The sequence below is a fragment of the Phyllobates terribilis genome, unplaced genomic scaffold (assembly GCF_046119375.1).
Source record: "Phyllobates terribilis strain yellow unplaced genomic scaffold, ASM4611937v1 Scaffold_2__4_contigs__length_985480577, whole genome shotgun sequence".
Classification (NCBI taxonomy): Eukaryota; Metazoa; Chordata; class Amphibia; order Anura; family Dendrobatidae; genus Phyllobates; species Phyllobates terribilis.
The window spans coordinates 518453881-518598059 of NW_027362762.1; the positions used below are offsets into that span (position 1 = coordinate 518453881).

The window sequence follows — 144179 nt, forward strand, 5'->3', positions numbered from 1 at the left end:
TCCTGTTAGCATTCCCTTCTAGGTGTTGTCTAGCACTACTGCAAAGGAAAGTGAGCAGTGTTGATGACGGCGTGTGTGCACATACCTGCTGTGAAGTGTGCAAAATCAGCTGGTATTGTGTGCTATTCTACTGAAAGTACAACTTCTTTAAAAAATCACTCCCAATCATTTTTTTATTAGCTAAACCTGTGTCTACTATTGTGTAAGTGTAGTAATATTCTCACCAATCGCCATCTTCCCCAGTTTCCTGCACCGCTCTGGTCCTCCTCTCACTCATGTGACTTCTATTCCAATTTGCCAGATCTCAATGGGGTCTATGTGTGAAGTGGAAGTCGCTTTTACATTGTAAGTCTATGGTGCGTCAGAACAAGGCTCCAGAGACTTACATTGTAAAAGCAACTTCCAGCTTCATGCATAAACCACAGTGTGATCCAGCAAGTGGGAATAGAAGTCACGTGAACCAGAAGAACGAAGAGACGCTGGAAAGTGGGGAAGATGGCGATCAGTGAGTATTTTACAGCACTTACCCTACACATCTATAAAAGGATTAGCCAATAAAATAAATGATTGTGCATGCTTTTTTAAGTACTAAGATGGCAGGCCTGCTTACTATTGACCATATGTAAGAGGTTAAACTGCTCTGATTTCATCCCTCGCTGCATAACATACATGCCCGCCTGTCGGAAAGGGGTGTAAAGGGACCTGTTGTTTATTTCCAGAGGAAGAATATCTGCCCTGGTCATGTGACTACTTCCAGTGCAGAGGGCTCACCTCCTTATAGGACTGCACAAGTCATATGACCAGGACAGATTCTTCTTCACCTCTGTAAGTAAACACTCAAGGTTTCTATTGGTTTGACGCCCGCAGATCCAGAAAACCGTAGGGAATTTCTATAGATAGTGTATAAGAATTGTACGACTTTCCATCAAACCAAGCATTCATTTTATTCGGGATTTTAAGTTTTTCCTCCATTGCAGGTTCTGTGAAATGTGCCAGGACAATGGCGGACTATTCCTACGTGACTGGGGTCCGCTGTGCGATGGCTGCTGACTGTAACACAATAACGCCTGCGTCCAAGTACTGACCAGCAGATATTTATACATTCCCTTAATAATAATTTTATTTATATAGTGCCAACATATTCCGCAGCACTTTACAATTAAGCGGGGACATGTATAGACAATAAATTCAATGCAAGGTTAGACAGTTTAAACAGTTACATTAGGAGTGAGGTCCCAAACGCAAGCTTACATTCTACAAGAAAATGGGTGGACACAATAGGTGAAAAGTGCTTGTTATTTCAGGTCTGGCAATTATAATAAATAGGGATTTTCATATAAAGCTGCATGATCCGGTCATCAGCCAGTATGCTTAAGTGCAATAATCAAGTATTGAGTGCAGTTATCGTGTGCATGGAGGATGTGGAGACAGATGAATAGTAGGGTGCAAATTCTGAATAATATTTAGAAGGAGGGAACAGGGGAAAGTTAGTTTACTGAGTAGTTGCAGTGGTAGGCTTGTTTAAAGAGATGGGTTTTTAAAGCGCGCTTGAAGATGTGGGGGCTAAGCATCAGTCGGATCGGCTGGGGTAGTGCATTCCAGAGAACTGGCGCAACACGAGGGAAGTCTTGGAGATGGAGGTGCGATGTTCGGATTGTGGGGGATGTTAGTCTTAGATCATTTGTAGAACGGAGGGCACGTGTAGGGCGATAGACAGAGATGAGAGAGGAGATAGAAGGTGGTGTAGAACTGTGGAGAGCTTTGTGGGTGAGAGAGATGAGTTTACATTGGACCCTGTAGTGAATGGGCAACCAGTGTAATGACTGGCACAAGATGGAGGCCATGGTGAAACGGCTGGACAGAAATACGACCCTGGCTGCCGCATTCAGGACGGATTGAAGAGGAGAAAGTTTGGTAAGAGGGAGACCGATCAGAAGAGAGTTGCAGTAGTCCAGACGAGAGTGAATAAGAGCAACAGTAAGAGTTTTAGCAGTTTCAAAGGTGAGAAAAGGTCGGATTCTGGAGATGTTTTTAAGATGCAGGTGACAAGAGTAAGTGAGTGATCGGATATAGGGGATAAAGGAAAGTTTAGTGTCCCCAAGGCATTTATATGACCCCAAGGCAGCGGGTGTGCTGCTTGGGGGTTATGGTTGAACCCTCCAAGGTAATTTCGATGTTAGGTAGAGTTAGGTTAGTAGAGGGGAGAAACACAAGAAGTTCAGTTTAAGATAGAGGGAGGACATGATGTTAGAGACAGCAGACAGACAATCCTTGGTGTTTTGTATTAGGGTAGGAATGATGTCAGGGGAAGAAGTGTATAATTGGGTGTCGTCAGCATGGAGATGATACTGGAACCCAAATCTGCTGATTTTTTTTGTCCAATAGGGGCAGTGTATAGAGAGAAGAGGAGGGGGCCTAGGACTGAGCCCTGCGGAACCCCGATAGTAAGGAGACGAGGAGGAAGAGGAGCCGGAGAAAGACACAGTGAAGGAGCGGTCAGAGAGGTAGGAGAACGGTTTCCTTGAGGCCTATGGAGCGGAGCATAGTGAGGAGGAGCTGGTGATCCACAGTGTCGAATGCTGCAGAGAGATCCAGGAGAATCAGCAGGGAGCAGTGACCAATAGATTTCGCTGTTAGTAGATCATTAGAGACTTTAGTGAGACAATTGACTTTTTACTCCTTTGCCTTCATGTGTCTGCAGTTTGCTTCCCTGTATCTAATTCTTCCCCCTTAGCCTTGTTATCTGCAGCATTTTGTGCCTGCAGCCATTCCTGAGCACAAGCTCATAGTTTCAGACTCTAAGCTTCTGAGTGTATCTACTTCTTCTGGACTGTTAGTATTGCTGGCCTGTGAAAGTAGTGAGGCCATGCACTTTAAAGAGCAAACAAAATGGAAGCAATGAGAATGTGCTGCTGTCTCTTTAAGAGTATGTTGCTGCGAAAACGATTGCATCTAGCGCGCATGTGCAGAACCCACCTCCCCACGCATGCTTATCGCCTTAGTGCCCGCCCTTCACGTGTGCGCCTGCGTCCTTTCCCGGGTCTACGGACTGAACCATCCCATCAATTGTATTGGGGAGATTCAGACCGAGCTTATAAATGCATTAGATGTCCGCTTACTTCCGTCTGGCATTTCCTGCATGATTTCTGGGCAGATAATGTCGTCCACGGACCCCGGTGATGACATGGTGTGGTCATCTTGTCAGAACCGACATGTGTGTGAGCGCAAGTAAGGAAATGTCCTATTCCCCTCTCACTGCCGTGGAACTGTCTTGACCCGCCCACCTCTCACCCCCCCTGCGGAGTGTTGCAGTTGGACGGGTCCGGGGCCGACATGGCGGAGCGGCGGGACACAGAACCCGGGTTGGCCGGGGGGTAAGGACCGGTTTATAGGGAGTGGCTTACCGGGAGGGAACTGGGGCTGTGAAAAGGCGGGGAAGGAAGCTGGGTTCACGTGTGGGACCCGCGCTGCACCGCCACCCTCGTGTATTCGGTGCAGTGCTGAGGGAGTCCGGTGCATGGTGGGCTGTGTGCACGCAGAGTGCCGTGTCCACCCTCACACATGGCAGTGCAGCACCTCAGCACTGTGTACAGCCAGGGCTATTGTGTGCTGCCTTATGTCTCAACAACTTTGTGTCCTGCTCACTTGGCTGCCATTGATGCTATTGTGGCCACTAATGGAAAGCCTCCATTAGTCTCTTCTCATTTCATCTGGGCAAACAAAAGGCAGACCTGAAGGTCCTGGAACCCAACTGCATCTCCATGTGGCAGATTGGCTGTGGCCTGGTGGTGTGGAGTCTGCGCCCCCAATCTGGAGCAAATGGGGTACCGCACATTTCACCCCTTTGGGGAATACTCCCTCCATTGTCCCAAATAAACCTGTATGGTCAGATTAGCATTAATGGTATGTGGTCAGCAATGTTACTAACCCGCTTCCAGTTGGCCTAGTTATAGCTGACCACTGTCTTCCACTCTCACTAGAGCAGGAGGTCCTGAGCGGTCGGGGATGGGGAGGCGTTTGTATGGACGCAGTTGAGCATGCACTCCACCATCAGAACGCAGTGCCCAGCTGCTTCTGTCTGCCCTATACACATTCAGTGGACTGGCACCACGTACGCTGACCCGCTCTCTGCACCTGTCTTACTGATCACTTGGTGTCAATGCAGTGGAGCGTCCAGTGATCAGACATTTACCGTGCATGCAATAGATAGGTAATATGTTTTCATTGTGGGACAACCCCTTCTTAATAGCTCAGCAGGTCAAAAACAAAATACTACCTCCTGGACCCAAGCTGTTCCTTCAATGTTAGCCCTGTGCTTCCCAGGTGTCACATGACCTTTGCAGTTGATCAGGAGCCGCAATGGTACTTGAATACTGGGAGACACAGCACCAACATTTGAGGAATGGCCCCAATCCAAAAGCTTAGTATTTGTTTGCGCTGCAGTGCAATTAAGAAGGGGTTACCCTGTAGTGGACAACTCCTTAATGTGCGTTGCTGATTTTTCATAACACAATTTTATATTAGACTGCTCTTTAGTACTACTTTTTGCATTAGGCCACGGCCCCACTATCAGTATTTGATCAGTATTCAGTCAGTATTTTTTCTCAGGAGTTGGAGCCAAAACCAGATGAGGAACATTCAGAGAAAAGGTATAATAATAATCTTTATATAGCGCTAACATATTCTGCAGCGCTTTACATACATAATCTACATTCCCTATCAGTATGTCTTCGGAGTGTAGGAGGAACCCGGAGGAAACCCACGCAAACATGAGGAGAACATACAAACTCCTTGCAGATGTTGTTCTTGGTGGGATTTGAACCCAGGACCCCAGTGTTGCAAGGCTGCAGTGTTAACCACTGAGCCACCGTGCTAGAAACAAGTCACCAATTCTGCATTTATCACCCACTCCTGGTTTTGGCTTCCACTCCTGAGGAAAAATACTGACTGAATACTGATCAAATACTGATAGTGGGGCCGTGGCCTGAAGCAGATCTGTAGATGGTATATTATGTGGATGTCAGAGCCATGTGCAAAGAGGCTGTAAATGCGGTGTGTATATGTGTGTATATATATATATATATATATATATATTATAATTTTTTTTTATTTTATTCTGCATGTCACAGTGTTAGGCAATGGGAGAATAGCCACATTTTAATTTTTCAAATGTATCCAAAAACACATATGAAATAAAATATAGAGTTATAGTAAGGTCCTCTTAAAAGGTTTTCCACTGCTTGGACAATCCCTTCTCAATTCCAGTATTCCCCCACATACAATATAAACACATTATAGTCACCTTCTGTTTTGACAATGGGGCTCACGTGGTGTTATGTCAGGTGAGCCCTGCAGCCAATCAATGGCCACTTCACTCCCACTGACATCCGGAGGAATAATAATTATTTTAATTTCTAGAGCACCAACATATTCCGCAGCACTTTACTTTAGACAGACAATAAAGACATTACAGAGTGACACACAACTCAGATACCAGGAGGAGTGAGGGTCCTGCTCGCATTCGCAAGCTACAATCTAGGGAAATAGGGGAGACACGAAAGGTGGATGATAAAAAGTGCTTGTATTGTACAGTCCAGCAATCAGTATAATAACTAGGGTATTCACATAACGCTGCATGAAGGCAGAGAACAGCAGTTTTCAATTCTTTTGATTGTCCGTTTTGGCCGCAGGAAGTAAGTGTAAATCAGCCCATTATCAGCCGCTGGTTGGCTGCAGGGCTCACGTGACATAACTTCACACGAGCGCCAGGAGACCTGTTGCTGGAACCGGAGATGAGTGTAAGGTGTTTTTTATTTCATGTGGGGGAATATTATAATTGAGAAGGGGTTGTCCGAATAGTGGACACTCCCTTTAAAACCCTTGAGGTGCCTTATTATGTTAGTTTTACAAATTAAAGGTGTTGCCTCAAGTTCTTAAATTGCAAAATGTGTTAAAAACAAAAAATTTATTTTTTATTAAAAATTCTTTCCATTCTCGAACGGAGGAATTTTTAACCTTATTGTATAGCTCATTGCCTAGGTTGCTGGCCACAGTGGCCATCTAGGTGAGGTGTGTACCACTTGCAGACTCTTAGCTTTAACCCCTTTCTGACGTATGACCTAATAGTACGTCTTGGTGACCTGGGCCGATTGGACCAATGACGTACTATTAGGTCATATGGCAATCACGCCTGCACACAAGCGGTTCGGGGCGATCGCCGCCGGGTGTCAGCTGATAATCACAGCTGACACCCAGTACTATGTGCAGGGAGCAGTCCCGCACCGCTCCCGGCACATTAACCCCCTCAATGCTGCGATCGAAGTCGATCGCAGCATTGCGGTGGCAAGGGGAGGTGATCGGGATACTCACCTACTCTTCCGGCCTCCAGCGCTGTCTGCCGCGGCTTTCCGAATGTTGCCATGACTACCCGATGTTGTCATGATAACATCCGGGTCACCAGACAGCAGGAAGATTCTTTGGTCATGCGCAGTGCATGGCCAAACCATCTTCTCCCTGTGCAGCACTGACAGCCTGCATAGCACAGGGATGGTGCTGCATTCCTGTGCTATACAGGCGATCAGAATAAAAAAGTGAAAGTCTCAGAGTGGGACACAGAATAAAAGTCCAGAAAGTGTTAAAAAAATGAAAAAAAAAAAAAATCCACCAAAAATGTAATGTACCCATCAATAAATATTATTATGAAAAAAAACCCAAAAAACAATAAAAGTACACATATTTGGTATCGCCGCGTCCGGAACGACCTGACCTATAAAACTGTCCCACTAGTTAACCCCTTTAGTGAACACGGTAAAAAAAAAAACGAAGCAAAAAACAATGCTTTATCATACCGCCAAACAATAAATGAAATAACACGCGATCAAAAAGACGAATATAAATAAAAATGGTACCGCTGAAAATGTCATCTTGTCCTGCAAAAAACAATCCGCTATACAGCTCCATCAGCCGAAAATAAAAAAAAGTTATAGCTCACAGAATAAAGCGATGCAAAAAATTTTTTTTTTCTATAAAATAGTTTTTATTGTGTAAAAGCACCAAAACATAGAAAAACTATATAAATGTGGTACCGCTGTAAACATACTGACCTGAAGAATAACGCTGCCTTAGGTTGGGTGCCCACGTAGCGTTTTTCAAGCGTTTATGCTGCGGAATTTCCGCAGCGGAAACGCTTGTGAAACGCTAGGTAATCCTCACCCCATGGTCCCCAAGGGGATTCCGCATGTTCTATGCACATGCTGCGGATTTTTCCACAGCGTTTATGCTGCGTACAAAAATCCGCAGCATGTCATTTAATTTTGCGGAAGCGCAGCGGAACTCCCGCCATTGACTTGCATTGAAACGCATAGAAACCGTGACTGTACATTTATACAAGCGGCTTCTATGCGTCTCTATGTGCGGATGGTACCCAGTTCTGGAGGAGAGAAGACTCTCATCCAGACCTGGGTACCATTCTACCTGTGAAAAAAGAATAAAATAACAAAGTTTATACTCACCTTTCCGAAGGCTTCTCTCTGAATGCCGGCATCGCTTGAGGACCTGCGGTGACGTCACAGTCATGTGACCGCAGGCCCTTCACTGCTCTGTCTCGCGATATGCCGGCAGCCGGGAACCAGACAGGAACGAGCGCTGCTGCACACACCGGGGCCTCGGGGGTGAGTATAGCTTTATTTGTTTTAATTTTTACGGTTCAAACTGTATAAATCCATGCCGTTTGCATGTATTTATATAGTGTGACCTAGTTGTCAAGCACTTTCCAAGTGATGCTATCGCCTGGAAAGCGCTTGTCAATCTGCATGCGGAAACGCATGTGAATCTGCATGTATTCTGCCAGGGAGATGCAGAAATGCTGCAGAAATTTTCTGCTTCATTTCTGCATTGTGGGCACATAGCCTTATCAATTTTACCACACGCAAAACAGCATTAAAAAAAAACATAAAAAAAATTCTGGAATTGCTGGTTTTTGTTTATTCTGCCTCCCAAAAATTGGAATAGAAAGCGATCAAAAAATGTCAAGTGCCTGAAAATGGCACCAATAAAAACGTCAACTCAACCCGCAAAAAACAAGCCATCATATGACTGTCGGCCAAAATATGGAAAAAATAGAGCTCTCTAAATGTGGTGATGCAAAAACTAGATTTTGCAAAAAAAGGCGTCTTTTAGTGTGTGACAGCTGTCAAACATAAAAACCCGATATGATTCTGGTATCGCAGTAATCGCACCGACCCGAAGAATAAAGTCGTCTAATCACTTAGGGGCTAGGGTTGTGATGGGGTTGGGATTTTTTTCAAAAGTAAAAAAAAAAAGATGACGATATGGCGACTAGTGTTGAGCGCAAGTGCTCGCTACTTGAGTTTGCATCGGGTGTTCGTGTATGCACTGAGTATCGTGGGTGCAAAAGTGACATACTCGAGTCTCTGCCCCATATGCTTCGTGGCCAAAAAAACCTCGCGGGGATTGCCTGCCATGCACGAACGATCCCCGCATGTTTTTTTTGGGTGTTTAATAACCATGAAACATGCGAGCGGGACTCGAGCATGTCACTCGAGCACCCGTGAAACATGGTGCATACCCGTGAAACATGGTGCATACCCGTGAAACATGGTGCATACCCGTGTACCTGATGCAAACTCAAGTAGCTAGCACTTGCGCTCAAGACTAATGACAACTTATTCAATATGATGACCCAATGTTATCAAATTCTGTGTCGTACCTCTGGATTCAAAATGTTCACTATACCCCTTGATAAAATCCTTGAGGGGTGTAATTTCCGAAATGGGATCACTTGTGTGTGTGTGTGTGGGGGGGGGGGTTCCACTGTTTAGGAACATCAGGGGCTCTCCAAACGCGACATGATGTCTGTTCTCAATTCCGGCCAATTTTGCGTTCAAAAAGTCACACAATGCTCCTTCCCTTCTGAACTCTGCAGTGCGCCCAAACACTGTATTTTACTCACATATGGGGTATTGGTTTACTCAGGAGAAATTGCACAACAGTTTTTGGGGTCCATTTTCTCCTCTTACCCTTGTGAAAATAAAAAAAATTGGGGCTAAAACATTATTTTTGTGGAAAAAGTTTGATTTTTTTATTTTCATGGCTCCATGTTATAAACTTCTGCAAAGCACTTGGGGGTTCAGGGTGCTCACCACACATCTAGATAAGTTCCCTGAGGGGTCTAGTTTCCAAAATGGTGTCATTTGTGGGGGGTTTCCACTGTTTAGGCAAATCAGGGGCTCTCCAAAAGCAACATGGCGTGCGCTAATTATTCAAGCAAATTTTACAATCAAAAAGTCAAATGGCGCTCCTTCCCTTCTGAACCCTGCCGTGTGCCCAAACAGTGGTTTTCCCCCACATATGGGGTATCGGCTTACTCAGGAGAAATTACACAACAAACTGCATGGTGCAATTTCTCCTGTTACCTTTATGAAAATGCAAAATTGGGGCCTGAAAAACATTTTTGTGGGAAAAATGTGACAATTTTATTTTTACCGCTCAATGTTCTAAACTTCTGTGAAGCACCTGAGGGTACAAGGTGCTCACCACACATCTAGATAAGTTCCCTGAGGGGTCTAATTTCCAAAATGGTGTCATTTGTGGGGGGTGTCCACTGTTTAGGCACATCAGGGGCTCTCCAAACACAACATGGCGTCCGCTAATTCAGGGGTCGACAAAGTTGTTCAGAATCTAGGAGCCAGCCAAAAAATTTAGGAGCCAGAATTTTTTTTGTTGACAAACTGTACATATAGACCCCCTCACACACGGCGTCTCCCCGGGGAGCACGGCCTTTGTATGTACTTACACAGGTAGCGGGAGATGAGAACGGGCCCCCGGCCACAGCGATCCTTCCCCCCAGGGCCGGCTCCAGGTTTTTCTGGGCCCCGGGCGAAAGAGTCTCAGTGGGCCCTTTTAACACATACACGATTCATGATGCACAGATACGGCGGAGAAATAAATATATATATATATATTTATTTATTTATTTATTTATTACACATGGCCCAGCCTGCCCCCTCATCCTTCACATACGCAGACATATGCGCGCGCACACACGGTACGCAGACATATGCGCGCGCACACACGGTACGCAGACATATGCGCGCGCACACACGGTACGCAGACATATGCGCGCGCACACACGGTACGCAGACATATGCGCGCGCACACACGGTACGCAGACATATGCGCGCGCACACACGGTACGCAGACATATGCGCGCGCACACACGGTACGCAGACATATGTACACATACAGACATACACATAGATAAAACAGACAAATATATATACAGAGTCATATACACTGACATTCACATACATGCACTCACACAGACCCATTACTAATATTTTTAATATGGGGATTGGGGAAGCCTCACTCACCTGTCCCCGGTCCAGTGTCCTGTCCAGCAGCTCCTCGGGTATGGGGCAGTGCAGGGCCCCCGGCGTGTCACAGACTTCATGGCCCTGGAACATCAGAGGGGCCCACTTGCGGTCGGGTCCGGGCCCCTCCCGCCCATCTGTGCAGGACCTCCGCTCCGACGGTGTTTGATTGCCGGCACTCCCCCAGACATGGCCGCGCGCTGTGCGGCTGTGTCTCCTAGTAATGACGCGGCAGGAGCAACACACAAGCACAATTAAAGGTGCAGTGCCGTCGACCCTGCCGTGTCATTACTAGCAGACACAGCCGGACAGCGCGCGGCCATGTCTGGGGGAAGTGCCGGCAATCAAGCAGCGCCTGCGTCCCTGAACAGGTGCCGAGGAAGCGGCCAGGGCCCCGACAGTGAGTGGGCGGGTGGGTGTGTGGGCCCGGCCCCGACAGTGAGTGGGCGGGTGGGTGTGTGGGCCCGGCCCCGACAGTGTGTGGGCCCGGCCCCAACAGTGAGTGGGCGGGTGGGTGTGTGGGCCCGGGCCCCGACAGTGAGTGGGCGGGTGGGTGTGTGGGCCCGGCCCCGACAGTGAGTGGGCGGGTGGGTGTGTGGGCCCGGCCCCGACAGTGAGTGGGCGGGTGGGTGTGTGGGCCCGGCCCCGACAGTGAGTGGGCGGGTGGGTGTGTGGGCCCGGCCCCGACAGTGAGTGGGTGGGTGTGTGGGCCCGGGCCCCGACAGTGAGTGGGCGGCTGGGCCCCTCTGATTTTCCAGGGCCCCGGCACTTGCCCGGGTACGCCGGGTGCTGACGCCGGCCCTGCTTCCCCGTAACCCAACTCTCCCTGTCCAGTCCCGGAGCATAAGGGGGGCGGAGCAAAGTGGAGAAGGCGGCCTGAGTGATACTGTCCCTGCTTCCTCCGATTGGATGACTACGTGCAGGAGGTGGGATTGGATTGAGAGTATTTTTTTTTCTTCTCAACTCCTCAAGCACCAGGCAACATTTTCTAGGCGCCAGACAACATTTTCTAGGCGCCACTGGCGACCAGGCGCCTGGGTTTGTCGAGCCCTGCGCTAATTATTCAAGCAAATTTTACATTCAAAAAGTCAAATGGCGCTCCTTCCCTTCTGAGCTCTGCCGTGCGCCCAAACAGTGGTTTTTCCCCACATATGGGTATCTGCGTGCTCAGAAGAAATTGCATAACAAATTTTGGGGTCCATTTTTTCCTGTTACCCCTGTGAAAATAAAAAAAATTGGTAATATTTTTGTGAAAAAAGTTAAATGTTAATTTTTTTTTTCCACATTCCAAAAATTGTATTGTAAATGTAAGATAGGCAACATTTATGGATACCTCAGATTTTTACATTTACAATAGTCTTTCTTGTGCATTAAAGGGGTTGTCTCATGTTCAGTCATAATAAAAATTGCAAAGTGCACGTAAAAATAGGTAATATTTCATTGAACTTGTTATTAAAAGTCCTCTCTGTTCTCTAGGACGAAGTAATATTTAATTTTACAGTGTACTGCTTTTTGTTTAGGTTACTGGCTCCCTCAGTGTGGCTGGCTTCCTAGGCAAGGAGCTTGCGCTTGCTGTTTGCTTCACGGGGTGAAAGTTCCGCTTTGAATATGACTGGATCCCGCCAGCTCTAGCCCCCCTGTGCTTCTTCCATGCTGTTCAGACAAAGTTGCCTCTGCTAACAGCCTGGGAGAGTGCGCAGTTCAGACCAGTAGTGTCACCATGCCGCTAGTCTGAATCCTCAGAAGTGCACCTCCCATACAGAAGCATGAGGCCAGGAGGCAGAAAAGCAGTGTACTCCGATAGACAGAAGATGAGCACACCCATTCAATGGGAGTTCTGTAGTCATCTCATTCTCGTTGCTGGCAAAATTACAATGACAGGTATCACCTATATATATTAAGAATGCAGGATCCACCATTCACAATAGGTGATGGAACCAGCTCACCCCCTCCCTTTAATATGATCTCCAACTATAATTGTTCAGAATATACAAACATTTCTAACAAGATAAAATTATACTTATTCATTTTTTTAAACACCCTACCAGTTCTAAGTTTGTTGCTTAATTTGGTTTCCCACTTTACAAGAACCATGACAATTCTATTTTTTCTACAACATAATTATTTTGTGCAATAAGTTCTATTGTTTAAGTACACCATTTAATGCACCAGATAATGCATTGTAAAATGCAAATAAATCCACCATTGTTTGTTTTTTTTGCCTTTTTAGTTTGATTTTTATGGCGTTCACTGTGCTGTAAAAATGACCTGGAGACTGTATTGCGCGGGTTAGGCCACGTTCACACGTTCAGTATTTGGTCAGTATTTTACCTCAGTATTTGTAAGCCAAAACCAGGAGAGGAACAATCCGAGGAAAAGTATAATAGAAACACATCACCACTTCTGTATTTATCACCCAGTCCTGGTTTTGGCTTATAAATACTGAAGTAAAAAACTGACCAAATATTGAATGTGACCTTAGATTATGGGGATGTCAAATTTTCCAAATTCAAAATTTTTGTTTTTAATAGAGAGAGGTATAGAACAGTAATATCAAGTATATTCGTGCCTCCAGAGTTGCATCAAGAATAAAAACATGAAATATAAGGGTTAATAAAACCTCTAATCGTAGAACATAAGGCAACTGTGGTCCTTTATGTGTATAGTAATCCTGACGTCTATGGTATAATGGACATCACATGCAACATATTTAAACCCTTCATGCTACAGCCTGTTTTAACCTTCATGACCAGGTCAAATTGTTAAAATCTGACCAATGTCACTTTGTTATAACTCTGGAACACCTCTATAAATCTCAGTGAGTCTGAGACGTTTTTTTCGTGACACATTGTACTTCATGATAGTAGTAAATTTAGGTCGATATGATTTGCATTTTTTTGAATGAAAATATCAAAAATTTGAAAAATTCGCAATTTTTGAACTTTGAATTTTTATGCCCTCAAAACATTCATATCGCACAAAATAGTGAAAAAATAACATTTATTGCATGTCAACTTTATTTAAGCATTATTAAAGGGGTTGTCCACTACTAGGACAACCCCTTCTTGATATAAATTTTTGGCCCTGATAAAATAAAGCTTATACTCACCTCCCGTGCTGGTGATGTTCCAGCATTGTCGGCACTTGAGAACATGGTTAACAATCAGTGCCGGCGTCACTGTCCACGCCTTCGTACTAATTTAACATGAACATGAAGAGGAAGTCAGGTCTGCTGCTGATCTGACTTCCTCTTGATGTTCAATTCGTACAAAGGCGTGGACAGTGACGCCAGTGCTGATTGGGCGCCAGGCTCACATGTCATAACAACCACACGAGAGCCTCGGAACCACGAGTGCCGACATCGCTGAAACGGCGCCGGCGTGAAAGGTGAGCATAAGCTTTTTTTATTTTATCGGCACCAAACATTTAGATCAAGAAGGGTTGCCCTAGTAGTGGACAACCCCTTTAAGCAATTTTTTTTGTTAGGAATTTAGAAGGGTTAAAAAATTAGCAGTTATTTTTCATTATTCCAACTAAATTTACAAATCCTATTTTTCTTTTTTTAGAGATCACTTCACTTTTGAAGACTTTGATGGTCCTATATGTCAGAAAACCACCAAAACGACCTCATTGTAAAAACTCAGGGTATTTAAAACCACATTTAGAAAGTTTGTTATTCCCGTGAAGCACCTAAAGGGTTAATAGCAAAGTGGAAGAAAATAATCAAAAATTACATGTTTTTCACTAAAATCTTGCTTTAGCTCCAAATTTTTCATTTTCATAAGGGTAACGAGAAAACGGACCACCCAATTTGTTGTGCAATTTCACCTGAATATGCCGATGTGGTGGAAAACTACAGTTTGGGCACATAGGAGGTCTGGGAGGGGAAGGACCATTATTTGATTTTTCGAGCACAGATTTGGCAGGAATAGATTGCAGGCGCCATGTTGCATTTGAAGTCCCGCTATGGTGCTAAAACAGCAGAAACCCCTAACATGAGACCCTTTTTTTGGAAGCTACACCTTTTGAGGAATACTGTTTTAGTTCCAGATTTATCATTTTCACAAGGGGAAATGGGTAAAATAGACCCCATCATTTGTTACATAATTTCTCCTGAATGAGGCAATACCCCATATGTGTCTGTACAGTACTGTTTGGCCACACAGCAGGGCTCGGGAAGGAAGCAGCGTTATATGGCCACGTGCACACGATGAGTATATGAGTTTTTTTTTGCCCCAGTATTTGTAAGCCAAAAGCAGGAGTGTAACAGTTAGAGGAAATTATTAATAAATAGTTTTCCCACTTTCCAAGAACCATGACCATTTTATTTTTCCTACAACATAACTATTTTGTGTAATTCATTGTATTGTTTAAGTCTACTATTTAATGTACCAAATAATGCACTGAAAAAGGCAAATAATAATTTGTAGATACGAGCAAGAAATTCCACCATTGTTTTGTTTTAGTTTGATTTTATGGTGTTCACTGTGCTGTATAATGACCTGGAGACTGTATTCATTGGGTTAGGCCACTTTCACACGGTCAGTATTTTACAAACCAAAACCAGGAGTGGAACAGTGAGAGGAAAAGTATAATAGAAACACGTCACCACTTCTGGATTTATCACCCACTCCTGGTGCAGATTTTTCTAGAATAGTTTGTGGACTCCATTTGCAGAGCATCTAAGGGCCAGAACAGCTGAACCCCCCCCCCCACCCACCCCCCGCCCGCCTCAAGTGACCCCTTATTGGAATTTACACCTCTCTGGGAATTCATCTATGGGTGCAGTAATGATTTTGACTCTTTATGGATGTTTTCCAGAAACAAAGCACGAAGTGAAAGTTGCAGAGTGAAAATCACAGACATGACATTTTAGTGCTCAGTGAATTGTAATGCCCAATACCTTGTGCCCAGCTTGTGCTTCTGGAGCCACGTACCGGTAAACTAAGTTGGTTCTTCTCACAAAATTAATGGCAAACGTGGATGCTGCGGTTTAGGCACACTGTGGAGCTCGGAAGGGATGGGGGCATTTGTATTTGGGAGCACAGATTTTGATAGTGGGAGCCCTGTCGCTTTTTCAGAGTTTTTGTGCTACTAGTAGTGTGGAAGCCCCCTATATTTTTGCTAATAGGTGACGGACCCGAGTGGGGACTTGTTTTTTGTGGGTTGAGTTGAAGCTTTTATTGGTGGCATTTTGGGGTGCAGAACATTTTGTATCACATTTATCCTGCAGTCTATGCTGAGCACTTATATCGAGGTTTCCATCTAAATCTTGAATGACTTGATTCAGATGAAATCCATTAACTAATGAGGCAGCTGAGTTAGGGTATGTGCACACGATGCAGAAATGAAGCAGAAAATTTCTGCATCATTTCTGCATCTCCCTGGCAGAAAAAACGCATGCAGATTGTGCATGCGTTTTTCCTGCAGAATACATGCGGATCCACATGCAGATTCACATGCGTTTCCGCATGCAGATTGACAAGCGCTTTCCAGGCGATGTTAGCATCACCTGGAAAGTGCTTGATAACTAGGTCACACTATATAAATCCATGCAAACAGCATGGATTTATACAGTGTGAACCGAGAGAGTGTATATACTTACCTCCGATGGCCCGCGCTGTCCTGCTCACTCCGTTCTCCCGGCTGCCGGCAACTTTGAATTGAAAGACCTGCCGACGTCAGCGTCACGTGACCCGTCACATGACTCTGACGTCACCGCAGGTCCTACAACTCACTGCAAGTGCCGGGAACCAAGCGGGAGCGCTGCGCGGGCCGACAGAAGGTAAGAATACATTTATTTTTTATTTTATTCTTCTTTTTACAGCTTTTTTAATGGTACCTGGGTGTGGATGAGACTCTCCTCTCCTCCACACCCGGGTACCATCCGCACATTAGAACGCACCAATTACGCAAGTACAAATGCTGTCTTGCGGAATTGGCGCGTTCTAATGCAAGTCAATGGCGGCGAAATCGCCGCGTTTCCGCAAAATTAATTGACATGCTGCGGATTTTTGACCGCAGCGTTAGCGCTGCGGAAAAATCCGCATCATGGGCATAGCACATGCGGATTTCCATTGGGGAACATTGCTGCCCTTCTACCATGCGTTTTTCATGCGTTTCCGCGGCGTTTACGCAACTGCAAAAACGCCGCGGAAACGCATGAAATACGCATCGTGTGAACACAGCCTTACTCTGGACTCTGTCTGGCCTCTGTTCAGCGGTGCACAAAACTGTGTTTGATCGCACTTTTGTGCTCTCCTAAAACGACGGACACCACCAGATCATATGCCAAATGGAGTAAAAAATGACTCCCATCTGCTTCATTATAGGGAATGTTCCGTTGGGGATTTTGTCTGAATCACGTATGTCAGAGATTTACAAGGGAACCCCGATGTAAGTGCTGAGCGTAGAGCGCAGGATAAATGTAAACGGAGCCTTACTGCAAGATCTTTGGGAAACAGAATGAACAAATCAACAGCAGTTCAAGAAATGGTTTCATTTTTTTTTATGTCGTTCACCTTGCGGTATAAATGATAAGACACCTTTATTCTTTGGGTCAGTACGATTACAGCAATACCAGATTTGTACTGTTTTTTTGAGGTTTTGCTACTATCATACACTAAAATGCTTTTTTTGTGGAAGAAAAGGGTTTTTTTTGCATGTTCGTATTTTGAGAGCTATAGTTTTTCCATTTTTTGGACGGAAGTCGGCATAAAAAAAGCTGTTGTTTTTTTATGTCGATCACCGTGTGGTAAAATTGAAAAGGCAATTTTATTCTTCAGGTCAGTTTGATTACAGCGATACCACATTTATATCATTTTTTTGATGTTTTGCTGCTTTTACACAAAAACTATGTTATAGAAAAAAAATTTAAATGGTCTCTTCAGAGAGGAAGAGGACCAGAACTCTAGTGCCACCTACAGGAAGTAGAAATCCTAAAAGTCAATAGTGACCCTTTAACGAGCCTTATCACATGACTTAGGATTAAAGACAATACCAGAAACTCAATTTGCAGACACTGTGTTGCGGGGTACTGCCCCTCGTCAGTGCAAAGTGCGAGTTCTGGTTTGGAAGGATGACGCCTCTCAGCCTGCCAAACCAGAACTCACACTTTGCACTGACGAGTGCATTGCGGTTTTAAAAGTCTCCTCACTGTGACATGCTTAACATGTCGCTCTCCGCAAGGAGAAATGTTAACCCTTCGAAAAAAAAAATTGTTTTAGTATGGCCTTATTCTGACAGCTGTAGCTTTTTTATTTTTCCGCTGATGGAGTTGAATGAGGGCTTGTTTTTTGCAGGACAAGTTGTTTTCAGCGTTACCATTCCCATTTACAGAATTTTTGATCATGTTTTATTCTCTGTTTTCCTGCATGATCAAAAAAAACAATTTTCGCTTTTTTTTTTTTGTGGTGTTCATTGAAGGGGTTAAATAATGTGACAGTTTTATAGATAAGGTCGTTCCTGACAGGGCGATACCATATAAATGTACTTTTTTCATTTAATTTTGTTTTTACATAAGTATGCATATTTATTCGTGTAATTTTTTTGGGATGATTCTTTTTGTTTATTTTGTGAGTTTTTTTTAAATATTTTTATTAAAAAAAATTATCTTTTTTACTTAGTCACTCTATGGGGCTTCAACTTTTACTGTTGTAATGCATTGCAGTACACATTTACAGCAATGCATTAGAGCTGTTAGAATTCACACTGACAATACACCTTTTACACACGTGGTCAAAATTGTTGGTACCCCTCATTTAATGAAAGAAAAACCCACAATGGTCAATGAAATAATTTGAATCTGACAAAAGTAATAATAAATTAAAAATCTATGAAAATGAACAAATGAAAGTCAGTCATTGCTTTTCAACCCTGCTTCCACAGAAATTTAAAAAAATTAAACTCATGAAATAGGCCTTAAGTGGAGCTCCCGGCAGTGATCGTGCGGGCACAAAAGCTGTGCCCACACGATCCCCATAGAATCATAGAATGTTAGCGTTGGATGGGACCTCCAGGGTCATCGTGTCCAACCCCCTGCTCAATGCAGGATTCACTAAACCATCTCTGATAGATGTCTATCCAGCCTCTGTTTTAAGACTTCCATTGAGGAAGAACTCACCACCTCTCGTGGCAGCCTGTTCCACTCATTGATCACCCTCACTGTCAATTTTTTCTTCTAATATCTAATCTGTATCTTCTCCCTTTTCAGTTTCATTCCATTTCTTCTCGTGTTTCCATGTGCAAATTAGAATAAGAATGATTCCTCTGCACTGTGACATCCCTTCAGATATTTGTAGACAGCTAGTAAGTCTCCTCTTAGCCTTCTTTTTTGCAAGCTACACATTTCCAGATCCTTTAACCGTTCCTCGTAGGACATAGTTTGAAGTCCACTCACCAACCTGGTAGCTCTTCTCTGAACTTGCTCCAGTTTTTTTATGTCTTTTTTTAAAATGTGGTGCCCAGAACTGAACACAGTATGCCAGATGAGGTCTGACCAAGAGTAGAGGGGGACTTCACGTGATCTAGACTCTAAGCCTCTTTTAATGCCATGACGTAACTGAAAGTCACATTGTGGGAATCCTTTCCCAATCGTGACGTACAGTTACGTTATATGTCGGGAAGGATTAAAGAGAATTTGTCTGCACATAATGACTGTTCAAAGTACCGACGCTCAGTGCAGTCTGATAGTTTAATAGTTTTTAAGGTTGGAGGTAGACATAAGTCCATCAGGTTGAGCCTTAGCATACCATGTTGATCCAGAACAAGGCAAAAACCCCACTAGGCAGACGCTAATTGCCCCATATTAGGGGATAAATTAGTTCCCAACTCCACATATCAGACTAGTTCCCTGAATCAAAGTCCCATTACAGAATCTCATGCCCATAACCTGTTATATTATATTTTTCAAGAAAGGCATCCAATCATCCCTGTACTTTTGTAGTGAATCAACCATTACAACATGCTGTGGAAGAAAGGCATGGCCAAAGATTTAGAAGGAACACAGCACAGAATAACTGTTCAAACCAAGTATAGACGCTCGGTGCAAGCTTGGCATGGAAAACTTTTTTAAGGGGTTGTCCACTACTAGGACAACCCTTTCTCAATCTGAATGTTTGCCCCGTTAAAATAATCAAAAGGAAGTGAGCAGCCTGCTGCAGCTCTCATTACCTCTTGATTACTTATACGTCCAAAGATGGCGACAGTGACGCCAGTGCTGATTGGGCGCAGGGCTCACGTGGCATAACCTCACGTGAGCCCCAGGTATGTAAGTGCCTGCACCGCTGTAATGGTGCTGCCACGGGAGGCGAGTATAGGTGTTTTATTTTAACAGGGCAAAACAGGAGGAATGAGAAGGTGTTTTCTTAGTAGTGGACAAACACTTTAAGTGCACTTTCCAACTTGTTTTCCCTTTGTCTCCCCCCTTCCATTTGATTCACAGCTGTGGCATTATAGAGACCGAGAAGGGTGGCATTAAATGAAAAATAAGTAGGTGGGAAGGTGCACTTAAGGGAGCACTGAGTTCCTGTACTTGGTTTGACAAGTTATTCTGTGCTGACATGCATTGCACTTCCGGGTATGCTTCGGTGCACAAGTATGACCCCGATCCGTTAAACAGTGTAAGAAAGACTTGGCACTCGCTTCTTCAAACAGACTGATTTTATTGTTCATAGAAAGTCCAGATTTAATAAAGACGTTTCGGTCAGTAAGACCTTCATTAGTCTATCCAGCAAAAAAAGATTATCTAGAAAAATTGAATACAAAATCTACATATATGTAAAAACAAAATTTCACAGACAAGTATAAAAATTGGAAGTCGTCACATGGAACCATTGTAAGAGGAGGAATCTTGCGTTACCAAGGTCTGACCAAAAGGAGCTCATCCTCATAATAGCCCATCCAAATAGAAAATCTGAGGAAGGAGGAAGAAAAAAAAAAAAGCAAAGGGCACAAATAAAGGGGGTAAGAGAATGAGGGTAATCAGGAAGGGAAAAAGAAAGTAGAGAGGAAAATGGAAAGAAAAGGAGGGAGAGGAAGGGAAAGCAACTGAGAAAAAGGGGAGAAACAGAGGGAGGAAGGCAGAGTCACTGTGACTGGAATCAGCTCCTGCCCTATTACCTGCTTAATTGATGTACGTAGGAAAAGCTCATGCATCCCATTAAAGAGTTTTGAGATAATTGTTCAATTACATTTTGGTCCCTTTAAAAAGAGACAGCTACATATTAAAGAGCTGTAATTCCTAAACCCTTACTCCAATTAGGATGTAATACCCTCAAATTACAGGTGATTGTCTGCACTTTAAGCCAATATTGATTATGTAACTGTATCTTGAATGTTTTGGTAAACGGCTAAAATGCCAAAACTTGTATCATTGTCCAAATATTTCTGGACCTAACTATATCGGTAATTTTTCTATTGTGTTTGGATGATCACATTGCTTCAAATGCTGGGGTTGAACAATCTCTTGGGATCATTCTTTCAGGGTCTTCCGATGTACTAGAATCATCATATTAGTGGCATGAAGGGGATGGCGTAATAGAGATTTGTGTTATATACAGATCTGGCAGTACGGAACTTATTGTGGAAGACAGCAAAAAGGTCCTTTAGGGATTAAGACATCTGTCACTCTACATAACCTGGAGAACTGGCTTCAAGAAATTTAGCAAAGATGGATGTTCCATGAAATATATGGCATTGTATCTACTGCTCTCCTACCACTCCAACATAAATCTGGATCCGAGGGATACCACTTATGCAAAAGAGCGGAACTTGGTATAACCTTGTTGAAATTTTGTAACTTCTCTTGAGTAGGGATGAGCGGACCCTTGGAAGTTCGGGTTCTGGTACCCAACAGAACTTTAGTCCAAAGTTCGTTTCGGGTACCTGAACTTGAACCTGAACCTCATTGAAATCAATGGAGACCCGAACTTTGGAGCTGGATAATCTCTCGACTCCCGAACTGTAAAACAGACTTCCAAGAGAAGTCCGTGTTCGGAGTGAGTTCAGCATCAGACACTAAGTGATACGATACCAACCCTGAACTTTACAGTTCAGGTTCACTCATCTTTACTCTTGAGCCTTGCTGTTGATTTCTTTTACCACTTAGTCAATTGATTTGATGGGAGCTGCCTTTTTACTTCAGTTTCCCACAGGACTGTAAAGTCAGTAAGCCAAACCTCCGACTCCTCAATTTTCCTGACTCCCAACTCCACAACCCTGCCTCACTACTGCGCATGTACATAAAGTGCAGCACAGATTCATCTCAACTAAAAGCCGAGATACTTAGATCAGGAAGAGAACAGACATTTATAGGACATTTCATAACTTTCCCAAATTCTTATGAAAAAATTTACAGCACATCCTGAATTGAACTACTGAACCCAATTTATTATATATTTTAAGAGTCAGTCTATTTTATATTGAATCCACCAAAAGGTACACCAACTCTGATGCCGACTCCACAGCCCTGGTTTCCCATGCAGATAGAAATTAAATTTAAGTAGTTATGTTATTATTATTATTATTGTTGTGTTTTAGTGTTACAAAATTAAAAATCTGTGGTTTATGTTGCTGTATTTTAAGGCCTATAATTTTTTTTATTTTTCCGTTGAGTGAACAGTGTAAGAGCGCACTTAATACTTTTCAATCACCTTTTATTCCAATTTTTGAGAGGCGATGTTACCAATACGAGATATTTTATTCGAATTGTTACTTATTTATTTGTATTATATATTTTTTAATACATTTAAAAATGGAAATGTTTAAACTTTTAACCCCTTCACACCTAAGCCTGTTTTTACCTTCCTGTTTTTCAAATCTGGCTTGTGTCGCTTAGTGGTGGTAACTCTGGAATGCCTCCACATAACTCAGTGATTCTAAGATTTTTTTTTTTTTTAGTGACACATTCTATTTTATGAAAAATATAGGAAAAATTACACTCACCATCCTTTAACCCCTTCAGGACCCAGCCTATTTTAACCCTAAAGACCTTGGCATTTTTGTAAATTCTGACCAGTGTCCCTTTACGAAGTAAAAACTCTGGAACACTTCAACGGATCCTAGCGATTCTGAGATTGTTTTTTCGTGACATATTGGGCTTCATGTTAGTATTAAATTTAGGTCGATAATATTTGCGTTTATTTGTGAAAAAATCAAAAATATGGGAAAAAATTTGAAAATTTTGCAATTTTCAAATTTTGAATTTTTTTTCTACTAAACCAGAGAGTGATGTGACATAAAATAGTTAATAAATAACATTTCCCACATGTCTACTTTACATCAGCACAATTTTGGAAAAAAAAAAAATGTTGGTAGGAAGTTTGAAGGGTTCAAAGTTCATCAGCAATTTATCTTTTTTCCAGCAAAATTTACAAAACCATTTTTTTAGTGACCACATCACATTTGAAGTCCCTTTGAGGGGTCTTTATGACAGAAAACACCCAAAAGTGACACCATTCCAAAAACTGCACCCCTCAAGCTACTCAAAACTACATTCAAGAAGATTATTAACCCTTCAGGTGCATCACAGGAACTAAAGCCACATGGAAGAAAAAAATGAACATTTTTATTTTTCTAACAAAAATTTTCTTTTAGCCTAAATTTTTTAATTTTCACATGGGTAACAGGATAAAATGCATCCTAAAATTTGTTGGTCAATTTCTCCTTAGTACACTGATACCTCATATGTGGTCATAAACCACTGTTTGGGCACACGGCAGGGCTCAGAAGGGAAGGAGCGCCATTTTACTTTTTGAATGGAAAATTAGCTCCAAAAGTCAAATTGCGCTCCTTCTCTTCTGAGCCCTGCCATGAGCCCAAACAGTGGTTTATGACCACATATGAGGTATCAGTGTACTCAGGAGAAATTGACCAATACATTTTAGGATGCATTTTATCCTGTTACCCATGTGAAAATTAAAAAATTTAGGCTAAAAGAAAATTTTTGTGAAAAAAAAAGTACTTTTTTGTTTTCACAGATCATTTTGTGAAGCACCTGGGGGTTCCAAGTGCTCACTATGCATCTAGATAGGTGCCTTGGGGGGTCTAGTTTCCAAAATGGGGTCACTTGTGGGGGAGCTCCACTGTTTAGGCACATTAGGGGCTCTCCAAACGCAACATGGTGTCCGCTAACAATTTGAGCCGATTTTCCATTCAATTTGTTAGCGGACACCATGTCGCGTTTGGAGAGCCGCTGTGTGGCCAAACATTGGAGCTCCCCCACAAGTGACCCCATTTTGGAAACTAGACCCCCCAAGGCACCTATCTAGATGCATAGTGAGCACTTGGAACCCCCAGGTCCTTCACAAATTAATCCGTAAAAATAAAAAAGTGTTTTTTTTTCCACTTTTTCATTTTTATGAATCAATTTGTGAAGCACCTGGGGGTTCCAAGTGCTCACTATGCATCTAGATAGGTGCCTTGGGGGGTCTAGTTTCCAAAATGGGGTCACTTGTGGGGGAGCTCCAATGTTTGGGCACACAGCGGCTCTCCAAAAGCAACATGGTGTCCGCTAACAAATTGTCGGCTCAAATTGTTAGAAGAGACCATGTTGCGTTTGGAGAGCCGCTGTGTGGCCAAACATTGGAGCTCCCCCACAAGTGACCCCATTTTGGAAACTAGACCCCCCAAGGCACCTATCTAGATGCATAGTGAGCACTTGGAACCCCCAGGTCCTTCACAAATTAATCCGTAAAAATAAAAGTGTTTTTTTTCCCACTTTTTCATTTTTATGAATCAATTTGTGAAGCACCTGGGGGTTTCAAGTGCTCACTATGCATCTAGATAGGTGCCTTGGGGGGGTCTAGTTTCCAAAATGGGGTCACTTGTTGGGGAGCTCCAATGTTTGGGCACACAGGGACTCTCCAAACGCAACATGGTTCCAATTTGTTAGTGGACACCATTGTGTAGTGTATGTCAGGTTGGTGTGCGCTGTGGTATATTGTAGTGTATACACCACACACACACACACACACACACTACAACACACACACCAACCTGACATAGCCTCCTAAGCTGAGTACGCCCAAGACTGGGATGAGTGGGACGGGCGGGACATTTTGTGTGCTGTGTGCGTGTGTAAAAAAAAAAAAAAAATCGAAACTTTATTATAGTGTGAGTGTGTGTGTGTGCTTGGTGTAACCTTCTGCAGTCACGTGTGGGGGCTGTCAGGCGTAGGGGGGGGGCTGAAGAGATGGAGGAGCCAGCAGCTGCAGCAAGGGGGGTGATCACTGGGGCAGGAGCCGGCAGCAGCAAGGGGGGTGATCACTGGGGCAGGAGCCGGCAGCAGCAAGGGGGGTGATCACTGGGGCAGGAGCCGGCAGCAGCAAAGGGGGTGATCACTGGGGCAGGAGCCGGCAGCAGCAAGGGGGGTAGGAGGCCGGCAGCATCAGAGGGGTGATTACTGGGGCAGAAAGGGGAGCAGGAGCCAGCAGCAGGGGGGTGATCACTGGGTTTGCGGGGGGGGGGGATGATCACTGGGATGGGGAGTGAACACTGGAGACAGGTGGGGGTGAACATTGGGGACAGGGGGGGTGAACACTGGGGGGAGGGGTGATTATTGGGAGGTGGGGGGTGATATCACTGGGACTGTGATCACAGTCCACCGGCTGTCAGAAGGAGAGCAGCAGCCGGTGGATGAAGACGTGGGAGAGGGAGCGGAGGTCCGGGTGCAGGTATGAAAGTGGAGGGGGGGTCGGGAGTGGAGGGGGGGTCGGGGGGGAGCGGGGGCAATACTACCTGATGCAGATCAGCGGCGGCAGAAGCGATCCACGGGGGGGCAGCTGCAGAGGGTCCACGGTGGGGGCAGCAGCAGAGGGTCCACAGGGGGCAGCAGCAGAGGGTCCACAACGGCCGGCACCCGATCCATGGACGGGCAGTTGCGGCCATCATTAAAAACTCCCACCACATCTGATTGGGGCTAGTATCCATGTGACGCTAGCCCCCCAATCAGATCTGGGGGGAGGGGGGGGACAGAGGTGACACTCCCTCCAGCCAATGGCTGATGCTGTAAGCATCAGGCCATGCCCAGATTTAAATATTACACCAATTTTCATTGGTGAAATATTTAATTCATACCGATTGGCAGTTTCATTAAAAGTGAAAATGAAACAGCCAATCGGAGGGGTCCCAGGCACGGGGGGTTAATCCACCCCCCGGGGGGTCGACTTCAGGATGTCCAGTTGCAGTAGCAACTGTGACACCTGAGCGACCCCGCTCGCAGGCGCTGCAGGGGCTCTTTCCCTCCATGTCACAGACGCTGTGACATGGGTCGGGAACGAACTGTTTTCCATGTCACAAACGGTGTGACACGGGTCGGGAAGGGGTTAAGGGTATGTGCACACGATCCGGACAGGCAGCCCTTTGGACTTAGCATACTTTATGCTGCGTCCAAAGCTCTGCGTCAAATGAACGCACGTAGATTCACCACATTCGGTACATTGTAGTGATCTAATTTCTCTTGCGAAGACTAGCGACTCCACAAGAGAAATTGACATGATGCTTTCTGGAAAGACGCGCTATATGTCCGTGTCTGTGGGTGATCCATAGGTGCACGGAGATGCCTAGTGGACATGAGTTTTCTACAAATCCCGTCCACTATTCTGTAACAGCTGGCCGATGCGGGTCTGACGCTGCATAAGCACGCCTCGTCAAACTCGCAGCTTCTCCTGATCGTGTGTACATACCCTTAAACGTTTCTTCTTTATTGGTTTATTGTAAAATTAAAACATACGGTTTGCAGGGATGAAAGGAATGCTTACAGATCGATGGCCGTTTCTCACCAACATATACACAAGGACCCGTTGGAGCACCAGTTGGTGAGAAACGGCAGTCATCCTGTAAGCATTCCATTCACCCCTGCTAAACCTATGTTTTAATTTTCCAATTAAGAAGAGATGTTTTAAAGGACAGTGAGTGGGATTTTTCCTGTAATTTTCAAATGATGCTGTCTATGCTATTTTTACACACACCCGTGTTCCTGCAAGGTTTGGTTTCCTGCTTAACCTCTGCATTAAAGGGAGAATCTGTGGATGGTGCCAGCACTCTCCTTTGCTGCACATTCTATTTTATGTTACTGGTAAATTTAGGCTGATATGGTTTGCGTTTATGAAAATATCAAAAATGTAACAAATTTTTAGCAATTTTAGAACTTTCATATGGCCATTTGTTTGAAGGGAATAAAAATTCACACAATAATGAATACATAACATTTACCACATGTCTATTTTACATTAGCATATTTTTTTTATTAAAGACTTTTTTGTTGTTGTTGGGATGTTAAACGTTTAGCAGCAATTTCAAATTTTTTCAATAAATTTACAAAATTTTTATTTTTAGGGACAACTTCACTTTTAAAGTGATTTTGAGGGGCTTAAAAAAAACCCCGCAAAACACATTTTAAAAGCTGCATGCCTCAAAGTATTGATAACCGCTTTCAAAAAGTTGGTGAACCCTTCAAGTCCTTCGCAAGATTTAATGCAAACTGGAAGAAAAAAAAAAGAAAAATTTTATTTTTTTAATAAAATGTTGCTTTAGTTTAAAATTTTTAATTTTCGCAAGATTTAAAAGGAGACAATGAGTGGCCCAAATTGTTGTGCAATTTCTACTGAGTACAGGAATACCCAATATGTTGTTGGAAACTCTTGTTTGGGCACATGACATGGATTGGAAGTAAAGGAGCTCTATTTGACTATTGCTGCGCAATTTTGGCTGGAATGGATTGCGGACACCATGTCGCATTTACAACAATGCAACAAAACAGCAGAAACCCACCCAAAGTGATCCCATTTTGGAAACTTGAGCAATTTTTCTAGGAGTAGGATGAGCATCTTGAACACACTAGTATTTCACAGAGTTTTATAATACTGGGCCTTCAAAATGAAATATTACATTTTCCATGAAAATGTTGATTTATCCCCATATTTCTCATTTTCACAAGGATAAAAGAAGAAAATGAATCCCAAAATTTGTTGTGCAATTTCTCCTGTGTACACCAATACTACTGTTTGGGCACACAGCAGGGCTCAAAAGGGAAGGAGCAGCATTTGACGTTTGGAGCACAATTTTTACTTGAACAGATTGTGGATACCTTGTCAGGAGTGTCCTTGAGATGCCAAAACAGCAGAAACCCCTCACAAGTGACCCCATTTTGGAGACTACACTTCTTGAGGAATTCATCTAGGGTTGTAGTGATTATTTTCAACCCGTAGTTGAGTCTCCGAATTGTGTAACATTGGGTTGTGAAGATGAAAAATTTTATTTTTTCCACTAAAATGCTTTTAACCACGTTTGGCATAAAATGGATGCTGGCACGTTTAGGCGGGCTGCGCTGCGGGAATGAAGAGGCTTGGGATTCCAAGACGGTTTTTATTAATACCAACTCATTTCTGCGCTGGACCGGCAACTTTCTCGAGGTATAAAAAAACAAATGATAAAAAAAATACATAAAAAAAATCCCGCAGCGCAGCCCGCCTAAACGTGCCAGCTTCCATTTTTTGCCATTACCTCTGGAAGAACCATTTCCTCCAGCCACGGGGCAGCAGCAGCGGCTTTTGTGATGTATTTATAGGTGTTGTGCCTGCACACAACACCTTTAGGTGAGTGCTACCATTGATTATACCTACCCCTTGCCAGACGGTATTGCCCTATTTCATGTGCGCTTTTGTCCCTCTCCAGAGCTTCTCAATTTAACCCCAAGTTTGTAATATTCAAAAAAGGGATAATGATAGATGATGGACCACATAATTTGTTGCACAATTTCTCCTGAGTGGTCAAATACTGTATATGTGGTCACTGGTCACAAACTACTTTTCAGGCCCAGTACAAAGCTCAGAAGGGAAGGAGTGCCATATTATAGTACAGATTTTACTGTTATGGTTTGCCGATGCCATGTCACATTGGCAGAGCCCCTGAGGTGCCAGAACAGCAGAATCCCCCCATAAGTGACCCCATTTTACAAATTACACTCCTCAATTAATTGATCTAGGTGTTAAGTGAACATAGGATTTAATACCATTGAACTGTGAACAAGAAATAATATTTTTACCACTAAAATATTATTTTAGCCCCAGATTTTACATTTTAACAAAGGGAAATGTTTAAAACTAGCCTCATAGTTTGTTACACAATTTCTCCTGACCATGGCTATACCCAGTATGTGACTGTACAGTACTGTTTGGCCACACGGCAGGGTTCAGGAGTGAAGAAGCGCTATTTGACTTTTGGGTCTTAGATTTTCCTAGAATAGTTTGCAGACTCTACTTGCAGAGCCCCTAAAGCCCCCGTCTCACATAGCGAGATCGCTGCTGTGTCACGGTTTTGGTGACGCAATAGCGACCTCACCAGCGATGTCACTATGTGTGACACTTTGCAGCGATCAGGCCCCTGCTGTGAGGTCGCTGATCGCTGCAAAGTGTCCTGGACCATTTTTTGGTCGTTGCCCTCCCGCTGGTCAACATACATCGCTGTGTGTGACCAGCGGGAGCCGCGATCAGGCTGGTAACCATGGTAAACATCGGGTTACTAGGGGCACACGCGCACCTAGTAACCCGTTGTTTTTCATGGTTACGAGCCTGCTAAAGTGAGCGGTAACCTCCCGCTCACTGTAGCAGAGTGGTAACCATGGTAAACATCGGGTTACTAGGTGCGCGTGTGCCCCTAGTAACCCGATGTTTACCATGGTTACCAGCCTGCTCCTGCTTCAGCAGGCTGGTAACCAGGAGCAGGACATCGTGGAAAGATTCTTTCCACGATGTCGCTGCTCCCCTGATCGTTGGTGAGCCTGCCTGTTTGACAGCTCACCAGCGACCACATAGCGACGCAGCAATGATCCCTGACAGGTCATATCGTTGTCGGGATCGTTGCAGCGTCGCTAAGTGTGACGGGGCCTTAAGTGTCAGAACAGTAGAATACCCCCTCAAATGACCACAATTTGGTAATTACACTCCTCTGGGAATTCATCTATGAGTGTAGTGACGATTTTGTCTCCAATGGTGTTTTCCAGAAATAAACATGCAGTGGATGTTGCTGAGCTAAAATTGCAGATCTGCCTTTGTAGTGCCCAGCTTGTGCTCCTAGAGTCACACACCCTTAAACTAATTGAGTCTCCTTGCTGCAGAAATGTCCAATGTGAATGCTAGCTGTGGTGCAGGCACATTTTGGGGCTCAGAAGGGAGGGGGGCATTCGGATTTGGAAGCGCAGATTTTTCTGGGTGAGTGGGAGTGGGGAAACATGTTGCTTTACACATTTTTTTTTGTTACCAGTAATGTTGAAACACCCTGTATTTCTGTTAGATGATGGACCTGAGCAGGGACTTGTTTTTGTGGATTGAGTTGAAGCTTTTCTTGGTGTCATTTTGTGGTACTTAACATTTTGGATCACTTTTAAGGCTCTGTCCACATTTATCCTGTGCCAGCACTTACGTTGGGGTTTGCATCTAAATCTCAAATGATTCAGATGGAACCCCAGAACATGATTGAGGCAGAACCCCCACAAATCCATTCACTAAAAAGAGGCTGGCACAGTTACTCTGGACTTTGTCTGGCCTCTGTTTAACAATGTTTGTCTTCTCAGAGGTGCATAAAACTGTGGTTGACTGCGCTTTTATGCACGCTTAAAAAGACGGACACTGCCGGATCATAGGCTAAAGTGACTCCCTCTGCCTCATTATAGGGAATCTTCTGTCTGGGATTTTGTCAGAATTATGTTTTTTTTTACATTCAGACAGAAACCTCCAATGCAAGTGTTCAGCATAGAGCGCAAGATATATGTGAGCCGAGCCTTACTATGACCGTTGGGAGGCAGAATGAACAATTCAACAGCATTTCATAAATTTTATTTATGTATTTATTTTATTTTTTTATGTCTGTCATCATGCAGTATTAAAATAAGACTGCTTTATTCTTCAGGTCAGTATGATTACCGAAATACCAGATTTATACAGTTTTTTTCTTAAGGCTTTGCTACTGTCTCGAGCTAAAAAACACATTAAAAAGATATATATATATATATATATATATATATATATATATATATATATATTTTTTACCATATTTTGAGAGCTATAATTCTTCTATTTTTCATCCGACAGTCATGTAGGGACTTGTTTTTGCAGAATTAGTTGGCATTTTTATTGGTACCATTTTGGGGTGCATAACCTATTTTGATCGCTTTCTTTTCTGATTTTTGGGAGGCAGAATGATCAAAAAACAGCAATTCGGAATTGTATATATATATATATATATATATTTTTTTTTTTATTTTTTGCGTCATTTGTCGTGTGGAATAACTGATAAGACGGCTTTATTCTTCGGGTCAGAACGATTAATGATATCGCATTTATATGGTTTTATGTGTTGCTGCTTTTACACACTAAAAACAATTTTATAGAAAAAAATAATTTGTTTTTACAGCTCCGTAGTCTGAGAGCTGTAGCTTTTTTTTATTTTTCCTGTGATGGAGTTGAGTGAAGGCTTGTTTTTTGCGGGACAAGATGACAATTTCAGGGATACCATTTCTATTCATATGCAACTTTTTGATCATGTTTTATTCCACTTTTTTTGTGGTGGTCTGATGACAAAGCATCATTTTTGCCACCTTTTATTATTTTTTTGTATGGTGTTTACTCTAGGGATTAAAAGTGTGGCAGTTTTATAGATCAGATTTTTCCCAACATGGCAATACCAAATATGTGTACTTTGTTTATTTTTGTTTTCACATAAAAATGCATATTTACTGTAATTTCTTTTCTTTCCATTTTTTTTTGTGTTTATTTTAATATTTACATTTTTTTTACTTCGTCCCTATATGGAGCTTCAACCCTAATTTCTTTGATCACTGCATGAGACCTGTCAGCTTGAGGTCCCCTTCACTCATCAGTATCTCTGGTATGAGTGGTGACAGTTTTCACATGCACTGGAGACACTGACACAGACACATGTAGACCTATTCAAATGTATGTGTCTGTGCACATCTCAGTGTGTTCACAGGGACTGTGTATCCCTGTGCAAAACACGTAGACATATTACTGTAGTTTTTTTCCAGCAGCATGATCCGCAATACATCCCTCACACGTGCACAATGATGATACGTACCGGCGGCTGGGAAAAAGCCGTACAGTTAGCGCTGTTCCCAGGCGCCGGGTGCTGACTACAAATCTCATCATCATCGCTTGGTCTCCCTGCCATCAGCGCGACCAGGCGACGCTGATCAGTTTTTCAAAATTTTCGCCAAATTTCTGATATTTTCACAAATAATTGCAAAAAATATTGACCTAAATTTACCAATACCATAACGTGCAATATGTCTCGAAAAAGCAGTCTCAGAATCACTGGGTTATGTTGAAGCGTTTCTAAGTTATTACCACATATACTGACACTGGTCAGAATTGGAAAATTTGGCCTGGTCAGGAAGCTGAAAACGGGCTTTGGCATGAAGGGGTTAAATTAAAGAGTTTCTCCAGGATTCTGATATTAATGACCTATCCCTTGCTTAGAGAATTCCTAGGACCCACTCAGTTATAATTTTACATTTAAATAATTTTACCTTTTCACCTGGCTTGGCTTCCTATTCTTATCTTCTCAATCCTGAGCAAGGCTGATGATTATTTCAGTGAAGGACCTTGCCTATTACACTGTTTGGATTATGACAATCATAGTTAGATAGGAAGTGATTCATCCATATGATGTTTTTTTTTAGGCTGGTTTTTGCCTTGCCTCCAAACAGCTTTTGACTGCCATGTATTTCTGTACCACATGTGCTACTATATGTACCTTTGGGGGCAACAGCAGGTGTCAAGGGTTGATCATTATGCCCCCATCCTTTCCAAGTCGATGGAGATTTTCACTGTCATTTGAACAAGCTTTAATCAATAATAGGAGAGCTGTGCAGTCTGTGAGAGAGGCTGTACTATCTAATAAATGCAAGAGGACGTGAAGTAGTTCTATATTAGTAAGTGGCATGAATCCATGTCCCCAGCACATGAAGATAAAGTGGCCAATCCATTTAACCTCTCCCTGCTCCATGACATACGATTACACCATGGAACGAGCAGGCTCAGGAGCTGAGCCCACTTCACGTAGGTCAGGTGCCAGCTTTGTTATATAGCCAGAAACTGCCTCTAACTACAGCAATTGTAGTAAACACTGAGTTCTGCTGTTTATCCATTTAAATGTCAATGGCATTTAAGTCAAACGATCCTAGTAGGCATTCATTTGCATTGCGATTGTGGGGTGTTAATGAGTTGTCATGGCAGCCTAGGATTTACTGAAAGCCCCTCATCGCTGACCTCTGACCTCTTAGTGTCTACAGACTGTGCTTCATAAGAGACTGTGATTTTCATTATATACTGCAATGCTCTAAATGATTGTAGGTTCAAGTCCCATGGTGGGACAGCAAAATAAAGTGAAAAGGAAAAAAAAAGGTTTTATACATAAAAATTAGCATTACCCCATCTGAAAAAGAAAGTTTGATCTATCAAAAATTTTAATTATTTAACCCATGAGATAAATGCAGTCAAAAAGACATCATAACTTTCTACCATACGTAGCTCATAATTGCACCCGCAAAAACTGCTGCATTGCATGCAAAAATGTACCGTATATCCTCTTACCGCTCTATTAATGGAAAAATAAAATAGTTAGGGGTCTGGAAAATGGAGACATTTTTTACACAGTTCAGATTTTTTTTTTTTAAGCCATAAAGCTTTAAAAACAAAAAAAAAAAGGATAGAACATAAGATTGCTATAGTATTGCCTTAGTCGTACTAACTGGGAGAATTCCAGGATGTTTTTATAGTATTATAAATGCTGTAAAATTAATAATGGTGAGGTTGCTGGGGGTAGAGGGCTGATTTTTGCCTTTTTACCTCACTAGCAATTTTTTTTCCTGGTTCTCTGTAAATTATTTGGTAAAGTGAATGTTGCTATGTGGACGAAGGAAGTAAAAAAAAAAAAAAGTAATGACTCTTGGAACAAGGGGAGGGAAAAAAACAAAAGAAATTAAAATTCACATGAAACCTGTATGGTGGGCATAAAAGATCTAATGGCACAGGGTAAATTAAAGAGATATTCCCTCCGTGACATTCTATGCCATCTGATGCCATGGTGCTATATTATTAAGGACCCATCCCCACTTGTTTCTAGAACAAAGAAGGGTAAATTGGGAAGCATGTTTCAAATCCCACCAAGGACACCATCTGCAAGGAGTTTGTATGTTCTCCACGTGTTTGCGTGGGTTTCCTCCGGGTTCTCCGGTTTCCTCCCACACTCCAAAGACATGCTGATAGGGAATGTAAATTGTGAACCCCAATGGGGACAGTGATGATAATGTCTGTAAAGCGCTGCGGAATATGATAGTGCTATCCCAGTAATGCATAATAAATAACCAAACTTGAACTTATTTATTATCTGAATAGTTATAATGTGGTGGCCACAGTTGTCTGGGTAAGTAAAACCAGTATAAAAGAAAATTTGCGCTGGCCGTCTGGGGCAGGTAAAGATATTAAACAATGATAGAACTATAAATAAAATAGGTACTTTATTAAAATAATATTAAAACAGTTAATAATACGATGACGAATGGTAAAAAGCTCATAAAGAACAGTGGTTAAAGATTAGTCTCAGAGGGTATCGTAGAACATCTAGGAGCAGTGGAGTTGGTGATGGTGGTCCAGGGTAACAAATAGGAAGTAATCCTTTGATCGATGTTTGTTGGTGAATCAACGTATGGGAGGGGAGGGGGATTCCCCTAGGGAAAAAAAGATTTTTTGTTAGAATCTGGATAAAAAATAGTCTGGGCATGCACAGTTAGAATACGATTACCTGGTAGATTAGTAATGTAAAAGTCAGAGGATATATCCGGCCTCGTGAGTAGGGTTCAGGACGAGATCTGTGGTTGGAGTGGAAAGGGTTAAGACCTAAAATTTAGCTATAAAAGGTATCTTTAGAGGATACTGATATACCTGTGGTTGGGGTGATGAGTACTTGTTGGAGTAGAAATTGTGGAATTTATAAAGATGTTTGTAGAATGATAAATTCCTGTAAGTAAATATATATGGGGGAGGGTTAAAGAAAAGATGGTTAAATAACTATGGGGGTAGGTTGGTTGGGTCTGTGGACACAACCGATTACCAGGAAGGATGGATAACAGTTGTCAAGTGACTGGGGAATTCATGTTATAGATGTGTCAGCTGGGGTCAGGGTTGCCTTAAAAGGTGTGAGGTCGTGGGTTTAGTCAAAATGCAGGTATAGAGGATACCAGCATGTGACCATGCCCGTCTGGCTCACAGGAAAGAGTCTTCAAGCTATAGTGTTATTAATGGCATACTTGAGCTGTGGACAGTGGGAGCTACCATATTCCCTAAGTTGCATGCTTTTTTATATATAAAATGTGGATTCTTAGGGAGTTTTTCACTAATAAGTTTGTCTTCTTTTAAGATATCCCAATGTTTTCTACTGATTTTTTTCAGCAGATGAGTGTTAGAATTATAGGGTGTAATAATAGGATTATTAATTTCATTTTGGGCTGCTTGGATGTCTTTATTAGGGCTTTCTAAAATGTTTTCACGTGGTATTCGTTTTACTAGATTTATAGTTTTGTGAGGAATTGGGGATCATACCCTTTTTTCTGGAATTTGGTAGTTAATTCATTAGCCTCCTCATCAAAATAGTTGCTAATAGAGCAGTTTCTGTGTAGATGCAGAAACTGGCTTTTAGGAATGTTAACCCCTTCGCAACCCTGGGATTTTCCATTTTTGCATTTTCGTTTTTTGCTCCCCTTGTTCCCAGAGCCATAGCGTTTTTATTTTTTGGTCAATATGGCCGTGTGAGGGCTTATTTTTTGCGGAATGAGTTGTACTTTTGAACGACAATACTGGTTTTACCATATTGTGTCCGGGAAAACAGGAAAAAATTTCAAGTGCTGTGAAATTGCAAAAAAAGTGCAATACCACAGATGTTTTTATTTTTTTTTACCACATTCTCTGAATGCTAAAACTGCCCCGTCTCATGCTGCACATAACACATCTGCATCTCTGACTGCTATGGGCATAAAAGGGGACAAACTTATGGTGTGGGACCCATGCTCCCCTGACCTCAACCCCATTGAGAACCTCTGGAGCATCATCAAAAGGAGTGTCTATGATGGCGGGAGGCAGTTCACATCTAAGCAACAGCTCTGGGAGGGTATTCTGTCCTCATGCAAAACAATTGAAGCAGAAACCATCCAAAACCTGACAAATTCAATGGACGAGAGAGTTCAGAAGCTCCTTTCGAACAAGCGGTCCTATGTGCGAATGTAACATCACCTAGAATAAAGTTTTGAGTTGAAAACTGTTTGATTTCAGTTTGTAATAACCTGCTAATGCTTAGAATTTCAAAAATGACCATTTTTTTGTTCTTTATTAAAATGAAAAGGTTGAAAACTCTGCTGTGCATAATAATTTGGAACATGCAGTTTGAGTGCAGTTTGAGTTTTTTATTTTTTAAAAAATATACTGTTATCATAGGCAGTTTGTACAAAAACCTTTCAATTGTACTCTAATAGTTATTTGACTGGAAAATTACAATGACTACAATTCATATAGGTAATTTGGGAAAATCTGAGAAAATATTATTTGCATAATAATTTGGAACACAGTGTATATTGCATTCTTTTGTAATACAACAGTGTGCAAACATTAGATTATAGTAAATACTGAATTGACATTAAAACGCAATGCTCCACAAATCTAAACTCTTCAATCCAGTAGGATTCGTGTATGAACTCAATGAATATTTAGATGTGCTAAAAGTCTCCTTTTTTTCTCCTCATACAGGTTAAAATATGGATGCCGACATTAATAAAGGAGTGAAGCCTGTGGTTTTAGGAAACTTTTACAAGAAGCAGACAGCAAAGGTACCAGAAGAATCTCTGTTGGATGAAAATTATTTTATGAACTCCGAAGTGCTGACGGGAATTCCAGGCATTGCTAGTGAGGATGGGCAGGATTATTTGCTGACGGGCAGCACTTCCTCCTCACTCCAATCCCTACAGAGTATGGAAAAAGAGAGGACTACTGCTACCGAACTCAAAACAGAAGGTGAAGGGGAAATTCATATCAGTAACTTGAGGCTAACAGATTTCCTCCCTCAACTAAACAACGAGTCTATGCTACAGACAGTCCGAAAAGACTTAAGTTTATCCAGAGAAAGAGCGGTCCAGGAGCCATACGCATCTAAGGAATCAGACCGGGCAGGGATATTCCAAGGCACGTTTTCTAGAGATTCAGACTTCGGATTAAAAGGATATTTTGACACCAGCAGAGGTAAATGGCTATAAGTTCCTAAAGATACAACATTTCTCACATATATACAGTTATATGAAAAAGTTTGGGCACCCCTATTAATCTTAAGCTTAATGTTTTATAAAAATTGGTGTTTTTGCAACAGCTATTTCAGTTTGATATATGTAATAACTGTTGGACACAGTAATGTTTTTGCCTTGAAATGAGGTTTATTGTACTAACAGAAAATGTGCAATCTGCATTCAAACAAAATTTGACAGGTGCATAAGTATGGACACCCTTATCATTTTCTTGTTTTAAATACTCCTACCTACTTTTTACTGACTTACTAAAGCACTTTTTTTGGTTTTGTAACCTCATTGAGCTTTGAACTTCATAGCCAGGTGTATGCAATCATGAGAAAAGCTACTTAAAGTGGCCACTTGCAAGTTGTTCTCCTGTTTGAATCTCCTCTGAAGAGTGGCATCATGGGCTCCTCAAAACAACTGTCAAATGATCTGAAAACAAAGATTATTCAACATAGTTGTTCAGGGGAAGGATACAAAAAGCTGTCTCAGAGATTTAACCTGTCAGTTTCCACTGTGAGGAACAGGAAATGGAAGAACACAGGGACAGTTCTTGTTAAGGCCAGAAGTGGCAGGCCAAGAAAAACATCAGAAAGGCAGAGAAGAAGAATGGTGAGATCAGTCAAGGACAATCCTCAGACCACCTCCAGAGAGCTGCAGCATCAACTTGCTGCAGATGGTGTCACTGTGCATCGGTCAACTATACAACGCACTTTGCACAAGGAGAAGCTGTATGGGAGAGTGATGCGAAAAAAGCCTTTTCTGCAAGCACGCCACAAACAGAGTCGGCTGAGGTATGCAAAAGCACATTTGGAGAAGCCAATTTCTTTTTGGAAGAAGGTCCTGTGGACTGATGAAACCAAGATTGAGTTGTTTGGTTATACAAAAAGGCATTATGCATAGCGGCAAAAAAAACACAGCATTCCAAGAAAAACACTTGCTACTCACAGTAAAATTTGGTGGAGGTTCCATCATGCTTTGGGGCTGTGAGGCCAATGCCGGCATCGGGAATCTTGTTAAAGTTGAGGGACGCATGGATTCCACTCAGTATCAGCAGATTCTTGACAATAATGTTCAAGAATCAGTGATAAAGTTGAAGTTACGCAGGGGATGGATCTTTCAGCAAGACAATGATCCAAAACACCGCTCCAAATCTACTCAGGCATTCGTGCAGAGGAACAATTACAATGTTCTGGAATGGCCATCCCAGTCCCCAGACCTGAATATCATTGAACATCTGTGGGATCATTTGAAGAGGGCTGTCCATGCTCGGCGACCAAACTTAACTGAACTGGAATTGTTCTGTAAAGAGGAATGGTCAAAAATACCTTCATCCAGGATCCAGGAACTCATTAAAAGCTACAGGAAGCGACTAGAGGCTGTTATTTTTGCAAAAGGAGGATCTACTAAATATTAATGTCACTTTTCTGGTGAGGTGCCCATACTTATGCACCTGTCAAATTTTGTTTGAATGCAGATTGCACATTTTCTGTTAGTACAATAAACCTCATTTCAAGGCAGAAACATTACTGTGTCCAACAGTTATTACATATATCAAACTGAAATAGCTGTTGCAAAAACACAAATTTTTATAAAACATTAAGCTTAAGATTAATAGGGGTGCCCAAACTTTTTCATATAACTGTAAATGGCGTAGGATTATTTAAAAAGTTTTTACAATATACACAATGTTTTTGTTTTTTTTCATTAATTAGTTGTGACCCTCAACCCCATTGTCGTAGACATCAGTGGGAGGCCCAATTTACGGACCCTCTCAATCGCCCACTGATTAATGTTCATCAAGGAAAACCCATTTAACCTCAGTTAGTTCATGCACAACTTTTCTTTCCCAAAAAACCTGTACAAACCTTTTCCTCCTGCTTTATCAGCTCTTAAATGGAATCTGTCACCACATTTTTGCCACCTAATCTGAGAGCAGCATAATGTAGAGACAGACAATGATTCTAGCAGTGTCACTTACTGGGCTGCTTGCTGTAGTTTTGATAAAATTACTGTTTCATCAGCTGGAGATTATCTTTAGAGTACTAGTAAACCTTCTGCCAGGTAGTCAAGCATATTCATGAGCTCTGCATAGCCCTGCCCCTATCACTGATTGCCCACTCTCTGCCTATGCACAGAAAGCTGCCAATCAGTGGTGGGGCAAGGTTATACAGAGCTCCGCATTCAGAGAACTGCTAGATCTGAAGCAGATAAAACACTTATTTTTATCAAAATGACTGCAAGCAGATCATCAAGTGACACCTCAGGAATCCGGGTCTCTGCCCCTACATTATGCTGCTCTCAGATGGAGTAGCAATAACTCGGTGACAGATTCCCTTTAAGATTTACCCATAGGTGAACTTACACTTTGGATATGTATTTTTTATTTAATACTTCCATTATATGATTGAAGAACATCTTTTCTGGTTGTTCCTTTCTTGCACTGGCCTTCCTCTGTTATCCTCTGTAGATAGATATGTATGGATAAATTGACATCTGAGTGTTTCCATTCCTTTTTTAAATGGGTATATAACTATACTCTCAACACAGGTTGGGCAGTAGCTATGTGGAGAGACACATCTGGTACCGCCCGGCTACTAACTTGTTTGCAACGTTTTAGGCATAATAACTGGAACGGTACAAGGTGGAGTTGTAATAAATGTTGCTCCTGAATTGATAAAAGCAATACAATTATTCAGTGAAACAAAATGACAGGAGAGCTGCTAGGTCCACACGGGATGGAAAAGCAGTAGATATTACCTATGGATATGTATAAGTAAAATCTGCAGCAGAATACAGTAGCAGATGTGTGGATGAGACATTATCAAATCTCATCCTACTGTAAAGATGAGACCAACTGCTCTGAATTTAAAAAAAAAAAAAAAAAAAAAAAAAAAAAAAAGGTGCTCATCCTGAGGCTACGTTCACATGAAAAAAGCTGACAGGACTCAGACTAATGGTATTCAATAGACTGTACAGATGACTTAATATATATATATATATTTTTTTCGTGGACCTAATTTCCACGAGAAAAAAAATCGCAACATGCAGTAGTTTTCTTTGTATTATGGATGAGATTCAAGTGTTTGGGTGCGCAAAAAAATCGAATCCCATATGACTCAACTGTATAGCATAAGTCGCTAAGGAAAGTATGCAGCCAGCTTAGGAGCTGAGCCTGCTTCATACGTGGAAAATATAGGCTGTAATATGCAATCGGTGGGTTACTACAACCCCTGGCAAAAAATTATGGAATCACCGGGCTCGGAGAATGTTCATTCAGTTGTTTAATGTTGTTGAAAAAAAGCAGATCACGGACATGGCACAAAACTAAAGTCATTTCAAATGGCAACTTTATGGCTTTAAGAAACACTAAAAGAAATCAAGATAAAAAATGTGGTACTCAGTAAGGGTAATTTTTTTCAGATCAAGCAGAGGGAAAAATTATGGAATCACTCAATTCTGAGGAAAAAATTATGGAATCATGAAAAAAAAAAACACACAAAAAAACACTCCAATACATCACTAGTATTTGGTTGCACCACCTCTGGCTTTAATAACAGCTTGCAGTCTCTGAGGCATGAACTTAATGAGTGACAAACAATACTCTTCATCTATCTGGCTCCAACTTTCTCTGATTGCTGTTGCCAGATCAGCTTTGCAGGTTGGAGCCTTGTCATGGACCATTTTCTTCAACTTCCACCAAAGATTTTCAATTGGCTTGAGATCCGTAGTATTTGCAGGCCATGACATTGACCTTATGTGTCTTCTTTCAAGGAATGTTTTCACAGTTTTTGCTCTATGGCAGGATGCATTATCATCTTGAAAAATGATGTCATCATCCCCAAACATCCTTTCAATTGATGGGATAACAAAACTGTCCAAAATATCAATGTAAACTTGGGCATTTATTGAAGATGTAATGACAGCCATCTCCCCAGTGCCTTTACCTGACATGCAGCCCCATATCATCCATGACTGTGGAAATTTGCATGTTCTCTTCATGCAGTCATCTTTATAAATCTCATTGGAACGGCACCAAGCAAAAGTTCCAGCATCATCACCTTGCCCAATGCAGATTTGCGATTCATCACGGAGTATGACTTTCATCCAGTCATCCACAGTCCACGATTACTTTTCCTTAGCCCATTGTAACCTTGTTTTTTTCTGTTTAGGTGTTAATGATGGCTTATGTTTAGCTTTTCTGTATGTAAATCCCATTTCCTTTAGGCGGTTTCTTACAGTTTGGTCACAGACATTGACTCCAGTTTCCTCCCATTCGTTCCTCATTTGTTTTGTTGTGCATTTCCTGTTTTGGAAACATGTTGCTTTAAGTTTCCGGTCTTGACGCTTTGATGTCTTCCTTGGTCTACCAGTATGTTTGCCTTTAACAACCTTCCCATGTTGTTTGTATTTGGTCCAGATTTTAGACACAGCTGACTGTGAACAACCAACATCTTTTGCAACATTGCGTGATGATTTACCTTCTTTTAAGAGTTTGATAATCCTCTCCTTTGTTTCAATTGACATCTCTCCTGTTGGAGCCATGTCAGTCCACTTTTTGCAACAGCACTCCAAGGTGTGATCACTCCTTTTTAGATACAGACTAGCGAGCAGATCTAATTTGATGCTGGTGTTAGTTTTGGAAATGAAAATTTACAGGGTGATTCCATAATTTTTTCCTCAGAATTGAGTGATTCCATAATATTTTCCCCTCTGCTTGGTCAGAAAAAAATTACCCTTACTGAGTACCACATTTTTTATCTTGATTTCTTTTAGTGTTTCTTAAGGCCCTAAAGTTGCCATTTGAAATTACTTTAGTTTTGTGCCATGTCTGTGATCTGCTTTTTTTCAACAACATTAAACAACTGAATGAGCATCCTCCGAGCCTGGTGATTCCATAATTTTTGCCAGTGGTTGTACAACTGCCAGGGGTCTGCTGAATGCTGCCATAACTGCCATGTTATCTACCTATGAAGCTTAAAGTGCACCTGTCAACAGGATTGTGCTCAGTAAACCACATACACTGTCAGGTGGGTGACATTACACTGAGTAAAATGATGTCTTTGTTGATTAAATCTGTCCTGTGGTTCTTTTACAATGTTTATTTTCAGTTCTGCCATAATAAGATGCTCGTGCTTCGGGGCAGCCTTTGAGGAGGGGCTGTAACTGGTGCTCTGATTATGTATGCCTATCTCTGGCCTCTGACAGGTCACTGTGCTTTCAGTGACCTGTCTACTATTTTAAATACTGCCTTTGTAATTTCTGTGCCAAAGTGAAATTTACATGCCCCAATGGCCCGCGCTTGCGCAGTAGCATTTCTCGGTTGCCCACGCAAAATTGCGCCCACGCATGTGCAGTAGCATCGGCAACCGAGAAATGCTACTTCGCATGCACGGGCGCAGGGGGCCATTTTGTTGTATGTAAATTTTATGTTTGCCACAGAAATTACAAAGGCAGTATTTGTCCCCCGTAGAAAAAGAAGGAGAAAGAAACAGCGCACAGATCTAAATGTAGCTGCTGCGCTAAGATGGGTGCATACAAATCAATATTGTACTCACCTATTTATGGATCTTGCAGTCTTACATATGGATCCTTAACTGCTTCCTGACCGCCCACTGTACATAAACGTCGGCGCTGCCTGGGCTCTGTGCTGCGCCGACGTTTATGAACGGTCGGTGGTCCCGCAAGTGCTGCGGTTGCGGTTCAGAGCGACAGCTGTGACAGGGGACATCATCGGGACCTGATTGGATCAGGTCCCAATGATGATGTTAACCCTTTGCTATCTTCTGTATGCCGCGATCTATAGTGATCGCGGCATATAGAAGATAGTGAGAGGAGAGGGGGTCGTCCACTTACCTCTCCGAAGGCCGCCTGATGTCTTCCAGGACCTGTCATTGTTATGGCAGCTGAAGGTCACTTGACCGCCTCCAGATTTGCCATATATGGTGTCCTGCTGAGCTCAGCCTGCAGCTGAGTCCAGCAGGAGACAGTGTGAAACTGTCAGCAAACCTCTCATGCAATGCAATACATGTCTATTGCATTGCATGAGAACAGTGATTAGAAAAATAAAAATTAATATCCCATACAGGGACTAAGTAAAAATGTAAAAAAAAAAGTCTAAAAAATGTTTTCAAACTGTTAAAAAAAAAAATCACAAAATAAAAAAAAAAAAAAAAAAAAAAAAATATTAAACCAATAAATCCGTATATTTATACAAAAACAAAAAGAGTACACATATTTGGTATCGCCGCGTCCGAAACAACCCGATCTATAAAACTGTCACACTAACTCCTGTGCACACCGTAATAAAAATAAATAAAAAACGGAACAAAAAACTATGCTTTTTCATCATATCGCCAAACAAAAAGTGGAAAAAAATGCGATCAAAAAGCAAAATGGAAATAAAAATGGTACCGCTGAAAACGTCATCTTGTTCCGCAAAAAAAAGCCGCCATACAGCTCCAACAGCCAAAAAATAAAAAGTTATAGCTCTCAGAATAAAGCGATGCAAAAAAAATATTTTTTCTATAAAATTGTTTTATCGTGTAAAAGCACCAAAACATAAAAAAATATACAGTAAGTGTAGTATCGCTGTAAACGTAATGGCCCAAAGAATAATGCTGCCTTATCACTTTTACCACACGCAGAACGGCATGAAAAAACCTCTCAAAAAACAATTCCTGAATTGTTGTTTTTTGTTAATTTTGCCTACCAGAAAACGGAATAGAAAGTGATCAAAAAATGTCACTTACCCAAAAATGTCAACTCGTCCCGCAAAAAACAAGCCGTCACATGACTCTGTCGGCCGAAATATGGAAAAATTATAGCTCTCAAAATATGACGATGCAAAAACTAGATTTTGCAAAAAAAGTGTCTCTTAGTGTGTGACAGCTGTCAGTCATAAAAAGCCGATATCAATCTGCTATCTCTGTAATCGGACCGACTCGAAGAATAAAGTAATGTCATCACTTATACCGCACGATGAATGGCGTTAAAAATAAATACAACCAATTCTTCACCTGCTACTGATTTGTTTATTATGTCTCCCAAAGATCGCAGTAAGGCTCTGCTCACATTTATCCTGCACTCTGCGCTGAGCACTTACACCAGAGTTTACATGTAAATCTCTGAAATATGTGATTCAGACGGAACCCATGACAGAAGATTCCCTGTAATGAGGCCGATATAGGCCACTGTGGATGCCATCTGGCCTGTGATCCCACGGTGTCATTTGTTTTAGGCGTGCATAAAAGTGCGGTTGGCCACAGTTTTGTGCACTTCTGAAAAAAAGGACACCGCTAAACAGAGGCCAGACGGAGTCCAGAGTAACTCTGCTGCCTCATTATAGTGAATGGATCCCGCAGGGGTTTCATCTGAATTACATCACTTGGAAATTTAGATGGAAACCCCGATGTAAGTGCTCAGCCTAGAGCGCCGGATAAATGTTACGTAAAATGTTCCCAATAAAAGCTTCAACTCGGTCCTCAAAAAAAGCTAGTCCCCACTCTGGTCCGTCATCTGTTAAAAATATAAGGGACTTCCAAGTTACTGGTAGCAGAAAGGCTCTGGAAAAGCGAAATGGCCCTTGCCCCCTAAAAGAAATTCAGAAAATTTTGCGCTCCCAAATTCAAATGCCTATTCTACAATAATTTGTTCTCCAATTGTCAAATAGCGCTCCGTCCCTCGCAGATCTCGCCATATGGCTGAGCGGTACGATACAGCCACATATGGGGTATTGCCACTTTTAGAAGAAATTGTGTGACACATTTCAGCACCATTTTTACCCATTGCCCTGTGTGAAAATGTAAAATCTGAGGGTAAATCATTTTTTTGTGGTAAAAATACAATTATGTTTTCTTCACTGCCCAATGGTATAAATGTAAAAAAAAAAAAATACTCACTACTTCCCTAGATAAATTCCTTGAGAGGTGTAATTTACAAAATGGGGTCACTTGTGGGGGTTTCTGCTGTTTCGGCATGTCAGCGACTCTTCAAATGTGACATGGTGTCTGCAACCTATCCCAGCCAACATAGCGCTCCTTTCCCTTCCGAACCCTGCCGTACACCAAAGCAGTGGTTTTCCCCCACATATGGGGTATCGGCGTACTCAGGAGAAATTGTACAACAAATTTCATGGTGCAATTTATCCTATTACCCTTATGATAATGCAAAATTAGGGAATGAAAACATTTTTTGTGGGAAAAATGTGAAAATTTTATTTTTACGGCTCAATATTATAAACTTCTGTGAAGCACCTGGGGGTGCAAGGTGCTCACCACACATCTAGATAAGTTCCCTAAGGGGTCTAGTTTCCAAAATGGTGTCACTTGTGGGAGGTTTCCACTGTTTAGGCACATCAGGAGCTCTCCAAACGCAACATGGCGTCTGCTAATTATTCAGACATATTTTACTTTCAAAAAGTCTAATGTCGCTCCTTCTCTTCCGAACCCTGCAGTGAGCCCAAACAGTGGTTTTCCCTCACATATGGGGTATCAGCACGCTCAAGAGAAATTGCACAAAAAAATTTGGGGTCCATTTTTTCCTGTTACCCCTGTGAAAATAAAAAAAAATGGGTCTAAAGTAACATTTTTGTGAAAAAAGTTAAATGTTAATTTTTTTTCTTCCACATTCTAAAAATTCCTGTGAAGCACCTGAAGTGTTAATAAAGTTCTTGAATGTGGTTTTGAGCACCTTGAGGGGTGCCGTTTAGAATGGTGTCATTTTTGGGTATTTTCTGTCATAAAGGCCCCTCAAAGTGACTTCAAATATGATGTGGTCCCTAAAAAAATGTTTTTGTAAAATTTGTTAGAAAAATGAGAAATCGCTGGTCAACTTTTAACCCTTATAGCTCCCTAACAAAAAAAAATTTTGGTTCCAAAATTGTGCTGATGTAAAGTAGACATGTGGGAAATGTTATTCATTAACTATTTTGTGTGACATATCTCTCTGATTTAAGGGCATGAAAATTCAAAGTTTGAAAATTGCTAAATTTTCTAAATTTTCGCCAAATTTCCGATTTTTTCACAAATAAACGCAAGTGATATCGAAGAAATTTTACCACTTTCATGAAGTACAATATGTCACGAAAAAACATTCTCAGAATCAGGGGGATCCGATGAAGCGTTCCAGAGTAATTACTTCATAAAGTGACAGTGGTCAGAATTGAAAAAATTGGCCTGGTCACGAAGGCAAAAACAGGCTCTGGCGCGAAGTGGTTAAAGATCACAATAGTGAGTTTTCCTTCACTGCTGGTCTGCTGCACGTTCCTGGTAGCTATTGAGAACCCCTTCAGAGTTGTCATAGGAATGTAGTGGACATCGATTTCTCTCCAGGCTAAATGCGCTCACAATAATCGATAGTAGGCAGTATTTAAAATAGTAGGCAGGTCACTGAAAGCACAAGTGACCTGTCAGAGGCCAGAGATAGGAATACATAATGAGAGCACCAGTTACAGCCCCTCCCTAAAGTCCCGCCCCGAAGCACGAGCATAACATTATGGCAGTGTAATACAGGTGTCAGAATGCAACGCGCAGAGTCACAAAATGACCTGACAGGGATTGCAACAGGGGTTAGTAATGAGAACACTATCACAATAGCAATAAGAATAGCAATAACACACAATACATCACAATAGCATTAACAATAGCAATAAAATCCTTCTCTAAAATACTGTATCTAGCCCAAATATGGGATTAGCACTGAAGTCCATTGGTTCTGCAAATGGCCCTAGCGGGGGTCTCCGGTAATTCCCGCTAGGCCTTTAAGTCTTTTCCTGACAAACGCAATTAGATGCCGTTTGGCTTGTTCCACCTCACCCGTCCCCCTCCCAACCTGATACCCTAAACCCGATTGTTCCTGGTACCATGAGGGAGCGGTTGAAGTGACAGCCCTGTTCAGTGATGACACTCGTCGGCTTCTGCTGACGAGATCTCTCCGGCACGACTCCTTTCTATCCTCTCTTTGTCCTGTCAATCGGGGCTGTTTACCACGTCATGGGTAGGAGGGTCTTGTACATTTCCTTAATGTCGTATCCAAGACCCGGTCCTCTTCCGTAGCCGTGACACCCAAGGGACCGCTGCGCTGAATCCCGCTCTCGTTCACCGGCAGCCACCTGTCTTGCCTTACGGGTCTCTCACCCCGGTCTCTCGCTGGTTCCTTCAGCGCATCTGGCCTGCGTCACGCCTCTCTCTCTGTCTGGCGCCGAAATCACCTCAGGCACTGCGCGCTCGACCGTTAAATTTTGAAATCCTCTGCTGGAGGTCATCTGACCAGGTCCAGCGTGCAAACTTAAAATGCTCACCAGATGGCGCTCTTTCTCCTTATTACATACATCTCGCAATGATTCTCTGAATGACTTTTCACCTTCTATTACATTAGAACTGAAAATAAAGATTATGAAAGAACCATTGGACGGATTTCATCAACATAGGTATCATTTTACTCAGTGTAATGGCGCCCACCTGACAGTGTATGTAGTTTACTAAGCACCATCCTGCTGACAGGTGCACTCTAAAGGGATATTCCCATCTCCAAGATTCTATCCCAATATGTAGTAGGTGTAATAATGATGATAATAATAATATAATATTAGCAAAACCCTCCAATTAGAAATGTAGTATAATTCTTCTGATTTGCTATGTCGCTTACCTCATGTGCAGGTCATTGCAGTAGCTTAGGTATCCATGGTTACGGTCACAAACAACTAACTGTCACTATATGAGTGGTCGTAATCATGGATACCTAAGCTACTGCAATACCGTGAACTTGGGGTAAGCAACATAGCTATCAGAAGAACTATTCTACATTGCTAATTGGAGACATTTGCTAATATTATTACACCTACTACATATTTTTGACAGACCGGGAGATAGTTTCAAGGAGCTGCCAGTGTGTAGGTAGTAAAGGAGCTAGAGAGTAAAAAGTGCAAATAGGGTCTTGTCCAACACACCTAATTGATATTGAAACCGGATATGCTAACCTGATGCAGTACAAGTTTGCGCACTTAAATGTGTGATCAGGTGCTTCAGATCCAAGGGTCACCAGACCCGTTTGCAGATTTAGGAGGAAAACATTTTTTGTGGAGTTTTCCCGTTCTGCTGAAGATTGAATAAAAATCCCGTGTCTGGAGATATTTATCAATGCTGTTTTTGTTTGACGCGTTTCGAAGTATATCACACTTCTTTTTCAGGAAGTAACCACATATACACAAATTGACATAGAGGACAGTTTATAAATGGATGAGTTTCAAATAAAGGCGCCAAAGAGACAGATGACGGTACCGGATATGTACTGTCACTGTGTAGCTATTCACCAAAGCTCCCAGTGGCTCAGTAAATAGTACTTCACATCAACACTGGTGTCCACACAGAATTATCAGTTCGAATCCATTTTTTTTTTCAAGTTTTTTCCACATAACACATCAGATTTAGGCTATGTGCCCACGTTGCAGAAATTAAGCAGAAAATTTCTGCTTCATTTCTGCAAGTCCTCTCCCGGAAAAACGCATGCGGAATTCCGCACGCGTTTATCGCGCGTTTTCCACATGCGGAATTGCCTTGCGTTTTTTATGCATTGGACAAAGGCAATTCCGCTTGCGGAAACGCAAAATTAATTGACATGCTGCGGATTTTTGAGCGCAGCATAAACGCTGCGGAAAAATCCGCAGCATGTGCATAGAACTTGCGGAATCCCATTGGGGACCATGGGGTGCGGATTACCAAGCGTTTTACAAGCGTTTCCGCTGCGGAAATTCCGCATCAAAAACGCTTGTAATCCGCAACGTGGGCACGCAGCCTTAAACAGAAATATTTTTTGAGTAATTTTTCACTCAATACGTTCCATATATACAGTGGGGAAATAAATATTTCATACACTGCCGAGTTTGCAAGTTTTCTCACTTACAGAGAATGGAGAGGTCTGTAATTTTTATTGCAGGTACACTTCACCTGTGAGAGACAGAATCTTAAAAAAAACAAACAGATAATCACATTGAATAATTTTTAAATAATTAAATTGCATTTTATTGCATGAAATAAGTATTTGATCACCTACCAACCAGTAAGAATTCTGGCTCACACACCTGTTTTTTTTCTTTAACCACTTCGCACCAGAGCCTGTTTTTACCCTTCGTGACCGGGCCAATTCTTTCAATTCTGACCACTGTCACTTTATGAAGTAATTACTCTGGAACGCTTCATCGGATCCCCCTGATTCTGAGATTGTTTTTTTGTGACATATTGTACTTCATGATAGTGGTAAAATTTCTTCGATATAACTTGCGTTTATTTGTGAAAAAATTGGAAATTTGGCGAAAATTTAGAAAATTTTGCAATTTTCAAACTTTGAATTTTCATGCCCTTAAATCAGAGAGATATGTCACACAAAATAGTTAATAAATAACATTTCCCACATGTCTACTTTACATCAGCACAATTTTGGAACCAAAATTTTTTTTTGTTAGGGAGCTATAAGGGTTAAAAGTTGACCAGCGATTTCTCATTTTTCCAACAAAATTTACAAAAACATTTTTTTAGGGACCACATCATATTTGAAGTCACTTTGAGGGGTCTTTATGACAGAAAATACCCAAAAGTGACACCATTCTAAAAACTGCACCCCTCAAGGTGCTCAAAACCACATTCAAGAACTTTATTAACCCTTCAGGTGCTTCACAGGAATTTTTGGAATGTGGAAGAAAAAAATTAACATTTAACTTTTTTCACAAAAATGTTACTTTAGACCCAATTTTTTTTATTTTCACAGGGGTAACAGGAAAAAATGGACCCCAAATTTTTTTGTGCAATTTCTCTTGAGCGTGCTGATACCCCATATGTGAGGGAAAACCACTGTTTGGGCGCACGGCAGCGTTTGAAAGGGAAAGAGCGCCATTAGACTTTTTGAATGTAAAATTTGTCTGAATAATTAGCAGACGCCATGTTGCGTTTGGAGAACTCCTGATGTGCCTAAACAGTGGAAACCTCCCACAAGTGACACCATTTTGGAAACTAGACCCCTCAGGGAACTTATCTAGATGTGTGGCGAGCACCTTGAACCCCAAGGTGCTTCATAGAAGTTTATAATATTGAGCTGTAAAAATAAAATTTTCACATTTTTCCCACAAAAACGTTTTTCATCCCTTAATTTTGCATAAGGGTAATAGGATAAATTTCACCATGAAATTTGTTGTACAATTTCTCCTGAGTACGCCGATACCCCATATGTGGGGGAAAACCACTGCTTTGGTGTACGACAGGGTTCGGAAGAGAAAGGAGCGCTATGTTGGCTGGGATAGGCAGCAGACACCATGTCACATTTGAAGAGTCGCTGACATGCCGAAACAGCAGAAACCCCCACAAGTGACCCCACTTTGTAAACTACACCTCTCAAGGAATTCATCTAGGGAAGTAGTGAGTATTTTTTAATTTTTAAATTTATACCATTGGGCAGTGAAAAAAGCATAATTATATTTTTACCACAAAAAAATGTTTTACCCTCAGATTTTACATTTTCACACAGGGCAATGGGTAAAAATGGTGCCAAAATGTGTCACACAATTTCTTCTAAAAGTGGCAATACCCCATATGTGGCTGTATCGTACCGCTCAGCCATACGGCGAGATCTGGGGGGGACGGAGTGCTATTTGACAATTGGAGAACAAATTATTGTAGAATAGGCATTTGGATTTGGGAGCACAAAATTTTCTGAATTTCTTTTGGGGGGCAAGGGCCATTTTGCTTTTCCAGAGCCTTTCTGCTACCAGTAACTTGGAAGTCCCTTATATTTTTAACAGATGACGGACCTGAGTGGGGACTAGCTTTTTTTGAGGACTGAGTTGAAGCTTTTATTGGGAACATTTTACGTAACATTTATCCGGCGCTCTAGGCTGAGCACTTACATCGGGGTTTCCATCTAAATTTCCAAGTGATGTAATTCAGATGAAACCCCTGCTGGATCCATTTACTGTAATGAGGCAGCAGAGTTACTCTGGACTCCGTCTGGCCTCTGTTTAGCGGTGTCCTTTTTTTCAGAAGTGCACAAAACTGTGGCCAACCGCACTTTTATGCACGCCTAAAACAAATGACACCGTGGGATCACAGGCCAGACGGCATCCACAGTGCCTATATCTGCCTCATTACAGGTAATCTTCCGTCATGGGTTCCGTGATTCAGACAGAACCCCCAGCAGAAGATTCCCTTTAATGAGGCAGATGGAGGCACCGTGGACGCCGTCTGGCCTGTGATCTCACTGTGTCCGTCTTTTTATTAGGCGTGCAGAAAAGTTTTGTGGACCTATGAAAAAAAGGACACTGCTAAACAGAGGCCAGAATGAGTCCAGAGTATCTCTGCCGCCTCATTATAGTGAATGGATCCCTCGGGATAGGGTCGTGGCTAGGGTTAGGATCATGGTTAGGGTCATGGGTAGGGTTAGGGTCATGGCTAGGGTTGTGATTAGGGTTGGAGTTGGGATTTTTTCAAAAGTAAAGAAAAAAAATAAGATGAAAATGATGACTATATAGCGACTAGTGTTGAGCGCAAGTGCTCGTTACTTGAGTTTGCATCAGTGTTTGTTGTGCAATTTTTCTTGAGCACGCCGATGCCCCATATGTGTGGAAAAACCTCTGTTTGGGCGCACGACAGGGCTCGGAAGGGAAGGAGCGCCATTTGACTTTTTGAATGTAAAATTAGCTTTAATAATTAGATGTGTGGTGAGCACCTTGAACCCCCAGGTGCTTAACAGAAGAGCCATAAAAATAAAATTTTCACATTTTTCCCACAAAAATGTTTTTCAGTCTCCAATTTTGCTTTTTCATAGGGGTAACAGGAGAAATTGCACCATACCATTTGTTGTGCAATTTCCCCTGAGTACGCAGATACCCCATATGTGGGGAAAATACACTGGGCGCACGGCAGGGTTCAGAAGGGGAGGAGCACTGTGTGACTTGAACGCAAAATTGTCTGGAATAGAGAGTGAACACCCTGTCGTGTTTGGAGCGCCCCTGATGTGCCTAAACAGTGGAACCCCCCCCCTCCCGCAAGTGACCCCATTTTGGACGCGACACCCCTCAAGGATTTTATTAAGGGGTATAGCAAACACTTTGAACCCAGAGGTACGACACAGAATTTGATAACATTAGGTCATCATTGAATATGTTGTCATTAGTCTTGAGCGCAAGTGCTCGCTACTTGAGTTTGCATCGGGTACTCGGGTATGCACCATGTATAGCGGGGATTGCTTGTATATGGCAGGCAATTCCAGCGTGTATTTTTTGGCCGTTTAACATCCATAAAACATGCGGGGTGGGGACTAGAGTATGTCACTCAAGCACCCGCGATACTCAGTGGAAACTGAAAACGCAAAATTGGGGGCTGAAAAACTTTTGTGGGAAAAATAACATTTTATTTTTACGGCTCTTCTGTGAAGCACCTGGGGGTTCAAGGTGCTCACCACACATCTAGATAAGTTCCCTGAGGAGTCTAGTTTCCAAAATGGTGTCACTTGTGGGCGGTTTCTACTGTTTAGGTACATCATGGGCTCCCCAAATGCGACATGGCGTCCACTAATTATTCAAGCAAATTTTACATTCAAAAAGTCAAATGGCGCTCCTTCCCTTCCGATCCCTGCCGTGCGCCCAAACAGAGGTTTTCCCACACATATGGGGTATTTGCGTGCTCAGGAGAAACAACAAATTTTGGGCTCTTAAGTAAAATTTTTGTGAAAAAATGTTAAATGTTCATTGTTTTCTTCCACATTCCAAAAATTCCTGTGAAGCACCTGAAGGGTTAATAAACTTCTTGAATGTGATTTTGAGCACCTTGAGTGGTGCAGTTTTTAGAATGGTGTCACTTTTGGGTCATATAGACCCTCTCAAAGTCACTTCAACTGTGATGTGGTCCCTAAAAAAAAAAAAAAAAAAAAGAAAAAAGGTTTTGTAAATTTTGTTGGAAAAAATGAGAAATCGCTGGTCAACTTTTAACCCTTATAACTTCCTAACTAAAAAAAAGTTTGGTTCCAAAATTGTGCTGATGTAAAGTAGACATGTGGGAAATGTTATTTAATAACTATTTTGTGTGACATATCTCTCTGATTTAAGGGCATGAAAATTCATCAAAGTTTGAAAATTGCGAAATTTCCGATTTTTTTCACTTATAAACGCAAGTCGTATCAAATCAATTTTACCACTGTACAATATGTCACGATAAAAACAATCTCAGAATCATCGGGAATCCGTTGAAGCGTTCCAGAGTTATTACCTCCTAAAGTGACAGTGGTCAGAATTGTAAAACGTGCAAACCACCTTCGGGGGTAAAGAGGTTAACCACCGGCTGGGCTTCATAAGAAAACTGGGATTTCAATGCATACTGCCATACTGACTCAGGTTGAAGTCCCCTAGGAGGATTAAAAATTTAGGTCAAAATTATTTAAAAAAAATAACGTTTTTAGAATATAAAAAAAAAAATAAATATACAAAGAACAGTAAATATAAATATGTATAAAGTTTAAATCTCCCCCAAGTTCCCCTTAAAAAATAAAGAATTTTTTCTTTTTTAATTTATGTAGTACTGTTGTGACTGAAACAGTCCGGTCTGTCAAAATATATAAAATGAATTAAACCGTACATTAATCGTTTCAGGATCAAGAAACATTTCATTATTGCGCTTTTGTTTTTTTTCCCTTACAGTATGAGGGGCTTGTCTTTTGCAAGAGAAGCAGTAGTGTTGATGTGTTTTGTTATACTGTATACTGAAAAATGGGGAAATAATTCCTATTAGGATGAAATTTTGAAAAACAATTCAATTCCTCCATTGTTTTCTTTAGGCTTTGTTTTTACTGTGTTTGTGCTGTAACTATAATAAAGCTAATAGATCTTAGAATTATAATAAGTTCCACAATTGGATGTATTTAAATAAAATGTCCCTTTGCTGAGATAATCTTATAAATGTGCCCCTGCTGTGTACTGTGTAATGGCGGTGTCTGACCGTGCAGGAACACGGTCTGATCATACCACATCTCCTGGGCAGGGGAAGAAGCAAAAGAGTACTCAGACATTACAGCAGAGGATCGCAGATGATTTCTTTCTTTGAGGTAAAACATTGTTTTAAAACAGGCAGTGACATGTTTCTCACAAAAGAATCTGCTGTGATCCCATGATCCCTATGTTCTTTACATGGTCAGACACCACCATTACACAGTACACAGCAGGGGCACGTTTATAAGATTATCTCAGCACAGGAACATTTTATTTAAACACATTGAATTGTGGAACTTCTTATTATTTCAAGATGTATTGATTTAAAATCAGCATTTGTTCGTGGGAAAACCCATTTAAGGGGAGCAGCTGCTCACATTTATAGAGGTTGGAACCTCCGCACCACAAACGAGAATGAAATGAGATTGTGGGTCTTGCTGCAGTGTAAATTTATTTTGATCCGGCAAGGAGTCAAAAACAGATTTTGTTCAACGTTTCAACCGGGAACTGTCCTTGTCAAGGACATCTGTTACGGGTGCAGGTAAACAGAATTCTAGTAGAGCCATAACGTAAAATGTAAGATCTTTTTTTATTCCTTTTTTTTAGGCTGGTGAGGAAACGAAAAGACTATAATTCTGGCATTTTGTTTATTTTTCTGCTTATGTTTTTTTTTTCAAGTGATGACCAGGACTACCAGTATACAAACTGCATTCCACCACTCCCCAAATTGCATCCCTCTAACGCCTCTTTCTATGTTTTTAGTTTCTTGTAATTTGCACTCCACCAACCTCAAAGTTCGTCCTGGTCACACTCACTGCTAATTATGGTAATCAGCATGTTATCCTATTAGGCTCTTCAGCTGCTGTTAGTTGTATCTGTTCGTGGCATTGCAGGACCTTAGGTATCTATGGTTACGACCACTAGCAACTAGCTAACTAACTTTCACTGTATAAGGTGGTCGTAACCATAGATACCTAAGGTCCTGCAATGCCTGCACATTGGGAATGAGGCATAGCGATTCAGAAAAACTATACTACATTCCTAATTGGAGGTATTTGCTAATATTATTATTACTACACCTACTACATATTAGGATAGGATCTTGGAGATGGGGATACCCCTTTAACCAGAGCGAAGTTAGGAATTGTGTGACCGTATGATTGGCAGGAGACGGCAGAGCTGAGCTATGCCACATAACCGAAGCGACCATAGCTGTTTACTTAAAGGGGTATTCCCATCTTCAAGATCCTGTCCCAATATGTGGTAGGTGTAATAATAATATTATTATTAACAAATACAGTTAGGTCCATATATATTTGGACAGAGACAACATTTTTCTAATTTTGGTTCTAGACATTATCACAATGAATTTTAAACAAAACAATTTGGATGCAGTTGAAGTTCAGACTTTCAGCTTTCATTTGAGGGTACCCACATTAAAATTGGATGAAGGGTTTTGGAGTTTCAGCTCCTTAACATGTGCCACCCTGTTTTTAAAGGCACCAAAAGTAATTGGACAGATTAAATAATTGTAAATAAAATGTTCATTTCTAGTACTTGGTTGAAAACCCTTTGTTGGCAATGACGGCCTGAAGTCTTGAACTCATGTACATCACAAGACGCTGTGTTTCCTCCTTTTTGATGCTCTGCCAGGCCTTCACTGCGGTGGTTTTCAGTTGCTTTTTGTTTGTGGGCCTTTCTGTCTGAAGTTTAGTCTTTAACAAGTGAAATGCATGCTCAATTGGGTTGAGATCAAGTGACTGACTTGGCCATTCAAGAATATTCCACTTCTTTGCTTTAATAAACTCCTGGGTTGCTTTGGCTTTATGTTTTGGGTCATTGTCCATCTGTAGTATGAAACGACGACCAATCAGTTTGGCTGCATTTGGCTGGATCTGAGCACACAGTATGGCTCTGAATACATCAGAATTAATTCGGCTGCTTCTGTCCTGTGTCACATCATCAATAAACACTAGTGACCCAGTGCCACTGGCAGCCATGCATGCCCAAGCCATCACACTGCCTCCGCCATGTTTTACAGATGATGCGGTATGCTTTGGATCATGAGCTGTACCACGCCTTCGCCATACTTTTCTCTTTCCATCATTCTGGTAGAAGTTGATCTTGGTTTCATCTGTCCAAAGAATGTTCTTCCAGAACTGTGCTGGCTTTTTTAGATGTTTTTTTTTTTTTTAGCAAAGTCCAGTCTAGGCTTTTTATTCTTGATGCTTATGAGTGGCTTGCACCGTGCAGTGAACCCTCTGTATTTACTTTCATGCAGTCTTCTCTTTATGGTAGATTTGGATATTGATACGCCTACCTCCTGGAGAGTGTTGTTCACTTGGTTGGCTGTTGTGAAGGGGTTTCTCTTCACCATGGAGATTATTCTGCGATCATCCACCACTGTTGTCTTCCGTGGGCGCCTGTTATGCACACGCCCGGGCTAAGCGGCGTGTGCGTGTGATTGGTAGTGATTCCACTGGACCGTGCCGGAGAGTGAATGCCTGGAGGGGCGTGACTAAGTATTCACCCGATCCGACCAGGGTCGCACGACGGCATACGACGCCAGTGCACCAAGGAGGAACCGAGCAGAGGGACCAGGTGCTACTCCAGGACAGACCCCGGACACGGCTGTTGACCCACACAGGGAAATACAGGAACAGGCTGGTAGGCTGGCACACAGACTGGAGGGTATAGGCAGGCACGACTGGTATGCAGGCAGGCGGGTATGCAGGCAGGGGGGTAAAGGCAAGCACAGCTAGAGTGCAGACAGGGAGGCACTAGCAGGTAGGAACACAGGCGGGATAGGACCCAGTAAACACCGGGACACAGGAACAATACAGGCAGAGGGTTACAGGCAAGCACAGCTAGAGTGCAGACAAGGCTGAGCAGGGAGGACAGGGCTCTGTTCACACGGAACAGACAGGAAGGGAAAGACAGAGCCAGATACTCACACAGTACTTGCAGAGACAACAAGCAGGAGTTAGGTACGAGTTCAGACTCTGCAGAAAAAGGAAGGGAACGGACATAGAGGCAAAACAGGTAAAGGACAGGAGAGAGTTCAGACTGGAACTGAGTGTACGGAGGAGACCGACACTGCAGAGGGATACAGGAGCGGGTCTGGGAATACGGCCCCCAGAGAGGCGGAACGAACAGGCAAGGAGCGTGTTCAGACAGGACAGACCAGACACAGGAGCGGGTCTAGGAAATCGGCCACTAGAAGGCGAGAGGAACAGGCTAGGAGCGTGTTCAGAGAGGACAGACAAGAGAACACAGAAAGGAGTCAGTTCAGACACGGGAGCTGATACCGCAAAGCAGGAGACATACAGGACTCAGTTCAGACACGGGAGCTGATACCGCAAAGCAGGAGACATACAGGACTCAGTTCAGACACGGGAACTGATACAAAAAGGAGACAAGAGATGGGACCTGGCACCTTCAGAGTGCAAGCACACACTGAAGGAAACACTATGCTCAGGCAGGGATAGAAGGGAGCTGCTGAGCTATATACCAAGTGACAGACAGCAATAGGCTGAGGACGCACAAGGGGTGTGACCCACAGCAGGTACAAAAGGCAGGAAGTGATCGGGCGCCGCCCTTAAGCAGCAGAAACAGACACAAACAGACAGCATGGAGGGAAGCCAGAGAGACATTCTGGACAGGAGATCAAGTGCGCCCTCTTGCACAGTGGGAGATGGACCACCATGCAAGGACGCCGCCAGGTATGTTACAGCGCCCAGGTCTTTTTGCATTGATGAGTTCACCAGTGCTTTCTTTCTTTCTCAGGATGTACCAAACTGTAGATTTTGCCACTCCTAATATTGTAGCAATTTCTCGGATGGGTTTTTTCTGTTTTTGCAGCTTAAGGATGGCTTGTTTCACCTGCATGGAGAGCTCCTTTTACCGCATGTTTACTTCACAGCAAAACCTTCCAAATGCAAGCACCACACCTCAAATCAACTCCAGGCATTTTATCTGCTTAATTGAGAATGACATAACGAAGGGATTGCCCACACCTGTCCATGAAATAGCCTTGGAGTCAATTGTCCAATTCCTTTTGGTCCACGATCCTATACCAATATGTACTAGGTGTATTAATAATATTAGCAAATACCTCAAATTAGAAATGTAGTATAGTTCTTCTGATTCGCTTTGTCTCTTTCCTAATGTGCAGGCATTGCAGGACCTTTTGCCTTCACTCTGCGGTCCAGCTCACCCCAAACCATCTCGATTGGGTTCAGGTCTGGTGACTGTGGAGGCCAGGTCATCTGGTGTAGCACCCCATCACTCTCCTTCTTGATCAAATAGCCCTTACACAGCCTGGAGGTGTGTTTGGGGTCATTGTCCTGTTGAAAAATAAATAATGGTCCAACTAAACGCAAACCGGATTAAATAGCATGCCGCTGCAAGATGCTGTGGTAGCCATGCTAGTTCAGTATGCCTTCAATTTTGAATAAATCCCCAACAGTGTCACCAGCAAAGCACCCCCACACCATCACACCTCCTCCTCCATGCTTCACGGTGGGAACCAGGCATGTAGAGTCCATCCGTTCACCTTTTCTGCTTCGCACAAAGACACGGTGGTTGGAACCAAAGATCTCAAATTTGGACTCATCAGACCAAAGCACAGATTTCCATTGGTCTAATGTCCATTCCTTGTGTTCTTTAGCCCAAACAAGTCTCTTCTGCTTGTTGCCTGTCCTTAGCAGTGATTTCCTAGCAGCTATTTTACCATGAAGGCCTGCTGCACAAAGTCTCCTCTTAACAGTTGTTGAATAGATGTGTCTGCTGCTAGAACTCTGTGTGGCATTGACCTGGTCTCTAATCTGAGCTGCTGTTAACCTGCGATTTCTGAGGCTGGTGACTCGGATAAACTTATCCTCAGAAGCAGAGGTGACTCTTGGTCTTCCTTTCCTGGGGCGGTCCTCATGTGGGCCAGTTTCTTTGTAGCGCTTGATGGTTTTTGCAACTGCACTTGGGGACACTTTCAAAGTTTGCCCAATTTTTCAGACTGACTGACCTTCATTTCTTAAAGTAATGATGACCACTCGTTTTTCTTTACTTAGCTGCTTTTTTCTTGCCATAATACAAATTCTAACAGTCTATTCAGTAGGACTATCAGCTGTGTATCCACCAAACTTCTGCATAACACAACTGATGGTCCCAACCCCATTTATAAGGCAAGAAATCCCACTTATTAAACCTGACAGGGCACACCTGTGAAATGAAAACCATTTCCGGTGACTACCTCTTGAAGCTCATCAAGAGAATGCCAAGAGTGTGCAAAGCAGTCATCAAAGCAAAAGGTGGCTACTTTGAAGAACCTAGAATATAAGACATATTTTCAGTTGTTTCACACTTTTTTGTTAAGTATATAATTCCACATGTGTTAATTCATAGTTTTGATGCCTTCAGTGTGAATGTACAAATTTCAAAGTCATGAAAATACAGAAAAATCTTTAAATGAGAAGGTGTGTCCAAACATTTGGTCTGTACTGTATGTGTGTGTATAAAAAAGTTATGAGTCTTGGTAAATAGTGAAACAAGCCAGTTTTGTGTTTGTTTTTTTTCTATTGTATGCGATCTTTAAAAACTACAACTCACCAAAAAACAAGCACTTATTTGGGTATGCTGATACATAATGAACTGGGGTGTATACATCTCAGCCTCACCAAGCTCACTGCACATGACTGAGGCGCTCTGACCCTATATCATGCAAGTGTATACACTGGATTTCAAAGAAGTCGATGCGGACGTCAACTGGCTGGAGCGATCAGTCAAAGGGAAAGGACGTTTTTTCTAAGTGTGACTCGACCAATATACCATACTATCCTGATGACTTGAGACTTTATAACTATAGCAAAACCACTGCACATATAGTTTGACTACAAACATCATTGTAATTATCACCTAATTGCCTGCAGGAGCCTAAGATTAGCAGGTAATTTTCTGATGACCTTAACAGATTGAGTTGTTATTTAGAATTGCAATATTAGGTGTTATTACCAGAGCAAAATATCGGTGTTGGCATTCTCAGAAGATCGTTTTAACATGGTAGATGCTTAAATATCTAGATGTGTTCATTTCATGACCTCAGCTAGGATATTGACCATGATCCATAACAATTTTACTAATTCTCTTTCAGGTCAAATGGAGGATTCCTCGCGAGGACAGTTGGCGGCACAAGCCCCAGATAGCAATTTTAGGGTAAGGTACAGCAGTGTATGTGTGCCTAATGTATACTACAATCAATAGGAGATAATCATTATAAGAGTCTCAAGGAAGACATTGAGCATGCCTCTTTCCCAGAAATTGACTGGCAAGATTAATATGATCTTATCTGTGTGTTTGGTGTTGGAATGAGATGACTCTCCTGAACCTGCTGCAGTCTACAAAAGAAAGCTGTGAGGCTAAGTGCCTACGATGCAGAAATGCTGCATATTTTTTCCGCATCTCCCTGGGAGGAAAAATGTATGCGGATTTTACATGCGGTTTTCCTGCCAGGTAGAAGCGTTTGTGAAGCGTTTTTGCATGCATTTCTGCTTTTTAGCATCACTTGGAAAAGTGCTTGACAACTTGGTCACACTATAAATCCATGCAACCGGTATGGATTTATATAGTGTGACCAAGTAATAGTTAAAAAAGAAAGAATAAAAATGGTAAAAAATAAAGATTATACTTACCTTCCGATGGCCCCCGGTATTTTCTCCGCTTCGTCTGGTATGTTGTATGGGTCGCAGTGGTGTGAAAGGTCATGCCACAGCGGATGTCAGCGGTCGCGTGACCTGTCACATGACTAAATGACGTCATGGCAGGTCCTCACACCCCCGCAACTCATACAACAGACCGAACGCATCGCTGAGGAGGCCGGGGGCCATCGGAAGGTAAGTATAATCTTTATTTTTTATTTTAAATTCTTTTTTTAACAGGTTCTGTGGTACCTGGGTCTGGAGGGGAGTCTCCTCTTCTCCAAACCCGGGTACCATCCCACATAGAATCGCTTAATATCCATGTGTGCAAATGTGCTGACACGGATATTAAGCGTTTCAATGCAAATCAATGGCGGCAATTACGCTTCGTGTCCGCAAAATTATTGGACATGCTGCGTATTTTTTTCCGCAATGATAATCCGCAGCCGAAATTTCCGCAGCATGTGCATAGCACATGCGGATTATAATTGGGGACCATGGGGCACGTATTACCAAGCGTTTTTTAAGCGTTTTCGTTACGGAAATTCCGCAGCAAAAACGCTTGAAAAGCGCATAATGGGCACGCGGCCTTAAGTGAATGACAAAACAAAAAATAGCCAATTGTGTTGCCTCCAATGGCTTATGTTTAAACTAAAATGCAAAAGTTGCCTTTTTAATGAAGATATATAGGTGCTACACATGGAGGATTCCTTTTCCCGATGGAGAGGATGGTCTTTAAAGGGGTTGTCCACTACTAGGACAACCCCTTCTCGATCTGAATGTTTGGCACTGATAAAATAAAAGCACTTATATTCACCTCCCGTGCCGGAGCCTAACCAGCGGTACCGGTACTTGAGCCCTGGGCCCAATCATCGCTGACGTTACTGTACCCAGCATCGGACAAATCAAACATCAAGAGGAAGTTAGAAAGCAGCCGCAGCCCTGGATCCCTGTTGATCTTCAATATGTCCGAAAGATCCAAGTGCCACACTGTGCAAGCGCGGCCGGCTATACACTGCAAGCGCTGGATTCTAGTGACGGCGGCGCAATCAATCAAATTGAGTGGGCGGCAACGCCCGTGACTGAAGAGCAAATTAAGCACACCCCTATGATTAGACAAGCAGGTACTATATAAAATACTTTTTGCACATGATTAGACTGCTGTTTTTATTGAAAATAACTTGTTAGTGATTCATATTGCATCACTAGCATCGCACTGGGGACAGTTTAGATGCTTGAAATTACATGACAGGTTACCTTTAAGCAAGAGGCAACACTAACAAAACACCATGAAGACCAAGGAGATCTCCAAACAAGTCAGGCACAAAGTTGTTGAGAAGTACAAGTCTGGGTTGGGTTATTAAAAAAAAAAATATCCCAATCTCTGATGATCACCCCGGAGCACTATCAAATCCATTATCATCAAATGGAAAGAACATGGTACCAAAACAAACCTGCCAAGAGAGGGCCGCTTAGCCCGGGCAAGGAGGGCAATAATCAGAGAGGCAGCACAGAGACCAAAAGATAACCCTGAAGGAGCTTCAGAGTTCCTAAGCAGAGACTGTGCAGCCTTTATGAAAGAGTGGGCAGAAAAACGCTTTTACTTACACACAAAAATTGTAAGGCTCGTCTTGAGTTTGCTAAAAGACATATGGGAGACTCCTCAAATGTATGGAGGAAGGTGCTGTGGTCAGATGAGACCAAAATTGAACTTTTTAGTCAACACTGTAAACGCTATGTCTGGTGCCAAACCAACACTGCTAATCACCCCAAGAACATCCGCATAGTGAAACATGGTGGTGGCAGCCGCATACTGTGGGGATGTTTTTTGGCAGCATAGACAGTGAAAATGGTCCGAGTTGAGGGGAAGATAGATGGTGCGAAATACCGGGATATTCTTCAGCAAAATCTCTTTCAATCTATTGGTGATTTGAGACTGGGACGGAGGTTCATCTTTCAACAAGACAATGATCCATAGCATACTGCTAAAGCAACACTCGAGTGGTTTAAGGGGAAACGTGTAAATGTTTTGGAGGGGCCTAGTCAAAGCCCAGACCTTTATCTAATTAAGAATCCGTGGTCAGACTTGAAGATTGCTGTTCACCAGAGGAAACCATCTAACTTGGAGGTTTGGAGCAGTTTTGCCTTGAGCAATGGTCAAAAATCCCAGTAGGAAGAAGTGGAAAGCTTATAGAGACTTATCCAAAGTAACTTGCAGCTGTAATTGCCACAAAAGGAGGCTCTACAAAGTACTGACTTTAGTGGGGTGAATAGTTATGCACACTGAAGTTTTCAGTTATTTTGTCTTGTTGCTTCACAGTAAAAAGAAAAACAAATGTTCCCAGTTGTAGGCATTTTCTTTACATGAACTGATGCAAATGATTAGGTCAACCGGGATGGATGGATTACTTCTGTGGGGATCACGGTTGGTCGTTTCCCGGTTCCGTGCCCTGGACCGTCAGTAAAGGGATGGGGGTCAGGATGATGGGAGTATTGTGTCCTGACTCCTCCTGTGGTAGCTGGTAAAATCGGTTACCAGCGCTGTGTATGGTTGCTGAGGTGATCGGCATACGGCTTGTTTGAACGCTATAGGCAGTAATGTCAAAGTAGGCACACACACATTAAGTCTTTGTTTCAATACCTTACTTTTACTGATGTCCGGTAACAGGTACAGTTCAGGAGGGTAACCAGGTTTTCGGTGCAGGTAGAGATATTCACTCTGGAGATTTGTGAGGCCTCCTCTAACAATGTGTGCGTTGTTTGGGATCAGTCCTGCCTTAAGCTGAACCTGCCACCTTTTACTTTCTTTGGGGTCCTTCTCCACAACTGACAATGAGGACCTTTCCTTGGGGCTACCAATTCTCTTTCTGGGCCCCTGGTCCTATACTTGGTCAAGTTTGGCAACTCTTTCCCCTTCTTCAGGGGGAGTAGATCCTCCTGATCTGTCCAGGTTTTCTATGCTATTCCTGAATTAATAGCAATCTCGGACTCTGGTGTCCAGGTGAGCTAAAGGGATAATAGTTTTATCTCTTTCTTTCTCCTTCTAGCCTCCGTCCCTCTCTCTAGGGCGCTTCACAACACAGACCTGTTTCCTAGTTCAGGGCTTAACTGGTCCTCAGCCAACAGCTCTCTCTGTGTCTCCCTCCTCCTTCACCCCTCTCAAGACTAACTGCCGCTTTGCTGTCTCCCTGGAAACTGACTCCTCCCCTCAGAGCTGGGGTGGAAGGTGTTGTGTGTGCCCAAGTGTACATCTCTCCCTGCACCTATGGATCCTGTGGTAATCCCCCGCAGGGGTGCCACATTCCCCCCTAGTTAACTTCAGTCCTCCGCGACTGAAACATTTTTTTTTTTTAACAAAGATAACATAACCTTAACATTTACATTTGTAATTTGAATAGAGTCCCAAAAATAAAATTTACAATAACCAAGGAAAATGGGAAAAACCGATAACCAGTCCATACAACGCTAGTAGATCTGCTGCAGGCTGTTAAAGGGAAAGTGTTTTGTTTTTTTTTACCACCAATCTTGTGGCTTCAGTCCATTCTTAAAAATTTGCAAAAAGTTTCAGACGTCCAAACAGGTAAAGTCTCTTTAGGCTTAAAGATTCAAATAGACTTAATTCACAATACACAACAAAACATTTACTACGTGAGCCTTGACGCAAGGGTCCTAGGTACTGCAGGGGCCTCTACCGGTCATAAGCACTGCAGACCTTTTGTCACTGGGGTCACCTATTGGCCAAGATTTTGCTCTTCCTAGACAGCTTCTTACGCCAACTCTACTCACCCCTTTTTTTATGGTGTGTACCTGGTGTAACCTGTTTTGGTCTACTAGTCACCCTTCTATATACTGACTTTAACCACGTATTTACATTTTTTAACCTATTTACATTTCCCACTTGTTATGGTTTACTCCCTGTATCTGAGTGGTGGGTGTCCAAAATTAATACGTGATGACCTCCGTAAAACTGGTATCCCACTGGTGCGTAAGCCTGGTGTGAAGCGAACACTACTTACTGACTCATGTGTTGGTCTACGTAGCACAGGTATGCCTGATTGTCTTCCCACTCCCCTAGTGGGAATGTCAGGTACACCGAATGCAGGATTCCCTAGCTCGGCTGCAGCAGGTGGTTCTTCTGCTCTTGATCCTTCTACTGGTTGTGGGAATGTCAACATGGGAATTAAATATGCTCCTTCTATTTGGGGCCAATCTGCGGGTAACTCTCCTAAGATTGTCTTAATTGTCCTTGGTGTCTCTTCTTCTGGTATGGGACAAGGGATATATTCTTTTTGTTGTAAGGGTTAAGGACACTTCTTTAAGTGATCTCGGGACACTGTCGCTGTTGTTTTTCCGGTATCCTTGCTGATTAGACAGGTTTTCTGCTTGTCAAAATTGGATGGTAATACAGTGTATGGTTCTTCCCATTGATTATCTAACTTATGAAGTCTCTTTTTCCTTTTCAAAACCAATTCTCCGGGGGTTAACGGGATTCCTTGTGCGTTTTTATTGAAATTGTTTTCTTGTCTTTCTCTGGACTTTGCTAGACTTTTCTCAACACACTCCTGTATTTTCTTGTATTGTTCTGTTCTTCTAGTATCCCAATCTGCACTTGAGGGGTCTTCCTCAGGAACTACAATGCCCATTTCAAAGTCCACTGGCAATTTTCCTGGTCTCGCTCTCATCAAGTATGCCGGGGTACAATTAGTTGAGCTTACTGGGATGTTATAGATGTCAATAAGATCTGGTAATTTCTCTGCCCATCTGTTTCTGTCTTCCAAGGGTAGAGTCTTCAGCAGTTCTATTACCACGTGATTCATTTTTTCGCACATTCCGTTAGTTTGGGGATGGTAAGGCGTGGTACGAATTTTCTTGCATCCATACAAGCTACAGAACTCTTGAAATATTTCCGCTTCAAAGGCAGGACCCTGATCTGTCAATACCTGTTCTGGATATCCATGTGGCCTGCAGAAATAAGCTTGAAAGGTTCTTGCTGCTGTCTGAGCTGTCAAATCCTTCACAGGAGCTACCACTAGGAATCTGGAATAGTGGTCCACCATGGTAAGAGCATAAGTATAGCTTGATCTACTGTGTGTGAGTTTGACATGATCCAAGGCTACTAGTTCCAAGGGCTGTTTGGTTATGATAGACTGGAGTTGTGCTTTCTGGTTGTTACGATCTCCTCTTCTTAATGAGCATGGGCCACAATTTTTACACCATTTTTCTATGGAAGACCTCATGCCAATCCAATAAAACCTCTCACGTAACAGTATTTCCAGTTTTCTCCATCCAAAGTGTCCTTCTCCATTATGGTATGCTTCCAATACCATTTGGACGTCTCTCTTTGGAACCACAACTTGCCATACCATTTCATGTGTCCTTGAATTGATATACCGTCTGCACAATTTGTTTTTATAGATAAATAACCTGCTTCTTTCTTTCCACAGGTATTGGGCCTCTGGGGGAGCATTCTTCTCAATTTTGGAATCCGGTTGGGTTACCAGCCTCTTCACTAGGCTCACTGCCGGATCGCTGTCTTGGGTTTCTTTCCATCCATAATGAGGCAGCGGGTTTAGTGCAACATCCTGACGGTTCTGGTACATATGGGTTTCTGTCATTTTCCATTTTCTACTTTTATGGAAAGCTGGAAGTTCTGTTTCCTCCAAGTCATCTGTTTCTTCTTCAAGCCCATGCAAATGTACTTGAGGGTTTCTGGAGAGGGCATCAGCATTTGCATTTCAACGGCCCACGCCGTACTTGATGGTAAAGTCGTAATTCGATAGCCGGGCCATCCAGCGCTGCTCCAATGCACCAAGTTTTGCAGTATCGAAGTGTGTTAGCGGATTGTTGTCCGTAAAGATGGTAAATTTTGAAGCTGCTAAATAATGCTTGAACCTCTCTGTGACTGCCCAGACCCTAGGCCAGGAACTCCAACTTAAAGGAACTGTAATTTTCCGGGTTCCTCTCGGTAGGTCGAAGTCTTCTACTGGCATAGGCAATTACTCTTTCCTTGCCTTCTTGTATTTGGGACAGTACTGCTCCCAGGCCTACATTACTTGCATCCGTGTAGAGGACAAATGGTAGGTTATAATCTGGATACGCCAAGATTTCCTCACCGGTCAGGGCTTGTTTCATTTGTTGGAAGGAGTCTTCTTGTTTCTTTCCCCATTCCAACGGCGGCTCTGAAGACCCTCTCTTCTTAGCTTGGCCTACCAGAAGATCTTGTAGGGGCGCTGCCATCTTCTTGTAGCCCTTAATAAATCTTCTGTAATACCCAACCAAACCTAAGAACTGACGTACCTCTCTGACAGTGGTCGGCCTCTGCCAGTCCTAGATAGCTGTCACTTTTTCCGGATCTGTTGCTACGCCATCCACGCTGACCACATGCCCTAGGTATTGGACTTTTGGCTTCAGTAGGTACATTTAGATGGTTTGTTTCATTCCATACTTTGTTAGAGCTGCAAATACCTCTACCAGGTGTTCCAGATGTTCTTCATAGGTTTTGGAATACACTAATGATGTCATCCAGGTATAAAAGTACCGTCTCAAAATTCCGGTGTCCCAGGCAGCACTCCATGAGTCTCTGAAATGTCCCCGGTGCATTGCATAACCCAAATGGCATGCTATTGAATTCGCATAGGCCCATTGGTGTTGTGAATGCTGTTTTCTCCCGGTCTTCTTCTGCAACGGAGACCTGCCAATATCCACTAGTGAGATCTAATGTGGAGAAATACTTAGCCGTCTTTAATGCACCAAGAGACTCCTCTATCCGGGGTAACGGGTAAGCATCTTTGTGAGTGATCTTATTGACCTCCCTGTAATCCACACACCTCCTCATAGTGCCATCCTTCTTTCTGACTAAGACTAAGGGGGCCACCCAGGGACTACAGCTATCTCTTATAACCCCGGCCTCCTTCATGTCCTGCAGCATCTCTTTAGCACACTGGTAGTGGTTTGGTGGGATGGGTCTATGTCTCACTTTAATCGGGGGATGATCTCCTGTGGGTATGTGATGGTGTACCCCTTTTATCCTCCCAAAATCTAATGGATGCTTACTGAATACTTGGCTAAACTCTTGTACTACCCGGTAAACTCCTTGCTTCTGGTGGTCAGGAGTGGCATCAGTCCCTATGTGCGACTGCTGACACCACTCCTCCAGCTGTCCCTTGGGGTTGTTGTCCTCCGCCTGACTTGACGGGGGCAAGGGCTCTAATGTCTGTATGTTGTTATTACTGACAGTGTACAGCTTTGCTACAGTAGCATACCGGGGTAGTTTCACTTCTTCCTCACCACAATTCAAAACACTGATTGGTACTCTTCCCCTGCGTACATCCTCCACCCCTCTAGCTGTCAGCAGTGCTCTGAATATACCGGTTCTACAATTGCCTGGTATTCCTTTCTTCTGATACCCATAGCTGCTCGACACCATATCATCATTTCACTGTTTGGTGGTAATACAATGGGAAACGGGTCTGTTACCCCGCACTGCCAATCTTCCCCCTTAGACAGATTTACCTGTTGCTTGTGAATTAAGGCACAGATTTCTCTTAGAAGGACTGTCCTCCGCCCAATGCCAGCAGTCTCTGTAATCTGTTGGAGTAAAAACAGCACTTCTTCAAGGCAGTTTTCAATCACATTAGTACCAAGCACCATGTAAGGACATTTGTTATTGGGGTCATCTTCTACCACACATAACCCTTGGCCTCTCAACTCCACCCTCCCCAGCTTTATTGTCTCTTCTCTAAACCCCACCTGATTCAGTGGTTGACCATTAGCTGCTAAAATAACAAGACTAGAGTCTGGGGGGCTAAGATCAGCATCAGACCAAAATTACTTATAAAGGATATGTGGGATGGTGGTGACTTGTGACCCAGTGTCCAATAGGGCCGATGTGGGGATTCCTTCTAGCGTAATGTTGAGGTACGGGCGGCCTCCCACATACCGACTACGCCAGTCATATGGGCCCTGCCGTTTTATTCCTGGGAGTTGGCCCTGGGACCCAGGAATCTCGAGTTTAAACGACATCTTCTTGCAAAGTGGCCCGGTTTGTTGCAACGAAGGCAAACAGGTTGTCCTGAAGAATCCGTGTGGTCGGTGGCTCTGCGTCGGAATGATGCGTTGGTCCCCTGAATGGGCGACTTGTTGATCTCCTCCACGGGCGACATGGCTCTGTGTCGGAATGGTGCGTTGGTCCCCTGCACGGGCGACATGAGCTTTCTTCTCATCCACGGAACATCCTCAGGGGATTCAGCTAACTGGATTTTGCTTGGTGGTTATGCCTCCAGTCTGGCTTGCAAGAGTTTTAGCACGTAGTCCATGTTTTTGGTTAGTTGTAACACCTGATTACGTAGGTCATCAGCAGATTCGGGTACGACAGCTTGTTGTACCGCTTTTACAGAGTCTTTAGGGGTAGACTCTAAGTTCATGTGAGAGGTATTAACCTGCCAGGATGGGATTGCAGGTTTTGCAGGTAATGGGTCTCGTAGTACAGTTATAGCACGGTCCTTTAAGGTACTATAATCCACATCTGGATGATCTAGGACCCACATGTGCACCTGCTGACTGTGAAAGTCTGATCTCAACCCATTCATAAACTGTTCTGCAAGCAATTTATCTTCGTCTTGCACACTTGCTGGATCTACCTGTTTTATGGACCGGAGTGCCGCTTGTAAACGTAGGGCAAAGTCTCTGATGGTATCTTGCTTTCTCTGCTTGCATTGGTAGAATAGCATCCTTAGTTCAGACTGTGTGCGTTTTTCAAAAGCAGCTTTGAGCTTATCAAACACATTTTCTATAGAGTCTCCATCAGCATCGCTCCAAGTCTCAGCTTCTAGCTCCGCTGCACCTATTAATTGTCCCTGCACAACGGAGGCTCGCTGCTTTCCTGTCATTGCATACATGTCCAGCACCGCACACATTGTACGTTTGAAAGCTGTTAAGGTACCGGGTTTACCTTCATACGTCGGTAACCATTTGGCCCCCGGTACATACGGCAAGGCAATTGGCATTATCGGGGCCATCGCTCCAGATGCTGCGGCTCCTTCACCAGCTGAGGAACCGGCTGCTGCTGCGTCTTGGGCATCCCCTCCCTCAAGGTCTTGGATATGACGGTGCCCCCCTAGTTAACCGTTGCCAGCTGCTACGATTAACTCCTTCAGTAACCAGTGACTCTAAAAAAAAAAAAAAACGGCAGGGCTATCCTCGCGCTCCTTTAGCCGCGCCCCCGCGACTCTCTCCGCTCTGTGACGCAGTTTAATTTTTCTATGACGCAGTAATGACAGCCCGTTTTACAGTACACAAACTTCCAATAATATCCAATTTAAGCACACAGTACCCGGTTCTCCCGGGCCCGGTATCCTGTTCGTGACACCAAACTGATTCGGTCGACAGGGGTAGGGGTACTTGGATACCGGGATGGATGGATTACTTCTGTGGGGATCACGGTTGGTCGTTTCCCGGTTCCGTGGCCTGGACCGTCAGTAAAGGGTTGGGGGTGAGGATGATGGGAGTATTGTGTCCTGACTCCTCCTGTGGTAACTGGTAAAATCGGTTACCAGCGCTGTGTATGGTTGCTGAGGTGATCGGCATACGGCTTGTTTGAACGCTATAGGCAGTAATGTCAAAGTAGGCACAAACACACACACATTAAGTCTTTGTTTCAATACCTTACTTTTACTGATGTCCGGTAACAGGTACAGTTCAGGAGGGTAACCAGGTTTTCGGTGCAGGTAGAGATATTCACTCTGGAGATTTGTGAGGCCTCCTCTAACAATGTGTGCGTTGTTTGGGATCAGTCCTGCCTTAAGCTGAACCTGCCACCTTTTACTTTCTTTGGGGTCCTTCTCCACAACTGACAATGAGGACCTTTCCTTGGGGCTACCAATTCTCTTTCTGGGCCCCTGGTCCTATACTTGGTCAAGTTTGGCGACTCTTCCCCCTTCTTCTTCAGGGGGAGTAGATCCTCCTGATCTGTCCGGGTTTTCTATGCTATTCCTGAATTAATAGCAATCTCGGACTCTGGTGTCCTGGTGAGCTAAAGGGATAATAGTTTTATCTCTTTCTTTCTCCTTCTAGCCTCCGTCCCTCTCTCTAGGGCGCTTCACAACACAGACCTGTTTCCTAGTTCAGGGCTTAACTGGTCCTCAGCCAACAGCTCTCTGACCCTCCTCCTTCACCCGTCTCTAGATTAACTGCCGATTTGCTGTCTCCCTGGAAACTGACTCCTCCCCTCAGACCTGGGGTGGAAGGTGTTGTGTGTGCCCAAGTGTACATCTCTCCCTGCACCTATGGATCCTGTGGTAATCCCCTGCAGGGGTGCCACATTAACATAAAAAAAAAAGTGAAATTCCTGTTTGTGAGGTAGCAAAACCCGAAAAATGCCAAGAGACACATTATTGGTAATGTTCAGTGAGAACATCGCCAGTGAGAAAGTGGATGAGCAGACGGGCATGGCCGAAATATTCTAAGTAATATGTGGTGTAGACTTAGACTAGACAATCTAAAGATGCAGCAAATAAAAGATCAAAGGAAGTTAATCTGATAAATCCTGTGCATTTTAAAGGTGCTGTCCCCTTTCAGAAAATCCCAGACCTAGTTTGTTACAAAAACAAAAAAACTGCACTTTATTCACCATTCACTGGTCCGCTGTTGAGTCTCTGCAGATGCTCACTGTGTGTTATTGTCTGCAGTGCTGATGTCACGTCCACCATGCAGCAGCCAATCAGTAGCTCTGAGCAGGGTTTTCCGTCTACATTGGCAGAGTCGCTGCGCTCACCGATTGGCTGCAGCACTGTTGACGTGACGACAGGGATGCAGTTTCTAACTGACACCATGAGCAGTGGCAAAGACACAGTGCAGGACTTAAGGAGGATGAAATGGACATATGATTATTATAGATTCATGTTGACTTTGTTATATTGCTTTGTTTCAGGATCCTGGTTACAATTACAGTAGCAAGTCTCCAATGGGTGAAAATTTGGGAAACTCGTATGCTTCAAATGTGAGAATAAAGGAGGAGCCAATGGATGAAGATTATGATCGGGCACTGGCACCTGCCACCAGCTTTGTAGACAAAGTCAAAGACGAACCAGACAACTCTGAGGTACAGAAGTCCTTAAATGATCACCTTTTTCTTCTTAAATAACACAGTATATGTGGCTACCACTTTTTGGAATATTTTCACACTTATGTCAAGTAGGTCTTACAATATGCCAACACTACATGGTAGCATTATTCAACAACTGTACATTGCTTTTTACTGTTTTAGGAATATTCCCAGCAACCAAAAACATCTGAAGGGGAGCTTAAAATCAGTGCAGTGTTTTCAGTCAGTGGCAGTCCATTAGGTAAGCAGTATTTTTATTTTATTTTTTTCTATGTAATTCAAAGGGAGTCTGTCATTCCACACTGACAGGATAAGCTAAGCACGTAGCCTTGTAGGGGACATTTGCCCTATACAAATCGCACCATTAATGGGAGTTTGTCACTTCCGAAATGCAAACTAAACTAAAGAAAAAAAGTTATTATGGGGACTTAGTCCCTATAATAATCATATTAGCAGTATACATTTCATTTATGTAGCTGGCTTGAAAACGCTTTATATTCCATATGAAAATAAGAAGGCTTCGGTGCGCTTATGGCATGGCCAAACGCTTGATGCACCGTTACACCCCCTAAATGTGCATACTGAGCTGATCCCTGACTCTGATAGGCAGCGCACACACGGTACGGGGGCTGGCCCACCTTTCAGCATTGCCTCCTGTCAGTGGCCTCCAATTTCTACACCCAGAAGTGCAGCCAGCGGCCTCTGAGAAGAGCGGAGATCAGTTTCGTACTCCTCCTGTGCATGTACTGAATACGGGAGCAGCATGAAACTGATCTCTCCTCCCATGGCCACATGATTTTCCATGTCAGTATGTAACAAAAAGTTTGTTGTGATGCCCTATTCCGAGATCCAAACGTTTTCATTTTTCCACCACTGGAGCTGTGTGAGGGCTTGTCTTTTGGGTGGGGAGCTGAGGTTTGTATTAATACAACTTTGGGGTCGATACGAGGTTTAAATAGCTTCTTCTAGCATTTGTTTGATGTTGTGGCAACAAAAAAACTGAAATTCTAACATTTTTTTGTCTTTACAGTGTTTACCGATTTGGTTAGTTGATATTATATTTCAGCAGAGCTGACTTTTATGTACATAGCAATGTTATATCTGTTTATTTTTACTATTTCTTAATTTTTAAAGGGAATCTGTCACCAGGTTTTTGCTAACTATTGTGAGAGCTGCATGATGTAGGGGCAGAGACCCTGATTCCACCAGTCACATTACTGGACTTCTTGCTATAGTTTTGATAAAATTACTGTTTTATCTGCTGCAGATTTTCCAGTTCTCTGAATGTGGTGCTCTGTAAAATCACATCCACACCACTGATTGGCAGCTTTCTCTGTACACTGTGCATAGGCAGAAAGCTGCCATTCAGTGGTGGGACGGGTTTATGCAGAGCTCATGAATAAGGAGAACTAAATGGCAGCAGGTTTATTAGGCCTCTAGTGATCTCCTGTTGATTAAAATAGTGATTTTTATAAAAATTACAGTAGGCTGCACAGTAAGTGACACATCGTTGGAATCTGGTCTCTTGTCTCTACATTATACTGCTCTTAAATTATGTGGCAAAAACCTGGTGACAGATTCCCTTTAATTTGGAAAAATGGGAATAATTTTTATGTATTTTTTTTGTATGTTTTTAAAAACAATTTTTTTTTTAACTTTATTTTTTCAATCCCTTAGGGGATTTGATCCAGCGATCATCTGAAAATCAGTCTCCTATGAACAAAAGCCACAGGCTAGTCTTCATAGTGATACTGTAATGCAGGCACAGGGGTCTTTAGCAGACCCTCAGCTGCAATAGCAACCCAACAGCACAGTGCAATTGCTTCATGGGGAGACCATTGGGATTGTGAAAGGAGACGCCTCCCTGGTTCACATGCATTAAATGAATGCCAGTACCAGAGATTAGCAGCGGCATTTAAGAGGTTTATTTAAGCAGTTAGAAGCAGATGCTAGATGAATAACAACCAATGTTTGCCAGCAATAATGCAAGCACAGTTCCTTAGTTGCTTCAAAGAAGGGGAACTGAATATTTTAGATCTACCATCTTCTATATTAAAAAAATCCTCATCTTGAATTAGGTTTTTAAATATTGACCAAAATGCTAGCGAATAGACTAAAGTAATTCACAAAATTATTCACCCAGACCAGTGTAGATTTATTATGGGTTGGTCTACATCTGATAATATAAAGGAGAGCACAGTTAATTGCACAGTTGGGTTGGAAAGGACAGGAAGATTGGGCCTGGTCATCTCTGGATGCTGCTAAGGAATTTGTTTCGGTCATGTGGGCCTACCTTGAGAAGGCCCTTCGACAATTTGGCTTTGGACCAGGTTTCAGAAGATTGATTGCAGTCTTGTATTGATCTCCGAAAGCCAAAGTTCTGATTAATGGTTTTATATCCTTGTTGTTTCCCTTGGAGAGAGGGACAAGGCAGGGGTGCCCTCTTTCCCCCTTTGGTTTGCCATTGCCATGGAACCACTAGCTGTCAGACTGCTGGGTATTAAGGTATTAACCCCTTTCCGACGTGGTCAGTAATAGTGCGCACCACGTCGGAAAGGCCGGTTCAGCGGGGGCTCCGGCGCTGAGCCCTCACTGAACCAGGCACATGTCAGCTGATTTATACAGCTGACATGTGCCCACAACAGCCGCAGGTGGAATCGCGATCCACCCGTGGCTGTTAACCAGTTAAATGCCACTGTCAAACGTTGACAGCGGCATTTAACAGCGCCGCGCCGGAAGCGTGTCACTTACCCCGCCCATTGGTGACCCTGTCACGTGATCGCGGGTCACCGATGGGTGGGCATGGCAACCCAGGGTCTGCAGCAGACGCCTGTGGTTGTCATGTAAAGATTGCTATGACCGCCACCTAGTGGTCGGCGCTCATAGCACATGAGCATTTCTTCATACAGGCGATCTGCTCATCACCTGTATGCAGTAGAAGCAATCAGAAAACTCCTGCTTCTAGTCTTCTATGGAGACTATAGAAGCATGCAGAAAGTGTAAAAAAAAAATGTTTTTAAAAATATTAAAAAAATATAAAAGTTTCAATCACCCCCCTTTTGCACCATTCAAATAACAATAATAATAAAAAAACACATACACACATTTGGTACCGCAGCATTCAGAATCGCCTGATCTATCAATTTATAAAAAGAATTAATCCGATTGGTAAACGGCGTAGCGAGAGAAAAATTCCAAAGACCAGAATCATGTTTTTTGGTTGCAGCGAAATTGCAGTAAAATGCAATAACGGGCGATCAAAACATCAAATTTATCCCAAAATGGTATCAATAAAAACGTCAGCACGGCGTGCAAAAAATAAGCCCTCACCCGGCCCCAGATCCCGAAAAATGGAGACGCTACAGGTCTTGGAAAATGGTGCCTTTTTTTTTTTTTTTTTTTTTTTTTTTTGCAAACTTTGGATTTTTTTTTCACCACCTAAATTAAAAAGGACCTATATATGTTTGCTATCTACGAACTCGTAATTGCCTGGAGAATAATAATGGCAGGTCAGTTTTAGCATTCAGTGATTGTGGTAAAAAAACAAAACTATGGAATTGTATTCTTTTGCAGTTTCACCGCACTTGGATTTTTTTCCCCATTTTCCAGTACAAGATATGGTAAAATCAGTGATTGTGTTTAAAAGTACAACTCGTCCTGCAAAAATTAGCCCTCACATGGCCATATTGAATGAAAAATAAAAAAGTTCTGGCTCTGGGAAGAAGGGGAGCAAAAATGCAAAAACGGAAAATGCTCCGGTCATTAATGGGGTTAAAGTGGGTTCCCATGAGGACCGCTTGGGGTTATATACCAATGATTTAAGCCTGTTTATGGCCAGTGCAACAGTTACACTGCCTTTGATAATGGATCTGATTGATGAATTCGACTGGTTCTCCAGTCTAAAAATAAACCTGAATAAATTAGAAATCCATCTTGTTACCTCTAAGCACTACACTGCATTCCAAATGATTATGCAAATGCTGTTTTTCTCTGATTTTTCTAAATGGGTAATGCAAATGATTCAGTAAAGTATCAACCGTTAGAGTAAAAATCAAATGCACTGTTACAAATTATTTTGCATAAGTGTTTCCAAACATGTTATAGGTTGTAAAGAGTTGAAAATGGTCATTTTTTGAATTTGCAGCATTAAGAGATCCCATTTACTGAAATCAAAGGCTTTTTCAATCAAAAACAAAACAAGCCAAGTTACATAACATAGGACCCCTTCTTTGATATCACCTTCACAATTCTTGCATCTATTGAACTTTGTGAGTTTTTGGATAGTTTCTGCTTGAATTTCTATGCAGAATGTCAGAATAGCCTCCCAAAGCTGCTGTTTTGATGTGAACTGCCTCTCACCCTCATAGATCTTGTGCTTGAGCATACTCCAAAGTTTCTTAATACGGTTGAGGTCAGCGGTGGAGAGTGGCTGCGACACCATGAGTTTTTTTCCTTTAATGCCCATAACAGCCAATTACTCATAGATATTCTTTGCTGCATCAGATGGTGCATTGTCATTCATGAAGATGATTTGCTACGATGATACGGTTTTTCTTTTTGTACCCTGGAAGAAAGTGGTCAGTCACAAACTCTATATACTTTGCCGAGGTCATTTTCATACCTTCAGGGACCCTAATGGTGCCTACCATCTGACCTGCCTCCTATTTTACCTAGCCCCGCACTACTATATGCATTAGGTAAAATAGGAGGCAGGTCAGTGAAGGCACAGTGACCTGTCAGAAGATATACAGATGAATATGTAAGCCGAGCACCAGATAGAGCGCCGCCCCAGAGCATGAACATATCATTATCTCCAAACTGATAATAAAGATTACACATGAACCACAGCATGGATTTCATCATCCAAGGCATCATTTTAATCAGTGTAATGTCACCCACCTGACAGTGTATGTAGTTTACTGAGCACAAAACTGCTAATGTTTTCATACCTTGTTCAAGGCATTGCACTATTAGTCGCTTTTCGTCAGCAGCCAGATTTTTTTTCTTTTCCCATATTGCTTAAAACCTGTTGCCTGCTTAATAATGTGGAACATCCTTCTTAAGTATTTTCCCTTTAATTGAGTTCACCTGGCAAACTAATTATCACAGGTGTTTGAGATTTCAGTGAAACAAAGAGCTGTGAGACACAATACTATCCATGAATATGTTTGAAAAACAAAAAATTACATCTTTATGACACTTAGATCCAATTGGCATAATAATTTGGAATGCGGTGTATGGGATGGAAAGTAGGGGATGAATTCTGTAGTCTATGAATAACCAACTTTAAATATCTACGTATGCACATAGCAAGAAATCATGCGCAACTCCGCAATTTAAATATATCCCCTCTCTTGTTATACCTGCGGGAGAAAATTAGAATATGGGGTGCCCTCCTTCTGTCCAGGGCTGTGGAGTCGGAATCGGAGTCAGTATAAAGTGGACCGACTCCAACTCCTAAAATATATAATAAATTGGGTACAGTAGTTCAATGCAGTTTGAGGGGAATATTTTTTTCATAAGAATTTGGGAAAGTTATGAAATGTCCTATAAGTGTCTGTCCTATTCCTGATCTAAGGGTCTAGACTTTTAGCGGAGATGAATCTATGCTACAGTAAATTTCTCACTTAAACATGAGCCATGTATGAGGGAGTCGGTGTCATGGACATTGAGGAGTCTGAGTTGGAGTCCGAGGTTTGGCTTACCGACTCCACAGCCCTGCTTCTGTCAGTAGGTGGGAGAATAAGTGTCATTAAAATGAGTCTTCCCTAAATTACTATATGCCCTGGAACATTCAGCCTCCATAGTCCCACAAAAGGTCTTTGCCATGATCAACTCCCTTTTTGCATCCTTCATTTGGGGCTCAAACAGACACAAACTGAAACTGACCACTCATGGGAGACCCAGGGTGGAGGCAGGTGCGGCACTCCCGGACTTCTTATGCTACTTTGCTTTCTACAACACTGGATAGCGGATAATCATTTGTCTAATTCTGAACACCACCTTGCGCACTGTTTGAGTCTTCAGAGTCTATGGGGAGTCTTGGCGGCACCAGAGCAATACTCTCGTTCCTTCTGCCAATTCACAGACTTGTGGTTTTAGTGTGAAGAGTCACCGAAAAGATTTTTCAATTCAAGGACACAGTAGCTGAGTCCCCCTTATGGCATTACTGTGCTCCTGAATTGCTACATTCCCAAGATGCTCAGTTTTGGTCGAACTTAGGGGTCAAGACACTGGCACAATTCTATATCCAGGGTGTTATTGTTTCCTTTGATCAATGTCAACAGCTCTATCAAGTCCCCAGACAACCTTTCTTGATGTATCTGCAACTAATGCATGTCCTTAAATACCCAGTTCTTGGACATTGTAAATTCTCTCATCCTCATGCGCCCCGATTGGGAGTCTCAGGAGCCAGGGACACAAGGGGTTGATCTCCTTTTTATGCATCCAGTCACTAAACAGGAGATTCTCCTCATCATCATTGTTGGTGGAGGCCAAATGGAGGACGGTAATACCCTCCCACAATATGTTTCACTGGCAATTAATAACAAGCTAGTCAAAATGTATATAGTCCATCAATGCTACCTGACTCCTAGCAGGTTCTATAAAATGGGTAGATCATCACTGCAGATTGCCATAGGGGAAGACTGGGCAGATTTTATATACCTGATGTGGTATTGCCGTTCTATTGCAAACTTTTGGAAAGATGTCATTGCTTTCTTCATCGAGATCATACAATCCCCTGTACTGCTCTGCACTAAAATTCCAAGGCTAGTCAAGCCCTTTAATAACAGACTTGTGGGGATCTGACACCAGGCTCACCCACCGATCAGCTGTTCCGGCTGTGGCCAGAAGTAAACCATCCTGAGCAGAGCTGGTATAACACTGCTCTTTTCACAGTCTAGTGGCTGGGCTCAATCACTGTAGTTCAGCTCTTGATCACTTTTGTAGGAACTGAACTGCAGGAATAGGCACTACACACACAGTTCTGTTATTAGTGCCCTATCAAAAGGACAAGTCATCAGTATCACAGTCTGGGATGATCCATGTAACCTTACTTTTTATAATTAACTCTTGTGTGATCCTTAAGTCCAAACTTACTGCACCACAAATTTTCTTTAAACTGCACCTCCTCACCATAATTTAGGTTCAACCTTTTATTTAATTAGTGTGCGCATGTCCAAAAAGTCAGAAAGAGACCCCTGCAGCTTGTATTGGTTCTTCATTAGTGAATGCTCCACCAACAATTCTGTTCTTTCCTAGAGAAAATTTTCATGGTCTTTTCCAACTGTAAGGCTTTGTTTGCACATTTTTTTTTGCTGCGTTATTTTCTGCAGAAAAAAGCTGCGTTTGAGTGCCACCTAAAGCTATGAGATTTTGGAAATCTCATGCACACAGATTTTTTTTTGTTCTTACAGAATTTGAGCACTGTAGCGTTTTTTTAAAAAATCTGCAGCATGTCAATTCTTTCCGTGTTTTTGCAATGTTTGACAGCGTTTTTATTTTACCCATAGATGCAACTAAGCGTGCAAAAAAACAAAGCATTACATTTATGCTACGTTTTTATAGTGTTCTTTCTGAATAAACCTAACTTTATTAACGTACTGTAGACAAATCACACATGTAATCCATCTGAAAAGTGCAGCTATTTTATACTTTGCATTTTATACTTTGTGTTTTTACTGCAAAGAGTGAAGGTTTAGCTGCAGAAAAAAAGGCCACATGTGAACCTAAGCCAATTTTGAATGATTGAACCTTTGCTAATGTTTTGGGGTTAAGTATTTCAAAAGCGGAGGGCTAACAAAACAGTATAATGCAACAGCCTTATGGTATCTTCAAGAATCAGGGAACTGGTGAAGCATTGTGCACATCAGCCTCAGTAGATTTTCCCATTAGTGTGAAAGGAAGGCTGAATATATTTGAGCATTGGTTTTTAAGTGCAGATCTTCAATTGTTCCTTTGTTGCATATTTGAAAAGTTCTGTTTATAAGGCTATGTGCCCACGATGCAGAAATGCTCTGGATTTTTCCTGAGAGTTTCTGCATCTCCCTGGCAGAAAAAACGCATGCGGATTTTACATGCGTTTTTCCTGCCAGGGACAAACGGAAGTGAAGCGTTTTTGCATGCATTTCTGCATGCGGGTTGTCAAGCGCTTTCCAAGCGATTTTAGCATCACTTGGAAAGTGCTTGACAACTTGGTCACACTATATAAATCCATGCAACTGGCATGGATTTATATAGTGTGACCAAAAGAATGGTAAAAAATATTATACTTCCCTTCTGATGGCCCCTGGTGTCCTTATCCGATGCGTCTTGGCTTGCCGGCAGCTCGCGGTGGACTAAAAGGACCTGCCATGACGTCATTTAGTCATGTGACTGGTCACGCGACCGCCGACGTCAGCGGTCGCGTGACCCGTCACATGACTAAATGACGTCAATGCAGGTCCTTTTTAGACCATCGCGAGCTGCCGGCCAAGCCAGGACGCATCGCTAAGGACACCGGGGGCCATCAGAAGGTAAGTATAATGTATATTTTTTATTTTATTCTTTTTTTACAGGTACTATGGTACCCGGGTCCTCAGGAGAGTCTCCTCTTCTCCAAACCCCGGTACTATCCTCACATTGAAACGCATGGTATCCGCATCTGCAGATGCAGTGATGCGGATGTCATGCTGTCCAATGCAAGTCAATGGTGGCGAAAACTCTGCGATACCGCAAAATAATTGGTAGTGCTGCTGATTTTTCCGCAATGATAATCCGCAGCATGTGCACAGCACATTTGGATTATCATTGGGGAACATGGCAGACCTTCTACCAAGCGTTTTTTAAGCTTTTCTGCAGCGGAATTGCTTAAAAAGCGCATAGTGGGCACACAGCCTTAGAAAGTAACTTAATGCCACTTTCAAGCTAACCAGTCTGCTTATTGATGTGTTCTTCAACAGCTCCCCAGCTCTCCAGTGGAGTGCAGGCACCCGTGAGCTCCCCAGGGGCTAGCAAATCTGTCCCAGCAGTTCCTGCTGTCCCTGCACCCTCTGTCAGAGTCTCCTGTTCAGGCTGCAAAAAAATTCTCCAGAAGGGACAGACGGCATACCAGCGAAAGGGATCTACACAGCTCTTCTGCTCCACCCTTTGCCTTACTGGCTACACTGTACCTCCCCCACCTCGGACAATTCCTGCTGCCAAGAAAACCTGCTCCAGCTGCTCAAAGTAGGCTGCAAGTGTTATTAATATTTCACAGTGTTTTGCATTTTGACAAGCCTTTAGTTGCTGCCAAAGGGAAGCAAATGATTCTCATTTTGGCAGTAATGTCATTAAAAAGGAACTTTCTCCAATTATTTCATGTTCAACTGGAAACACAATGTGATAGTTGTTGCAGAGTGGAATAAACCCCTTTATTGTTTTTATTTTGCCTCTGTTGCAGAGATATTAGCAATCAAAGTATTTGGCACTCAACGAGTTAACTTTTTTTTTAAAGGCCAATTGGGTGTATAGGGGCCTGTATTTCTTTCCTCTCTCTGATTTTGACCAATCATAAACAGGTAGCAACACTCAAAGGAAACGAGTATATGCCCCCACCATAGCTTAGGGCTGATATCCGGTATGTGGGATGTAATAATACAGCTCTAATCTCCTGGTGTAACCTCCTGAATGATTAGAAAGCACAGATGACAAACGCCTTTTATATAAGATCGTTATGGGGAGAGGGGCAACCACAGCTGAGTTTTTCTGTGTCCCTTTACAAACTCTTTTATCAGCTCTCCTCTCATAGCACTGTCAACTTTGCGTAGTGCTCCTACCCACACTGTGTCTGTCCAGAAATGAGAACTCCGTGTCAGTATCACACTTATATCTGTTGTGCTCAACTTGTACTCACTCTCTAGTGACATCAGAGCAGGGTCTCATCACATCTCACCTGTGTGAGACATAATGATAGCCCTGATTTCAATGCAGAGCGAGTAGAAGTTGCTTGAGCACAGCAGATATAAGCGTGATTACTGACACACTCAGTAATCAGGAGAGCTGATAGAAGTTTCTATAATGTGACACAGCTAAACTCTGGTGCATTGCCCATCTTTCCACACTGACTTATTCAGGAGGTTAGACCAGGACTGTCTGTCATTATATATACACTGCTCAAAAAAATAAAGGGAACACTCAAAAAACACAGCCTAGATCTGAATGAATGAAATATTCCCATTGAATACTTTGTTCTGTACAAAGTTGAATGTGCTGACCACAAAATCACACAAAAATCATCAATGGAAATCAAATTTATTAACCAATGGAGGCCTGGATTTGGAGTCACCCCCAAAATTAAAGTGGATCAGCCTGTAGTGTGTTTTTCCAATTTTGATGTAATGTCCTTAAAACAAGTGAAAATGAGGCTCAGTATTGTGTGTGGCCTCCAAATGCCTGTATGACCTCCCTGTAACGCCTGGGCATGCTCCTGATGAGGTTGCGGATGGTCTCCTGTGGGATCTCCTCCCAGACCTGGACTAAAGCATCCGCCAACTCCTGGACAGTCTGTGGTGCAACATGATGTTGGTGGATGGAACGAGACATGATGTCCCAGATGTGCTCAATCGGATTCAGGTCTGGGGAATGGGCAGGCAAGTCCATAGGTTCAATGCCTTCATCTTGCAGGAACTACTGACACACTCAAGCCACATGAGGTCTGGCATTGTCCTGCATTAGGAGGAACCCAGGGCCAACCAGCATATGGTCTCACAAGGGGTCTGAGGAACACATCTCTGTACCTAATGGCAGTCAGGCTACCTCTTGCGAGCACATGGAGGGCTGTGCGGCCCTCCAAAGAAATGCCACCCCACACCATTACTGACCCACTGCCAAACCGGTCATGCTGAAGGATGTTGCAGGCAGCAGATCGCACAAACCCCATCTGTGGACGTCGGGCCCTCATACCACCCTCATGGAGTTGGTTTCTAACCGTTTGTGCAGACACATGCACATTTGTGGCCTGCTGGAGGTCATTTTGCAGGGCTCTGGCAGTGCTCTTCCTGTTCCTCCTTGCACAAAGGCAGAGGTAGCAGTCTTGCTGCTGGGTTGTTGCCCTCCTACAGCCCCTTCCACATCTCCTGGTGTACTGGCCTGTCTCCTGGTAGCGCCTCCAGCCTCTGGACACTACGCTGACAGACACAGCAAACCTTCTTGCCCCAGCTCGCATTGATGTGCCATCTTGGATGAGCTGCACTACCTGAGCAACTTCTGTGGGTTGTAGAGTCCGTCTCATGCTACCACGAGTGTGAAAGCACATCCAACATTCAAAAGTGACCAAAACATCAGCCAGAAAGCATTGGTACTGAGATGTGGTCTGTGGTCCCCACCTGCAGAACCACTCCTTTATTGAGGGTGTCTTGATAATTGCCAATAATTTCCATCTTTTGTCTATTCCATTTGCACAACAGCATGTGAAATTGATTGTCAGTCAGTGTTGCTTCCTAAGTGGACAGTTTGATTTCACAGAAGTTTGATTTACTTGGAGTTATGTTCTGTTGTTTAAGTGTTTAATTTATTTTTTGAGCAGTGTATATCTCACACCCTGAGAAACCTGTTCTAGGCTATGGTGGTTATTTTTCTTTTGAGTATTGCTGTCTGTTTATGATTGGTCAGCATCATACAGGGATAAGAAGTACATGCCCTCAGTGAAAACGGTCTGATAACACCCACTTGGACTTAAAGGGGTATTCCCATATCTAAGATCTTACCCCAATATGTACTAGGTGTAATAATATTAACAAATACCTCAAATTAGAAATGTCGTATAGTTTTTCTGATTCGCTATGTCTTTCCTTATGTGCAAGCATTGCAGGACCTTAGGTATCCATGGTTACGACCACTGATTTAGTGACAGTTAGTTTCTAGTGGTCGTAACCATGGATACGTAAGGTCCTGCAATGCCTGCACATGAGGAAAGAGACATAGCGAATCAGAAGAACTATACTACATTTCTAATTTGAGGTATTTGCTAATATTATTATTATTATTACACCTAGTACATATTGGTATAGGATCGTGGAGATGGAAATACCCCTTTTTAACTTTTTTTTTAACTCATTAGGTGCCATATACTTTGATTGCTAATATCTCCATAACGTAGAGGTGAAATGAAGAAAAAAATAAAGTTTTATCCGCTCCGCAGACGCAATAAAATTGTGTGTTCAGTTCAACATGAAAAAATTTGGTGAAAGGTCTTTTAAGGTATTTGTTCATACACACCTCAACATTGAAATTGCAACACCAAACTCGAAAAGTCGTGGAAGTATAGAAATTACAGGATCGATAGATATGTTACTGATATGCAAATGATGAAAAATGGAAACAAAACATTTTTCAAAACTTCAGTATCAAGTTTGAGTGCACACAGGCTCTTAAATGCCATGGCATGATATCAATGAGGATACTCATGGTTGTCTGACTAATCTTCTGCCATGTTGAATGCACTTGGGCACAGAATTATTAAGTTACATTTGCAAATTGTTTACCAATGACATATGGTTGATGGGAAACCACTGCAGAGATGCTGAAGGCTATGGTGGCACGTTTAGGCCATGCAGGCTGCTCACAGATGCACAAAAAACATGCGGCCAGAACATTTTAGAGAAATGTCTGTACCACAATCGATCCATTCTATACTGCAGTGAAATGGACATCACATACAAAGGCATCAAACATGGTCTATATAAACCATCACAAAGTGTTTGCACAACATTGGGCTATGAACCAGTCCAGCTTCAGGTGTTCAACTGACCTCATTTCACCGTTCTCAAAGGCTAAAATGGTGCAAAGCAAGGAGGTAATAGAAATTGGAATGGAGGACTATCCTCTTCAGCAGTGAGTCCAGCTTTTGTCTTTGATACAATGACAGCCAGAGATAGGACTGAAGCTCACATGAGCAAAGCCATGAAGAGGCCTTCATGAGGGAATGTCACCCCAATCTTACTCTCAGGATTGTATTGTGAGGTGGCATAACGAACTGTAGTTGGACCCATCTAGTTTTCAATGCAAAAAAATAGGAAGGAAAAGCAGGGTAGTCAGCTCACCAATTGCTAGATCACCTGTTGTCCAAGCAAGGCTCCATAGAAATATCCAAAGGAAACAGAAGTTCCAGTGATGAAGGAAAAATAGTATTAAAACTTCACATTTATTATATAATAATGGAAGTCTCTTTAAGGCCATGGCCCCACTATCAGTATTTGGTCAGTATTTTTTCTCAGGAGTGGGAGCCAAAACCAGGAGTGGGTGATAAATGCACAATTGGTGCAATTGTTTCTATCACCCACTCCTGGTTTTGGCTCCCACTCGTGAGAAAAAATACTGACCAAATACTGATAGTGGAGCCGTGGCCTTAAAGAAACTTCCATTTCACACCCAAACCACAGTGTGTTCTGCCCACTCAGAATTTCAGTCAAGTGAGTGAGAAGAGGACAGGGGAAGACGGCAGTCAGTGAGTATATTAACACACTTACTATTCATTACATGTACATTAAGGCTATGTTCACAAGTTATGTTTTTGCAGTGTTTTTTTTTCTGCAGGCAAAACCTGCTCAGTTGGCGCTAAAGAAGCTGCTTACAAAATGCAGGTTTTGCTGTGTTTTTCTGGTCTGTATTTTATGTGTTATTTATCTGGAGCACAAGTTTAATAAAGTTAGTTTTATTTACCAAAAATGCCTGGTTGCGTTTTTTTGCAACATATTTGATTTTTTTCATTGATTTCTATGGGGAAAAAACACTGACAGAAGTGACATGCTGCAGATTTTAAAACAACAGCAGTTTTTCAATTCAGTCAGGAAAAAAAACAAGCATATGCATGAGATTTGTTAAATCTCATAGCTTTTGCTGCTACTGTAAAAAGCAGCTTTTAATTTGCATAAAATAACGCAGCAAAAATGCAATGTGTGAACACATCCAGGTTTAGGGGATAAAACATTTTGTGGAAGTGCATCTTTAACCTGTCTATCGATTACTTGATTTTCATAATACCATGACTTTGCCTTCTTGGCGTGCAAATTTTAATGTTGAGGAGTATATATATTATATGTTTGTGTGTGTGTGTGTATTATATTAATCTCATGCAAAAAAAAAATCTGGCACCGTTTGAAATCTATTTAAGAAGCATTTTATGGTATTTTCTATGTGTTTAGACCAATATTTTTTCTATGATTGATGAAGTGGACCGCCTGCATATCAGCTGTTTATTACTTAAAATGGCTGCTCATAGGGTATGTTCACATGTACTGCAGATTTCAGAAAACATGCAGTGTATTAACATAAGAACAAGGTGGATGAGATTTTTACCAGTCTCATTCAAGTGCTGCAGAAAACGAAATTGTGATGCGAGTTTTAAAGGAAACCTGTCATCTGAATAAACACTATTTACCTGCAGATGTAGGGTAAGTACACAGGTAAATAGCATTGATATCCTGTAAAGCCGGCTTACTGGAAGTACAGCAGCTGCAGGGACAAAATGAAGTTATATTCTCCTTACCGCTCGCTTCCAGATTGTGAGCCCCAGTGGGGACAGTGATGACTAGGTCTGTAAAGCACTATAGAAATTATATCAGCAAAATAAATAAATTGGGGCGGTCCAGGGAACGAATATAGTCAACATTCACTATACAGTGGTGCTCCCCAGAACATTGCTGGGCAGCCTGCTCTGCAGTGTATGTGCATCGGAGAGTCCGACAAGGAATCCACAGATTCGCTGTTGTGAAAATGAGTGTAGGGACTTTTACCTTATCAGCAGCTGTAAGTCTGCAGACACATCTATAACAAAATCTGTATTATTTGGTGGGGATCTTCCACTGCAGATGTGCCTGTGCTTTCTGCTTAATTTCTTCCCATGTGAACATACACTGCTCTTTGGTAATATCCTCCATTGGACCTACATCACTTAGCAAATTGTTCTATATGGTCTTTCACATGACCTCGTATTGTTTTATTTGTGTCCTTTCATTAGAGTTATTGCAGAACCCAAGGATGTTATTACCGCCCAGTTTGAAAACCCTAGTGGCAGTAAGGACTTCTGTAGCCAACCCTGTCTGGCATCTTATGAGAAGAAGGCAACACTTACAATACACACCAATAGCATTTCTACTAAGTGCAGTGTGTGTCTGAAAAATGCAGTGGTAAGTAGGTGAAACCAAAAATGTACCTAGCACTTAAATGTAATTACAAATGGTGGTTTAAAATGTGAAAACAACTGCTACTTACTAACTGGAAGTGCCAGACTTTCTAATAGTAGTAAAGTTCGCCTTTGAACCATTTCCCTGCTTGGTGTAGGCAAGCAGAACTTTACTAGCTGAGCCTTATGTAAAACCGTGCTGACAAATGATATATTCTACACATAAGGAAGTAGTGGTATGGCTGTGAAGGTGCTTGTTCCCCCTCCGGCCCTCCAGTAAAACTGATCTCTCTATTGTAGAGATGCAATGTGTGACCCATGAGAAATCTAGTGTAGAAGTTATTCTGACTGCTCTTTCCAAGCGCATTGGCACACCCCCAGTGCACTTCCAGCCTGATTTACATATCACTTCTACACTAGATTTCTCATGACAAGTACCTACACAGCCATACCACTATTCCATATGTTAAACATGTGCTGGCAGGTTACCTTTAACACCTTAATGTACATGCACCTAATTGCTGGGATGATTACATATGGAGATGGATCAATAGCTGGGCCCTCTTTACATGCTGCAGATACAGAATATATAACAAAGCCGGCATCTGTGTATTAACCACTTCGCGCCAGAGCCTGTTTTTGCCTTCGTGACCGGGCCAATTTTTTCAATTCTGACCACTGTCACTTTATGAAGTAATTACTCTGGAACGCTTCAACGTATTCCCCTGATTCTGAGACTGTTTTTTCATGACATATTGTACTTCATGATAGTGGTAAAATTTCTTCCATATAACTTGCGTTTATTTGTGAAAAAATCGGAAATTTGACGAAAATTTAGAAAATTTTGCAATTTTCAAACTTTGAATTTTCATGCCCTTAAATCAGAGAGATATGTCACACAAAATAGTTAATAAATAACATTTCCCACATGTCTACTTTACATCAGCACAATTTTGGAACCAAAATTTTTTTTTGTTAGGGAGCTATAAGGGTTAAAAGTTGACCAGCGATTTCTCATTTTTCCAACAAAATTTACAAAAACATTTTTTTAGGGACCACATCATATTTGAAGTCACTTTGAGGGGTCTTTATGACAGAAAATACCCAAAATTGACACCATTCTAAAAACTGCACCCCTCAAGGTGCTCAAAACCACATTCAAGAACTTTATTAACCCTTCAGGTGCTTCACAGGAATTTTTGGAATGTGGAAAAAAAAAATTAACATTTAACTTTTTTCACAAAAATGTTATTTTAGACCCAATTTTCTTTATTTTCACAGGGGTAACAGGAAAAAATGGACCCCAAATTTTTTTGTGCAATTTCTCTTGAGCGTGCTGATACCCCATATGTGAGGGAAAACCACTGTTTGGGCGCACTGCAGGGTTCGGAAGGGAAGGAGCGCCATTAGACTTTTTGAATGTAAAATTTGTCTGAATAATTAGCAGACGCCATGTTGCGTTTGGAGAGCTCCTGATGTGCCTAAACAGTGGAAACCCCCCACAAGTGACACCATTTTGGAAACTAGACCCCTTAGGGAACTTATCTAGATGTGTGGTGAGCACCTTGAACCCCAAGGTGCTTCACAGAAGTTTATAATATTGAGCTGTAAAAATAAAATTTTCACATTTTTCCCACAAAACCGTTTTTCATCCCTTAATTTTGCATTATCATAAGGGTAATAGGATAAATTGCGCCATGAAATTTGTTGTGCAATTTCTCCTGAACACGCTGATACCCCATATGTGGAGGCAAATTACTGTTTGGGCGCATGGCAGGGTTTGAAAGGGAAGGAGCGCCATTTGACTTTTTGAATGTAAAATTTGTTTGAATAATTAGCAGACGCCATGTCGCATTTGGGGAGCCCCTAATGTGACTAAACAGTGGAAACCCCCCACAAGTGCCACCATTTTGGAAACTAGACCCCTTAGGGAACTTATCTAGATGTGTGGTGAGCACCTCGCACCCCCAGCTGCTTCACAGAAGTTTATAATATTGAGCCGTAAAAATAAAATTTTCACATTTTTCCCACAAAACCGTTTTTCATCCCTTAATTTTGCATTATCATAAGGGTAATAGGATAAATTGCACCATGAAATTTGTTGTGCAATTTCTCCTGAACACGCTGATACCCCATATGTGGAGGCAAATTACTGTTTGGGCGCATGGCAGGGTTTGAAAGGGAAGGAGCGCCATTTGACTTTTTGAATGTAAAATTTGTTTGAATAATTAGCAGACGCCATGTCGCATTTGGGGAGCCCCTAATGTGACTAAACAGTGGAAACCCCCCACAAGTGCCACCATTTTGGAAACTAGACCCCTTAGGGAACTTATCTAGATGTGTGGTGAGCACCTCGCACCCCCAGCTGCTTCACAGAAGTTTATAATATTGAGCCGTAAAAATAAAATTTTCACATTTTTCCCACAAAACCGTTTTTCATCCCTTAATTTTGCATTATCATAAGGGTAATAGGATAAATTGCACCATGAAATTTGTTGTGCAATTTCTCCTGAACACGCTGATACCCCATATGTGGAGGCAAATTACTGTTTGGGCGCATGGCAGGGTTTGAAAGGGAAGGAGCGCCATTTGACTTTTTGAATGTAAAATTTGTTTGAATAATTAGCAGACGCCATGTCGCATTTGGGGAGCCCCTAATGTGACTAAACAGTGGAAACCCCCCACAAGTGCCACCATTTTGGAAACTAGACCCCTTAGGGAACTTATCTAGATGTGTGGTGAGCACCTCTCACCCCCAGCTGCTTCACAGAAGTTTATAATATTGAGCCGTGAAAATAAAATTTTCACATTTTTCCCACAAAAAATCTTTTTCATTCTCTAATTTTGTATTATCATAAGGGTAACAGGATAAATTGCACCATGAAGTTTGTTGTGCAATTTCTCCTGAACACGCTGATACCCCATATGTGAGGGAAAACCACTGTTTGGGCGCACGGCAGGGTTTGAAAGGGAAGGAGCGCCATTTGACTTTTTGAATGTAAAATTTGTTTGAATAATTAGCGGACGCCATGTCACATTTGTGGAGCCCCTAATGTGTCTAAACAGCGGAAACCCCCCACAAGTGCCACCATTTTGGAAACTAGACCCCTTAGGGAACTTATCTAGATGTGTGGTGAGCACCTTGCACCCCCAGCTGCTTCACAGAAGTTTATAATATTGAGCCGTGAAAATAAAATTTTCACATTTTTCCCATAAAAAATGTTTTTCATCCCCTAATTTTGCATTATCATAAGGATAACCGGAGAAATTGCACCATGAAATTTGTTGTACAATTTCTCCTGAGTACGCCGATACCCCATATGTGGGGGAAAACCACTGCTTTGGTGTACGGCAGGGTTCAGAAGAGAAAGGAGCGCTATGTTGGCTGGGATAGGCAGCAGACACCATGTCACATTTGAAGAGTCGCTGACATGCCAAAACAGCAGAAACCTCCACAAATGACCCCATTTTGTAAACTACACCTCTCAAGGAATTCATCTAGGGAAGTAGTGAGTATTTTTTAATTTTTAAATTTATACCATTGGGCAGTGAAAAAATCATAATTATATTTTTACCACAAAAAAATGTTTTACCCTCAGATTTTACATTTTCAAACAGGGCAATGGGTAAAAATGGTGCCAAAATGTGTCACACAATTTCTTCTAAAAGTGTCAATACCCCATATGTGGCTGTATCGTACCGCTTAGCCATACGGTGAGATCTGGGGGGGACGGAGTGCTATTTGACAATTGGAGAACAAATTATTGTAGAATAGGCATTTGGATTTGGGAGCACAAAATTTTCTGAATTTCTTTTGGGGGGCAAGGGTCATTTTGCTTTTCCAGAGCCTTTCTGCTACCAGTAACTTGGAAGTCCCTTATATTTTTAACAGATGACGGACCTGAGTGGGGACTAGCTTTTTTTGAGGACTGAGTTGAAGCTTTTATTGGGAACATTTTACGTAACATTTATCCGGCGCTCTAGGCTGAGCACTTACATCGGGGTTTCCATCTAAATTTCCAAGTGATGTAATTCAGATGAAACCCCTGCAGGATCCATTCACTGTAATGAGGCAGCAGAGTTACTCTGGACACCGTCTGGCCTCTGTGTAGCGGTGTCCTTTTTTTCAGAAGTGCACAAAACTGTGGCCAACCGCACTTTTATGCACGCCTAAAACAAATGACACCGTGGGATCCCAGGCTAGACGGCGTCCACAGTGGCCTATATCTGTCTCATTACAGGGAATCTTCCGTCATGGGTTCCGGCTGAATCATGTATTTCAGAGATTTACACGGAAACTCTGGTGTAAGTGCTCAGCGCAGAGCACAGGATAAATGTGGGCAGAGCCTTACTGGGATCTTTGGGGACATAATAAACAAATCAGTAGCAGGTGAAGAATTGGTTTTATTTATTTTTTACGCCGTTCCTAGTGTGATATAACTGATTAGATTACTTTATTCTTCGGGTCGGTGTGATTACAGAGATACCAGATTGATATCGGGTTTTTATGACTGACAGCTGTCACACACTAAAAGACGCTTTTTTTGCAAAATCTAGTTTTTGCATCACCATATTTTGAGAGCTATAATTTTTCCATATTTCGGCCGACAGAGTCATGTGACGGCTTGTTTTTTGCGGGACGAGTTGACATTTTTATTGGTACCATTTTTGGGGACGTGACATTTTTTGATCGCTTTCTATTCCGTTTTTTGGGAGGTAAAATTAACAAAAACAAACAATTCAGGAATTGTTTTTTGAGTTTTTTTTTTATGCCGTTCTGCGTGTGGTAAAAGTGATCAGGCAGCGTTATTCTTCAGGTCAGTACGTTTACAGCGATACTACACTTACTGTATTTTTTTTATGTTTTGGCGCTTTTACACAATAAAACTATTTTATAGAAAAAAATATTTTTTTTGCATTGCTTTATTCTGAGCGCTATAACTTTTTTAGTTTTCGGCTGATGGAGCTGTATGGCGGCTTTTTTTTTGCGTAACAAGATGACGTTTTCAGTGGTGCCATTTTTATTTCTATTTTGTTTTTTGATCGCATTTTTTTCCACTTTTTGTTTGGCAATATGATGAAAAAGCATATTTTTTTGCTCCGTTTTTTATTTATTTTTATTACGGTGTGCACAGAAGGAGTTAATTAGTGTGACAGTTTTATAGCTCGGGTTGTTTCGGACGCGGCGATACCAAATATGTGTACTTTTTTTGGTTTTGTAAAAATATACGGATTTATTGGTTTAATATTTTATTTATTTATTTTTATTTATTTTGTGATTTTTTTATTAATAGTTTAAAAACTTTTTTTTTACTTTTTTTCACATTTTTTCTTAGTCCCTGTATGGGACATTAATTTTTATTTTTCTGATCTCTGATCTCATGTAATGTAATAGACATATATTACATTACATGAGATCTTCCCTGACTGTTTCAGTCAGAGTCTCCTGTCTGGCTACAGCAGCAGCTGAGCCAGACAGGACACCATATATGGCAGAGCTGGAGGCGGTCATGTGACCTCCAGCTGCCATAGCAACCCCAGGTCCTGGAAGGACTCGGAGGTCTTCGGAGAGGTAAGTTGACGACCCCCTCTCCTCCTGCTGTCTCCTATATGCCGCGATCACAATAGATCACAGCATATAGAAGACAGCTAAGGGTTAACATCACTGGGACCTGATCTAATCAGGTCCCGATGATGTCCCCTGTCAGAGCTAACGCTCTGCACCGGAATCGCAGCGCTTGCAGGACCCTGGGGGTCCTGAGCGCTGCGAGACCACCCACCGTTTTTAAACGTCGGCGCTGCACAGAGCCCGGCAAGCGCCGACGTTTATCTACAGTGGGCGGTCGGGAACCGGTTAACAGCTCTGCGCCTGCCGCAGCTTTTAGCCATTTAAATGAGCCGAGTTTAAATGGAGTGCTCAACGGGGCTCGCAACTAACGGCACCCATGGTTTGACTGCAGATCGCTGATGGTTTACCATTGCAGCCAGATGTCTGCCGAAGCCCTCGTCACTGCCATCTTACTACTCCTCTGAACCTCAACTGAACCCGTATGTGTTGAGTGTCAAAGGAGACCGTGATTTTCACAATATTGCAATACTGTGGTATTGCAGTATATAGTACAATCGCAGTTTCAAGTTTTCTAAAGGAAATAAAGTAAAAGAAAGAAGTTTTTTTTTTAAATATAAAATTCAAATCACTCACTTTTCCATCAATTAAAATAAAGAAATAAAAAAATAGAACTACTTGGTACTGCAGTTTTCATAAAAGTCCTATAACAATATATAATTAATTAACTCAATCAATAAATGCTATAAGGGGAAAGAAAATCAAAACACCAGAATTGGATTTTTTTTTCTGTCACCACTCCTCTGTACAAAAATGCAATTAAAACAGATCAAAATATCAGATGTACCCCAAATGGGTACGACGGAAAAAGAGAAATGTTCAGAGGTTCAGAAAATGGCAACACAAGTCTTTTTTTCTTTTCTGAACTTACCTGGAAAATCATGATTCAGAGTAATTTTTACCACAGAATTTATGCTGTAAAAATAAAACCGAAAAAACACGAAATTACATTTTTTTCCCACAATTTCACTACACTTAGATTTTTCATTACATTGAATATTAAAATTAATGGGGTCATTCTTGGCGAGAATTCTTTTTGCAAAGAAACAAGCCCTCATACAGAAAAAAGAAATAGTTATGACTCTTAGAAGAAGGGGAGTTAAAAACAAAAGCGCAAATACAAACATTGGCTGCAGAGGGATGAGGTTAATGGATTTGCTTGTGGTTTAGAAAGTTTTGTGTTGTACCTCAGCTCCATTAATTTCCATGGGACTGCGCTGCAATACTGAACATAGGTCACGTCCAGAAGCAGCCTAATTTCACACAGGCTCTTAAAGGTGACGATAACATTGTCATGATTCAAAACTTTTATTTTCTAGATCCGGCATGAAGTAAACTACCAAAATGTGGTTCACAAGCTCTGCAGTGATGTCTGCTTCTCTAAATTTCGCTCTGCCAACAACCTGACTATGAATTGCTGTGAAAATTGCGGGGGATATTGCTATAGTGGTTCTGGACAGTGTCACTTGCTGAACATTGATGGCCAGTGCAAAAAGTTCTGCAGTTCTACTTGCGTGACCGCCTTTAAGCAGGTGAGTACAATGTTACCCCTAATTCTTTTTATGCTGACATGTCTAGTGTCATATAAAGGGGAGGTATCCTGTATAATGAATGTAAACGATTTGTTTTGTATCTTTTTTTTTAACTAAATCCTCATAAAGGATCGATGGCTGTTTGTATATAATATAATAAACACATGCCACAGAATTGTTCTTCTATTTGTTTTTTTTATTGTGATATTTTTTTTCCTCCCCAGAAATCTGCTAAGATCACACCATGTGCACTGTGTAAAACATTACGTTCATCAGCAGAAATGATAGAGAACACCAACAACGTGGGCCGCACTGAGCTGTACTGTTCTGTAAATTGCTTGTCTGCCTACAGAGTCCAGAGTGTCACATCATCAGGTAACGTTTTTTAAAGTCAAAACAACATGTTTAAAAGTGAAACCTTTAAAACCTTATTTGTCACAGTAATTTGTATACGTAGACCTGTTTATCAGTTGTAGGTTGGAGGACATGAGACCTTTTAGAAAACGTTTAACTGCGTAGGCTCTGTGCATGTCTGTATTGTAGTCTCCCAAAAATTAAGCATGGCGTCCTGCACTATTTTTTCCAGTAAAATGATGACATCATGGCTAAAACTTGACATATTATAATTAAGTGAGGTCTATCAGGTGCCGTTGGTGTCAGTCATATTACTTACCTGGCCCTCTTGTCAATATTGTTTTTCTATAATGGAGTAGATTAAAAAAGTTGAATAGCGCAGAGTTTTACTTAGTTTGAATTGTTAAAGGGCACTTTGAGGCTGTGTGCCCACTATGCTTTTTTGATGCGGATTTTCCGCAGCGTAAACGCTTGCAAAACGCTTGGTAATCCGTACCCCATGATCCCCAATGAAAATCTCCATGTTCTGTGCCTATGCTGCGGAATTTTCCACAGCGGACTTTCCTTGCGGAAAAATCCGCAGCATGTCCATTATTTGTGTGTTTCTGCTTGCAGATTTGAGGTCCCAATGCACTTGAAAAACGCAAGTCAAATCCGCTGTAAAAACACGTCAAAAACGCGTGTAAAATCCGTAAGCGTTTTTGACTGCCAAGAACATGCAGAAACGCTGCAGAAATTTTCTGCTTCATTTCTGCATCGTGGGCACATACCCTTATCCGCAGAAAACGACTGTTCAAACAAAGCTCAGGCACTCAGTTCACCCATGGCGTGGCTGAGCAGTTCAGTGAACCTTCTCACCTACTTGTTTTGCTTTTATCTCTCCTTTTTTATTTATGCCTTACTAATTTTATACAAAATTATTTAGAGTCCTCAGTGGATGAAACATTTTAATGACTAACTGAAAAGATGGTAACAAATTGCAAGCTTTCGAAACGACTCAGGTTTCTTCATCAGGCATAGTATAGCACAAAATATGAAGAGTCACATATACACAGCAAGACACAGAAATGATGCAATAGATGAGACAAGTGACGTAAAGCAGAACTATGGGAGAAGGATAAACAGTTGTGGCCTTAAATATTGGAATAGTTCATAGATAAGGAGTGTAAAAGTTTTATTCTTCTTCTTATTATTATTATTTACCCCTTTCCGAAGTGGTCAGTAATAGTACGCACCACGTTGGAAAGGCTGGTTCAGCGGGGGCTCCGGCGCTGAGCCCACACTGGACCGGGCACGTGTCAGCTGATTATTACAGCTGACATGTGCCCGCAATAGCCGCAGGTGGAATCGCGATCCACCCGCGGTTGTTAACTAGTTAAATGCCGCTGCCAATCTCTGACAGCGGCATTTAACAGCGCCCCGCCGGAAGCGCGTCACTTACCCCGCCCATCGGTGACCCCGGGTCACTGATGGGTGGGCATGACAACCCTGTGTCTGCAGCAGACCCCAGTGGTTGTCATGTAAAGATTGCTATGAGCGCCACCTAGTGGTCGTGCTCATAGCACATGAGCATTTCTGCTACATAGAGGTTATCTGCTCATAGCCTCTATGTAGCAGAGGCGATCGGACAGTTGCTGCTTCTAGTCTCCTATGGAGACTATAGAAGCAAGCAAAAAGTGTAAAAAAAAATGTTTTAAAAAAATATATAAAAGTTTAAATCACCCCCCTTTCGCCCCATTCAAAATAAAATAATAAACCCCACATGCACATATTTGGTATCGCCGCGTTCATAATCCCCCGATCTATCAATATAAAAAAAGAATTAATCTGATCGGTAAACCGCGTAACAAGAAAAAACTTCTAAACATCAGAATTATGTTGTTTTGGTCGCCGCAACATTCCAATAAAATGCAATAACAGGCGATCTAAACATCGGATCTACCCCAATATTGTATCAATAAAAACATCAGCCCGACGCGCGAAAAATAAGCCCTCACCTGGCCCCAGATCCTGAAAAATGAAGGCGCTATGGGTCTCGGAAAATGGCGCCATTTTTTTAAGCAAAATTTTGAATTTTTTTTCACCACTAAAATAAAAAAGAACTTATACATGTTTGGTGTCTACAAACTCGTAATAACCTGGAGAATAATAATGGCAGGTCAGTTTTAGCATTCAGTGAATGTGGAAAGGGGGAAAAAAAAAAAAAAAAAACACTGTGGAATTGCATTTTTTTCACCACACTTGGAAGTTTTTTCCCATTTTCCAGTACACGATATGGTGAAACTAGTAATGGTGTTTAAAAGTACAACTCATCCCGCAAAAAATAAGCCCTCACATGGCCATATTAACCGAAAAATAAAAAGGCTATGGCTCTGGGAAGAAGGAGAGCAAAAAACGAAAATTCAAAAATGCAAAATGCTCTGGTCATGAAGGGGTTCAAGTCTGGTCTGGGGCTGTGACATTCCTTAGTTGATGTAGAATGACATTAAACCAATGCACACATTCATTCTTTCTCTGAAGGTGTCAAAGGTCATCATGAGTTTATATTCCCAAACTTTTCTGTCTCTCTGAGATTTTCAAATTACCTTTAAATACTAGTAATTGCATGCCGTGATACTGTGATCAGGGATACAAAAACCACAGACAAGATGAAGATCCCCAACTCACATAAAGACTACAAGATCCCAGGTACTTTCAGCTGCATCACATCTAATGTGGTGTACTTAATTATATGTACCAAATGTCCATCTGGGGGTCTTTATGTAGGGGAGACAGGCCAAAAACTTAGAACAAGGATGAATTCTCATCGCCACACAATAAAAGAAAAAAAAATAGATCTACCTTTGGCAATATCTTTTTGTATCCCTGATCACAGTATCACATACATGAAATTACTGGTATTAAAAGGTAATTTCAAATCAACCACAGAGGACTCTCAAATCTAAATATTTTTCTATCTACTGGCTAACACGGTACAAAGATATATATTTTTCCTTAAGTTTGTACAAGAAATGCACTGAAAGAAACATTTTGTATTTGCGTCTCTATATTCTGATAGCCACACGTTTTACAATTTTCCGTCAATGGAGCTGTATCAGGGCTTAATTTTTGCATAATAAAATGTATTTTTCAGTGGTGCCGTTTTCTGGTGCATACATCTTTTTGATTATAGTACTTTTTATTACATTTTTTTTCGAGGTGAAATGTACAAAAAAAAAATCAAACAATTCTGGAATATTGAATTTTTTTTATTCATTTAAACACACTCTTCAATTTAATTGATATATTAAATAAGTACTCCTATTTTAGATGTTTTTTATTAAATGTGTATATATGTACATGTATAGTGTGAGTGTATTAATATACTCACCTACAGCTGCTATTCAAGATCCAGCGCCGTTCTGCTTTGCTTCTAACATAAAAAAACAACAAAACAAAAATAATTTTAAAATAGTTTTTCTCATATTCCCAAGACCCATATATATTTTTTTTCCATAGACTGAGACAAGCTGTATTTTTCACTGGTGCCACGGGCGCACCAGATTCCATTGGCTTCTGGCAACTTCATCGCGGGGAAGTGATGGGCTCCCATGGCAGCTGGGAGCTTGCTTAAGGTCTCATAACAGCCATTTTGGTCCTCCAATGAAGCTCAGCCTCAGGATGAGCTCAGTAGAACTGCGATTTCCCCTTATACTGCAACATTGTGGATGCAGTATTTACTATAAGCGATCGAACAATCTAAAAAATAAAGTAAAAGTGAAATAAAGTTTTAAAATTGTAAAATTTCGAATTACTCCTGTTTTTCCCCCATGACAAAATAAACATATTTGCTATCCCTATGTCAAAATCTAAAATTGAAACTATATGTTAACACCAGAAAAAAAAACAAGCCAGAATTCTCTTCGGTCGCCCAACTTCCCACAAGCAATAAAAAGTGATCAAAGCGTGATAGCTACCCCAAAATGGTATCAATAAAAGCATCAGCTTACCGCGTAAATAAAGTAAATCCTCAGCCAGCACTTTGGAGGGAAAAAGCGAAAAATTAACAGGTTCTAGAAATTGACAGCACAAACAGGTTTCTTTTTTTTGTTGTCAAGTTTCAGAATTTTTTTTTCACCACTAAAATAACAAAAGTAACTAGAAAAGTCTAGTATTACCTTAATCATACTGACCTGGAGAGTCATGTTGCAAAAGTCAGTTTTCCTTCACAAAAATTACCGTAAAAACAAGAAACAATGGCAGAATTGTGGGGGGCAGGAGGTAAGATTGTTTTCCGAATTTTGCCTCACTTTGACATTTTCCCGTCTTTCAGTCTGTTATATGATAAAATGAATGGTGCAAAAAACAAGCCCTCATATAAGTTATGGCTTTTGGGGCGGTAGAAAAAAAAAAGAAAGTGTACAAAAAAGCTTTCTGGCTTTAGAAAATTTCTGTACTGTGGCTGCAGTTTTTTTTTTTTAAATAACTTGAGCTTTACTCACCCTCCTGCGGGTCAGTGCTGTGATTCCGCCTCTGCTCCCACAGTGTGTGTTATTGTCAGCAGCAGTGTGGTCACGTTGACAGCGCTGCCACCAATAACTGAGCACGAGACTGCATCAGCCGGGTAAAGCTGCTGAGCTCAGGTATTGGCTGTGGCAGTCTAATAACAGGTACTGGGTGCAGCTGGGGAGTCTCTGCATCGGGGAGGGTCAGGAAAGAACATTTTTTTTTTTAAACCAACTTTGGTTTTCCAAAGCCGGAACATTTAAACCATTTTTATTTCTGTATTGAGAAAACTGGGCAGGGTGTTTTTTGTTTTTTTTAATCTACTTAAAAACATTTTTTTATTACACTATTTATTTATCCCTCAACGGGACTTAAACATTTGCATCGATAATCGCTTTAGTAAGGCATTGCTTTAATTACATAGAGTAAAGTAGTACCCTAGCCTGTCAGTGTTTGATTGACAGTCTATCAGGCCTTGCCTCCAGCATGTTTGGATAAGCTGTGGTGTATGTCTGACTTCTGGAACCATCAGAGAGCGCTGCGGAGGAGCCAATGGGCTGACAGAGGTAGAGCAATCTCTTCCATCAAAATCCTTGTGTGCTGCTGCCACTATAGACAGCTGCATATGTGCGGTTAAACTCTTGGGATCAACGAGAATTACGATCCTAGCAGTTACCGCAGGAGCTTGGCTGTGTATATCATTCGGGCTTCTACAGTAAAAGCTGTGTTGTGTGATCAGCATGATGTGTATATCCATCAGAGAGACACTAAGTGACATGCTCTTGGTGGATATGTACTTCATGTAAGTGTCAAGAGGTTAAAAGAAAGAACATAAATCATTTAAAGTATACTTGTAATTTTCCTTTGTGGAATACACATAAAAAGAGAAAGCACTTGAGATTATTATACCTTCAGTGTATTAATCGTTATACTATGGTAATTTATGTGGTGATCACCCATTATTATTCTAATTTATAGGCATACAGATACAGTGTAACAGCTGCAAAATGATGGCTGTACCCCAGTATCATTTGGCAATGTCTGATGGGAGCATCCGAAATTTCTGCACCTACAACTGTGTGGTGTCATTTCAGGTGAGCCTTAAGAAATTAAAATATAAATGGCTTAAAATACTATGCAAATGATTTGATTCTGCTATAAATTATTTTTCAGCTTTATCATCATTCTATTTCTCCTTCATTTTTTTCATCCTAACAGAACCTGTTCAGCAAGTCCTCAGGCATGAATTCATCTGTGGTCCCGCTGTCCCAGGGCCAAGTAATTATGAACATCAATGCTGCAACAGCAACACAAGCGGGGAATAGCACGCCATCTGTGGTCTCGGCTACATCAACGTCCTCCTCTTCAACAGTCACCAGTTCAGCAGCCGTCGGTCTGCAGAGACTAGCTGCGGCACAAACACAATCGCAGCAACAAAACGCCTTTTCACGACTTTCTGTGAAGCTGAGGTGCCTGCAGTGCAGTCGACTATTTGCCAACAAGCCTGAGCTTTTGGACTACAAGGTACAAACTAGATCCCTATCACATGGGTATATGAAGCTTTCAACCAATTACATTTGACATGTTGCTGAAGGAAGTCAAAAGCAATGGCTGCATTAATTGCTATATTTTTTCATCAACCCTTACCTCTTCCCATTCCATTTTTTAAGCACCTACTCACACCGTAACTCATAATTGTGGCTTTTCATTTTACCCCAGTACAATTTATTTGTGACATTAATGCATCATTTCAGCATTAGATAGTCAAAAAACTTTACCCCTTCTCAATATATGGGTATTTTATACTGAGCTATCTGGGACTGTAATATTAAGCCAGTGTTACTAATACATTCACTGAAAGGTCATCCAATATGGATCCCTTTACACAGTGCTAAAGCTTACCAACGTCTTTTTTATTTTATTTTTTTTAAATCTTCAAATGTACAAACATATTAAATAATGTAATTTAAAGGGGTAAAATGAAGTATGCCAACCGCAAGCATCCAATGGATAGATGATAACTGTTAGATCTGTGTGTGATCTGACTGATAAACTGGAAGGCCCTGATCCTCATTAAGGCTGTGTGCCCACGATGCGTTTTTTAAGCGTTTCCGCAGCGGCAAAAACGCTGCAGAAACGCTTAAAAAACGCATGGTAGAAGGCCTGCCATGTCCCCCAATGATAATCCGCATGTGCTGTGCACATGCTGCGGAAATTTCCACTGCGGGTTTTCATTGCGGAAAAAAACGCAGCACTACCAATTATTTTGCGGAAGTGCTGCGTTTTCGCCGCCATTGACTTGCATTAGAACGCGCCAATTCCGCAAGACTGCATCTGTACTTGCGTAATTGGCGCGTTCTAATGTGCGGATGGTACGCGGGTGTAGAGGAGAGGCGAGCGCATCCACACCCAGGTACCATTAAAAAAAAAAGCTGTAAAAAAAGAATTAAATAAAAAATAAAGATTATATTCACCTTCCGACGGCCCCCGGACTCCTTCCCTGTGCTTGCCGATAGATCGCGGGCAGATCTGTAGGACCTGCGCTGACGTCACAGTCATGTGACGGCAGGTCCTTCAGTACAGTGTACCGCGATCTGCCGGCAGCCAGCACAGGAGCGCAGCAAGTCTCGGGGGCCATCGAAGGGTAAGTATAGGTTTATTTTTTTGACATTCTCTCGGGTCACACTATATAAATCCATGCTGTTTGCATGGATTTATATAGTGTGACCGAGTTGTCAAGCAGTTTCCAAGTGATGCTTCACAACCCGCATGCGGAAATGCATGTGAAGAACGCTTCATTTCCGCATGTCCCTGGCAGGAAAAACGCATGTACAATCCGCATGCGTTTTTTCTGCCAGGGAGATGCAGAAACGCTCAGTAAAAAATCCTGAGCATTTCTGCATCGTGGGCACATAGCCTAACATGTACTTCCTTACTTCCTCAACCCCTTTAAGCACCAGGAACATGGTGAGGAGGAATTTGATTGGTTCAGTGGTCAAGCATGTTGGCTTACCTTACCATTAAAAAATGCCTTAACTTTTACGAATGACCCGAAAAAATTCACATATTTAGTATCACCACGTCTGTAGGTACCAATATTTATCCCCCACGGTGAATGCCATTAAAAAAAAATGTGCAAAACAATGCTGGAATTGCTGTTTTTGTTCATTTCACATCTTAAAAAATAAAGCAATGAAGAAGTTGTATGTATCCCCAAATATTACCAAGAAAATCTTCAGCCCTTACATGACTCTGTAAATAATGAAATGATAATGTTATAACTCTTGGACCACAAAATGGTACTAATGAAAAGTTGTCTCACAAAAAATAAGCCCTCACTCAGCTTGTAGTATTTAAAGTATTGGTTTAGCATACAAATTTACTAGGTGACATGTGAATAACAGGTGCTTTTCATTTGCTCTGAAGCTTTTAGACTACCGACTGCAAGGTTGTGGTTTGCCGTCTGTTACTAATGGGCAACCAAAGAGAAAGGGATGAGAGGGATGTAGCATACTGTGCATAAAAAAGGAAACCGATGAGTGTTCTCCCAACAGGTTTTATTACAATGTATTTGGAACTGACTTCATATACTGCATTTTATTTTCAGGGTAAAATGCATCAGTTTTGTGGCAAAGCATGTTGTGATGAGTACAAAAAGATTAACATGGTTATGGCCATGTGTGAGTACTGTAAAATAGAGAAGACCATCAAGGAAGTTGTACGCTTCACAGGGATTGAGAAGGTGTTCTGCAGTGAAGGCGAGTAATACATTTATTTTTGTGCAGTTAAGTCAGTTTTTTTTTCCTGCTTATTCCAAATACCTAGAATTTAAAGAAAATAATAAAAAAATTTTTTTAAAGAAATAAAATGTTTCTTTTTCTGTAGGTTGCAAGCTGCTATACAAGCATGACCTTTCAAAGAAGTGGGGCAATTACTGCAAAATGTGTAGTTATTGCTGCCAGACCTCGTCTAAGTTGGTCCGGAATCATTTTGGAGGAAAATTGGAGGAGTTCTGTGGGGAAGAGTGTATGTCAAAGTATACAGTTCTGTTTTACCAGGTAAGAGTGAAATTAGGTTAATCAAAAACTTAATTTCTCGGGCACTTCATTTGGGGACACAGAAACCTTGGTTGGTAGCTGCTGCCACCCAGAGGCTGACACTATGAAATAAAAAGTCAGCTCCTCCTCCGCAGGCTAAAACCATTTACTGGCACCAAGCTAACACCATCTTAATTTAGATGTTATGGGCATATGGCACTCCTATTTTTTATTGTAGGCAAACCAAAAATATGTAGTGATATAATGTTTCGGTCCCAGAACATGGACCTTCATTAGGCATGGATTGCTGTGAGGTATATACAAACATTAATAGTAGCCGAGGAGAAATTCGACCATGGATGACAGTCTCGTAGGCTGTGGAGCAGTCTTTTATCAGGTCACAGTCAAGGGAAGCTGGAACCATAAAGAAGCCTGCCCGCCCACCCAACAAAGTTCTGCTTTCATTTCACCATTGGCAGGACAAACTTAAAGGGTCTCCCTCCATTTCTAATTTAAACGGACAGCGCCACAGATGTGAAACAAATCAACTATCCTGGTGGAACACGCAGCTGCTTGGCCATGGCTGAAGTCTTCCAGATCCTTCTCTGTCTAGGCAATTTGTCATGATACACATCCATTGATTTATATTTGGGGATATTTATTGCACCATGCACTTTATAATAGACGATTTGTTATGAAATACACCCTTCAATTTGTATCTAGGGATATTATCCCTTAATGTAACCATACATTCCCCCCACACTATTTTGCATTGTGCACGCTAACCCCCTTTGGGTACAGTTTGTCTTAGCTGCATTCAACTACTTTATATCAAAGAACATCTCCTTGATGTGTGAGTTGGTATAAGCTGCTTTAATCTGTGCATTGCTTGATAGGTTCTCGGCTATATATACATATATATTTATGTCTACTGATTAATGGTTTTTATTATTGTTTTTTCAATAAATATTTGATGGTTTTATAATGAAGCATATTTCTCTTCATTGTCTCGAGTGTGATCTTCATCCAGAGCTGTGAGGTTGTGTTAATGTGTGAACATAGCCTTAAATCACATTCTCATGGCCTTTATTGGGGGACATAGCTCCTCTCCTCTCTCCTACTGCATGTTACTACCTGGTGTTAGCTTGGTGCCAGTAGGGGGCTGTAGCCTGCAGGGGAGGAGCCAACCTTTTTTTTTATTTTCTCTTTAAATATATATCAGTCTCTTGGGAAGGTTATGAGGGTAAGATTTGTTTTACAGTTAAGTATTAAAATCCTCTTATTTTTTTTACTTATGGTACCATAAACACCCCTCAAACTTGCTGTAACAATTTGACCTTTCAAAACTAGTCTAATTCATGTGTCTTCCATAGATGGGGAAATGTGAAAGCTGCAAGAGACAAGGCAAGCTTTGTGAGTCTCTGAAATGGAGAGGGGATATGAAACACTTTTGTAATTTGATGTGTATACTAGTCTTCTGCAATCAGCAAAGCGCAGCAGACCCTTCACCAGTCAGTAACACAGGTTAGTATGCTAAGCATAGAGAATTGTATTATCTTGTATGTATTACAAAGATATTATTAGTATACATGATACAATTGTGTTCTTCCTTAGCTTTCCCCAAACCTAATATTTCCCAACATACATGGCATGGGATGTTAACACTAGAACTACCGGAGGGGTCATTTTGACCCTTTTGCTATTTATAACAAATGGGTTCTGAGTTTTTGTGACTTTTATTTATTCATGGTAGTGTATATTTTAGGACACAAAAATGAATTGTAATTTTTTCAGGGGCCCGGATTTTACAATTCATACCTATAAGTACTGAAGGGGTCAATTTGACCCCATACATAAAAGTAGTAGTAGGCAAGTCACCTAATATTACAGAGTACAGAGAATCACAGTGCTTCTCCCTAGTTATAGAGTGTAATTGTGTCTTTGCATATCAGGGATGATTCAGCATTTTGTTTTGTCTAAACTTGTCTGAACATGTTTGATCCATGTCTCTTCTAGCGATTTCTGTTTGCACTTCAGTAGCAAACATTACAGTTGAAGCTACAACTCTGCATGTTTGTACAGTGTCGTTTTATTACTTCTGCGATCTTACAAGTCCCTTTTTGCGACGTATATTTGAAGCATGAGTAAGCAGAGGGGTCTGACTAGTGATGAAATTTTGAAATGTCTTCAGAATTTATCTGAAAATGAGTCAGAAGAAGAAAATCAGGAACAGATAGACTCCGAGCCTGATGAAGAATATTTTCCTCTTGATATTTCCGAAGAGTCAGATTCAAACAGTAACAGTGATATAATTGACGATACCAAAGATTCTGGAGAGGATGATGGACGTCCTACTACGTCAACAAGATGTACGGCCACACCACAATTGCGGAGAGGAAGAGGGACCCAACCACAATATTTTGCATACGGAGGGAGAAAGAAAGGTACAGTGGACATTCCACCTGCTGTGGGTCATAAAGAGACTTGTCGTGATGGAACTGTGTGGGAAGTTGTGCCTATTGCTACTGTATCTACTGGCCGACTGTCCCAACAAAACATTCTATGAGAAACAGCTGGACCCACCCCTTATGCCAAACGGGAGATCATCAATGGGAATGTATCAAGTGCATGGAGGTTGCTAATTGATGAACCTATACTTCGCCACATAAAAAAGTGTACAGAAATAGAGGCTCGTCAGAAACTTGAAGATGATGAATGGACCGTTTCTCTAATCGAGCTTGATGCATTTACTGCAATATTATATGCGAGGGGCGCATATAATGCAAATGGTCTTTCTGTAAAAACCTTGTGGTCAAGTACTTGGGGTCCTCGCTTCTTTCAAGACACTATGCCGAGAAGTAGGTTCGAAGAATTGATGTGATTTGCACGATTTGACATCATATCCACCCGATCTGATACATTGAAGAATGACAAGTTTGATTTATTTTCTGAAGTATGGAATCGCTTCATTATAAATTGTATACTGTGTTACAAACCTGGACAAAACCTGACAGTTGATGAACAGCTTTTTCCAACTAAATCAAGATGTCCTTTCACCCAATATATAGCCAATAAGCCGGACAAATTTGCAATAAAATTCTGGCTGGTAGCTGACATAGAATCCAAATACCTCTGCAACGGGTTTCCATATTTGGGAAAAGATGAACAACGACCAGCTGATCGGTCTCTTGCACAACACATTGTTCTCAAACTAATGGATCCATTTTTGAACAAGGGAAGAAATATTACTACAGATAATTTTTTCACTTCATTGAAACTTGCCAATACACTGAAAGCCAAGAGAACAAGCATTGTGGGAACGATGAACCATGCAAGAAAAGAGATTCCATCTTTGGCAAAAAACCTACGAACAAATACATATAAGACTACTCTGATGAAGAATGGTGACATCACTCTTACAGTTTACCAAGGTAAACCAAATAAGCATGTCATTTTGCTCAGTAGTCTTCACTCAGATGTAGCAGTTGGAAACGACAAGAAAAAAAACCCGGAAACGGTAAAATATTACAATAAAACAAAGGTTGGAGTGGACACAGTAGACCAGATGGCTCGAAAGTACACCACAAAATCTGGAAGCCGCCGATGGCCTGTTCAGGTGTTTTGTAATGTACTTGATTTAGCAGCTATAAACGCAACAATGCTCTATAAAACAGCAACTGGGAGTCAAATTAGCAGACGGGAGTTCATTCTTCAGCTGGCATTAGACCTTCGCAAGAATTATTTGGAATCAAGAAGTGGCCCATCATCCGTAATGTCTGAACCACAAACAAAAGGACAAGAAATCCGCAAGTGTCGAAAATGTGGAGTTGGAAGATGCAACGAAAACAAAACAATTAAAACTTGCGCAAGCTGTAACAAACCAGTTTGTGGAAAATGCACTGGGAAAGTGGAAGAAAATACTGTTTGTGTTAACTGTTGGACACCGCATGCTATGACCATGTAAAATGAAAATGCGTTTAAACTGCTGTACTTGATCTTAACACTGTTCCTACTAAGTTAAAATAAATGTTCTTTAATTTGTTAGCAAAAAAAAGTTATTTTTACTCCAGAGTCAGTACTTTTGAATGGGGGTCAAAATGACCCCTAATGGTAGCTATAGGTATTATGAAACATGCGGTAGTTCTAGTGTTAAAAATGTTAAAAAAACAACAAGAACCTATCCTTCCAAAGGATTACATCCATCAGCTAGAGTCCATTTTTAATAATAATAAAAAAAAGTACATGTTTGTTTGTTTTTTAAATGGGTGGCTATGATGGACGCATTTGCCACATACCCATAGATTCCTGTATAGAAACATAATATAGGCATGTTTATTGTATATATATATTTTAGTTGAATAAAAATGAAGGATGTGCACATCTGAATTATCTAAAATAGGCACAATAAAAGAGTTGTATTATATGCCAAATTTACTGATAATCTGCACAGTTTAGTCAAAATTATTGGTTGAATTATTCAAAAAAGAATATATCTAATAGATGTGTCACTCTATGTTGCTAAATATGGCACAATCTGCATAATTTTCCATGATGATAAAATATAACAAAATACAGAATGGCTCCATACAGGGTGTTGTATATTGCTTCCAAAAACTAGATCGTAGCTCTTATGAAAATGCAGAAAAGAGCCATATTACACTTTTCTGAATAAAGCTGCTAAATTGATTAATGACTTTTTCGGAAGTAGACAATGGCCCTGATGCTTGCAAAAGTAAGATGTGCCAATTTTATTAAGAGGCGCACTCCACTTAATGAATTAGATAGAAAAAGGCGGGCGCCACCAAAGCTGCATTCCGAGATCAACCTACTGCATACATGATGAGTCGGATAAAGAAAAAAAAAAGAATATGCAATACACAGGGATCTCCAAGACATAAAAATCCACAATTTTTATTTAGTACACAACAACAAGCGAGAAAAAATAAAAACATTTACAAAGCCCAAAAGCTTATACAGACCGGTCACATAGCTTGCAATAAAGATGTGACCCCCCCCCCCAATCCACCTAATGGCACAGGAATGAACAACCCAAGCCCAAAAGCAGTTACTGCCTTATAACACCGTAAGAAGATTAAAATGCATGCATATAATGCCGAAAAAGTATCAATGTGTACATAGGAATAAGAATAGGATATATAGTATGCTGCAAAAGAAAAAATAACAAATAACTAACGAGTAGTACCACACCCTAAATAGATGAAATTACATGCATTCAATGCCAATAAAGTGTCAATATGCATAAAGGGATAATGAATTAAATATGCAATATGCTGTAATACGAAATAACTAACAAATCATCCCAAGTAAATACCTAACTTAGGAAAGCTAATGCATGGTCTATTGGCCAAGGCAAGGGGAAGGAGTTCCATAAAAAATTAAGATCAAAGAGTCCATAAAGGACAATACATTCAAATAGAACCTGTGGCAATGGTAAGGCAGAAGAGGGGAAAGACCCCACGCGTATCGCCACAGATGTGGCTTCCTCAGGGGCAGAAGTTTTAAATGTTTTTATTTTTTCTTGCTTGTTGTGTTTATGGTTTCTTGCTCTATGATTTTGAACACAAATGTACAACCTTCATTAATTTTTTTGCATTCTTTTTTTCTGCTTCATTCTTTCTTTACCTGGATGTCAGCCCCTATTCTTGACATATGTGCAGCTCTCAAATATAAAAAAAATCACTTGCAAAGCAGAATGTAGCTGGACCAGTGAGGAGAACAGTATATGGGTCACAGAATTCTCCCTTTTCTTGCCTTACTTTCTCAACTTTTCTACTGCTTTCTTTGAAATTCATCTTTCATTTTAATTGGCCTTCCAAGTACTGGACTGCATAGCTGCACTTAAAATCTGACATAATGAGTTAGATGGAGCACAAGTATAAGGCTGATGGTGTGTTATTCCTAAGTCACTCCATTTCTAACGTTTCATATTGTGTTGGGGACTTTGTTTTTTCTGTTTATAATTGGTCAATTCTGAAAACCTACGAATTCCCAGAATACTGTATTATGTGTTTTCTACAAATGCTGCTCAATATATTTTTATGATGAAATATTGTAATATGGTCACACTTTCCTACTTTCTAGTATCCAATGTCCCCATGGTCCAAGCAGTCCCAGCTTCCACGGTCTCTTCTGGAGCCAAGGATTCCACTCCAGTTATTGCCAATGTAGTGTCCCTTGCAAGTGCCCCTGCAACTCAACCCACTGCAAACTCCAATAATGTCTTACAAGGTAAGTGCACAACATCATCTTGTGCTTGCAAATCACTCCCTGGTATAGTGTAACACATTTTCCAGGTTAGGTGTTTTAAGTAGAATGAGAGTCACCTGGAAATAAAACTCCCAGTTCCCCATATAGTAGGCATAAAATTCTGATTTCCAAGGTCTAACAGTGCTTTTATTGTTTCACTGTTCTTTTAGGTGCTGTCCCAACACCAACACCAAAAATAATTGGAGATGTAAGTTTTTGTTTTTTATCCTGCTATTTACATATCTATCATGGAAACATACATTTTTCTTTGTGCAAATTGCATTTTTTGTTTTTGTTCATCATTAACCTTCTCAAATTTTTGGGGGGTTTTCTAGGCAAGTACTCAGACAGATGCCCTGAAACTTCCTCCTTCACAGCCCCCGCGTCTCCTGAAAAATAAGGCCCTGCTCTGCAAACCGATTACACAAACCAAGGCAACCTCATGCAAACCTCACACTCAGCACAAGGAGTGTCAGACAGGTATGCTCATGGTGTTGGGGTTCCTTGCTGAGTCATGAAGTCCAAGCTTGGGATCTAAAAGTTCATCTTTTTTTCCATACGGCTTATTAGTGTACAATGATGTAATATACGGGTCTCCCACAGCTATAACATGTCGGATAATTTTAATGTTCAGTATATAATGGTTCTGTTTCCCTGTAGCAAAAAAAAAAATACAATAATAAAAAGTCTAGCTGAATTCCTTACTGGTAACAGCTGTAAGTAAGACAATCATCTAGGGTCTTTTTATGTGATAACGAGTAGTCTGATGTAGATCTATCATATACTTTTTACAGATTGGTAACATATGAGTAACATACATTGTAGTTTTTATAAAAGCATCACAAATATATTGAGTCTTAATTTCTCATGCTTGCAAAGCATTTTGAGAAGATTTGGTACTTGTCTTCTGCTCCATGAACCTAATTCCTATTATTATTTTTTTTAAATCTATAGAAGACGATGGGAAGCCACAGATCCTGGTGCTTCCTGTACCAGTGCCAGTGTTTATTCCTGTTCCCATGCACTTGTATACTCAGTTTGCCCCAGTTCCACTAAGTATGCCATTCCCGGTAAGATTTTAGTCTTGGGTACATTAAAATGGTTGTCCACCTTTTTGATTTTTTTTTTTAAAAAAAAAAATTAATAATGCTAAGACACAATAAAATCCAGTATACAGTTTACTCACCTTCCTGATCCGCGGACCCTTCTCTTCCAACACTGCCTGTTGGTCATCACTGTGGCCAGTGATTGGCTCAGTGGTCACGAGCACATTCCGATTGAACCGGAATTACAGAGACAGGCAGGGGACTCGGGCAGATTTGGTAGTGGAGTGGCTGGGGAATTTATGGTAGCCATACTTTATTTTATTGTGTCACAGGGATGAACAACTCATTCAGTGCAAGGTAGTATTCTCTCATACTTTATACTCATGCCTTTTCTTTTTAAATAAAAAGGTGCCTGTCCCAATGCTGATTCCCACCACTCTTGATAATGCTGACAAGATTATAGATGCAATTGAGGACCTCAAAGAAAAAATCCCATCTGATCCCTTTGAGGCAGATATACTTCAAATGGCAGAAATGATTGCTGAAGATGAGGAAAAGGAGAAAACGTTATCTCATGGAGGTCAGTAGATGCAGCAGTCATGTTTTTTCTTGCAAATGGTAAACTTTTCATTATAGGAAACTTGATTTTTTTGGAGAATTGGAAAAATCATAGCTCGCACTATGTTCCCCGCGCGTGCGCAGTGAAGTTGGTAATCAAACAGCCTCACTGCGCAGGCGGCCGGACATGTACAAATGCGCATGCCCCACAATAATATCGCTTGCCGGGAGCAATATTCAGATACATGGGCGGCGCCAGCACTGAATGACTGAATGCAGCGCCCGCCCCTGACTAAATCTGAGAATCACACCCCTATGACTGAAAACGAGCAGGTAGGACAAAGTATATAAAGCGTTATAAAATCATTATACTACCACCGATTTTAATGAAAAAAGCTTGTTAGTGATGGAGTGGATAGTGGAGCTATGCAAATAATTTCTGTCCTCTCTGGAGAGCCTGGTAGTCACTGCAACAAACTTCCCTCCTCTCCTACATGCTTGCATGTACTAATATGTTTGTTCTCTCCAGATCAAGGCAGTACTTACAGTGGAGACCTAGAATCTGAAGCTGTATCTACCCCACACAGTTGGGAAGATGAATTAAACCACTACACCCTAAAATCCAACAACCTGCAAGAGCCAGACACAGAGATCCGGCAGCTTTCCAGAGTGGGAACTGAACAAGATCTGGAATTAGACTTCCCAACAGGTTGGTCGTTTTATCAATATTATCGATTAATTAGAAATATTGGTTTAAGTGGTATACAGTACCTGTCAAAAGCTTGGTCTTACTTGTTCATGCAATAGTTTTCCTTGTTCTCATTGGAATGTGCACAGCAAAACCATGAATCAACGGATATCAAAATAAGCAGTAAAGTGAAACGTGTGAATCAAACCAGATTATGTGTTAAACCACAGATTCCTCAAAGTTTGAACAGGTATAACTCATCAAGAGTTCATTTGTGGAATTGCCTGGATTCAGAAAGTGTTTCTGAACATCAGGTGTGTTTTGCAGAGGCAGTGTTGGTACTCATTTCTTCGTTGAGTGGTTTACCACAGTTTTTTTCTTTAGATTAGTTTTATTTAACATGCTTTAAAATGCAAAAAACGCAATGAACTACAACAAGATGGATTTTTTTCACACAGTCCTCCAGTAAAACATGAAGCTAAGTCATTCCGGAAAATTGCTAGAACCTTGTAGGTATCCTCAAATGCAGTCACAAAACCATCGATTGCTATGGGGGAAACTGGCTGCCATGAGGACTGCCCCAGGAATAGAAGACCAAGAAATATCTCTGCTGCAGAGGATAAGTTTGAGAGTTACCAGCCTTAGAAACTGAAAATTAACAACTACTATGATAACAGCCCTCATAAACAATGTATAGACATCAAGTAGGCGACACATTTCTACATCATCTGTCCAGAGGAGATTGCAAGAAGCCGGTCTTTATGGTTGAATTGCTGCAAAGAAGCCATTACTGAGAAAAGCAAACAAGAAGAGACTTCTTTGGGCCAAGTAACACAGTAACTGGACATTGTTCTTAAATGGAACCTGTCACCAGAAATAAAACTCTATTTACCTGCAGATATGGGGTTAAGCTGCAGGTTAATAGCGTTATTAACCTATCCGGCACTCGCACTTAGCTTAACGCTGCCAGGAGAGTATGAACTTTATTCCCACCGGCAGCGTTCCAGTTTCAGTCAAGGGTGCGACACTGGCGCGGGTTCTGTCACCCCTTTGAGTATACAGAGTGGTGGCTGTAACCTCGTCCCCGGCACTGACTAACGCTGACTCTGCATTGGGGCTCAGCTGTCAGTCAGTGCAGGTGGTGCAGTTACAGTCGCCGTTCTGTATACTCAGAGCGGTAACTGAACCCACGCTGGTGCCGCCCACTTGACTGAAGCTGGAACGCTGCCAAGGGAAATAAAGTTAATTTTCTCCCATCAGCATTCGGCTAAGTGCGGGCGCCAGGCAGGTTAATAACACTATTAACCTGCAGATTAACTCCACATCTGCAGGTTAGTAGCGTTTTTCTGGAGACAGGTTTTCATCAAGTATCAAAATTAGAACTTTTGCTCTATCAATCGTTATGTCTTTGTGAGACACAAAAAAGGTGAACGGATGGTTTCAATATGTGTGATGTCTTCCGTGAAGCATAGAGGGGGAAGGGTGATGGTACTTTGCTGGTGACACTATTGGCGATTTATTCCAAATTCAAGGCACACTTACCCAGCATAACTACAACAGCATTCTACAATGACTTGCCATCCCATCTATTTTTCACCAAGTTAAACTTAGTGGGACCATCATTTGTGTTGCAACAGGACAATGACCCAAGACACACCTACAGGCTATGTAAGGACTATGTGACCAAGGAGAGGGATGGTTTGCTGCATCAGATGACGTAGTCTACATAATCACCCAACCTCAACTCAATTGAGATGGTTTAGAATGAGTTGGACCACAGAGTGAAGGCAAAGCAACCAACAAGTGCTCAGCACCTCTGGGAACACCTTCCATTCCAAGTGAATACCTGATGAATCTGCGTAAAAGAATGCTAAGGGGGTGGAAAGTTGTCATCAGAGTAAAAGTTGTGGAGCGTTTTTTTTTTTTTTTTTTTGAGGAATCTGAGATTTAACACTTTTTCTGATTTTGTTTTACTCCTGTTTCTTTACTCCTTTTTACTCTGTGTTCCTTTGTGGTTTTGCTGCCTTCAGTCTTACTCTACAATGTACACATTCCAATTAGAACAAAGAAAACAATTGTATGAAAAGTCATCTTTATTTTTGACAGGTTATATTTATAGTACTGATCTGCCTAGAACAATTAGGTCATACAAATCAATAACCGTAACAAATTGTTCATCAAAACAGTGTCACAAATCTTGGAAACATGACACTTAAGTGTTGGATTTCTGCAAGTGTTCAGATATTAGAGTTAAAGGGGTTATCCACTATTAGGACAAACTCTTCTTAAACTAAATGTTCAGCCCCGATAAAATAAACAAATCTATACTCCCCTCCTCTGCCGCCTCCTTTCCAGTGTTCCCGGGCGGTGATGCAGTGGAATGACCCGTGATGCCTGGCGCCCAATCAGCGCTGTTGTCATTGTCCCCGCCTTCGTACAAGCTGAACAGGAAGCAGAAGTCCGGGCTGCAGCTGATACCGGACTTCCTCTTCATGTTCAGTTTGTCCAAAGGTGGGGACAGTGTTGTCAGCACTGATTGGGCGCCGGGCATCATGTGTCATTCCACTGCATCACAGCCCGGGAACACTGGAACGGAGGCGGCACAGGAGGCGAGTATAGGTTTGTTTATTTTTATTGGGGCCGAACATTTAGTTTTAGAAGGGGTTATCCTAGTAGTGGACAACCCCTTTAATTTGTTTGTGATATTAAAGAAGATCATGTAATAACTTGCACTTTTACCAATCACAGAAGCATTTGACCCATTAAGTAAAGGTTCAAGTTTCTTTGGTCGGACTCGAGGAAGGCGAAAACACCGTGATGGGTTCCCACAGCCCAAACGCCGGGTGAGTCATTGTTATTTAAAGGTAATGGTACAAGAAACTGTTATGTTCTTACTTCTAAACTGCCCATATAATGCTCACACTGTGCTAGCGCTGATGACTGACAGATGTTTTCTTTTGTAGAAATATAAGGAGTGACTTGTTATTAATACACAATATTAGCAAATGCTCATGCTGCAGCAACTACAAGTCACTATGTTTCTGACAATTATTTATCCCTTGTGTTCTTATTTTTCTAAGGGTCGCAAAAAGTCAGTGGTTGCTGTGGAGCCACGAAACCTTATGCAGGGTTCATATCCTGGCTGTTCTGCATTAGGTTCCACATTAAAATACATGTATGGGGTAAATGCCTGGAAAAATTGGGTACGATGGAAAAACTCACAAGAAGAGCCAGAAGACATTAAATTTGGAGGTAAATTTGTGTGCGACAGAAACATCACAATCTCTGTTTTCTCTCTATTTTCCTACTTACCATCTTGTTCTCTCATAGTACGACCTGTAAAATTCAAAGAAGATATTCTGTCGTGCACCTTTGCCGAACTTAGTTATGGCTTATGTCAGTTTATCCATGAAGTACGTCGGCCTAATGGAGAGAAATACAATGCAGATAGCATCCTGTACCTGTGCCTTGGCGTTCAGCAGGTAAATTAGAAAGTATTTGTTTTTCTTGAATAAATTTTGATTTGTGATTGCATTCTTTCGAAACTTAGAGTTGGTCACGTTTTTTGTCTGGCCAGATTTGTCACATAAGGCTTTAAGGATTTAATTTGTGATTCGTGCCATTGCTGTGCTAAAACGGGAAAGTTTAAATTGTGCCATTATCTATATCAGGAATCGGCAACCTTTGGTAACCTAGCGGTGTGATCCTGAAACTCCCAGCATTCCTCAGGTTGTCACAGCATGTTGGGAGTTTAAGTTTGACAGCAGTATGTACATCCTTTGCTGCATAGCGGATGTTGGTGTCATCACTACAGTCTACTTTTGGCATTGCGCATAGTGATCCCAAACTTGTATGTGAATGTTTGGACATAAAAAGCAATCCATAAAGCTTTGAAGCAACAGTTCTAGTGGCATTGTTACTTTTATGGGTAGTTTTGAACTTCCTAGTAAGTTTTCATACAAAATTCACTTTATTATCAAATTTAGCTTTATTATCACAGCTACAAGGGACAAGCTTGCTTCATTCAATCTTTGTGTGCCAATCCTCATGGACACTAAACTAGGAAAAATCATGTAGCCCAACAGCGTAATAACATATGGCCATAACACCAAAGATTTTGAACATTCTGCATTTTCCCTACATATTTCTGAAGCTGGTACAGTCTTCTATTTATAGGTTCTGCCTTTCTGTTTTTGTAGTTTCTTTTTGAGAATGGAAGGATAGACAACATTTTTACAGAACCCTACTCCAGATTTATGGTGGAACTTACAAAGCTGTTGAAGAGCTGGCATCTGCCTGTCTTACCCAATGGTAAATCAGTAGAACAGTTGGCATAAATTTGCCACATAGTACGTTCTAAATGTATTTGTACAGCATTTTTGCTGACTTGTACAACTCTATTCTAGGTTATATGTTTTCGAGGATTGAGGAGGAACATTTGTGGGAGTGCAAGCAGCTTGGTGCCTACTCGCCTATCATCCTACTCAATACCCTGCTTTTCTTCACCACCAAATTCTTCCAGCTGAAGACCATGGCTGAGCACCAGCAACTTTCCTTTGCCTATGTCATGAGACGTACAAAGACTCTAAAATACAACACCAAGACCACATATCTGCGTTTCATGCCTCCTTTCCCGAAATCAGAACTGGAGCATGGTGAGTTTCTTTATTTACTACAGTATCGCTGCCTGGAGGTCTATTTCTTTTTACTGACTGCAATTATTTCAAGATGCATTACTCAATAAAAATCAGAAGAACAGCCAGATTATTCACTAGCAGTAGGACTGCAGATACTGTAATAAAAAAGTCTCTTTCCCAGTACAGAAATATCAAACCTTGCAATTTTCCATAGGACCTGATTTGGAAATCTCATGTTGATTGCATTTAGGCTGTGGTTTATTTTGCAGTATGATATATACTATGCGTGGGAAGGCATCTGCGATACAATCCAAGTAATCATTCTCTGTTTTTTCACGCATCTTTTCACATCTTTACTGCAGATTGTTTTGCACACAATGCATAGCATCTGAGCAGAACCTTATAGTCTCACTTTATACACAGATCCTCATAAAAAACAATAACCAATATAACAATTCTTCATTGATTAAAACTTCATTTGGACCATTTGTAGAACATAACTACCCTGTCATACAATCTCAGTATTATCACACTTAAATGCTGTTTACTACATTAACCCTTTGCTGGTCCCTATGTCAGAAGCCTGTGTATACAGATGACTGATAACAGCGAGGCTGTTACAGTATAACACTTTTATCAGTGATCTGTATATGGGACAGTAGGGAACATATTCATAGAGGGACATATTTATCTAGCAAAGTTTACCAAGAAAAATGTCTTTCGTGATTTGCATCATATTTGTTATGTTTCACACACTTTAAGTGCCTTGTCTGACACCAGACATCGCTTCGCTGAAAAGATGTGTGGTTTGCCAAAACAGAGGTATCGTCTAACATACAACACCTTCTGCCAAAAATTTGACACATAGTCAGTCAACTAATTGGTGGGGTAAACGTAAATTAAACGTACAATATGCCGGATTTCTCGAGTTGCATAAACCGCTATGATCTGTCTAGTGCATTTTAAGATCGACTACTCTGTTTCAACTGTCCAAGTAGACCCTATTTAAAATATGCCCATTGTGTTTCCTACACCCTATGCCTTATTAGAGATTCTATTTGCTATAGTGAAAATAATGTTAATAAATAGAGTAGTATGTAAAACCATAAATACGAAAAGCATAAAAAAAAATGTGAAAAAAAATCTACCCCCATAGCTCAAAAAACTTCAGTTTGTGCCCACATTCACCAATTTTAGAAATTCTGCATGACACAAATGCAATTTGCTCTGGATAAGATTTCCGGATTCAGAATATTGATTGTCTATCCTTGCAGTTTGTACAGTTTTCTGTGCTGACTATTGTAGCGTTGTCCTATTGAATGGAATGGTACAATGTAGATGACCTGCGAAAACACCAATTGAGGCTGCGAAGCTCATTTATTGTGCTCTTTCTGACAATTATTCTTACTAAGGATCTATGAAATGTGCTACTGTCTTTAGCAATTATAGATCATGGTTGAATAAAATTCTTTTGCTAAAATAGACAAACTAGAAAGAAGAATCATAATCAATTTACAGCGTCATTGCAGACCTGAATGGCAACATTTTCTGTTTGTGCTACTAAAAAATATAATTGTATGCCAGTTGTGTTTCATACCTGAACAGGTGAGTGATGATAACTGCAGAGAAAGATAGTTGCAATATTAAAATGTTATTACCAATTAGATTTGATTTTTTTATATAGCACCAACATATGTTGTAGTACTCATCATTGCATTATTGAGACATCCTCTGGCGATACAGTTTTGTTGAAACTGTTTTATGAGCACCAGCCTTTCTATGATAACACCAGTCTTTGGTTTTGTAACACATGCCCTCCTCTAATGTATTACTGGGTCTAGGGAGATAAAGCCATGTCCAAAATGAATGTAATAAGCAAATTATTCCAGAACAAGGTTTAAATAAATATTTAAAATATTTTTTGTTTTACAGAGAAAGTATTAGGGAAGAGGAAGAGATCAGAAGAGGAAGATGGACAATTTGTAATGGAAATGGCTGAAAACACAGACAACCCACTCAGGTGCCCAGTCAGACTGTATGAATTTTACTTGTCCAAATGGTAAGTGTCTAATTTGTAATATGTGAACTATTTCTGTGTACCAATCATTTTAGATCCATCAATGTTAATATGTTACTGTCATTTTGGGAGGGCAGCACATTACAGTTGACAGCTGAGTTCACCTAATAGCCCAAATGACAATAACGGAAAACATATTATATTATGAAATAAGCATTGTTATACAGTAAGAATATAAGAAAGTTTGCAATTGACTTGTTTTTTCTATTTTATGTAATTCTCATGCTAAGAGAGCTTATATCTTTCATAGTGTACAGCTTGTTTCCAAGGAGCTCTGGCATTAGGGCCAGTTATGCACAGTAGTCCCACTCCAGGAGAGTAGTTAACTCCTGAAATACCAGCCACCTCTCTCCAACCTATCGATTTCTATAGAGCAGTTAGCTGGTCCTTTCTATTCCCCTACCTGTCAGCTGCTGGCCTGTTATCAGTCCTGAAAAATCAACATCCCCACAATTACTGTTTCCAAAGCAGTTCTCCTATTTATTGCTCACTTGAGCTTTTGTTCAAAGGCCTTATCTCTATAAGCAAATATAGTGATAAAAGTGTAGACTTCAGAAGAAGTGCACTGACAAACTGTCAGTGTTCCCAGAAGCAGCAGCAGAGAGCCAGCCCTGGAGAAGGGGCCGGTTAGTAAAACCCCAGTATGTTATTTAAATCTTTGGTCTAATAAAATTATTCTCTGAAAACCCTTCTTAAACCTTTATATTTTCTTATGAAGATCCTGCAGTACTCATGCCTGAACAGAACCCACACCTGTTTTTTTCTTCTTCACAACTTAGCTGTCATTTTATCTCATAATTTTAGATCTTGTGCACATGAGGAGTCCTTAGAAGCAGTTTGGTGTAGATGTGGAATATGAGGCTAATCCATAAATACTGCATGCATGACCTTTAGTGCCCTTTGTTAGTCCTCCGAGTTATTGAAAATGCATTTTTTAATTGTTTTTTTTTTTTTGTTTAACCTACATGTTGGAAGAAAAATCTTGTATATAATTTGTAATATTTAGCTAAATCTATGCTTATCGGATGTTTATTATGAACCATTAAAATAATAATGCACTTTATTGAATGTTATGGTACTTCCATGCGGGTTAGAAAAGTCCACCACACATCCACCTATGGAAGTCACTGCAAATCCCCAATAAATTCTGTCCATTTTGCTGCAGATTAGTAGCTGAATTTACAGCTTATTTTACCCCTCTATGTTGTAAGTAAAATCTGTATAGAAAACTCGTAACCGAAATAAGATGTTAAAATCCACGTAATAGGTCAATATCTGTTCAAAGAGATTCAAAGTATATAAGTGCGTTCAGTTGTGATGTAATCCATTGGAGGTTTTCTGTCCACACATGTGCAGCATTTCCTTCTCTTGTGGACCTACTCATAGGCTGGGGCTACACGGCAGTATGTGCATTGCAACATTGCTTCGGATGATTTCCTATGGTGTCGCATTGTGACTAATGCATCTATGACAGTCGCAAAGGTTTCCTATTGTGTTTGGTCACTAGTGGCACTCGACTCACTTGCCAAGACTCTGCAAGTCTCATGTGACTGCAACTTGTCTGCGATTTGACTGTTTTTTTTTTTGTCTCGCTGCTTGTCTGAGAATGGCTGTCATTGGACTCCTGTAGACCAGCCTGGTGTGTTTTCCATTTGTTTATTACAGCCACTTCTGACCATCTTTTCTTCTGTTCCCATGCAGTTCTGAAAGTGTAAAGCAGAGAAGTGATGTCTTCTACCTTCAGCCAGAACGTTCTTGTGTACCTAATAGCCCAATGTGGTTCTCCACACTACCCATTGACCCAGGCACATTGGACAGCATGCTGACTCGTATTCTCATGGTTCGAGAAATTCATGAAGAGCTGACCAAAGCAAAAGAGGACTCTGAAGGGGAGTTGTCTGATTAAAGTGGCTCTAGATGCCCCACTCAGAAACAATAAACCGCTTCTAATGAAACGGGGGTTAGTGCAGAACTGTGAACATAACATTTTTTTCACTTTGAACTGGTGCACTGCCCTCCTCTGCCCCTAGAGCCCCCTCCCTGTGTATGAATGGACAAAAGTCTTGAACTGCTGGGACTGTTGGGAACATATAATACACAGTCCAGGATTTCTATGGCAGAAGAATGAGCTCAGAGATGAGCAAATGACTCTCATGATGCTACACCTAAAATTAGGTGATAGACTCACAATAGAAACTGTAATTTCTTTTTAACTGGAGCAAAGAGGGGATCACTTTTAGCTCTTTCTACTGTGTAAATGTCTGATGATGCTATGTAGGAAATGTCAGAAAGGGTTTACAATGGAGTAGCTGCATTGAGGTGCCACCTACATTATATTATTGAAAAGTATGTGTAAATCATGTTGAAAATCCTTCTTCTATTTAGATCATTACAATGAAATTGACAATGTTAGCCTCAAGTGAAGCATTCACACATTGCAGTCCTTCTTTTTTACCATAAGCTGAGCAGGCCACACAGGACTGAATTTATCTAAACTCACAGGAACCAAAGGCCATTTCTTTTCAGACCAGATAAGACCACAATTACAGTACCACAACCGAAATGGCTTGTGTGCACAGACACGTATGTGTATTTCAGCCCAGAGGCCTGTTCTTTTCAGTAGTTAGTATTCTGTTCTCCATAATGTAGGACACACAGTTACAAAGTTAGCACAGTGGGACAAATGTCACTACAAGAGATATGTTTGAAGTATCCTCCCTATAAAGCTAGTGTGCAGTGTCTGGCCCCACTAGTTACTGCTGCATAAATAGGTTGACTTAAAATCCATTAATGTACATTTTGTGTTTTTACCATTACAACGGTTTGAGTAGCGATAAATAATAATAATAAAAAAAACCCCACAATTAACAAACATCATCTAGAGTTGATGTGACCATAGCGGTTTATTTTCATGCATCATGGTCTGCTTTCCATACAAAAAGAAGAAATCTTCCATCAGAAACCTTAGAAAATACGTTCTCAAAATTTTACAGTAACACCTCTTGCCCTATCAACCACAGAAGAATAAGCAACCTTGACTTAGATCTGTTTTGTAAAACTGAAGGAAAAACGAAGACTTTATAGCGTTTATAAATATCAGACACCTTGGTCACCCAAGCACAGGTAAAACAAGACGGATTTGTGGCGGGGGTGAAGCAACAGCTCTGGACGTTACTGTTAAAGCAGCATTACACTCTTTTTCTATCAGAGGGGACCCAGACATGTTTGTAGTGTATTATGTTCCTATTCCCTTGTATTTTAAAGGGTAGTAATGATTTTCTCTTTTTATTTGTTCCCGTTTTTTTTCCTTGTTTTAGCAGTTACAGTTTAATATTAAAGACAAAGTAGTCCCATTTTGTGTATTTGTTCTTCTCCTGCTTGTACAATAAATCACTGATTTGTGTTTTTAATGTATGGTAATTGGTGTGGCTGCCATGCACAGGAAACCCTCCTTACTCTTATAGGCACCTGTATAGAAAATGATGAAATATGAGCAGTGGAGCCTAATAGGCTGTGTGTCTCTGTAAAACTGCCTTGTGTATTATATCAGTGATCAGATATGAATAACCATATTTTTCGGATTATAAGACGTACCGAACCATAAGACGCATCCAGGTTTTAGAGGAGGAAAATAGGAAAAAAACATTTTGAAGCAAAAAATGTGGTAAAATATTTAATAACATGTCCGCTGACACTGTTATGGGGGAGATCTGCATCTGGAGGGCCGCAGGTTGTGCAACACTCTTCTATGCGGACAGCAGTTTTGCACAACCTGTGTGGCCCTGCAGCTGTTGCCAAACTACAGTCCCCATCATCCCAACCTGTCCAAGCATGATGGGAGTTGTAGTTTTTCAACAGCTGCAGCACCACTTTGACAGTTGGCCCTGCAGTGGAATTTAAAAAAGGAGGCTCATACTCATACAAATTGTGATGACAGGTTCTGTCATCACGATTTGTATGAGCTATCTTTTCTAAATTTCGTGCTAGCGCCACCCTTGTCATGGGCAGCACTTGTGCACATTCATTTCCCGGCGTTTACAGCAAAATGGTGCTGGGGGGCAGCACATGCACAGATTAACCTCCGACGATCTCCAGCAAAATGGCAGCTGCACATGTGCAGATTAAGATCTCTGCCCAATGATGAGCCGGGATCACGATCTGCGCATGCGCCGCCATTTTGCTGGAGACCGCTGCCGGCTTCCTCCAGCCGCAACCCTGCCTCTTGCGACCCCGCCCCACCACTGCTGCCCCCACAGCGAGCCAGGTAAGCTACATTCTGACTGTAAGACGCACCCCCATGTTCCTCCAAATTTTTTTGGGGAAAAAAAGTGCATCTTATAGTCTGAAAAGTACAGTACTTCAAGTCCCAAAGTGGCACTAAAAACTGAGAGAGAATTTTAAAAGGCATCTGTCAGTAGGATCAACCCTGCTAAGCTGATTATATGTGTTTTTCACAAATGGATAAATAAATTACAAAGCTTTTCATATACTTTGCAATCAGGGCTGTGGAGTCGGAATGAAATGGACCGACTCCAACTCCTAAAATATATAGAATAGAATAGAATAGAATGGTAGAGTTGGAAGGGACCTCCTGGGTCATCTGGTCCAACCCCCTGTTCAAAGCAGGATTCACTAGATCATCTCAGACAGATGTCTGTCCAGCCTCTGTTTGAAGACGTCCATTGAAGGGGAACTCACCACCTCTCGTGGCAGCCTGTTCCACTCATTAATCACCCTAACTGTCAAAAAGTTTTTTCTAATATCTAATCTGTGTCTCCTCCCATTTAGTTTCATCCCATTGCTTCTAGTCTTTCCTTGTGCAAATGAGAATAAAGATGATCCTTCTACAATGTGACAGCCCTTGACATATTTGTAGACAGCTATTAAGTCTCCTCTCAGTCTTCTTTTTTGCAAACTAAACATTCCCAAATCCTGCAACCGTTCCTCATAGGACATGGTTTGCAGACCAGTCACCATTCTGGTCGCTCTTCTCTGAACTTGCTCCAGTTTGTCTATGTCTTTTTTAAAATGTGGTGCCCAAAACTGTACACAGTATTCCAGATGAGGTCTGACCAAAGAGGAGTAAAGACCGATAATGACTTCACGTGATCTAGACTGTATGCTTCTGTTAATACATCCCAGAATTGTATTTGCCTTTTTTGCTGCTGCATCACACTGTTGACTCATGTTCAGTCTATGATGTATTAGTATACCTAAGTCTTTTTCACATGTACTGTTGCTTAGCTCTATTCCTCCCATTCTGTATATGCTTTTTTCATTTTTATTGCCCAGATGTAGTACTTTGCATTTTTCCCTGTTAAAAACCATTCTGTTGGTTGCTGCCCACTGCTCCAGTTTATTTAGGTCTTTTTGAATCCTCTCTCTCTCTTCTCTAGTATTAGCTATCCCTCCTAGCTTTGTGTCATCAGCAAATTTAATCAGTTTACCCTCAATTCCTTCATCTAAATCATTGATAAAGATGTTGAACAATACAGGTCCCAGGACGGAGCCCTGTGGTACCCCACTTGAGACATTCATCCAGCTGGATGTGAAGCCATTTACAACCACCCTTTGAGTCCGATCACTAAGCCAGTTATGAATCCACCTAACAGTTGCCTGGTCCATTGCATACTTGGTCATTTTTTCAATAAGGATGATGTGAGATACTTTGTCAAATGCTTTGCTGAAGTCAAGATATACTATATCTACAGCATTTCCCTGATCCACCCAGTCAGTGATTCTGTCATAGAAGGAAATTAAGTTAGTCTGACATGACTTGTTAGTTACAAACCCATGCTGACTCTGGTTAATCACTTCATTCTTATCCATGTACTTACATACATGTTGTTTAATAATTTGTTCAAAGATCTTTCCTGGTATAGAAGTCAGACTCACCGGCCTATAGTTCCCTGGGTCCACCTTCTTCCCCTTTTTGAAGATAGGAACAACATTTGCTCTTCTCCAGTCTTCTGGGACTTCTCCTGTTCTCCAAGAATTTTCAAAGATTATGGAGAGTGGTTCTAAAATTTCTTCTACAATCTCCTTCAGTACTCTGGGGTGTAATTCATCTGGACCTGGAGACTTGAACTCATTTATGTTAGCTAAATATTCCCTCACAATCTTTCTGTTTACTGATAACTTGGATTCCTCTATTACTTTAAAAGGACAGTGAAGATCAGTTGATGTTACATTTTCTTTCTGAGAGAAAACAGATGCAAAATAGGAATTAAAAAGTTCGGCCTTCTCAACATCCTCTTACCATTTCTCCATTTTCATCCTGTAAAAATCCTATAGCATCTTTGACTTTTCTTTTACTTTTGACATACCCCCAAAATCCTTTTTTATTGCTTTTGACATCTCTTGCAAGCCTTAATTCATTGTCGGCTTTAGCTAACCTGATACGTGCCCTGCAGGATCTGCAGACTGCATTATAATCTTCTTTAGATATGCCTCCCTCTTTCCATTTAATAAACATTTCTTTCTTTCTTTTTAGCATGTGTTTAAGTTCTGTGTTCATCCATCTTGGTTTCCTTAAATGCTTCCCATTCTTCCTACTTTTCGGGATTGTTAACGATTGTGCTTTGAGAATCTCATTTTTAAAAATTTCCCATCCTTCCTGGACATTTTTGTCCTTAAGGACATCCAGCCATTGGATCCCTCCTATTCTCTTTCTGAGTCTCTTAAAATCTGCCTTTCTAAAATCTAACCTTGAAGTTTGAGTCTTCACATGTCTTCCTCCTCTAGTTATCCAAAATTCTATAATAGCATGATCGCTGCCTCCTAGGGTCCCAGCCACCTTTACCTCCTCAACCATTTCCTCCCTGTTTATAAGAATTAGATCCAAAGTAGCAGATCCCCTTGTTTTCTCCCCTACCTTTTAGAAGATAAAGTTGTCAGCAAGAGAGGATAAGAATTTGCTTGACCTGTTAGTTTTACTTGAGAGAGATTCCCAACAAATGTCTGGATAGTTGAAATCTCCCATGACCACTACGTCATATTTTTTGGAGAACTTGGTCATTTGATACATAAAGAGTTCATCCATATCTTCAGCTTGCCCAGGTGGCCTGTAGTAAATGCCTACAATGGTGTCCTTTCCGTTGTTCTCTCCTTGTATTCTTACCCAAACAGTTTCCACAGAACTCCCAGTCTCTGAAGCTTCAATCTCTGTGCAGATATACGCTTTTCTAACATACAATGCAACACCTCCTCCTCGTTTATCAAGTCTGTTTCTTGCAAATAAGTTGTATCCTTTTAGCCTTTTATTCCAATCATGTGTATCGTCCCACCAAGTTTCAGTGATTCCAATGACATCATATTCCTTTTCCTGCATTAGTAGTTCCAATTCTCCTTGTTTGTTGCCCATGCTTTGTGCATTTGTATAAAAACATTTTAGTTTGTGATTGGTTTCTCTTCCTCCCATATTTTTATTATTTAGATTTTTTTGTCTTTGTTCTTCTTTTCCACTTCCAGTAGCAGAGATCTCAATAGTATTTGTCAGCTGTATGGCTTTTTCTGGCCTTTTGCTTCCCTTCCCACATTGTTCTAGTTTAAAGCTCTTCTGATGAGTGTAGCAAGGCGACTTCCAAATACATGTTTTCCAGTCTTCGTAAGGTGCACCCCATCTCTAGCAAGTAGTCCATCGTATAGGTAATTCATTCCGTGATCCAGAAATCCAAATCCTTGTTGACGGCACCATCGACGTAGCCAGTTGTTCACCTGTAGAATCTTATTCCACCTCATTGTTCCATGGCCATCCACTGGGAGGATGGATGAGAAGACCACCTGCGCTCCCAATTCTTTCACTTTCTTGCCTAAGTCTTCAAAGTCACTGCAGATGGTTTCCAGGTCCTTTCTTGCGGTGTCATTTGTCCCCACATGTATTAGCAGGAATGGGTAGTGATCTGTAGGTCTGAAGAGTCTTGATATCCTGTCAGACACATCTTTAATTTTTGCTCCTGGAAGACAGCACATTTCTCTTGAGGTTATGTCTGGTCTGCAGATAGCGGCCTCTGTTCCTCTTAACAGGGAATCCCCCATGACCACCACTCTCCGTTTTTTCTTCACAACATTCTTCTTTCTCCATCCAGGAGGATTCTGAGGGCTTACAAGGTTATTCATTGCTGGCAAAGTCTTATTTTGCTGTATTTCTTCATGGTTCTCCTGCGTGAGAGCCTGGTACTGGTTCCTGAGCAGTATGGGTGCTGACTGCCTCTCGATCCTCCTGCTTCTGTGGGTCACATGCTTCCATTCCTCTGTTTCGTCAGGTGCAGTTCGAATTTCTTCTCTTTCTGAATCATGAAGAGATAATTCTGCTCTGTCTAAGAACTCTTCACCTTCCTTAATGATTTTCAAGGTAGTTAACCTCTCTTCTAGATTTCGCAACTTTTCCTCCAACAGGGACACAAGCTTGCATTTCTGGCATGTGAAGTTTGGCTTTTCCACTGGCAAGTCTGTGAACATGTAGCAGGATATGCAGCTCACCAAATGGCTCCTGGACTCTTCCATGTTCTTATTGTTAATGTTCTGAAAACAGTGAAAAAAGCTTAAAAAAAAAGCTTCAAAATGCGCGCGCCTGTAGGCGCGCGGTTTACCGATGTCCTCTTTTCAGCTCCAACAGCCAAAATCCAGTGTTCTTTGAGCTCGCGGAGACTCTTCACTTACCCCAAAATGCAGTGGGAATATGCAAATTATCTCCTCAGGACTCCTCCCCTGGTTTAATAAATTGGGTACAGTAGTTTAATGCAGTTTGTGGGGAATATTTTTTCATAAGAATTTGGGAAAGTTATGAAATGTCCTATAAATGTCTGTCCTATTCCTGATCTAAGGGTCTAGACTTTTAGCTGAGAGAAATGTGTCCTACCATAAATTTATCACTTAAACATGAGCCATGTATGAGGGAGTCGGAGTTGGAGTCGGTGTCATGGAAATTGAGGCGTCTGAGTCGAAGATTTGGCTTACCGACTCCACAGCCCTGTTTGCAATGTTAAATACGGATGGCACATAGATATCATCCATGTGCTTTACATGTTGATCACTACAACCCTTATTAAATGCCTTGAGGTTTGTGGTTTCCAAATTGGGATCAAATCTTGGTGTTTTTTTTTGTAGGGTTTTCATTTTTACAACCTCAACAATTGTCCTTTTACAGTGTCACATATTGGGCGCTGAAATAACATGTCTATGGGATAAAAAAATTTCACTCTGTAACATTACAGACTAATTTCTGGAAACCTCATGCATTCAGAATGCTCCGCACACTCAGATGAATGCTTTCATGGGTGTGATATTCACAATTGGGTCACATTGTGCTATCTGCTATACAGAAACCTCCCATAGGGCTTGAGCAGAAGACCGTAGTTTCGGTCAGAGTGCGACCTGTCAAAACATCGTCCAAGGAAAAAGATTGCAGTATGCATGATTTGCCTCCAATACGGTGGTCACTCGCCCATGACTGTCCACAGAACCATATTCTCAGTATTTCACCACCATGTAAGGACAGACTGATTCTATTGTGATGGTTCACTTTTTTATATCTTCAGCGACAGTTATGAAAGATTTTTTTTCAGGATGTGGTGTTTGTCAGTGGCATCATTTTGCGCTACATATAACTTAACATAACTTTTATTAACCTTATTTAAAACCAATTCTGCCCGTTTTTATCCATTTTGAATTTTCTGCTATTCATCATGCTGGAAATAAAGTGTTTAACTTTATTGTGTGAGTTAGGATGATTATGGCAATACCAAATTTATATATATTTTTTTGTACAATTAATACACTTTAAAAAAAAATGTTTTTGGGTCGCCATAAGAGTCACAAGTTTCCCAATCCTCCATTAGAGTAAATGAGGGCTATTTTTTTAGGCAAAACAAGATGTAATTTTCATCGGTGCCATTTTGTGATACATGACTTACAGATTACTTTTTATGACACTATTTGGGAGGCAAAACGAACAATAAAACAGCAATTCTATATACATATATATTTTTTTAAACAAGAGTCACCATCAGATATACTTGTACTATCCTCTTTAAACTGCAGGTCGGCACGATGACAATACCAAATTTACATTTTTTTTTGTTTTAGCACAACGAAGTACTTTAAGAAATATATAATTTTTTTGTGGTCACCATATTCTGATAACTTTTTTTTTATACTAGTAGGCATGATCAAAAAACAATAAAGCTAGAATCATTTTTTTAATTTATTTTTTTTTTAGAGTTCACCGTGCCTTTATTCTGCAGGTCAATACAATTATGGTGATAACCAGTTTATACCTTTTATGTTTTACTACTTTCTTTACTACAAGAAAAATCACCTTTTTGGTTTTCATAATGCAAGAATGCTGTTTTTTCATTTTTCTGTTTACAGAGCTGTATGAGGGTTTATTTTTTGTGTAATGAGCTGTTCTTTTGATTAGTACAGCTTTGGGTTATATATGACTTTTTGATCACTTTTTTTTTTTTTTTTTTTTTTACAGCGGAGATGAACAAAAACCACAATTATGGCATATTTTTTTCATCCTTTTTATTTTTAACAGCATTCACCTAACAGAATGGAAAATAATTGGGTTTTTATAGAAAAGGTCATTAGGAAAGAACAATATCAATATGTGTAATATTTGCCGGAAGTTGGGGAAGTCGCGGATAAACCATTTTTTTGTGATTTAAACCGTGATTTATTTTTTTTTCACACTTAAATGTTTTTTTTTTTTTTCCAATGTTTACTAGTCCCACAAGTGGACTTGAACCTGCGATCCATTGATAATACATTATATTTATTTTACTTCCTTATATAGCACCATTAATTTCACAGATCAGTATGTCTTTGGAGTGTGGAAGAAAACTGGAGAACCTGGAGGAAACCCACGCAAACACGGGGAGAACATACAAACTCCTTGCTCCTATCAGTGTTTGACTGACAGCCCATCAGACCTCCTCTCCAGCAGAATCTGGTTGCTGAGGCACATGGCAGACATGGAAGTAATTGTTAGGCCTCTGGTAGCCCTAGAAACCCATCGGCACCCTGCGATCACGCTGCAGGGGTGCCAATAGGCTTACAGAGTGAGCAATACCACTCTTGTACTGCTGTCACTACTGACTAGCATGTGAGGGGGTTAAAGTGCCAGGCTCTGCAGCTTTTTGAAGTAAAACATATATGGCAACGATGGCAGTGTTGGGTTCATGTTACCAGTTGTTCGGGCAGCAGCAATCTCTTGACAGGTCCCCTTCAAAGAAGTAAAAGATATCACAGTAGTAACTGCATCCAGTATTAAACTGATCTCTTACACCTGACAATGCTGGTGTACTTACATTAAAAATACACATCTCAATGGCTGTATAATTCTAAAATAAAATGTATTATGAGTCCCATAAAACATCGACTCCTAAAACACTAAGTCTGTTTGCCCACTATGCGTTTTTTAAGCATTTCCGCAGCGGCAATTCTGCTGCAGAAATGCTTAAAAAATGCATGGTAGAAGGTCTGCCATGTTCCCCAATGATAATCCGCATGTGCTGTGCACATGCTGCGGAAATTTCCGCTGCGGATTATCATTGCGGGAAAAAAACGCAGCACTACCAATTATTTTGCATAAACGCGGCATTTTCGTCGCCATTGACTTGCATTGGAACGCTTGTAATCCGCATCACTGGATCTGTACATGTGGATTCCATGTGTTTCAATGTGCGGATGGTACCCGGGTTTGGAGGAGACGAGACTATCCTCCGGACCAGGGTACCATAGAAACTGTGAAAAGAATAAAATAATAAATATATACTTACCTTCTGATGGCCCCCGGTGTCCTGGTCTCGGCTTGCTGGCAGCTCGCGGTAGATTAAAGGACCTGCGGTGACGTCATTTAGTCATGTGACGGGTCACGCGACCGCTGAAGTCGGCAGGTCCTTTAAGCTACCGCGAGCTGCCGGCAAGCCAAGACAAGGACCCCGGGGGCCATCAGAAGGTAAGCATAATATTTATTTTTTACCATTCTTTCGGTCACAGTATATAAATCCATGCAAGTTGACAAGCACTTTCCAAGTGATGCTAAAATCACTTGGAAAGCGCTTGACAACCCGCATGCGGAAATGCATGTGAAGAGCGCTTCATTTCCGCTTGTCCCTGGCAGGAAAACGCATGTACAATCTGCATGTACAATCCGCATGCGTTTTTTCTGCCAGGGAGATGCAGAAACGCTCAGGAAAAATCTAACTTTCAAAAAGGATTATCATTCTCCCATGGATCTTTCAAAGTAAGTACACCAGATCCATCAGATCGAAGCGATACATTTAATAAATATATACTTCGGGTGCCAGGTCCATTTTAAGTAACTTTATGTGCCATGTATTAATGCAAAACAATATAGAAATGTACCAAAACGTGTTCCACATATCTAAACTAGCCTGCACTTTGTAGGGCATGTAGATACTAATGAGAGAAAGGCGCATGTGAGTGACTAGCAATGCGCAGCCCTGTGTCTGGCCAGTCCTGGGCTCAGTGCTTCTCTGCCCCTCTGGTAATGTGTGCACTTCTCATGGCCGGAACCCACACACTAGAACAGCGGTTTCTGTGGGCTCTACAAGGGGACACCCTCCCCGGCACTTCCTGTCTGTGCACCAGGCTACAGTGAGCCGCGGGCCTTTAAGTCACGTGTGCAGCTCGCTTTGGTGCTCGTTGCCTGGCAACGGTACAGGCTAGCTCTGGGTAGGAAGTGGCGTAGAGGAGAAACTGGAAGGAGCCGGAAAAAGGCGGATGTGAGCGCCGCCTGGGTGTCGCGACACCGCGTGACTGCTCTGTCGTGACAGAAAAGACGCTGAGGGGCTTTGGTGGTGTCTGGAAGGAGAGGAGCGGTATGTGGGCCAAAAAGCGACTCGGGAGTGAGGGGGGGCAGGGCTCCGTGCAGCTCCAGCCCGGTACACGGGAGAATGGGTAACGCTCTGTGGTACCGGGGGTGGCAATCCCCGGTGTGTACCGTATACGGGGACTCTGTACTGCGAATGTGCGCCCCCATATGGCTCTGTGCACCCTGACCCCGAGCACCACGGCTGCCATGAGGACGCATCGCCTCTCACAGGTGTGCTCACCTCTCCATGCTCTGTGAAGGGATTGGAAACCATCCTGGAAGACTACGGCTTCCATAAGAGTGCTGGTCACTGCCTGCGGCCCAGCATGCCCCCAGTGCGGCCCAGCATGCCCCCAGTGCGGCCCAGCATGCCCCCAGTGCGGCCCAGCATGCCCCCTGTGCGGCCCAGCATGCCCCCTGTGCGGCCCAGCATGCCCCCTGTGCAGAGCTGGCATCGGCCTCCAGCATTGCGGAGTGCTGTGTAACGTGTCTGTTGTGTCTTCTCAGGTCTGGTACAATGGCTCGTGGGCAGCAGAAGATCCAGTCTCAGCAGAAGAATGCCAAGAAGCAGGCTGAGAAGAAGAAACATGGCAGTGACCAGAAAGCTGCAGCCAAGGCAGCCCTGGTCTTCACATGTCCTGTGTGCAGGGTAAGAGGGCAGGTGGGGAGAAGACATGCTTGTGGGAACAGAAGATACAGGTCCTGGTTTGGCCTCTTGTCTCATAAGACATGGACGGGCATACCTTAGGATAATGTGGCCAATACTGGAGGAGAGGGGTCATTAGAGCTTACACTCTAGAAGTTAACCCTTTCAGGGCAGCAAAGCTTCACATTCCAATGACTTGCACATGAATCATATTTAAAGAGGTGGTCCACTACATTGTATAATGCCCCCATCGATTCACACCTTTTAACTAAGTATTTTTGCAAATACCTTCTGCTTCCATATGCGCCTGTTGGCGGCGCTATCGCTGCTCGCTCAGTCTGCTTCACATGACCCAGGCACATATGGTACAAAAATACTTATTTAAAAGGTGTGAATCGATGCGGGCATTATACAATGTAGTGGACCACCTCTTTAAAGCAATAAGTAAATTATCTCTGCAAATACTGTTGTGAGAAACAGTCCTATAGGTGGATCATGTTCATGCGGTGTTCCATCACCAATACAATGGTGGCATTTCCTTAGGAAACTCTATCAAGGTTTGTTTTTTTATTGTTGTTATTTTGGGGTACATGTTCCATATGCTGCAGCTTTGTCAGGTGACATAATGGACATCATAACAGAAACGAAGCAGATCTCATTCTCGTCAGTGTGGCCCGTCTGTTACGTAATAGATCTGTCCTCTGCATAGAAACATTTTCTTTGATCTTAGAATTGAGCGGAGAAACAGAATTATGAACAGAGCCTTAAATATTTTATCTTTGTCTTGTGAGTTGGGCTCGGTGCATACTTTGTCAGTTCTTTTAGCCTACACTATATATCTGGAGCTTTTCCTGACTTATACTGTCACGGTCTCATAGCCCCTTATTCAGCAGACTGAGGAAAGTAGTGTGTCCTTTCGTCCTCCATCTGGTAGTCATGCATCTGCATATTGTTTAACTGTATATGAAAGTGCACGTTTTTATACAGTGGACTACTGCAAAGAAATTATTCCATGCATTGTATGTTATATTTTATTTTTTTACAGTGGGTGGACGAACGCTAACTGTAGCTTCTGTCGGGCAGATACTAAGCGTATGCACCTAACATTGGGCACAGTCGTGTGCTCCTAGCTTTCTATTAAGTGTAACAAATTCTCCGTGCTTAATGTTCAGATGGGCTTTTTCTTCTTATTTTAGACACAGATGCCAGACCCCAAAACGTTTAAGCAGCATTTTGAAAGCAAACACCCTAAGTCTCCCATGCCTCCGGAGCTGGCAGACGTGCAGGCATAACAGGAGAGAATGGTTGGTCACCACTTTTCTTTATAACACTGTGTAAATAGAACTAAACCAGTTGCTTTGATTGTGTGGTGCATATGTTTTCTCCGTCTTACTAAAGTGACCATTAAAGGGGTGTCCCGAAAGCAAATCATTTTTCTCCTAACTTATCTATTTAGTTTCATAATTTTGAGCTATTTTCTAATATACTTCCTTAAAAATTCCCTATTGTTTCCTAACTACACTGCTTTTGTATTCCACCCCCCCCCCACCCTATTTCTGGTCTGATGACGATTCATTTGAGCATCACCAGTGCATGCTGGGATACTGAAACAAAGAATCATCAGGGGGCAGAGTCTGTGGTCACTGTCACAGCTGGTGCCCCCTCCCTGAAATGAAGAGTCATCAGTGATGCCCGTTTGAGGGGCATTTCTGTCCCTGAGTGTCTCCCCCATGCGCTGTCTACCCCAGCGCCCTGTGTGATGAGCTCACCGCCCAATCTGTATAGATGACTAGTGATAAGTCGGCAGCTTAGTGGTGTCACTATACCCGGTGTGCAGGAGACCAGTGCCGCCCCCGCAGGTGAAATCACTGGTCCCTGCGGGTTATAGTGACACCGCACTGTTCCCGGCTTATTACTAGTCATCTATACAAACAGACTGGATGCTGCGCTCAGGGACACAGCCAGAACTAAATAGATTGGGAATTGGGAGAAGAATGCTTTGCCTTCGGACCATCCCTTAAAGAGTAACCGTTGTCTCTTATTTTATTGCTGCGGATACTGTTCTATGTATACTGGAGGAGGGAGGTGCTACAGACAGGTCTTCCTTCCTCTACCTTCTATCTACATAGAATTGTATCCACAGGGACTGTCATCTCCTATCTCAGTAATGAGAAAGTTTGTCTTCACTGAATATAGAATTTTTTTTGATAAATGAGTCCACCCTGGCCAATCCATGTTTCCTCACTTGGAATTGTCCTGTAAATTAATAGGATCTGCTGTCTGCTAAATAATGGATATTAGCCATTTTTAGCTAATCACAGATAGACCTAGTTAAAGAAAATTTGTTAGCAAAATTTTGTAAAGTAAAGACCTGTCTGTATTGGTGCTGTAATACTGATTACATTGACACCTTTGGTGAAGAAATCCGCTTTGTGGTTCTTCTTTAATCACCATTTGTAGTCTTCTGCATTTTCTAAAGGATTAATTTTTGTAGAAATCTTTTGTGACCTTATAGTTGGTGTAGGCTTCAGATTGCAATGCATGGGCAACCTGATCATGCACCAAATTCATTAATAGGTTCTTATTAATGAATTTCCCAAATCCTAGTCCATCTGACTTTTTTTTTTTTGTCTTTTCTATAACTAGCCAAGCACCAGTGTTAATGAATAAGCTAACATGCAGTAATTATGACTACTCATTCCATCACTCTCATAAAAAATGTATTTTTGTATTAATCCATAGTAAAAGTAATAATCATAGACATGGCAGGGAGCCCAGGCAGGACCATTAAACGTGTATCAAACCCCCCGGATTCTTAGTTTGTGCTTGAATCTGCCCCCCTGTTCATCATACACAAAGAAGGTGTCTATAAACCTTAACCCGTAATGGAGGCAGATTTCTTATATTTAAAAACGGCACAATCAAGCGTCACGTCATATATTGTGTCCCAGCCTTTGAGCCCAGACATTATGACTGATTTAATCAGCCAACATGTGCCTCTAACAGTTGGAGCTGTGCTATGCCCGCAGCTGTTAACCTGTTAAATCCCACTGTCAAGAGATTAACGCGTACATCGACAGGGGCACGCATCATTCCAAGCTCCCATCGGAGCGTTTGTGATCGCGCGGGTACTGATGGGTTGGCATGACAGCCGGGGGGTCTGCTGATCACCCCTGTGGCTGTAATTATGATCCTCCTGTGAATGCCAGCCCGTGGCCAGTGTTCAAAGGAGATTGTGATTTCTCCTATACATAGCATTGCTGAAGAGCTGCCACGTATAACACAATCAATCTAACGATCGCAGCTTCAAGGTCCCCTAAAGTAACTAACAAATGCAGTAAAAAGTGAAAAAAAAAAAAAAAGTTTCTAAAAATATAAAAAGAAAAAAAAACACTTTCAAATCACACCCCATTAAAAATTAAAACAACAAAAAAACACATATTTGGTATTGCTGCGTTCAGAAATGTCCGATTTGTCAAAATATAAAATAAATTAATACAATTGGTAAACGACGTAATGATAAAATAAATCTAAACACCAGAATTACAGGTTTTTTTGGCCGCTGCAAAATTTCAGTAACAGGAAATCAAAACATCGTATGTACCCCAAAATGGTGTTTGTGAAAATAAGCCCTCGCACAGCCCCATATCCCGAAGAATGAAAACTCTACACATCTCGGATTATGGCGACAAAAGTATATAAAAAAATCATACAAATTTCCGAAGGTTTTTTTTTTTTTTTCACTGCCTAAGTAAAAAAAAAACCTATACATGTTTTTTATCTTCATACTCGCACTGACCTGGAGAATCATATTGGCAGGTCAGTTTTACCATATAGGTAATTTTTGGGTAGTATCAAAAACACAAAAAACAATTGTGGAATTGCACTTTTTTCACAATTTAACCGCATTAGGGAATAATTTTTTTTCCTGTTTTAGGGTAAACACATCGTGTTTTACTGCGTATTTTGCAGCAGATTTTTATGTAAATTTTCAGCTGCGCCTGGCAGTACCAGCAAAGTGTATGAGAAACCAGAATTCACTGTTCCCACATGTTGCTTTTTTGTTTGCTGCTTATTTTGTCGCGTATTTTGCTGCGTTTTTCACCCATAGGAAGTAATGGGTGGTCAAAAATACGCGTGTTTTTGACGCAGCTAATCTCCTGCCAGAGAAAAGTTATCAACACAACGTGTGTGCACTTGCCCTTAGAGTACACTATATGGTGAAATCAATGGTGTTATTCAAAAGTACAACTTGTCCCACAAAACACAAGCCCTCATACTGCTATATTGACGGAAAAATAATGTTATGGCTATTGGTAGAATGGGAGGAAAAAACAAAAAATCGTAAAATGGCTTGGGATGAAGGAGTTAATGCCCACATCTTCCCCTGTGATAACAGATGTTTGCCAGACGGTTTTCATTAAAGAGAACCTGTCACTTGAAAACAAATGCTTTTAATCTGCTGATATGGGGTTAATAGCTGCCTGGCGCCTGCACAGACAGCCTTGTTTCTTGGAGAAATGAACTTTATTCATCCCAGCAGCGTTCGGCTTTCAGTCATAGGCGTGGCGCCGGCACGGTTTCAGTTACCGCTCTGTGTATAGAGAGCAACGGTTGTAATCGTGCCCCCGGCACTGACTGACAGCAGGCTCAGCGTTAGGGCTGACAAAATGCCGAATCCTGCCGGGAGGAATAAAGTTAATTTCTCCAAGCATTGAGGCTCCGGGTGCAGGCACCGGACAGGTTCAGAACACTATTGACCTGCAGATTAACTCCATAATCTTCAGGTTAATAGTGTTAATTCACGTAACCGGTTGCTTTTAGGATAAGTTCATTTGAAGAATAAAATAATCAGTTACAAGCTACTAATTTGTTCTCTGGTCGCCAGCCTAAATCTGATTATTAGCAATTGTGTAATGGTAATGTAGGGAAAATTGGGTTTTTATAAATTGTCCAATGTTCTTTTTTTTTTTTTTTTTTCCTGCCTCATCTAGGTATATCCTCTGATGAATGCACTGAATGGAGCGGGTTGAGCATTTCTGAAACACCTTTCTTCTATAAATCTGGACGCACCTACCTGTTTTATGTTAAGTTGGAGATAAGTAACATGAGAGTTCCCGGACTTTGGTGCTGCAGCATCTTATTATTCACAATGTGGATTATCTATCCTGCTATACATGGGTTTGTGTCAGATCACCAAAAGGAGCAGTTGTAACTCTGATTATGCAATTCTGTGGCATGTTCCCCCAAATAGTGTTGAGGGTGCCATATGACAGGTTTTTAGTAATCAGAATAACCAAAAGCATCGTAAATATTTCCTTCCTGTTCGATTAGGTGCATTCCATTCATCTATGGAGGCAGAGCAATATATATATATATTTTTTTAATTGCATTCCAGTGCAGACCTTCATATTCTCCCTTTATTTTTTTTATCTGTACCTCTGACCTAGTATTGCATCATACCTACAAGTTATTGTGAAATACCACTTGCTATACTGTGCCAACGACAAACACTTTGCACATTACCTTGATCTCACCAGCTCTACCTGAGGTGAAAACCACTTTCTAAAAACTATCCCGATCATCATTACTACTGTTATATTGTTCTTGGTTTTGTATCTTTTTTTTTTTTTTTTTTTTTAAACAGAAATTTTTGCTATTTACACCTTTAGAACAGAGTTATGAAAAATATTGCTGGTCTTAATAATTTAAAAAAACAGCATAATAAGTTTGCCTCTTTATAACCAGGCAAACCTCGTCTTTTTTTTTTTTTTTCTCTTGTCTCATTTTTATTCCCAGTTCTAAATATTCTGCTTGGAGTCTTAATAAATATGTCAGTAATAAGCGTGAGATATTAGAAAGTATTTATATTTTTCACCTTTCTGTTTAACTTTCGAGGGAAATGTGAAGATATAACCCATTTACCGAAAACATAAATGGGCCACTTAGCCCTCAAATACACGCCAAAACAAGTTAATATTCATGAACTTAAGACATTAACATACTTTACAATTTCCTGTGTATGCTTGTGTTAAGAAAGTATTTTGTGTAACAATCTTTAATAAATATTTCCTTTGCAATTTGTTTTTAACACTTGTAAGCATCTTAATGTGCTATATTGTGTTTTTTTGGGGGGAGGGCAACTGTCCGGTGCGAGTTTGGAATTTTTAGGTCCCAATTCATCAAAGCTTTTCCGCTAAAAAGTTGCAAAATTATGTAAAAGTTGTGCCAAAACTTTGCAGCTATTGTTTTCATGACTTTTTCTACCAGTTTAGCTGAAATGGGTGTAGCAGGGTCGTGACACCACAGCCAGTCTAATTCATGATGAGCTGTGGCATAGCCACTCTAGATTCACGAAGAGGCGTGCACCTCTTCATTCATGAGTAGCATCTGACTCCACGATGCCCTCTTATTAAGACCAGTGAGAAAATCGCTGGTCTTGATGAATATGGGCCTTAGTTCTTTACAATGTTCACAAACCAGTTGGACCTTGTTCTCATACAGTGGTTTTGGTTTAGTTGCATCCAGAGCTAGACAATGTATCCTTAAAGAAGTTGTCCAATACTTTTTTCATTGATGCCCTATCCGTAGGATAAGGCATCAGTGTTTGATTGGCCAGGGTCCTGCACCCAGTACCCCTGCCGATCAGCTGTTATCGGTGCTGGCGGAGGCCGGAAGTACTTACTTGCGGTGTTTGGCTGTCTAACTGTAGTGGCCGCTGCAGGGTACTACACTTCCGCCTCCATTGAATTGAATAGGAGGTGGATGTGCAGTACCCCGCGGCGGCCCCTACAGCTAGACAGCCAGCTCCGCAAGTAAGTACTTCCAGCCGCTGGAAATGATAACAGGTGATCGGCGGGGGTGTGCCAGGTGTGGGACCCCGGACGATCAGACATCAATGCCCTATCCTATGGATAGGAGGACATCAATAAAAAAGTAGTGGACAACTTCTTTGTCTCTAATTAGAAAATTACCTATTTATTATAGTATGCTAAATGTTTAGATTTTTTTTTTCTATTTTCCATCTCGCTATGTTAAAAAAGGAGAAACAAATGAAATCTTCAATTCTCATTATGAAATGAAAAATGTTCTATTCTGAAGAGTCTTCAGCAGTCACGTTATTATTACATTGACAAATACAGTAGATAACTCGGGATGTATCATTTGCAATAAGTAATTTTGAAGCTCACACCTTCCTCTTCATAATTCCTTCTCCTCAGATCCTTAGATCATGCATGCTCACAAAAAAGCTTCACTACAACTCCGAGCTAGTGTATTGCTGCTTATGTCCGTATGGCGACTGAAGAGAATGGGAATTTCAGTCTAATATTACACTTGGTGGATAGTGTGAACATTGCAAGATTCCTGATTATCTTTGTTTATAAATACATTTAACAAATCCCTGACTTAAACAATGTGTTTCTTTTTTTCTGATTACACTGATTTTATGTTTGGTTATATTGTGCCAACCTATTCTGCTGCACTTTACTGACATTATCATCACTGTCCCCATTGGGGCTCACATTCTAAATTCCCTATCAGTATGTCTTTGAAGTATGGGAAGAAACCCATACAAACGCCTTGCAGATGTTGTCCTTGGTGGGATTTGATATAAGGTCTTCCCCCGTGCTGCACTCAGAACACCTCTTGTTGAGGCACATACACTGTGAGAAGAAAATGGCAGTCTTCATGTAGCTATAATTAGCTGGTTTGAGAAGAAAAGACAAATATGCAGCACAATCTTCAGGTTGTATAAATGCACATGGGCTCTATTCACCCCTTTACTTATTCCAATATTTTACATCGTTTGAAAGTAAAACTCTGCCATTGTGCATATAGGCCTTTCGCTTCCCACAACCGTTTGTTCTGCAGCAAACATGTCCCTCAGCAGCAATTTTATTTTTCAGTAAAAGGTTGTGGTGCAACTATTAGGAAAGCATTTTCTTTAACAATCACAAAATGTGGTGCTTTCCTTGCTCGGAAGGTTCACTCGAGCGTGAACCACTGAGACACCTGCCTCTTGTCAAGTCATAAATGACAATTTTCACTTTTCTGCTTCCATCTAGATGTGCTGCTTTCCCCGTTCTTAAAGATGTTTCTGTCTCTATCCATTAAAAGTTGAATAGTACAGTAACATTTTAGGCAGTAAGGGGTATGTTTTTAAAATGCTGTAAAATAGTTTAAATTGTGCATCTAAAAATTAGTACGTCTTGTGAGGTAGTGACTCTTGACCATTTTAGAGTTGCGGTGTAGAAAAAGGATCAAGTCAAGAAACAGGGTAGGCAGCACTTCCTGTAGGTTGTTGGGTGGGTGAAGTTCCTATAGAGCTGACCACATCGCTCCCATCAACATGTAGCAGATAAATGGAGAAACTTTGCCCTCCGAATGGCACAGAAAAATGATTCAAACGTGATTTATTATTAATTGCTCATGACATGCTGCATGTGAGATATGCAGGAGTGTTTCCTGGTTTCCCCCTTAGGAAGCCAATCCTAAACCATGTTACTCCTATACTACATGTTCAATGATCCACTGCTACACACCTGATGATGGGTGTTCACATCTGAAACGTTTCCATCTACTCCTATACCTATTGTAGCGTGAATAATGGACATGAGTACTTAATTATAAATCGTGTTCTAAACACTTTTCTGTGCCACATAATGTGCAGTTCCTACCTTTATACAGACATAGTTGCACATGATTTAAAGGACTCAGAGACTGACTGTTCAAACCAATACAGGCGCTCAATGCATCTCGTCGGGGCCAATCATTTAATTACACCTTCCCACCTGCCTGATTTCACTTTTATTTCCACCTCCCCCCTCTTCTTTGATTGACAACTCTGGCTTCATGGGGCCGGAGAAGGGTGGCGACAGCTGGAAGCCAAGCAGGTGGGAAGGTGTAGTTAATGCACCAAATGCCTGTTCTTTGTTTGAACAGTTGTTCTGTGCTTACACTCCTTTTTAAGTTGTGATCTATCATGACTATGGTCTTAAAATATCATGGCGCCGGCATGACCACTGTCAAATCAACACTCCTCCCCACATACATACACAAAAGTGAGGAATTGCTGTTTTTTTTCCGCCACAAGACACTGTAGAGTTTATTTAATGTGTTCAAAACAAATGCACAATCCACCAAGCTGTGGTCTCGCTCTTATGTTGATCCAGATTGGTATATGCTCAGTTGCGGCTGGTTGAAGGGGACCAAATCCTGTGTAGGGTCGATGTGGTTCCTTTTCACCAGCTACAACCAGGCAAAAACTGCCATTACTTTCATGCACTAAGTAACTAGTTACTGAAATCTAACTGTAACAAGTAATTATCTACTGTACAGACATTTTGTATGTAGTAAATCCTGAAACATTTTGCAGATTCTTCACATATCCTTTATTATACATATAATGGACCGGCCTTTGGTACCATGTGCTGATAAATACCCTGCATGATGGATAAATTACTAATACTAAGTATGCAGCTTGATGATCCTTTTTTTTTTTTTTTATATGCCTCTCGCCTATTAAATAGTGGTCCACTAGTTTACTACTTGTCAACCTGAACTTGGGCCATGTGGCTGACTGGAGCTTTTTTTATACCTAGTAAAGCTCAGCATAATCTAATATTTCTAGAATATCATCCAGGAAGCTATTACAGCCTTATTTCCACTTCATATCTATGTTCCTGTATTTTAGATCTGGTAAATGTCCCATTTTGTTATTCATCATAATTGTTTCAAAATTCTGCTGATTAATTTGTTACTAGATCATCATAGGGGCTGAAGTGGACTTTTTCTGATACTGAACTCAACCAGTTGATAAATTGTGAACCTTCACTTTAAGCTGGGCCATACATCTCGGTAGACAAAGGAACAAATCTTGGATGTATTTCAAAATGCTCAGTTCCACAGAGGCAAAGCTTGTCTGTGATATGTCAGCAGCCTATGCAAACCCTTAGGGTCCTTTCACATTTTTCGGGACATGCGTCCTAAAATTCCCGCAAAACGGGGTCCGGACGTATGCTGTGACGGGGGCCATAGCAATGGTGACGGCAGAGTGAACGTGAGCTCTGCCGTGCATTTTTTTCAGGAGTGTACACCCACAGGAAGTAGACACTCAGACGCAGCAGAATGTTTGCGTGTCCGCCTCCTGTGGGTGTACACTCCTGAAAAAAATGCACGGCAGAGCTCACGTTCGCTCTGCCGTCACCATTGCGGTCTATGGCCCTGTCAGAGCTTACATCCAGACTTTGCTTCGCGGGGAATTTTAGGACGTATGCCCCGACGGGGACACAGAACACAATGTGAAAGCACTCTTAAGGATAGACCGTCAATATCATAACAGCCTGCACCATGTATCAGCTGATACCTGTTGCTGAAAGTACACAGTGAACACAGTGCCGATCATGTAGTCAGTGGGAGCTGATATGTAGTTTACTGTGTATTTCCAACTTCAGCACCAATCCGTGACAGACTCCAAACCAATCTGACATTGATGGATCTATCATCAATATGGACCTTTTTTATTTATTTAGAACATGTATGTTCTTTTAAAATGTGTGCGTTCATTGTGGAGGAAGGGAAGAACTTTACCATGAACACTGTCACTATACTAAAACCTTATTAAGGGTAGAAATTGTTAACTTTGGGATTAAAATGAATCAAGATCATTATCTCTATGGTTTGAAAATCAATGAACCTTGATAGATTCTAATTAGATGAATCATTTAATTACTATACATAAGTAATGGCTGGATAATTGGCAGCAATCCTGCTTTCTTAGGTGGTGTTTTGATGGCATTTGATCTTGTCATCTTGAGGCATTTTAATCATGATTTTTGGCGTTTTTAAAGCTCTATAGAGAAGTCTTGGGCCCTGTTCATTGTGTTTCTGCAGTGCATGTGTTACCTCCAGCTTTCCACCTAAAAAAGTGATTCAGCTGGATCACTGAGGGGGAGCCATATTATGGACTGCAGTGACACGAACAGTGCATTTTTTTTTTTCTTCTGAAGGTGTCCATGTTTTTAGACAGGCACCGAAAGCTAGCAGACCACTTTTTTGTGTCTGTCTGAAAAGACAGACCCTTCCATTAAGAAACAGAGTTCACTTGAACTTTTGTGTCGTTTCCATCTATGACCTGCCCTGTCTGTCTGAGGTTCATCTGAATCCCCTTTTTCAGGCAGGACCGCTGAACGCACTGCGGAAATGCAGTGTGAATAAGAGAGAAATTCCAGAAAGAATACACACTACATTTTAAGAAATCCACCACTGACTTAGATGCTAAAAATCAGTGTGTTTTTAGATTTGTCTACAAAAAAGCCTTTTATTTGTATTTATTTTAATGTGTATAAAAGCAGCCTATAGCTAGAAATTATTTTTTTTTTTCATATTTTTTTCTTTAACATCCATACCGCATCCATTTTTAGTTAATCACTCAATAACATTTACAAGACTAAATACAATTTCCAATGTTAATGCTTGCAATGTGTTCATAAAAATTGGTTGCTATACGGAGGATCCATATGGGATCCAATTAAATTTTTTGCATACCCATAGACTTGAATATATGGGTCATATTTGGAATACAGAAGAGACTAATGCATGGTGCACATTCAGTCCGTGTGAAAAACTGTCAGTCATACAGCCCAATTGAATACTATTGGTCCTAGTGATGTAAGGGTCAGGACATGGACAGCAATTAGAATGAAAATATGGTCATGGGGACATATCCCTTTGGGGGTTAACTGCTCTTTGCAATGTTTTTTTATCTTTATTTTCCTGGTTTTATTTGCAGTAGGAAACCTTGCGACCTGATGTAGGCTGAGAATCAGTAGGTAAATGTGAAATGCATTAGACAAACTACTTTTTTGAGGCGGTTTTCAAACTATTTTTTTTTTTTTTCTTTCTTAAATGTAAAATGGTCTAGGTGTATAAATTTATTTTTATTTTTTTATAAAAGTATACGAGTGAGCTAAAAATCCCCTGCATTGTATGATGACTTCAATTAGGGAAACATAGGAATCCTGCCAGGTCTGCTTGTGTTCTATGACCACCTTGACACCTAAACACACATGGTGTGGTTCTTACATGTTACTACAACCATACGGTAAAGATCTTCCTGCCATGTCCAGCTGGGATCCCACCATCAGGTTACATACTTCTTAACATTCCATAGCCATGTGAATCAATATGGGCACATAAAGAAGTATGTTTCCTAAAGGTGGAAATAGAAGATTCTTCGCATCAGGCTTATTCTGTGAAGAAGAACAGAAAATATCCATGAAGTAAAGAATAATAGCCACTTATATAAAAAAAAGAGGTGGTAGACTAAATGCATAGGCATGCTAATAGAGAACTGGACTCATGCACAAAGTATATAGTTTTTACTGAAAGAGCTGAGCACGTTTGTCCTTCTCCTAAAGCCTGTTGCTGCCAAATGAGGTTGAACGGGACCCTCAAGTCCGCAAGAGAGAAACAACACTTATTTAGCCACTGTGTGCCAGACAATTGATCAAGGATCTTAATTGGGCTAAGGCTACTTGGAGACTTTGGCTGATCACTATTTGTTGTGGCCAAAGATTGCTCTGTGCAGCTGCTACATTGCAGTATAATGCAGGTGTATGCGGTCACACTGCAATCCCTAAAGGACTGCAACAAGCAAGTTGCATAAAACCAGAAGCAGTTAGATTTTTTGAGACTCATCAATGTCGTTGTACCCTGGGGAGTTATAATGCGATCCCATTCATCTTCATTAT

General features: G+C 41.4%; 2 protein-coding genes across 4 annotated transcripts; both read left to right on the plus strand.

The window, feature by feature from the left end:
- The first annotated feature begins 3085 nt into the window (after positions 1 to 3085).
- On the plus strand, positions 3086 to 121350 carry ZMYM4 (zinc finger MYM-type containing 4). Of its 3 annotated transcripts, XM_073665997.1 has the most exons (27): positions 3259 to 3374; positions 36203 to 36691; positions 59847 to 59908; positions 71318 to 71488; positions 71654 to 71732; positions 80434 to 80698; positions 86469 to 86637; positions 93579 to 93791; positions 94016 to 94166; positions 99609 to 99724; positions 99849 to 100154; positions 102238 to 102388; positions 102516 to 102688; positions 104041 to 104191; positions 108770 to 108916; positions 109105 to 109142; positions 109270 to 109414; positions 109889 to 110004; positions 110389 to 110560; positions 111068 to 111247; positions 113975 to 114069; positions 114307 to 114478; positions 114557 to 114708; positions 115426 to 115537; positions 115633 to 115881; positions 117796 to 117922; positions 119642 to 121350. In XM_073665997.1, the coding sequence occupies exons 2-27, from the start codon at positions 36211 to 36213 to the stop codon at positions 119844 to 119846; spliced, it is 4398 nt and encodes a 1465-aa protein (XP_073522098.1). In that variant the 5' UTR covers positions 3259 to 3374; positions 36203 to 36210; the 3' UTR covers positions 119847 to 121350. The 3 variants fall into 3 exon arrangements, with proteins under 3 accessions (XP_073522092.1, XP_073522098.1, XP_073522087.1); XM_073665991.1 differs by lacking the exon at positions 3259 to 3374 and adding an exon at positions 3086 to 3228 and having other exon boundaries at positions 114307 to 114708; XM_073665986.1 differs by having other exon boundaries at positions 114307 to 114708.
- Positions 121351 to 130581: 9231 nt separating this feature from the next.
- Positions 130582 to 137518, plus strand: LOC141218954 (zinc finger protein 706-like). Its single transcript, XM_073666001.1, has 4 exons — positions 130582 to 130788; positions 131289 to 131430; positions 132624 to 132731; positions 136422 to 137518. The coding sequence occupies exons 2-3, from the start codon at positions 131299 to 131301 to the stop codon at positions 132717 to 132719; spliced, it is 228 nt and encodes a 75-aa protein (XP_073522102.1). The 5' UTR covers positions 130582 to 130788; positions 131289 to 131298; the 3' UTR covers positions 132720 to 132731; positions 136422 to 137518.
- The last annotated feature ends 6661 nt before the right edge of the window (positions 137519 to 144179 follow it).

Excerpts from the sequence above, each read along its gene's own strand:
- LOC141218954 (XM_073666001.1), top strand. The coding sequence starts at position 131,299 with ATGGCTCGTGGGCAGCAGAAGATCCAGTCTCAGCAGAAGAATGCCAAG. Across the intron at positions 131,431-132,623 it reads TCACATGTCCTGTGTGCAGG|ACACAGATGCCAGACCCCAA; the intron begins GTAAGAGGGCAG and ends TTCTTATTTTAG.
- ZMYM4 (XM_073665991.1), top strand. The coding sequence starts at position 36,211 with ATGGATGCCGACATTAATAAAGGAGTGAAGCCTGTGGTTTTAGGAAAC. Across the intron at positions 59,909-71,317 it reads CCCCAGATAGCAATTTTAGG|GATCCTGGTTACAATTACAG; the intron begins GTAAGGTACAGC and ends GCTTTGTTTCAG. Across the intron at positions 108,917-109,104 it reads CTCCAATAATGTCTTACAAG|GTGCTGTCCCAACACCAACA; the intron begins GTAAGTGCACAA and ends CTGTTCTTTTAG.